Consider the following 142,671-nt stretch of genomic DNA (forward strand, 5'->3'; position numbering starts at 1 on the left):
AGCAAAGAGCTGAGACCAATGCTATTTTTTTTAGGATTCCAGTTTTTAATTAATTTGAATTTAAATGAATGGAGGGATTTACTTGTAAGTTCTTCAAAATTCGTTCTGGTCCCAAAGAGTAAGTGGTACACATTGGGGGAATCAGATACTCTATTTTTCATACACCACAAGCAGGCTGAATCCCTTCTTTAAATGCAAAACAGCATTTTAGCATAAGTACACAGTTGTGACTTAATCTTCTCTAATTTCTGCATTATAATTTATATATTTTGTGGCTGAAAAGCTTGTGGATCTAGGAGGAGACAGGGTTCAGATACTGAGTTTTGTCTTTTCCATGAGCCTTTGTGAGTAAGACCCACTTCTTCAGACTTACTTCCACTTCTTCTTTACCCACAAAAACTCATGACCTAACACCTTTGTTAGTCTCTAAGGTGCTCCAGGACTGCTTGTTATTTTTTGAAGCTAGAGACTAACAAGGCTACCCCTCTGAATGAGAAAGCTTGTTTAGTTTAGTTTAGAGGACTGGGATGAAAAACTTGGCAAGATCTGGGAAAGATCTGCATGTTAGATGTTGCTGTGCCAGGTTCTGGAATTTTTGGCATCATAGGAACAGCTGGATACATTTTCTGTTTAGGCAGTGAAATTTGGGGACTTTGGAACCAAAAATCTGTGGAATCTCAGGGGATCCATGTCTTGTGTGTTTCTGCAGTGCAGCAGTCAGGAACTGTTTGGTACTCCACGAATGATTGGACTAGTTTATCTATGTAGCCTGTTCAATTTGTCAGATATCATAATCCAGGTGTTAGGGGAATTTTGATTTTGATGTGTTTTGTATTTTAGTGGTGAAATTTACGGGATTAGATGAACAACCAGTAGAATCCATGCCATGGGCCAAGACTGGCCTGATTCTGGAACTGTTTGTGGGGCTGGATATCTTCTTTATGTAAGCAACGTAATTTAGGAGTTTTCAGACAAAGATGAACAGATTCTGACAGTTGATCCATGTGCTGAGACTATGGGATGCTGCAATCTCCTGGGTTCTGGAACTCTTTTGTGCAGTAGTAACATTAACACCTGGACTTCTTTTGTATTAAAGAATGATGCATTTTGGGGTCTTGGATGCAAAAAAAATCAACCACATCTGTGTAGAGTTAGGTTTTACCTACTTCCCAACAATGGGCTAGAGACTCAATCTCATACATACAGAGACTATACAGGTGACATTATTGGATTTTAACATGAACATGAGAACCATTATTGTAACCACTGTCCTAGGTTTGCACCAAATCTTGTGCCAAGTGGGCTGAATGAGGTGTCTAATGAAAGGTGGTGATTCACTGCATCCGTTTATGCTACTTATATGTCTGTACCATTTCTTTTAAACTTATCTTTATCTAGTACCAGCTTTTTCATATCCTCACATCCCCTCTCTAACTCATGACCTCCCTTTGGCTGTCCAAAGGAGAGAGCTGGTCTTTCCTCCAGCAGATTTCCCCACTGGGGAAGGATAAGTGACCTCTATGATCATTAGGGTTTAAAAATAGGACATTATTCTTAACAATTAAACCATCTATAATCTAGCTTTCTAGCTGTACCCTTGAAGCACATGCATGATTGCTATCACTGTAAGGTTTATATCCCCATATACAGTATAACTCATACATTCACTGATGTGTACTTTGAGTCCACGTATAAGCCAATTTGCTGCTTAGAAAATAAAAGGAAATATTATTAAAATTATTGGTGTGGTTAATGGGAATTACAAGGGCTATCTTGTATCTAGGGGTCCTTGCAGCTCTGGGCATTGAAAATAAGTTGGGGATGAGTTTAAGTACAAACCTGTAAGCCTTGGGTTGGATTGCCTGGGCCAAAACCAGTTGTCCATCGTATCCTGACCATTGCTCCCTTCGCCCTCTCCCCTCCTTCCCTCAACAGGGGCCACACATAACAAAGAAAGAGCCAAACACATACTGGCTGCGCACACAATACAGCAGAGAATAAGAGCGACAAGCACAGCGATTAACACATATAATGGTCACACATACAAGTGAAACACACAAAGGATTCACGCACACGAGACTGAGACACATACACAGGAGAGGCACTGACCACACGAGAGAGACACACACACAATGCATAAACAACAGAGAGACACAGTCATACTGGTTATATACAACATACACACAGTAGAGATGCATGCAGGGATTCACATGAGATACACATGCCACATACAGACACACAAGTGTATTCACACACAACAGAAGGAATCAAATACTAGTCATGCAACAGAAACACACACACACAGGGATTCACACATATTGGCTAACATAACACAGAGAACGACACACAACAGACAGAGAGACCTACAACAAGAGACAGACCCATGTTGGGCTTCACACACACTGGTCACACAGGAGAGAGATCCACACACACCCTGGCTACAGCCAGCAGAGCCACGCACATAGCCCCCTCCCCCAGGCTGTACACAAAGATATCCATAGATGGATATACACATACACTGGCTACAGCCAGCAGAGCCACACACAGCTACATACACACAGGCTGTATACAGAGATATTCATAGATAGATACACATACACTGGCCACAGCCAGCAGACACACACAAAACAAACACATGGATATGTGCACACAACAGGCTGTCCACAACAGACACACATACATGGATACAGACACAACAGGCTGTCCACAACAGACACAAATGCATAGGTACACACCAAGGGAGATACCCGGAAGCTGTACACAACAGAGACATGCCCCCATGTATACACACATACACTGGGCGCACACAACCGCATGTATCAGAGGGGCAGTCGTGTTAGTCCGCATCCGCGAAAACAACGAGAAGCCCCGTGGCACCTTACGGACTAGCAAATATTTTGGCGCATCAGCTTTCGTGGGCAAAGACCCGCTTCGGCAGATGCACTGAAATGGAGATTCCAGAGGTCTAATTATCATTATGGTAATTAATATGCTAATCACAATCCTAATGATCGGATCGATTATCATAATGGCAATTATCTTAGTCTGTAACAGAAGAATTCTGGCTGTTTTTACAACACACACGGATGCAGACGCCGCAGACCGCGGGAACTCGAGGTCCAACCCCACGCTCAGGGCTGGCGGGCGGGGCCTCATGACACGTCGAGGGTCACAGGATTACACGGTATAAACTCGGCCCCACCGCCCCCGTGGATTTAAAGGGCCAGCAGCCCGGCAAACGGGGGAACATCCCATGAGGCTGGGTATTGGCTACACTCTGTTTATTAGTAACAGCAGATTCACGCCCTGTTCCCGATTCATGGGAGGTTGACGCCCGCCTCGTAGGCTTATGTTTCAAGGGGCGCATCCTTAGCTTCTCCTCGCTCAGAATGTGGCCCCATTCCGGGAGCATTTGCGTCGAAAGTGCTGTGTAGAAACTTCCCCTTCGCCGCCTGGCCATGGCGGCGGCTGTCGCCGAGTGTGTGTGAGGAATCCCAGCCGCTGATTCGCTACCAGCAAATCTGTTTCCGGAGGTTTCCTTGGAGGTGGGCTGGCTCCTTGAGCGAGCCAGGGCGGCAGAATCTCCATCCGCCGTAGTGCGGACGGCGGAAAAGCGCCGGCCAAGGGGGTCGCGCTCACAGGTCCTTGGAGAAAGTGCTGCTGTGGATGGGCAGGTCGCTGGCGCACTCCACTGGCTGCGGCTTCTCTCGGGTCCGGCGCTCCAGTCAAGGTCTGCGCTCGGCGGCTACGACGGCTTCCGGGGGCTCGGCCTGCGTGGCACCCTCTACCGGCCGAGCCCAGTCGGGGCCCCTCAGCCCGCCCGGCTGCTCCTCCGTCGGCGGAGCGGGGAGCGACGCCAGCCGGGAGTCGAGCCTGGAGGGCTGGTGCGGGGGAAGGGGCGCCTCCGGAGTGATGGCTCCCGGACCCCCATAAGGAGGGGAGCCACTGTGCCTCGCGCCCGCCGCGCGAGTGGCGCCATGGAGTGTGTGCAGGTCCCCCCCATGCAGCCAGGCAGCGCTGCTGAGGGGGACCGTCGGCTGCTGCTGCCGCCGTCTCCGGGACCTCAGGAAGAAGAGGAGAGGCTGGGTGGCTTTGAGCCCTGGGCCGCCCCACAGACGGGCGAGGAGGCTGCTGGAGGCCAAGTGGGGGTGAAACTCCAGGAAAGTTTGGGCCTGGCTCTCCTCTCCCGCCTGGAGGAGGCCGAGAGCCTTCCCTCCCCACCCAGCTTGCAGGCTTCGGGAAACGCTCCCAGTGGGGAAAGGGCAGACCCTGCAACTCGGTCTTCCGCAAAAAGAGACCTGAAGGAGCCGGAGGGCTTAGATCTGGGAGAGGAGCTGTTGCAGGGGAAAGAAACTTTGGTCGTGAACCATCCTCTTCAGGAAGTATTTTCAGTGAATGAGGATGCCTCTTGTAACCGCCACTTGCCTAGAGAGAGGAGAAACTTGCCGGAGATGGCTCCTGCCACCAGAGGATGCCCCGGGGGGAATGAAAAATATCTGCTGCAGGTCCCGCTTTCACCCTCACAGGAAAAGTTGGAATCTCTGCATTCCCATAATTTTTCTTTGGACTCAGAAACCCCAAATCCAGAGAGTTCGGGAGGTGACCAACAAGTGGAGGCATCTCCACCTTGTGAAGATGGAAAACTCAAGAATGGGGCAAAGCGGGTAACATTTCCTTCTGATGAGGACATAGTGTCTGGGTCCGTGGAGCCTAAAGATCCCTGGAGACATGGTAACATTTTCAATTAACTTGCTCTTTGCCTTGGGCTTCATCATGCAAATTGTATATCAAGTGAATATTCCTGTTAATCTTCCCAGGGGCCTAGTCCGATGTTAAAAGGTTTGCAAAATTGTTTTCAAACAAAGTATAACAGGAAATTCAGAGTTGACTTTTCTATGAAATGTTTTAAAAACATGCTTAATATTTAAACAAAACTAAGAAGTTTGTTTCAGATTTCTAAAAAAAATCTGGTGCTTATATAATTACTTAAACATTACAATAATTAGTTAGGATCCGGTGGTAAGAACTGATATTTATTAGTTGTTACATGCAAACCTTCTAATGTAACTGTGTTGTTTCAAGCACTTTCCTGATCTAGATGACTATAGGATTAAAGCTTTGAAATGGTGTAACTTGGTATCAGTATTACAGCTTTGTCACTCTATGCAGTTGTGGAAGTGATACCCCCTTGCTTAGCAGACCCCATTTTTTTTTTCGGCATAACTGGTTTATGAAACTAGCAAATATATCCTCCTAGAAATGCAAACAAACTAGTGATCTCTCCATTTTATAACAATTTGTCTTATCGCTACAAAGACAGATTGCAAATGTTATTGAATAAACATGTATTTTCAATAACTGCTAATATATTACTTTTGTAGGTCAGACTGTTACTAATGCAAAACAAAAGTTCATCTTATAGTGTATATTAAATTTGTATTTTTAGTGCATTTGTCATATTTATCAACCAGATTTTTATTTTAAAATTTGTGTGTCTGAGAGACAGAGAGAGAGAGACTGCTAACATAATTAGTTTGCTTTCAGCATCCAATTTAATGGCATTTCAAAGTGGCTAAAATAGAATTGCTTCACATGTTGTTTTCTGGAAATGAATTTTGGGTGTAGTTTTGTGAAGCGGGGTTCAGCTTTTGACAGGATTCTGGCATCTAGTCACTGAAGTAAAGAACAGTGTCAGTGTCTTAAAAGTGACATTTCAAATCAGTGCAAAGGATATTATATTCTGTTAATATGTTCTTTAAACCTGGCCACTGCTGCGTGCTCATAATTTGGAAGAATTTTTTCCCAACGGAAATAAAATAAGGATCATTTGTTTTTAATGTGGTATGTGAGAGGTGTCTCATTGTTTAGTGACTCCAGTGATGTGTGCACCAAAGACTGTCTCTCAGCATTTCTAATTAATGATAGTTAGTCTTATACTAATCTTTAGACTATTTAGAATTTAAACTACTGTTCATCTTAATAAATACATTGGACGTTTTAGAGAAGTTAAAAGATGCCTGGGTGTGAGGGCATGAGAGAGAGAAGTGAGTGTCATCTAGTATAATAAAGGTGCTGAAAGTAGCAAGTCAGACTCATCTCTGAATTTTGGCTGTTGCTTTTAATGGATTAGGTCCTTGTACTTATTTCTTTAGTAAATTTACTGAATATAAGAAGACTTGTGTATGTATGGGAGGAAGACCATGTTTACCACTTCAGATTATGTTTTCTTTATATGCCAAAATCTTTAGTATAACTCCTTTGTTGTGAATTGAGTCTAACCTTTGTCAAGAATGGTGATAGATCACACTTCAAAGAATAAAAAAACTGAAACACTTGTGTAAATCTGATAGGATTTTTGGAATGTAAATCGGTCAGTTTGCTTTGTAATAACAGACTTACATATACATTTAAAATATTTCAATTTATACTGCAGTTATTGTAGCAGTTTGTGAAATATTGAGGCTGTCCAGCAGAGGTGTAAAGTAATGCACTTCTTTTGTTAATATAATGTTTGTAGAAAGCTAACTTTTTTTTTCCAGTTACTACTTGTAATGGCTTTATCATGTAGAATTGTGTTTAGATAAAAGTACATTCTAATCTCCTAAAGCTTTGGTCCTACAAACCTTTATAGCTGACTTGTCATGCTTGGTAAAACTGAACCTAGCATTCTTAATTGAGCCTTCTCGAAGACAGAGCACACAATGAATATTTGTGGACAGGACCTTTGTAAAACTTGAGTTGCTTCACTCCAGAGAAATGACTTGAGTGTGAATGAGCCTCACTACTTCTAATTACATGGCTCATATACAATAGGTGTGCATGATTTATAGGTCATGTGGGGTGGCTTTTTCTGAGCAGCTTGATTTAATGAAGTTGAAGTTTAGTTCAGTCTTGTTTATGATCACTGCTTCAAATGGTTCTAAATCTGCATATCTGTTCAAATTATCTTAAACTGCTCTGCCTACTAAGGACCTGAGGATAGGGTTAGAGGGCTCACTTGAATGTGAGATTCCTTACAGAGACACTCCCCTGCCAAAAAACTGGAGCTTGAACTATGAGATTCCTGTGCACAAAACTAGTTTATTAGACATTTTGTCTAGCTCTGTGAATTGGCATGGACCAGGGTCTACAGGCTATATGTATCTACATAGGGAAGAGATTTTTTTGATACACAGTTCTTCCTTTGTCAGGTTTTCAAGAATTCAGGAGCACAGCAATCATACTTGTTGGTTACATTCTATTAGGCATGACAAGCTTTAAAGGAAGTATGTACAGAAGTTGTGCTTCAATAATTGAGCATGTATTTTGAAAAGCTAATATTTTTAAGAGCTGTAAAATTGACATGCTTGCTCAGATTGTTTTGAAAATGGCTCTGCCTCCTCAGGGTGGATCAGTCTTAACTCTGCATTAATGAAGGTTTTGGCAGCAAGTTGCACCAACACTACCCATAAAGCTAGATCATAAACCTAACAAAATGACACACCTCAGGAGTTTGGGGAAGATAAAGGTAAACAATGAATATCTGTGATGGTTTATGGAAAGCTTTTTTTTTTTTTTTTTTGTTAAATTTTTTTGGTACATTGTTGGTTTCCCTTTCAGTTACATTTTGGATAGATAAGCCTTCCTTTGTCAAGTCTGTGTAAATTGTAGGCAAGTTGCTGGATAAATGTGTGGTGTATTTATTTTTATTCTGTTTTACTTTATTTTATCTTTTGAGAATTTACTCAAATCATTGTGCTGTTTATGGAGTAATTTCTAAGTAGACCTGCTCATCTAATTCCTCATTTTTCCTTAACATTTAGGCCATCCCTACCTGTTTCTTTATCACTCAGTTTTTATTACCCCAAAAATGGATGCTTTAAGCTTTTTAGACTTCTTAGACGACCAATCTTTCCCTCCTCCCACAAAAATTTGGTACCAAATGTAATTACTTTTAAATGTTTAATTCCTGCAGAATCAGATGAATCTGTCCACTATGTGTGAAGCATGTGAGCTAGGTATTTCTACTGAAATGATTAATGGTGAAATAGTAACATCAGTGCTGCAGGTTGTGAACAGGAGACTTCATGCCCTACTGAACTGGGACAATTTGTCTTATTCCTGGGGGAATTCTGCACCAAAAAATTAAAAATTCAGCATATTTTATTTAATAATGCAATATAATGATGTAAAATGCTGTTTAATTGGTTCACCCGTTAACTGGTAGACTTAACCAGTGAATCAGTTAAGAGGAGGCAGCTGGTGAAGCGACTCCAGCTGCCCACCCATACAGCTGCTCCACCCCTGCCCATGGTGTTCTGGGGACCTGGCTGATCTGGCATGCCTGGAGTTTCCCCATTCATGGCACTGCCATGCTTGTAGAGCATTCCAACTATGGGTATGGACACTCAAGCCAGGTCATGCAGCCCCTGTCCCTGGCATGCCACAGGCTTGGGGGGTGGGGTGGGATTCAAGATTAGCTGGAGCAGCACCTGTTCAGAAGAGGGCTCGAGCAGTCTCTCCAGATCCCTCTACCCCCTCACCTTCAGGCTGCTGTGAATGGTGGTTGCTCTGGGAGGGTTGGAGCACCTTTGCCCTGGTGACCACAACCAGTTAACTGTAACTGGTAAGCCTGGTCCACTTAGCACAAGGTTAACTGGTGAAACATTAATACCCTTACAATATAATCACACTAGTTTTAATTAGTTCGGTAACTTATTTGAAAACACCTGTCGTCAAGTATATCTGTAACAATCCAGACAACAGGGAAGGTTCAGGAAATATTTTTTGAGAAATAGATTCCTTCCTAGGCATATTAATACACAACTCTAAATAATTCATTTAAACTGTTTTACCAATACCCCAAGAAGCACTGTAGAGGCTTGGAGAAGTCAGGGTTAACAGAGGATCTGCAGGATAGTGAAGGAATTCAGGGGAGGGAATGGGGGTGTGAACTTGGAGGGTTGTTGAGTATGGGTGGGAAAAGTATAGAATAGATTTTTTGCGGGGTTTGGGAAGAGATCTTCCCCCAGGAAAACCCTGGTTGATCCCAGCCTCTCCCATTTAGTTAGACATATGTCCTTGCACCCCCCAGTTCCCATCACTCCTCCCGCACTCAGGCATCCACTCCCTGTGTCTTGGTGCCCCCACTCAGGCATCATTCTCGCCCCATGTGGCCCTGCACTTTCATGCCCTCTAGCCTTGTGCCACTACTCCTGTTTAGTCCCTGCCACAGTTTGTCTTCCTCCACTGGCACTTATGAATCTCTCTGATCACCCATCAGCCCCATGCTGTCATCTGACCTGGTCCAACAGGTGTTATGAAGAAGGCACAGCAGTCTCTTTCTCTTTCTTAGCTGTCTTGGAGAGGCTGCTCTGAGTGCCAAAGCACCCTCTGGCAGCAGCCATATTTTCTCTGTGTTTGAGAAACCTAAATAAATGCACAGTATGTTAATTATGCATGTGTGCTGTGGTGCAGAATTCCGCCTGGAGTAAAGTCTGCAGAGAAATAATATATCCCAAGGTCCTTTTCAGATGAGTCTTTGCAACTATAGGGATAACAATTTAATTCTCTTGATGAATTTCTGAATTCTATGGTAAAACCATAATCCTGAGGTATGGAGCACATTTCCCATGAAGGAAGCAGGGAAGGGCTTAATCTCTTCCTGAGGTGACTTGAACCCACGTGAGCCAATGGGAGTGGAGTGACTTTTGAACTGAAAACAATTGCAGTTTAAGGGGTCTTTTGTCTGATGGGGAGGCGAAGGGAGAAGGATGTCTCCTAGGCAACTGAAATGAATCCCATAAATATCCTTGCTGTCTCAAAATCAGCCATAGAGATGTACATAAAAAGGAAGTGTCTAGGTAGGCATGATCAGGTTATGGTTATTTTGAAATTGGTTGGACTGGCTATCTGTTTTCTTGTTGCCTTGTTTGGTTGTTTTGCTGCTCTGTGTTTATTGTTTTTGTTTCTTTGACTTGGTGATTTCCCTCTGTTAAGCCAAATCCTAGAGAAATATTTTTCTCTTTGTGCAACCCCATGACTTATTTTCTCTTGTTTTTGTGAGTAAATTACTGTTTTTAAGCAATTGATCTGATACCTGTGTCCTGACAAAGTATGCTAATGTGTGTGCCTTGGGCTAGAAGGCCAGCTACCAAATTGCAGTTCTTTGCTCTGTGCTCTCTCCAGAGGGAGGGTTAAGAGCTTGGGGGTTTGCTTACGGGAAGATATTCCCAGGTGTGTCTTCCTAAATAAGGGATTTTTATTTTACCTGGGTGGTGGCAGCATACCCTCTAGAGTCCAGGGGATATGTGACCTTGGGAAATTTTAAAGTAAAACTTGTGTATAGGCAAGGTGCTTTAAGTTTTTGCATGTCCCCGCTTTCTGAACTCCAGAGTATCAGAGTGGGGACACAACCCTGAAAACATTAATGAGACTTTTCCTTTAGGCAGGTCACTAGGCTAAAGTTCTTTTAGCATCTTCCATACTGAAGTATCAGAAGTCCAATTTCTTTTAGTAATGTATTGTGTATGATGATGTAGTGGCTTTACAGGTAAATCTAGAATCCATAATTAGAGACTTTCTTTTTCTGGTTCTCAAAGTTGCGTAGCATATCTTGTTTAGCAGAAATCAACCAACTCAACAGAACTTAATTTTTTTAATACATGAAAACTATGTAACTAAAATGTATTCATGCAGTACTCTGAGCTTATGTATAAAATTGATTTAAAAATTGCATGAAGATTCCAAAATTTCAGACTGTCTAAAATCACTTTGGTTATAGTAAAATTAGACTTTTGGGGAACAAAGATAATCTGATTCAAGGCAAACTACAATGTGTGTGTCTTCCAGAGTTTTTCTAGGTATCATTCCTGCCCATCGTAGGGAAATGAAAAATGTCAGACTCCTTAAGCAGATGATACAGTCTCGGCATCAGCATGTCTCATTCTTCTCTGATCATATTGATAGGCAGCAGGTTAAGAACAGAGCCTCCAGTCTCAAGTGTCTTGTGTCACTCTCTCACTTAACAGCCTTTGTGTACTTTTTGTGTTTCTTTGTTTGTTTTACTCACTAATACCCCACCCTGGAAAGTGCTGTGCCCTCATGTTTTTGTAGAGAGGGATGTCCGGCTTGTTTCATGCCATATCTACTATTGGCTTTCAAAAGTCCTTCATCATGATCATTAGCTTGGGTAAATGATTCAGGCTCCAGTTTTTCTGTGTACATTGCATGTTTTTTCCAGATGAGCACTCCTCCGTTCCATCTGCTTCCTGTTCTAACCTAAGAATTAAGCTTTTGCATGTTAATTGTCCTGCTTGGAAGTGTTAAGCTAAAAGCCAGCTCTCTGCCTTCCTCATATATGAGTTTAAAAGAGAGGTCTCATCACTTAACACTAATTCTGGTGCACATTGACTATCTTCTTTGAGCTTTTCCTTTTAAAATTTTTTTTTAGTTGTTTATCTCAGTGGTTCCCTACCCTTCTGATTACTGTCCCCTTTCACAAGTCTGATGTCTTGTGTACCCCAGGTTTCACCTCATATAAAAACTACTTGCTTACAAATATCAGACATTAAAAATTATCACAGCCCACTATTACTGGAAAATTGCTTATTTGGTTGTTTTACCATATATATGTATATGTATATGTATAGGTATATATTTACCAAATCAATTACAATATAAATATTGTATTTACAATTCAGTGCATAGTATATAAAGCATTATAAATGAGTCATTGGCTGTATACAATTTTTAGTTTGTACTGACTTTGTAGCCTGTTTGTAAAGCTAGGCAAATATCTAAATGAGCTGATATATCTCTGAAAGACCTCTGTGTACCTCCAGGAGTGTGTGTATTTCTGAGTGAGAACAGCTGGCTTAGCTGATCACAGCTGCATTACATATGGTAGAGCAGGGGATTATTCACATAACTAAGAGGCAACCTATTTGCTAGTTAGTTTTTAATTCAGTTCCACATTCTGCAGACTGCACAACTGCAGCTGAATTTGATGGGCACTGTTGATACTTAGCGTGTTTGGCACTAAGGCAGTGTGATCTGGAGGAATAAGCATATGGGCTTAGAATTAGAAAATAGACATTACTTAATCCTCACAACACACTGTGAGGTAGATTGTTGTGTGTAATCACATCATTTTATGGATGTTAACCAGTCTGGTTTTTCAGAGGCCACAAGGTGAGTTAATGGCAAAACTAGACTTGATGCAAAACAGCAAGATTCCTGATTCACACCCCATAGACTTAGTCCTCTGGACCACACTACCTTTCTGTCAACAGTGCTGAGCATCAGCAGTTCCTATCAAACTCAGATACAATTGTGTACTTACAGTCCTTCAAAACAAATAAATAAAAACCAGACCCCAGGGTCTCAAGGTGAACACCCAGAAGATGAGGAGTACACATTTAATTGACCACCTGAGAAAAATATGATGTAACTGACTTATCCAGCACCAGTTTTTGGGCGTAAAGTGTAATTAAATATTCTTAGCACTTGCATCTGATTCTTCTAAGAACTCAGAATTCATCAGCTCCCATTGCGGCCATATGCAGAGTTTGTCTGAAAATCTGGCGCACAGCTCTCAAGATAGATGCATGGTAATAGACACACCTAAAGTTAATGGCTTTGAATAAAGACTTTAGCAGATTTTGATCTTAGTGTGTCTCTGCTTCAGTTCCACCTCTGTGAAAACCTCCTTACCTCTAAGTGTTGCCTAGATAAATATATTAGTGTTTAGGCTGAGATACTATAGTGCCAAGCAACACAGAAGTCAAGTAAGAAATTAATTCTGTATTTAGTGCAAGTTTTAGGTGGCATACAATACATAAGGCAAGGGCCACAGATAGTGATGAGGATCAAATTAAATTTTTGACAGCTGTTTCATTCCCAGTCCTGTTAATGAGGAAGACATAATGTGGGGAAGAAAATATGATGATATAATTTAAGACTTAATTGTAATGTGTATGCCCAAGGAATAGAATTAAGACTGCATGGACAATTTTAATTCTGGCATTTCCTAAATTTCTCACGTGCTGGACTTTAACAAACTAATGTTAAGTTTTCAGATATTTTGTATTGGGTGCACTTTTAGCTATCTACAACTTATCTGTTTTGGTAGATTTTCTTTTTTTTCCTATAACTAAATATTTTCTCAAATTCATATACCTGACATTCTCAGGGGTATGGGTAATTGAAGTCTGAAGGCACTATCTTGTGTGTGGTAATGATTCCACAAAAAGATGCATCTACAACTTAAATTTCAGTTACCTCAGTTTCAGTTGCTAAACTTCAGTTATAATTATTAAATCCCATCTTGTCAATTAACATCCCTTTTCATGCATTTTGATTATTTATTCTCATCACACTTATCCATAGACTAGTTTGGATAAAAAATTATGCTTAGCTGAATTTTTGATTTAAATTGACTGAGTTACTTATTTACATCTTACTAGTTCTTTACTGTCTTTGTAGTCTTAAATTGCCTTGTGATTGTTTGTTTGTAGAATTTTAGCTCTTTGCAGAGTATAAGGCCCATAGGGATCACATATGATCTTCTACTTTGAGCTCCTGCATAGTACAGGCCAGAGAACTTCAAGTGACTTCCTGCATCTGGCCCACTATGTTGGCTGTGTCTACACTTGCATTCCTCTCTCAAAATTTTGAGGACTAAAGTGACTTTGAAGTAGTGGGGGCACTTGGAAGTGCCCGCGGCTACACGCATGCTGACACTTTGAAGTTTGAAGCTTTAAAGTTGCCCATGGGGGAGAACTAGCCTGATGAAGTTCTGTGTATTCAATGCAGCACTTCATCAGTAATCTCCTGTTGCCCTGATTAACAGGCCCCCTTCGAAGTTGGGAGCAAGTGTTGACAAGCCCAAAACATTTGTTTATGCTTGAAAGACAAATACTGACCCCCTCCCCTCCTTGTCATCACTTCTGTGAGAGCAATACCTAATTGACCACATAGCAGAACCTATCTGGTTAATCAACTCTAACTTGGCCCTGTATTAGATATTTTCTCCCTGTAAAGATACTTAAACCATGAGGGGTACTCCTTAAGTTTCTCCCTAAGACACTTTTCCAGATCTCTGATAAACTTTTGTGGGTCTTTTCTGAAATTCCACCAACTTTCACCATCTTTTTTGTGTGGATACCAGAACCCCAGGAGGGTTCTCAGCTTTGCTGTGTTCAGAGGTAATGTTACCTCCCTCTTTCTAGTCAGTATTCTGTTTATACATCCATGTTTGGTGTTTAGCCTTTTTGCCTGGGCATTGCAGTGAGAATTCATGTTCTGTTGGTGATCTGTAGGGATCCTTAAGTCCTTCACAGAGTCATTGCTTTCCAAGGCTACCTCTATGCCTGATTGCTAAAAATTGTCATTCCCTCTCACTCCCATTCCCAGCTGCAATGTGATTTTTATAATCTTCAGCTACATATTAATGCAGTATTTTAAAAGAAATTTTAAACCTAAGGTCTTATAGATTAAGACAGTAAATACAGAAACTGATGGGTTGGGAAATGGCCTCATTACCACTTGCATGACTCTTTCACAGGTGGCTCTGCTAATAGGTCTGGCAGACTTTTTCCCACTGTTAACTAGATCCTCTCCGGAGAAAGCTGAGCTGCAGAATAAGGATAGGAAGTTGCAAGTGGGTGAACACCTATCCAGCGATGCCCCAAATCGTCTGGTGCCCTATGTAGCTGTGTATTCTGTGTATAGGTAATGATGGCTCTGAGTGTGACTACAACAGGAGCTGTGAGAGAGCCTTCTCCGAGTACTCTATATAAACCATCTCCATGAGGGAGTGGTTCCAAGTGCTGATAAATGTGGGTCTCCTTGCTATAGCCTGGTTTATACTGGCACTTTACAACACTGCAAGATGCACTCCTTCATGCTGCCCGGGCCAGCAATCCAACCAGTGGGCCAGATTTGGTGAGAAATCCTGGTCACCTGCCGCCTGTGGCTCATTGGGCATTTGTGAAGAAAAGTATCTTAATGCTTTGGCGGAGGGACTTTACACTTATCAATGAGTTTTCCTTAGGTCAGGAATGCACCTTTCACATTCCCTGTGGTGGAAGATTGGCCAGTTTTTGGGGTTAGCTTATGCTAGAATCAGTGCAGTAGCATAGCTGTGCCCATGTGGCTGCGCTGCTGTAGTGCTACAAATGAAGATGCTCTGTGTCCATAAAAGAGCTGTCATGTTGATGTATTTATTACACCTTCCAGAATGGTAGTGGCTGTCTCAGAGGCAGAGTTCCTGCCAATGTAGCACTTTCCACTCAGACATTTAGGTTGGTGTAAATTACATTGCTCAGGGGTGGGAAAAGTCATCCTTCTGAGCAGGAGTCCCTCTAATCTTTTCCATCCACATGCAGATTTTTTTCCATTCCTGTGTAGAATAACTTTTATGTGCACTGAAGCTAATGCAAATATACACCACTGGCAAAACTAAAAATCTTAGCTGTTGGCACTTGGCTGATCAGGTGGGTGGCATTTGACTCTCCTGAATGGCTGCACAAGTGCAGAGCTTACAGGGAACAGGGCTGGGGTGAGGGCGGAGGCGCAGGTCTGAATCAGAGGGTGGAGGTGTGGAGTGAGGGCTCTGGCTGTGGACTGTGGGGTAATGATGAGGGGCTTGGGGTACAGGTTGCTCCAGGGAGAGAGATTCCCCCTCTCACCGCCTCAGCTTTCGGGCTAGGTGAGAGGTTCCTCTCCATGGCCGTTGCAGTTCCAGTGGGAGCTGAGGGAATAGGAGGAGATCCCCAGCTGGGGCAGGTCCAGGTGCAGCTGGCAGGTGCTAAGGAAGGGGCGCCTCTCCCAGTCCAGAGCAGCTCTGCATTGGGGTCAGTGGGCGGAGGTGCTTCTTCCCTGGCCTTGGCAGCTTTGGGGCTTGAGGAGGGGCTGCTCTGAATCCCTGCACACAAGGCTCAGTAGGATTATTATGGTGGTATAATGGCATTGCCAAAAAAAGGATCATTGTTCTCAGTGCACAAACTGGAGAGGTATCTTACTGTTGTTAATCCCCAGGCCAAGACTGGCTACCATTATGTTGAAAAAAATTAAGGCAGGAGATGGAATGTTATGGGAAATGCATGCAAGGTTCCATTCAGGTAAATCATGTTGTGAATGGTTATTCAATCTTGAACAGATCATTGGGGAAAAAAAGCTATTGCTTGGCAAAAACCCAGCTTAATCAACTTTAACAACCTTTAGAAAATGTTTGACAGTGTCCCCAGTGAAACTGTGTAATCTTATTAGAAGATGTGGGATACTGGACAGGATATCTGGAGAGGGATCGCACAGCTTAGGGAATTTAACTTCTCAGTGACTTAAGTTATAGTAAAGTAAGTGCCAGTGCTTGCAAGCTGCTCCTGTGGGAATCCTGCACCACTGTACAATGCAGAATTTTGCAGAAATGAATGTTGTGCTCACCATTTCAAAGCATCAGGCTGTTTGTCCCACTAGTGGGTATGTGTATGGGTGGGGTGTGTGTGTGTGTGTGTGTGTGTGTGTGACACGGCTCTGTGGGGAAGGAGATGCAGGTACCTGGGCAAGGATCAGTCCTGGGGCTGGGCTCAGGAGCAAGGAAGGAGAGAGAGAGAGGTTCAGGTGTATGGAGTCGGGGCTCAGGAGGAAAGGGGGAAAAAGAGCAGAGAAAGAAGAAATTAGGTGTCTTAGGGATTTCTTTAATTCTCTACTGAGGGAAATTTTTTGAGTCTGTATTGTTAGACATACTTGGTGACAGGTATTTTGAAATAAATTACCAAAATATTTGAAACTGGTATGGTTATTTAGGGTTGTCTTGACAAAATGTGTAGGATTTTGTAGAATTTTTAAAAATTCTATGCACAGAATTTTTATTTTATTTATTTGTGCAGAATGAACCCAGAGTAACAAGACCTAAAACTCCTTTATTAGGCAACCCTGAAACTCATTTCCAAACTACAGTTGGTCTTGTTTATTAAATTAGGAAGGGGTCCCATGGAAAAAATAGTTTGTGGTCTTGTTATTGAAAATTGTGTTATAATTTTAATTCAGTTCAACTGCATTACATGGCACATCTTAATTCTGGTGTCTCCTAACTCCTTTGAACTCTTGATTCTGTGTTCTTAATGTCTCTTTTTAATGAGTGTTTCAAGTGGGGAAAATTTCCTAACAGTCTGCCAATGGTGCCCATCATCTAGAACAGATGTAGAATTGCATCTGTCAGTTCAGAGGCTGTCTGTCTGGAAACACTTGCTCATATTTGGGAAGGAGGCGGCTGGGAGGAATCTCAGCTGGAAGTGTGTTTATGTTCTGGGGCACAATCCAGAGCAATGGAGGTGTTTCCACTTGCCCTGCAACCCTGGGTGTCTTAAATGATCTGCTGCTGTGGTTCACAGCCCAAACATCAGTAGCTGATAGTGAAGCATGCACTGAGTGTCTTTGTGTTAAACAGTTATGGCTAAGCACTTTGATTCAGACAGCCTGTTTGTTACACCCCAGTCATGCTGTAGTATCTGTTGGCCTTCATGGCAACTAGCCAAGTGACTTCAGCATATTCCTTTCTGAAGTGTTCTCAAAGCATGTGTTCTACATGTGTCTTTCCTAAAACTACATGCCCTGCAATGCTGTGTTATTGAGTCCTACACTCAACAAGTACTTTTGTTGTTTTTGTATATACTAGCCTCTGTAATTTTCACTCCAGCTCATCTGATGAAGTGGGCTTTACCCATGAAAGGTTATGCCCTAATAAATCTGTTAATCGGTAAGTTTCCAGAGGACTCCTAATTGCTTTTGCATATACAGACTAACATGGCCACCCCTCTTATATTAGGCTATGTCTAGATTAGGGCACTCTGTCCTCAAAAGTTTTTGTTGGTAGGTATTTTGTGATAAAACTTGTGTCAACAAATCGCGTCCAGACTGCCAAAGTGGATCAAAAGACGGCCCAGCCACTCTATCACCAAAACAGCCAATGGGAAGTACTACAGATAGGGTTGCCCAGTGTCCTGGAAACCCTTTCTGTCAACAGAAGGGCCCCCAGAACATCCAGACTGGCTTTTTAGCCACCCTGCTTTTAGGGAAAAACCTGAAGATCAGTAGCGATCCCAAATAGTCAGGTAACCTTTTACATATTTTCCTCTGAGTCTTCACCCTGCTTTGTTGCCGTTGACTCTATACTGATTATAAAGGAATAGTGCCACAAGCTTCTTTATCACTTTTGCACCTCATTCCGGAGAGAATAGGGTTATTTTCTTCTTCCCGTGGCAGTTGCTGTTCCTCTGGCTTGGGGAAATCTGTACTGAGAAGTTGATTGGAGTAAGGTATTGCAGACTATCTCCCCATGTGGACGATTGATTTCAGTACTTTGAGTTTGGCAACCAGTACTTGAGTAAATTTCATTTATGTATTTAATTTAATTTAGTGCTTGAGGAAGTTTTTTGGCATTATTTGAATGGCAACAAAGGGAGATGCTTCTGTAAATCAAAATGGCCAACCTTCCAAAATGTAGATTGTCAGTTTCATGTTTGTGTCTGCTTCCTTGACAGATTTTGTTTGGCTGTGGAATTGTATCCAGGAATGTGATTTTTAAAATGAAAACTAAGTAGAAAAAACCATCTGGCACAGTTGAATTAATTTGCAAATACTATGCCAAAAATAGCTTGCTTCTTGTGGTAGATTGGTACCATGTATTCTTGAGTATCTGCTATGACCTCACAGCTTAATCTAGGTATTTATTGACTGTACGTGTACTATTTGCATGCTGCTTCTAGTTTAGCTGGTGATATCTGTTTTCTGACTTTATAACTTGGGCTTTATGAAAACCATAATTGCAAACTGAGAGTCATGTTTATTTCCTGTACTCAAGCTCTAAAAATGTTGCATTTGTGAATGAAAGCAATGATTCTTAACAGAATTAAAAGACATGTTGAGTAAGAAAATTTCTCTTTTTTTGTTGCTGTCAGATAGCTGTAGGTTTAATTTTTTTCCATTTCTGATTCCTAGTTTTTAATTCAGCAGCAGTTTGACATTCACATTAGCATCATTGTTTTTAAATTCGTAGCTTCTAGGAATCTAGTTCAAAAGTAAAATAACTTCTAGGGTAGACGATCTGTTTTCTGTGTTTCCTTGAAGATTAGAAGGAGCAAGAGGTTTGCTGAAAACAAGAGCAGTGTGCTAATTTTAGAAATTCTTATGATCTTGCTTTGAGAGAGCTAGGATATTGCTGGTAAGATGACACTAAAGTAATTGCAGAAGTACTCTTAGGTAGCAACTAGGCTTTTTCTCACATGTAATAACAGAGATGTTAGCTGTTTTAATTTTGTGTTTTATCAACATTTGTCATCCTAATGTGACTGCAGTGCTTACTCTAAGATTGTTGTGTGTTACTATACAGCATCTGCCCCTTAGGTTCTGTTTCCTGGGAATTGTATTCAAAACAGGTGTGCAGAATGAATGTGAGAGAGACTGGTTGAAGTTAAAGCAACAGCATTACATGGTTTTGTGTTAGAGCCATGTCTTTTATCTTTTGTGATGCAGTGGTAGGAAACTAATCTAGTAGATATGCTCTGATTTCAAACATGAGCTAACATGGCAAGTTAATAAATAACTTTTCTGGTTATTTTGGCAGCTGCTGTATTCTGGTTTTTTTTTTTCTGCAATCTGCTGTTGCACACTGACTGGTACAGTGATGCAGATGGTTGGCAATGATACATATGCAATCTGGTTAAATATTGTACAGTAGCGACTTGAGGTAGTAGGGTAAAATGAGACATTAGCTTGCTGCAATCACTTCCTCCCAGTATTAGAATTCTTGATGGATTGTCTGTTGGCAGCGACATGAACTGTCTTCAGTAGATACTGCTTGTGACAAGGAGCTTATTAACATGTATAGTATGTATGTTGTCATTAACACTTTTGTTTCTGAAATCACCGTGTGTAGCTAAAGTGAAAAACAGCTCATCTGTGGTTTATGATTGTGTTTTCCATGATCAAATTCTGTGGTCAGTTCCTTGTTGAACCTCTGGCATGGCAGCTAGAATGCCACAGCAGGTGAGTGAATGAACTTTATTTTTTTAGCTTGTCTTCCTGAAGGATCTGTGCTGGGTTCCACTGAGTCCACCTGTCCCACCAGCCTGGGTCTCCCTTATTCTGTGTTGCTGTGAGAGGCTCTCAAGCCCCTCTCCAGCCTTCACACACACATGGGAGCACACCGACCTGGAGAAACACACAATCTGTGATCAGGTCAGGGAATTATCTAGCCCTCTCCTGTGTGTACACACTCTAGAGCAGCGGTTCCCAAACTTTTTGGCATCACGCCTCCCTTTTGATTCTTGAGAAACCCTCACGCCCTCCCACCTCCTTTTTTTTTTTTTTAAAAACCCTAGGCCAGCAACCCTCAGCTGCCTGTGAGCCACCTGCCTGAGTCCCTACACTCCCACAAAGCCAGGCACCACCAGCCCCTTATCTAACCCCATCCTCCTTCTCCTCCCCCTCCAACCCACACTCACTCGCCTTTGCAGGAAGCAGCCAGCTCCACATGGGCCTTCACCGTCTGCCTGCATTTTATACAGCCTGCGCCGGGTCACCCATGTGAAATGGCAGGGGCTGAGAGCTGGAAGCAAGGGTCAGCTTTTTTTTGGGGTGTGGGGAATGACTCGGGGACGGGAGGTTGCCCGGCGTTCCCCCAGAATTTCTGCACACACCCCAGGGGGGCATGCCCCCCAGTTTGGGAAACCATGGTCTAGAGTGTAAACTTGGAAGTGTATTGTTTTGTATTGTGTAGGGATCACGTAGTACAAGCACATGAAATTCTCCCCCTCCCTCCGTATGGAGGGAGAGATGCACCACTCCTCCCACATAGTGGGTTATGGTATAAACAAGAGATAACTTTATTAGCTACAAAACTAATATTTTAGGTGATTATAAGTGACAGCAAGCAAATCAAAGCAGATCACCGTAGTAGATAAAACCTGCAGACTGAGCTCCAACCCACTAGATACATAGGGTATCCAGTTGCAAATTCTCGCCATGATTGATTAAAAAGGCTGGAAGAGTTTTAAGGAACAAGGTGCCTTAGCTTTGCTAGGTTTTCATACACAGGCTAAAAATCCTTCCAGCCTGATCTCCCTGTAGATCGGTCCTTGCCCTTCAGGGGTTTCCAGGTGTGTTGTTGCAGGGAGAGTGAGGTTCCCTCCCTCCATGTCATTGCCTTCCTTTTATACCTACTTCCTGGAAAGCTCTTCTGCTGTGACCTGAGTCAAGCAGTTTCCATAGTGCACTGATATCTGAGAGATTTCTACTGCACACAGTTCCTGGGGTAATCTGTATGGTTTGTGTGCTTTTCCTCTGTAAGCCATTAGCATTGTTTGGCCTCTTTACTGCTGTACCTAAAAGGTTACTTGTGGGTGTTTTGAACCTCACAACATTTCATTAACAAATATGTAGTCAAACTTCACATACAATCTGACGAGATGTTCATGTCTGGCAGATCACGGCTTTTGGAATGATGCCTCACAGGATGTACTTTGTACAAAACATATCCTAATTACTTGTTAGTGGTGAATAATGGGTTGTCAGCGTGTTACAAAGGTCATGATTTTTTGGACTTGTGGATAGAGAGGATAGGCTGGACCTTTAATTTTATACAGGAAGAAGGGAAGGATCCCGTCCTCCAAGTGTGGGCCTAGAAAAGGAAAGGGACCACTTCCTGCAGATTCATAGTGACTGGTTTAATTGATGTTAGTGGGCAGCAGCATTGTTTGCTGCAATGGAATTTCTGTTTTGAAATCTTATTTTGCAGTCAACAAGTGCATGGTCTGTCACAGACTGTATTGTGAAAACTGAATATGGAGAATGTCCTTGTAAGTGTTTTCTGTGGCTAACAATTACATACAGTTGGTGTGAGTGTGTGGCTCTGTGTGTCTATGCAAGATCTTCTTAGGGTGATATCTGGCGGCATATGTTGTTAATTCATAGCCCTTAGTGGGTGCAGACCTCCACTATGCTTTAGCCATTGCTGTTCACTTTTCCCACTCCTGGTGGCTAGCACATAGTAGGTACAACTTATGTTCTGAGCTGATTCTCTAGCATTGACGTGTCCCAGAAGAGAGTTGCTTGGCTGCTGATAGCTTACTGGTGACTCTGTCCAGTTGGTTATACAACAGCTTCTTTTGTGTGCAGATGGAGAAAAGTGTTGAAGCATATCTACTGCTGATGTTGGCAAAGCCACCTCAGACAGAGATCCTTGTGGTTCCTGTTCTGTTGGAGGAGGACATTTGACAATGCATATTGATGAGCCTAGGCACTGGTAGTAAAGGTTAGAGCATTGGCCTTGTAAACCCAGGGTTGTGAGTTCAGCCCTTGAGGGGTTCTTTCAAGGGGCAGGTTTGGGGTGGTGCTTGGCCCTTCTGAAAAGTTAGGGGCCTGCACTTGATGACCCAGTTCTATGGTATAGTAGTCCCAAAGGAGACAACTGACCCTCTCTCACTGCTCCACAGTCCAGTTCATTGAGCTGGGTGCAGGAGAGAGTTCTTCCACTTGGTGGGGAGAGGGAGCTAATAGCTCAGTGGTTAGAGCATTGGTCTTGTAGACCCAGGCTTGTGAGCTCAATCTTTGAGGGGACCTTTCAAGGTTCTGGGGCAAGTTAGGTTTAGGAAAAAAAAATCTGTGGGGGGTAGGGATAGGTCCTGATGTGAGTGCAGGCAGCTGGACTCAGTGCCCTCTCAAGGGCTTCTCCATATTTTCTCCAATTTTTAGCATCCTTTCAAAATGTGGTTGGAACTAGGAAAGGGCTTAATGGAGGGGTAATCCAAACAGAAAATGTTTTGAGATTTTTTAGCTAGCAGTGTTTTACCTTTCTTTTCCTGCTCCCTATCTTCATGCTGCTGCTTTGTTCTCCAATTTATGGAGGTATAGAAGGATGTAGAGGAGTATCTCAGTAGAAAGGCCTTCCTGGAAGGAGGAAATGGGACATGTAGTAGAGTAGAGCCAAAGTGAGCCATAGAGTATCAGAGTAGGAGGAACTCAGAGCAGAGATGCTCAGTGGAGCAGGATAGCATTAAAGACCTGAAAATCTGCATCCTAAAACAAAGACTAACACCAGATTACAAAGGGAAACATCAGCGCTGGAGTTTATTCTCTATTTTGACACTTTGTGCTTTGCTCTCAATAGAGAGCAATTACCAGGCAGTTTCCCCATCTTTGATATTCATAAGTGACTTGCCTGAGATCACTAACTTAATAGATGCTTTCAGTAAGTAATTTTCTTCACCCTCTTCTGTCCTGTATAGCTGATTTGTCAGTTTTCATTTAATTTTTTTCTATCTTTCTGTTAGATTCTCATTGTGCCAGTTTACATTCATAAGAATTTACAGATCTGAAGAAGTGGGTCTGTCCCATGAAAGCTCATCATGCACTAAAATATTTTGTTAGTTCATTAAAGTGCTACGTGACTGCTTCTTTATTTTGTGAAGATACAGACCAACACAGCTACCTCTCTGTGGGTTTGTGTACACTAGGAGTTAACTTCGAAGTTAGGCACTACTTTGAAGCAGCTGGCAGAGAGGCTACGCACATTTTCCCTTGCTTCGAAGTTAATTTCGAAGCCCATCTTTGAAGTCCTTACTCCATTCCCAGGAATGGAGTAGTGCCCCACTTCAAAGTTTAACTTGGAAGTAGGCTGTGTGTAGTTGCTGAATTTCAAAGTTGTAACTTCGAAGTTATTTTTATAGTGTAAACGCTGCCTGTGGCTATTTACCTAAAGCAGATGCATGCCATGCTTGGGGTAAAAAGAGGAAGAAGTGGAGGACAAGAAGATGCTGAAGGAGTCATCAGTTGGATAAGAGAATCCAAAAAGCAGAGTCACAAAAGCCAAGATGGGAAGAATGATCAAGATTATCAAAAGACGCAGAGATAATTAATGATGGTAAAGGGCTCCTTAGCCACTCTGATTTTGGAGAAGGACAGAATGAATTATTCCACCAAACAGTTTTGAGCATGATAAATAAATGCCTCATTCATTGAATGAAAGGTCTTTTTCCCCCCTGCATATTTTAAAATCTTGCCAAACAAGCTCTTCTGATTCATTTATATACGAATTTGCTATTAAAGCCTGCCAAAGAGAACCATTTGAGACTTACAAGGAAATACTGCATAGATTTAAGCCCTCAAAAAACCATTTTTGCATTAATAGAGTTAGCTTTGTGGCTGAGCTGCACTGGGCAGATGGCCAAGTGCAATTACTGTAAGTTGATCTCCCTCCATTAGTCTGCCAACCACTGAGAATGCCCTGACACAAATTAGAATACTCTAAGGTTTACTATTTGATGAAGAATAAGGAGTATAATAGTGAGACTCTTCTGAATGTTACAAACAGCGAGGGGGAGCTGATAGCATTCTTTACATTTGCTTCCTAATGTTTTCTGCAATTTCTTAATCTTTTGAGATCTGCTAGTGCCTCCGTTGTTTGCACAGGCCTCTGAAATTTGGATGGTAAAAAAACATCTCTTATTTTGGTCTCATGAAATGTGTTTCTGGTTTTGCTGAGCTATAAAGTGTCAAATTCCATTCCTAGGAAAGCTTTGGTAACCTTCCAAAATGACTAAACATGAATATTCTAAAAACCCAGGTCCATGGCACCACATCAGTGCTAGAGAAGATTTTGTACCTGCAGAGGGGATATACAGAGGGTGGTCTACAGAACTGGGTTAGGCCCCACTCGTCCAGTTACTATCTGGGCATGGCGTAAGCACCAGTGGCCAAACTTCATTAAAGGATGACTCACGTGGTCCCCCCATGGCCTTTCCACCTACTAAGAACTCTGAGAAACACTGCTTTAGTTCATATCCTCACTTTTACTTACTTATGGGAGTTCTGTGTATTGCTTTTGGTGTTAGTGATGCCAATTTACTTTAGTTCAGGAATTAATGAATGTTGGTCTTCATAATAAAACACCTTTCACTTTAAATTTTTATACAACTATATATTTGCAGTTTAATTATGTTCAAAAGTTTATTTGTATTACATCCTGCCAATGGTTTCAAACTTCCTTTTTAATTTTAGTTTAGGGATCATTATGATCATATAGTTTGTCAATCGTTGCAGGAATGGTTACTTGTTGTTGCTAAACATCTGCACTGTTTCCAGAGTAAATTTTACTAAATTTAGTTTCTAGCCATTGCACCATAGGCCTTTATCTGCAAGATTAAAGAATTCTCTGAGATCACAAATCTTCTCACATAGTTACTGATTTTTTTTTTCCCAAGTTCTCTCTCAGTTGTCTCAAGTTGTTTCATGTGGTTTCTTTTTTTAAATCTATTTACCTTTAAAACAGAAATATAACACAATCACTCCATGAATATTTTACAGCAAACAAAAAGATTTGTAGCTCCGTCTTTTTAAGGCTTGTTAGCCCACTGTAAAAAGGGGGCCTTGAGAGGACATAGCCAGTCTAACAAGGGCCATGTGTTTAATAATAATTCTTCTTTGGAACATTTACGTTCTTGGGTACTGATGACATAGACATAGCCAGTGTTTGCCATTAAGTCACAAGATGTAATTTAACCAGGAAATGTTTCTGTTGGCATTGGCACCCTAAGCTAAATTGTTGCAGACAGAAACGTCATTCATTCACAGCTAGCTTTACATGAAAGCAGTAAAACAAGCAGTCCTATAGTACCTTAAAGACTAACAGTTTTATTTATTGGGTAATGAGCTTTTGTGGGTAAGACCCCCTTCATCTTACCCATGAAAACTCATTATCTAATAAAATTGTTAGTCTTTAAGGTGTTACAGGTCTCCTTGTGTTATTGGTGTTTGTGAAGCTACAGACTAACACAGCTGCTATGTGAACAGTAGACCTTAAAAGTAGTGAGGAACAAAAACCTCTGAAGAAGTGGGTCTGTCCCAGGAAAGCTCACCTAATAAACTATGTTACTAGTCTTTAAAGTGCTACTTGACTGCTTTTTGTTTTGATAGTGTATAGACTAGCACGGCTCCCTCTCTGTTACTCTGGACAAGAAAGATGAGTCCAGGAGTCATCTGTAACTAATTTTTTTGTTCATGCAACTCAGCCTTAAATGGAAGAAAAATAATACAAATGTGCTTTATATAAACTCCTTGAAGTATTTTGAAGTTCAACCCTATTAGGCTTACTTACTGTTCAAGCAAATGTGTGTTGTTTACTTCAGTAGCCTCATGAGAGGAATGGCTTGGCCTTGGAGTGAGCTCTTAACTTGGCAGGAAAAAGAAATGGTCTCCCTGTATTGTATTCTGGTCTCTCTCAAAAAAAAATTTGTTCAATTAGGGGTGAAAGTGTGAGTTTGTAGTAGGTGATTGAACCTCTGCAGAATTGCCTGTATGGGATTGCTGCCTTTGTTTTTGTGGGAGAATGGTTTATTTTTCAGCTGCTGAGATGTCATTGGCATATACATGGAAGATTTATCAAACACTAGCAAAAGCCTGAAAGTTCTGCAGGGCAGTGGTTAAAGGGACATCAAAACATGTTGCCGCAATTATTAGTAGCTGAAAAGAATGGGAAAAAGTGTGGCTAAAATTCACGTTTGTGAACTTACAGAGGTGTTTCTGCATCTGGACTACAGCTCAAAAGCACAGGCATTCATGGGTCACAGGTCTGCCCTAAAAAGCGACTCTGTAAAAGGCTCTGTTGAATATGTCAAAGTTACAGGACAAGCTGGATACCCCTTTCTTCTGTCTGGACTCGACTTGTGTACCAAGCCTTGTACTTTTCCCTGTCTGGAGTGGAATCATGGCATTTAGAATAGAAATTGATTATTGTGTGGAATTACAAGGGAAATGTTATGTATTGGACAAATACATGTTATATAGTAAGAGGGATGACAGAAACACTATATATTCTGTGAGTTTATTAAAAGGCTTTGTTATAGGCAGTAATGCCAAGCCAAGAATATCAGAGCCCTGTTACTACCTGAATTCTTCTTTGGTTTTCAGGGACTGTGTTAGACTTTCTGCGTGACAGATGTAACTTAACATTTCTAGTGCTTCCTGACCATTACAGTAGTGATTATAATTATCCTTCATAATTAAGTGAGGATCATTCTGCTGCAGCAGTCTGCAGTGGATTATTACTTCCTTATAACTGGATCCATGCAAAATAAACTGCATTGTTTAATGTGATGCTGTTGTTCAGCAGCTTCTAGTGCATCAGAAACCTGCCTTGCATTCACTTTATTAAGAAATCAATGTCTGTTGTTATGACCAGGGCAATGGTTTATAGCCAGCTACAAGGCTGTCTTGGCAAATGCAGCAGGCAAACAAGGCTCAAAAAAGAGCTAGATAAGCTCATGGAGGATAGGTCCATCAATTTTTTTTGGACAAGATGAGTAAGGATGCAAAAATCACACTCTGAAGTATCCCTAGCTTCTCTTTGCAAGAAGCTGGGAATGGCAGCAGGGGACGGATTGCTTGATGATTACTTGTTCTGTTCATTTCCTCTGAAGCACTTGACATTAGCCATTGTTGGAAGACAAGCTACTGGGCTAGATGAAGCACTGGCCTGATGTGGTATGGCTATTCTTATGTTCTAATAAAATCCAGTAATTTGGTAGGGGAAGCTAGACAGATAAACTGGAAATAAGGTGCAGATATTAGCAACTTGCTACAATGATTGATTATTCCCCTAAAGGGATAGCGTGAGTTCTCTATCAACTTGGAGCAGAGGTGGTGGACTCTTCTGTGATGGTCGGGTAAGAGGCATCTGGGATGTTCTGCTGCAGGTGGAGGCACACAGTGCTGCTGGCAATACATTCTTCCAGCTAGGCTCCTGGTGGCACCCCTGGAACTCTGCTTCAGGCTGTCACTAGTGCCTGTCATGCTGCCTGTCCCTCTCTAGCTGGGTGGTGGGCTGCACATGTGCAGCCCCTGTGGTGCTTCTGGTGGCCTCTGGGAAGAAGCCAGGGGAAGGAAGCAGTAGACCAGGGCTTCTCATGCACTGCTGCCACCTGTTTGCTTCCAGCAGTGCTTGCACACAGCTGGCCCGCAGCTCCCTTGGCAATGGCAGCAAATAAGAGCAGCGAGGCAGAGACTCATCCACCAGCCAGGTAAGGTAACGTGGCAGTGACTGGAACTGCCCCTGCTTTCCGCTATGCTCTCCCTACTTACAGCCTTCTGCCCTCTCCTGCCACCGCCCCTAATACCCTGTCATGAGCTCCCCATACCCACAGTTGTTCATGGGATATAGAATAATGAAATCCTACTGAATATGTTTATAAAGAAGCTCCTGAAGATTATTTTAGTCCCTTAATACTAGTCAAGATTGCATTTTGCACTCAGCATGTCCAATTCCTCATTTAGGGCGTCTTCACAACGGGGAAGATTGACCCTGCTGCTGTTTATCTTCTAGAGTTCAATTTAGTGCACCTAGTAGGGACGTACTAAATTGAACTTAGAGTATGCCTGTGTCAGTGCCTGTACTTCTGTCCCCTGTCAGAAGTAAGGGTGTGCTTCTGTTGATCTCCCTTAGTGGAGACGGCTTAGAAACTTGAATTAAGGTACCTCAGCTCTAAGTAATTATCATAGCTAGAATTGCATGCTTTAATTCAACAGTCCACTATGGTGTAGACCTGCCCTTAGTTTGCCTTATTTGATGGTGTCCTCAACAGACCTGCCAAAGGTGTCAAGGGATACAGAGGTGTAACGTGGTGTTTAATTTGCTTGTATACAGTTTGTTCGGTAGCAATTTGACTAATAAATGAAAGGAATTTACAATGCTGTTGAGTGAGGGAAATTGTGATCTAGTTGATATTACTAAAACCTGGGAGGAGGATTCACAGAACTGAAACGTTCAGTAGATTGCACTACTGATTTTTAGGAAAGGCAAGTGGATAGAAAAAGGTGTGTGTGGTAGCACTTTTACACAAATAAATGTATATGAGTTATTGACAGTTGAAAAACAGAGTCCTGAATGCTAATGAATAAAAGTGCTCACTTGCTCTCGCTCTCACTCGCGCGCGCTCTCTCTCTCTCTAATGTAACATAATAAAATAAAGGATAAATCCTTTAGGGGGAGAATTAAACATAAAAAATAGATAATAGAAGCTATTTAAGAACACTTGACTAGATCCCCAAATGCCACAATCAATCAAGAGAGGCTACACTGGTTAAAATAGCCTGCCTTATAGGAGAAGTAGTGCAGCTACAAAATATAAGTAGTATCATTCATTTAATATACAGTAGTTCATCAAGTTATGCGATGGTTGTGTTCCCACACACCCTCACCTAACTCGAATTTTGTGTAAGTTGAGGGGCGGCTTTTTTTCCCAGGCGAAACACAAGCCCTGCAGGAGGGGAAGCAGCAGGAGCACCTGGAGCTCCTTTTGAAAGGTAAGTCCTGAAGTTGAAGAGTGGGGTGGGGGAGTTAAGCCTAGCAGTGGGAGGGGAGACGGGGGCGGGGCGGTTAAGCCTGGAGTAGGTTAGGGCTGCGGCAGGGGGGATGGAGGATGGGAGGAAGGAGTTGAGCCAGGGCTGCGCAGCCTGGCGGGGGGGTGAGCCGCAGCTGCAGTGGTGGGGGGTTGGAGTTGAGCTGGCGCCCCATTGGTGGGGTGGGGGTGTGAAACGGGGCAAGGGTATTGAACCGGGGCTATGTGTGGCTGGGGAGATTGAGCCAGGGCTGGGGAGAGCGGGATTTAAAGTTGTGTTTAACTTGCATGAAGCGCATCTTGAAATCATGCATTTCAAGGGTTTATTGTACTTAGACTTCCTTATGACATTTCCTTAGATACTGCGTGATAGTTTAATTAAAAATAAGAACAACCAAAATGAACATGGCGCACATTAAATTAATTCCATTGAGACCTATCAGACAGCTTTTAATTGTAGCTGGGATCATTAAGTGGCTGTATTTCTAGAGGTTTGCGAGGTGGAAGGTAGGCAATCATTTCTTGTCCTTAGTCTATTTAACACTTTGTAAATGACCTGGGAGAAAACATAAATCATTAGTCAAAGTTTGTAGCAATGCTAATTAGCCTGACAGCTTTTGTGGGCAGAACAATGGAATGGGTGCTAAGTGTAAGTTTGAATGTGTGTGTGTGTGTGTGTGTGTATCAATCCTTAGATGCCATTTTGTTCTGAAAAGCTGTTTGTTTGTGAAACTGTTCTGTGCCTTCCTTTTGGCTCATTCTCCATTTTGAGCTAAAACCCAGGAAGTGCCAGTGCTTTTCACCTAACAGAGGATTAACAGTGATAGGCCATAAACCTTGGTGACCTTCTATTCAAATGGAAACACCACTGGATGAAGAGCTGGCTGCCAACAAGGGAAGCCCTGCTGCCCTAAATATTTTGGGAGGCAACAAATAGATCATTTGATTGGCGGTTGAGACAGAACAGGTAAGTCACCTCCCAGAGAGAGCACTGGCAGCTATATGGGGTCAAGGTCACTGACCACTTCAGAACAGAAAGAGAAGCCTTTGCTGTGGAAGGGATGTCAAGGAAAGGGGACCTGGAGCTGTGAAAGGACATTGACCAAATTCCAAAGAATGCTTGACTGCTGAGAGAACCAAGGCAGGCTATGTTCTTTTTCCAGGATAAATACATCACTTGTTTTATCCTCTAAAAGTAAACACTGAGTGGTTTAGAAATTCCTCTAGCAAGTCTGACTTACTGGCATCAACTACTGTGTGGCTGGACAGCTAAACAGCAAACAAGAGTACTCAGTGAGATCGAGGTCTGGCAGGTCTATGCTTAACTATTGGAGGGGTTTGGCGATAATCCTAAGATAGCTAGGCTGTGTGGTTTCTGAGAATGGGCACAGATTCTGCTTGGCACGCAAGGACTAAGCCAAAGATGGCACTTAGGTCCTACCCAGTGCCTAAGGAACTTAAAAGTGCACAGACTTGACATGTGGTTTCTAACAGAGCAGCCTGTTGAGTGTCCAGCAAGGGGACCTTAGCTCAGATCAGTGACAGGTGACCTAGGGCTTCAATGGCTGCAAATAAGATGGAACAAGACAAAATCTGTCTTGTCAAGGAACAACAGGAAGTTCATTAGACAAGAAACAAGTGTCCATGATAGGGGTATCTATTAGGGTATGCTTGGACTTCAGTGAGGTATTTGTTGTTTGGCATTTTCATGTAAAAATAAAACAGAGTAGCACCATGCAAAGTCAACATTGCATGCAGCTAAATAGAGTATAAGGTGTCTGATAAACTTCAGTGTAATTAATTCTGAATTACCAACTAGCAGGATGTTTCCGGAGGTATTTCACAGGGGGAGATTCTTGCTTCATTGCTATTCAATATTTTATCAACAGTCTGAAAGAAGTTATAATGTCATGGCTGATGTTTTGCAAATTATACAAAGGATGTTACTAGGGCAAATAATAAAACAGCTCCATATCAAGTTCTGTCAAATCACTTGGGTTATGGTTGTACTAGAAAGTTTTGCTGGCAAAAACCCTGGTTTTGTCAACCAAACTCTTGGAGCGTGGGCGCACACAATGCATTTTGTCGACAGTATCCAGGCAAAACACCACTTTTGCTGGCAGCATCCTGCCTCAAAGCTTTGAGGCATAACACTGCTGTCAACAGATTCCGTCAACGACAAAAATGTGTGGATGCTCTGAGGGGGCCTTCTCTCGGCAGACAGGGTATGGGCAGCTCTTCTGATTGGCTTTTGTGTGTGGCTGCACTCTGTCAACAGAAGTTTTGTCAGGAAATCTCCTCTGAGAGTGGCTTCTGTTGACGGAGCGCTGTTGTGTAACTGTAGCCTTGGTAATCTAGGTGCAATCTAACTTATATTTTAATATGGTTAAATGCAAAGTCATACATTAAAGGACAAAATGTAGTCTGTACTTACAGGATTGCAAACTGGAAAGTGGTATCTCCAAAAAAGGACTTTGGGTATGTGGATGAGTGACTGAACTGGCATTTCAAAGGCTGACTAATTACTTGGATATATTTAACACAGGCATACTAAGCAAGAGTCAACTACTGCTATTACCTCTGCATGTGACATTGGTGAAATCACGACTAGAATACTGTAGCTGATGTTCACACTGCAGAGAGAATGTTGAATTTTGGAGAGGGTTCAGTGAAGAATAACAGGTATTTTTTTTTCTTTCTGGTGTGGGTCTAGAAAATGTTCTTCATAATGAGATTTAAGGAGCTGTCTATTTAGCTTACCTGAGGAAATATTAAGAGATGACTTGATGGTGATCTCAAAGTACCTTCACGAGGACAAGATGGGGTCTTTAATCTAGCTGACAAAGGCATAATTGGGTCTGATCAATAGGAGTTGAATCCTTAAATCTCATTATGAAGAACATTTTCTAGACCCACACCAGAAAGAAAAGAATACCTGTTGTTCTTCACTGAACCCTCTCCAAAATTCAACATTCTCTCTGCAGTGTGAACATCAGCTACAGTATTCTAGTCGTGATTTCACCAATGTCACATGCAGAAGTAATAGCAGTAGTAAAATTCAAAATAAAAACAAGAAGTAAATTTTAATAGTATGGTTAGCTAATCATTAGAAACAGTACCAAAGGATTTTTCAATTCTCCATCACTTGAAAGCCTTACAGATCTGTTTCAAAAATAAGCTCAATTTTAAAAGCAAGATTTCATGCTTTTCTGTGCAGCATGGGACATGGGTCACTTGCAGGTTTAACCTTAAATCGTGGTTGACATCTTTAAATTGTGGTTTGAGGACTTCTTACCTCAGTCAGAGTTACTGGTATCCTGTACAGAAGTGGATGAGTGAGATTTTCTGGCCTGCAATATGCAGGCGATCAAGCTAGATGGTCCAGTCTAACTTTAACTTCTGACATAAAACTCTGTTTGAAAGAAGAAATTTGTAGGTGAAATTCGCTGGCCCTCTGTAATGCAGAAGGTCATACTGGATGATTGTGAGACATGAAATTCATGAAGTAAGTGCAAATAATTTTATTTTATAAAATAGTTGTGTTGTTGGAAGGAGTTTCCAAAATATTTGTGGTATTTTGGTTCAGTGCATTATTTGATATGTCTTAGCCTAGCAGCCTTCAAGAATTTATTTTATTTTAATTTTTGTTACAAGTTTTTTTCTAAATATATATCAGTTGGTGGCATTGTGATTGAGAACTGAATATCATGCTCTGGATTTTATGTTCACATTTTCAAAGGAATAAAATGGTTGAACAGTCGTATAGAAAACAGGGTTTGTGAACGCAATATAGTGCACAGACAAAATCTGTTGGATCAATATATACATTATGGAAATGAACCTGTTCAACTTGTATAGAAGAATATCAAATTAGATTCTCATCCTCCTTTGAAGATAAATTGCCTATTTCGTAATCTGGGCATTTAAAATTATTCTGGATGGGAACAGCCTTAGTTCAGACACATAACTGTCTTGCACTTGTGTCAATTTAATTGCCTGACTAACAGTTTTTTTTGTAGATGAATTTTAATTGATTTTTGTGACTATAAATGCAATCTTTATCTCTGCCTCTTTCGTTTTCAGCCCAGAATGTGACTGTCGAGGAAATTATCACTTCCTATAAACAAGCCTGTCAGAAATTGAACTGCAAACAGATACCCAAGCTACTGAAGCAGATACAGGTATTGTGGATGTTCTTACATGTACAGCACAAAATTTTAATTTTGCTTCTGGAGTATGACTGAGATGTTAACACTAGAAAAGTCAGTGGCAGCCATATCAGAACTGAACATCTGAATCTGCTGAAAACATGACCCTATATTGAGATTTAGAATAATTTTTGAAGCCAGTCAAATAAGGAAAAACACTAACATTACTGTCAAGCAGTGTGAGCTGATTTTTAAAGCAGATGATAAAATGTTACAGGATGTTAGGCTCTGAAGAAGGGGTGGGGAACCTATGGCCTGCAGGTTGGATGTGGCCCTTGGCTTACTTGGATTTCTTATGCTTCAGTCTCTGAACGTCTGTACCCTCTCCCTCCTGTGGGCTGAAGCACAATCACTGGCTCACCCCATTGCCAACGGAAGCCCCAGATCCCCGCCCCAACCTCCCCGGGCGGGTGTGTGAACTCTGGCTACTTCCTCTGCCAGGGGAAGCCTTGAGCTTGTTAGGAGCCAGGTCAGTGAGTAGTACGTAGGCTTTTTATTTTTCTGCTTTTCACTTTTGTATGGCCTCCAAACTGCCTTGTTTTTCATGTGGGTTAGTGGTCCCCAACTGAAGAGAGGTTCTCCATCCTGATGTAAAGTTTTTGTTACCAAAATACCATGTATGAATTATTACAGAAGTCTGGGTTCTTGCCTTTAGTTCCTAAATGTTTTTCTTCCTGGGCAGTGTATGCAGATGTGTTCTATATTGTACTCAGCTTTAATAAGATGGATATGAGATTTTCAACACAGCTCATGTGCCGTTCTCTTTTATGTCATGTTCATTGTTTTTTGTTTTCTCCAGTTGGGGAATAATTAAAAATTTTGAGTATTAACGATATATTGGTTAAGTTAAGGTTCAGCTTTTTTTCCGTGATTGTATACTGTGACATGTAAGGATAAAGAAGACAAAGGAGCAGGCAGGATAAATGTTTACCGTTTAAAAAAAAAAAAAAAGGCGGGGGGAGGAAGATGGTGGCAGGAGGAGGAGGTAGTAGAGGAGATAAGGAAAATGAGAGCTGCTCTTGAGGGAGTAAAATTCACAGGGGGATGCTACAGTTCTTTTCTAGACAGCTTACAGGGAACACCACTTACCACCCAACCTGCCTCCTGGAAAGATGTTTAGACTGAAGCGGGGAAGGTTTGAGCTCAAGCTGGGAGGCTGCCTAGCTTGTGAAAGAGGTAATTAGAACAACTGTTCAGGTAAAAGTTGGCAGGTAAAAAGTTCCTTAGTCAATTATTATTAGCTGATGTGTTCTGTTTATTTTGGCTTAGTAACTTACTTTTATCTGCCTGTTTTCAATTGCAACTATTTAGATCCTACCCTTTATGCTTAATAAAAACACTTTTGTTTCTTATCGAGCTCAGTGTAAATATTGTTACCTGGGAGGGGAGCCCCAGCTGTGCATATCTCTCTCGTTGGTAAAGAGGGCGAATTTATAAGCTTTCTCTGTGTAAAACAGTTATACAGAGTAAGACAGATTTATTTGGGGGCTGTGTTTCTGGGGGCTGTCAACAGCCCTATTTATAACTGAGCCCTCCTGGAGCTGAGCTGGTTCAGTGTCTGTGGTGTTCTGTGTGGGGTGGAGGCTGCTGCTGCTGCTGTCGTTTGTTGGGTGGTGCAGCAGTCCTCAAGTTCCAAGCTGAAATCGCCTGACTTTTAATGATGAAATACCATCCAGATAGCCTTTGTCTATTTGAGGCTGCCAGCATAGCGGTGCAGAGCTCCATTGGGTCCATGCTGGTTCGGAGGAGTTGGAAAGTGGAGTTAGTTTGCCCCTAAAGGAAATATCAAAACAAACAGTGAAGTAGCACTTTAAAGACTAACAAAATAATTTATTAGGTGAACTTTCGTGGGACAGACCCATCTGTCCCACAAAAGCTCATCTAATAAATTATTTTGTTAAAGTGCTACTTGACTCCTTTTTTGTTTTGATAGTGTATAGACTAGCTTGGCTTTCTCTGTGTTACTAAAGGGAATATGGGATGGGTACAGATGAATCATCAGATTTTTAAAAAACTTGAACTAGCCATTGTGCTATGCCTCCCACAATGCACAGTGAGAAAAATCCCAGAATGTGCATCACTCAAAAACAAAAGAAAGGAGCAATTGGATAGGCTTTGAATGTGCTCTGCCCTCAGTTTGCATAAGCTGCTGCTGTGGACACATGTGATGTGACTTGAGCGAGGGCACGCTGTCCTGTGTGCATAATGTGCATTACCCGAGGCACAGCAAAACGCTGCAGATTAAATCTCTTCATGAAGACCAAGCCCAGAGAGAAACAGTGGGTATGTCCAGATTTCTGGTGAGCTCACAGAAGGGTACTGGGTGTCATGTTCTTCCCTTGTATGCGTAGGGAAATGTTATGATACCCTCCACTCCTCTATTATCCTAGAGGAGAGGAGAGTTTTCTCCTGACTGTAATAATGTGCTGCTGTTTTCTCTTACAGGAATTTAAAGATTTATCTCCCCGAATAGATTGTTTGGATCTAAAAGGTAAGCCTCTCTCTCAAAACTTAGCTTTTTAAAGGAAATTCTTTGAGCAAAAGCTATTGGACTCCGTGTACAGTTCTTAGCTCAATGTTGTCCTCATGCTGAATGGGGCATTTGTCGTGCTCATGCTGAGGAAATGGGAAAAGTAAGTTCTGTAGGTGGTCCTGCATGAGAAATATTTGTACCCGTTTTCCAGCAATGCCAGCAAAATGAGTGCTGCGCTAGTTGTCACACCATGGCTATGTCTACACTAGCCCCAAACTTCGAAATGGCCACGCAAATGGTCATTTCGAAGTTTACTAATGAAGCGCTGAAATGCATATTCAGCTCTTCATTAGCATGCGGGCGGCCACAGCACTTTGAAATTGACGCGCCTCGCCGCCGCGCGTCTTGTCCCGATGGGGCTCCTTTTCGAAAGAACCCCACCTACTTCGCAGTCCCCTTATTCCCATCAGCTGAAGTAGGTGGGGTCCTTTCGAAAAGGAGCCCCGTCGGGACAAGACGCGAGGCGCATCAATTTTGGAGTGCTGCGGCTGCCCGCATGCTAATGAAGCGCTGAATATGCATTTCAGCACTTCATTAGGAAACTTCGAAATTGCCATTTGCATGGCCATTTCGAAGTTTGGGGCTAGTGTAGACACAGCCCATGAGTATAAACAGGGCTTAGCTGATTTTCCCACCCTCCCATGGATTATTGTCTTCTAATGTGGAATTGAACCCTTTCAATTCCATAGGCTGGCCACCTGCATAATGCAGGGCCAGGGCACTGAGGTTAATGCATTGTGACTGACCTAGCCTATGCTACATGCCAGACTGATGCTCTGAGATGGATCCACAAGCAGTTGATTCAGTGGGTCTAGTGAAGTTGTGCCAAAGCAGCTGCAGATCATGCTCTGATTAATCCCATTACTCTACCCTGGACAAGAGTAAGAGAAGTCAATGGAAGAGGTTTTCCTGTCTACTCCTTGTGGTGTAGCCCATGTGGTAACTCGACTTAAGGTATGTCTTCTCCAGCTACATGATTCACGGAGTTGGATTTGCATATCTTAAGTCTACTTTTTGTTGCAGAGGTAGCCTGAGCTACAGCATTACAGTGCTGCAGTGCCATAGTGTAAATGCTTCCTGTGGCTCAAAGGATTTTTCCACTGATGCAATTAATTCACCTGTCTTAAAGGTGGTAACCACAGTGACGGAAAAATGCTTCCAACTGTCTTGCTGCATCTGCACTGGGGTTAGTTTGATCTAGCTGTGGCACTCAGAGCATGATATCTTTCATGACCGTGAGTGAAGTAGCTAGTTTGATCTAATGTTTAAGTGTATACCATGCCTCCAGATGCTCTCTGATCTTGAGTCAAAACCTCCAAAGCTATGGAGATACATGAAAAACAGGGGAGGCAGACCTTAACATTAATTAGCTCAGGCAGCTGGGTGTTTTGAAAATCAGGCTATTTAATGTTGATCTTAACTATGGGTTTTGGAGGCTGGCGTTAGTTTATTCTCCTCATTTTGAAAATCTTGGCTGTATTTTTTTTTTTTTTTTTTTTTTTTTTGGTTTAACCTCCTTTTTTGGCCCAGTGCCTAGGCTTCTAGAACTCATTGAAATGTATTTCTTGTAATACTATGCATGTTTATGTACCAACAAAATACTTAACATTGTGTCTTCTGAATTCACTCTCTTTCTTCCCCACCCAGGGGAGAAACTAGACTACAAGGCCTGTGAGGCACTTGAAGAGATTTTCAAAAGGGTCCAGTTCAAATTAGTAGATTTGGAACAAACAAACCTGGATGAAGACGTAAGTTTAATTTTCATGTTACATCATTTACTATGATTTTTGTTTCAAGATACTCTGCCTGGTATGGTTTGTGTTCTCTTCTGAGCTTTCTCTACGAGCATTCAAGTTAGTAAGCAGTTAAAAGGATGCGCTCCAGATATAACATTTCCTTGCCATTGCTGTTACCCTCTCCATTCACAAGTGCACTTTATTTTAAGTCTTTGTTTGCAGTTTTGCTTTTTCAGGAATTAATAAAGCAGAATGAATCCTTGATATCCCAGTGCCCAATTGCCATAATTCAAATAGACCCAGAAGTCTCTTAAATGTGTGTTAAAAATCTGTTGGATGTGTAGATAGCAACTCATAATATTAACTGGAAGTCTTTTTTTTTTTTTATGCTGGGACTTGAGTTCAGGCTTTATATGCTGAACTTCTTGTGCTGCATTAACCTGTACAGGGCATTCTTTATGGTGTGTAGTGTGTCTTAGAGCTTGTCTATACTTACAAGAGGGTTGATCTTCTGGGGATTGATTTAGCAAGTCTAGTAAGTTTCTCCCATCGACCTGTTATGAGATGGCTCAGAAAATCAGTGTAAAGCAATTCACATAGCTGGAGCTGCATATCTTTTTTTTTTTTTTTTTTTTATCAGTTTTCTTCCCTAGTGTAGGGCTCACCTTAGCGATGCCATTGGCTGTGCAATAACCCCAAAAGCTTGAAAATAGGTGTCAGTAAGTGATAGCTCAGAGGTTTGAGCATTGTCCTGCTAAACCCAGGGTTGTGATTTCAGCCCTTGAGGGGGCCATTTAGGGATCTGTGGCAAATAGTTTTTTTTAAAAAAAAAAAAAAAAAAAAAAAAAAAAAAAAGATGGTGCTTGGTCCTGCCAAGAGGGTAGGGTACTGGACTGATGACCTCCCGAGGACCCGTCCAGTTCTAAGAGATGTGTAAGCAAAGACGGAATTGGTTTTAAACAGTTTTGGTGCAGTAAATCCAGGTGCTACAGTAACAGTTCACTGTCAACAACTGTGTTTATTTTAAGTAACTTAGAGTAACTGCCAGTTAGACTAAGGGGGGATATGACAGAGGTATGTAAAATCATGACTGGTGTGGAAAAAATGAATAAGGAAAAGTTATTTACTTGCTCTCATAATAAAAATAGTAGGGGTCACCAAATGAAATTAATGGGTAGCAGGTTTAAAAGTAACAAAAGGGAGTTTTTCGTCACACAGCACATAGTAAACCTGTAGAACTCCTTGCCGGAGGAGGCTGTGAAGACCAAGACTTCAATAGGGTTCAAAAAAGAGCTAGATAAATTCATGGAGGTTAGGTCCATCAATGGATATTAGCCAAAGATAGGAAGGAATGGTGTCCATAGCCTCTGTTTGTCAGAGGTTGGAAATGGATGTCAGGATTGGGATCGTTTTTATGATTACCTGTTCTGTGGACTCCCTCTGGGGCATCTGGCTCTGGCCACTGTTAGAAGACAGGATACTGGGATAGATGGACCTTTGGTCTGATCCAGTGGTGGCCATTCTTATGTTCTTACCTTATTTCTGAAAGCCTGTTTCTAAATTAAGTCTTAACTGTGTGGTGTTCTGTTTCATTACTTCATAGTTGCTAACTGCACATAATATGGTTGCAGTTAACTTGATCGCATTCAGGGCAACATGTGGGCATGGCCAGGATGAGGCTATCAAGATCAGGCTAGTGCTTGGCTTTGACCTTCAGCAGGGCCATGTGTAGGAGCAGAATGGGAGGGAATGCATAAAGAGATCCTCCTTTCAAGGGAGAAAAAACATGTCAGTGACCAAGCCCAGGCTGTGATTCAGGAAGGAGCAGAACTGCAGACATTTTCTATTGTGTCTCATTGCATCTGGGGTGCTTTCTACCTCTGGAAAATTTCCTTCATGATTTCTGGGTGGCCACGTGTAATTGGAGAAAGATCTGCTCTGGCGATCTGCTAACTCATTCTGTGCCTCCAGAAGATAGTGGGTTATACAGAAACCCCACAGGCAAAGGGAGTGTTCTCCATCCTGTTGTTTCATCACCGTTCTGTTGTCTGTAAGTATCTATGTATTTACTTTCCAGGTGGAGCTGGAATGGTTGGCAAGCAAGGTGCTCTGCTCTGGTGCCCTTACATTGATGTGTAGTGAGAGCTCTGCCTGCGACCAGAGGTCCTGGGTTCTGAGTACCCCCATATAAGCCTCCCCAATGCAGTCCAAATGTGGTCTCGAGAAGGGACACCTGCAGATACTGCTGTTTGGGGCCAACTGTCAAAAGGAGGGTCGTGTCTACTGAAGCAGGGGGGGAGTGTGACAAACGTGTCCATCCCATCCTGGCCTGGATGGTGTGCTGATGCTCGCCAAATCTGGAGAAGTCTCGGTCATAAATCTTGCATGCTGCCCCATGTACGTGCATGAAGCCAGGTGCCCCAGGAGTTTCAGGTAGTTTCTTGCTATGATGGTAAGGTGGTAGCTGAGAGTCTCTCTGATCATGCCTGGGGCCCAGAACTGGCTCGCTCTCAAATAAATGCTCTTGGCCAAGGACCTCCGCTATAAACTCTTTCAATTTTCTGCATGTTTATCAACAGGCCTAACTCCTTTTAACAGTGACCTTGTCAGCCTTACATTTTGACTCCACTTGGGCCTTGGACTGACCCTTGACCAGCCAATCATTGAGTAAGGGAAGACCCGAACCTTTTGCTTCCTCTCAAAGGCTGCAACAACTGCCACACACTTTATGAAAACCCCACTGGCTGCTGACAAGCTCAGGGAGTTGGTGGTGCACTATGTTGACCACAAATCATAGGAATCTTCTGTGGCCTTGGACAATGGAAATATGGAAGCGGGCAGTGTGGTGGTCCCCAGGGTCCAGAGATGGGATAGTAGCGGCCACAAAGACCGTGCATAACTTCAGTTTCTTCATTAATATAGTGTGGTCCAGGATAGGTCTGAGGGTGGGTCCGTCTCTTTCAGTCCAAAGAACCTATTTGCAGGAGCAGTCACACATTCTGGAGTAAAAGTTGCTTATGAGAGAGGTCCTTGAACAGAGACAGAGATGTGAAGGCTGGGGAAGAACTGACCTTCAGGATCTGAGTTTTATCATGAGTAGCACTTGGTGGTCTGAGCTGATGCAGGTCTTTGCTTGTTAGTAGTGAGATACCTGGTCCCTAACATTGGGAAAAGTGAATCCGGACACTGTCCCAGTGTGCTGTGCTTGGGTGTACCCTCAAAAGGCTTGCTTAGAGCCCGCTTCCTATTGTAATCCTGCCTCAGAGGCTGGTAGAAATCGGGCAGTGACTGGGGCTTAAAGTGCTTTCCCCAACAGGGCCGGTGTGTTTAATTTAAGGAAGTTCGGAGTGACTTTTGCATCCTTCCCACTGTGTAGTTCAGAGTCCCTCTGCTCTGAAAAGAGATGTGCCCTCAAAAGGAAGGTCCTGAATATTTCATTGTACCTCATAAGGGAGGCCTGAGGCCTGCAGCCATGAGCACTATCTCAGGACTACAGCCGAGGCTATGGTTCTGCAGCAGAGCTTGCCATGTCTGATGCTCCTTGCAGGAGTGCTTTTACCACTACTCTGCCTTTCTTGATTGGAGCTGAAAACTCAGCCCTTGACTCCTGTGGCAGTAACTCCCTGAAACGTAATCCTTGCACCTTTAGAAGTGCACATGGGATGGACGTGAGCAACATGTGTCAAAGAACAATAGTTACAGAAGGTTATCGACTGTCTTTGTTTTTGTTTTCTTTCCCGCTCCAGGTCTTCCTCTGTGTATTAGCAAGGTGCTAGCTTCATGGCATGTTTCTGCACTGGTCACTTTCTGGACACGAGAAGCTGATGTCTGTGACTGTTTTCCCAGAGCTGCTTCTGCAATTTTATGTCAGCTTCACAGTTTCTTTTCCTCTGTCTGTTTTCCAGGGTGCCTCAGCATTATTTGACATGATTGAGTATTATGAGTCAGCAACGCACCTCAACATCTCATCTAACAAACACATTGGCACCCGAGGCTGGCAGGCAGCTGCACATATGATGAGAAAGGTTTGTGTTCGTTCCTTAATATTTTTATCCTCGGTTTAATTTATTGCTTTTGAACATCCAGTATTACTAACATGATTTCAAGTTACCACAGAGTTAGGTTTTAAGGAGATTGGAACTCTGTAAGACCTAGTCTGTGCTCCGTGGGCCATCAGTCTAAGTAAAGAAACTTCAGCAGCGTAAATAATGTAGCTGAAGTTGACATATTTAGATCTACTTACCTCAGTATTGTCGCTGCAGTAGGTCGATGGTTGATGCTCTCCTGTCAATTCTCTTTACTTTTCTTTTTCTTGTGGAGTACTGGAATTGACAGGAGAGCGCCCCAAGGTTGATTTATCATGACTGGACTAGATGTGATGAATCAACCCCTGCTGGATCAATCACTGCCCATTGATCCAGTGCTAATTGAGGACATGCCCTTAATCTAACCCCTAAGTAGAGTTCTTAGCTCTTGTCTGCATGCTCATTGTCACCTCCCCTGGGGCATGGTGTGAGAGAGAGAGAATCATGGGAAACTCGCATATGAGGGTGTACTTAGTGCCCTGTTTTAAATTAATCTGGCCCTGATGGTATTGGAGTTCATATAAAAAGAAAAGGTGGTGGTCATTTTCCTCAGCACTCTATAACTAGTGTAGACCCAGTGAAAGGGTTTCTTCATATTATTCAAGACTGTTGCAAGAAACTTCTCCAATTTTCATACTGCAATCTTTTTTCAAACCAAGCATTACTTTTGGGCTTACTTGCCTCATAGAGTATTTTAAACTTCTGTTAGGCTTGGCGGCTGCTTGGAGACAGGAACGGTGTCACATCTGCCCTCATTTTCGAGTGCCTCATTTAGGCTCATTCGGATGAGTAGAGTAACTGCTTTACAGCAGGTAACATCTCATTCCTGTAGTTTTCAGTCAGGATCCCCAGTCCCCTTTTCCCAGTTAAAAGTGCTCCCTGTAATTTCAGACCATGAGGCGTTGCCAAGTATTTATTTCAGATGAATGTGTGGAAAGAGTGTTGCACTGTCCTTTGTGGCCATATCCATACAGTCATCGACCAATTTGGATGAAGCTCCTCTGGATTCTGGGCTCACACACAGTTTCTAATCTCAGAACCATGGACTGAAAATGTTCTGTGCAGCACTGGCTACAGCACCTCATCAGGATGCTCTGAAGAGTCCTGCCTATGGTGTTCCAGACAAATCTGCCCAATCCAAATAGTGTCCTTAGCTCCATGCCAATCTGAAAAGGTTTGCTCTTTGCCCGCAGAATGGCAGGATATGGTCTGATGGCTGGAGAGCGATTGGTGGTATTTTGTTTTTTTGCCTGAAAACTTCTTTTACTTATTTGTAAAGACCTTTCTGTGTAATCTGTTTCCATGATAATCAGGTTGCTCAGTATTTAAAAAGGCTGTTGAAATCAGGACTGAAGATGGATCATTACTGGTATGGTAGCCCAGTATCAGCACTCTCTTCTGCTGTGCCTCTTCTCACCTCAAACTTTGCCTAACTAGCAGCTTACAAAGGGCCCTGAAAACTACCAGCAGAAATAAATTTCATGAAGCAAGAGCCATTGACTGAAAATGCCCTGCTACCAGCACTAGATTTTTATCCTAGGAGCCCAAGCAAAGGTGCCCAGCTGCTGTGATGGAACATGGGGAAGAAATTTCTTGAGTCAACTGGATCCCAACCCATTGAGGCCTCACAGGTGCTTTTCCTGGCTAGCTAACAGCTGGGAAGAAGAACAGGTGGCAGCCAAAATGCAAACTAGGATAAAAGGAAAATCATCTAACTCTTAATGATGCATATTCATTGTTCTCCAGGGAATTAACAAAAAGAAGTAGGGCTGTCTGACATCAGTTATCCTATTGACTTTGAAAATCTGGAAAACCATTGTGACCTCTTCACTCCATCATTTCCCTTCAGAGTTGCAAGGTATCGCCTCTGAAGCAGTGAAAAGGCACTGTCCACAGCTGACTGAATTACATATTGCAGCACTTGCTGGCAGTCCACTGTTGTCCGAGGCATTAGATGTTACTGACTAGAGGGGAAACATCTCATTCCTAAATTTTGCATCTGTTACTGGCAGGCAGGTTGATTCTGGAATGCAGTATGTCTTTGCACCATGTTTGTTCTCTATAGCTGTTTGGACAGTCTCTCTACTATTTGGACTAGCATGTTTGTAGCTGATATGTACATATCTATCAAATTCTGCTTCGGGGTGAAAGAAGGAAAGATGGCCTCATGTCATGGCACAATGCATAAGGCAGGGAGATAGACGTACTAGTCTCTTCCGTGCTCCAGATTCATGGTGTGACCTTCAGTAAGGTATTTGTCCCCTGTGCCTTAAAACCACGATGTGTTACCTGTTTTTCCTAGGGATTTGAATAATGTTTGTAAAGAGCTTGAGAGGCAGATCAAACAGTCTGCTCTAAGCTGGCTTGAGGAGAATTCGAATGGTGCTTTGACAGTGTGCACTGGCTACCTCTGTTTGTTTACTTGTTTTGTCACCTCGACTTCTCTGCCTTCCTTTTCCAGACCAACTGCCTGCAGTACCTGGATGCTCGGAACACTCCTCTGCTGGACCACTCAGCACCATTTGTTGCTCGTGCTCTGAGGATCAGCAATACGCTGGTAGTGTTACACCTGGAGAATGCTGGCCTCTCTGGACGCCCACTCATGCTACTAGGTAAATAATCTGGAGAGACTTATTCACATGGCAGGGTCTCTTTCCTGGAATAATCACATGGGGGTTGTCTCTTCTTTGCATGTAAATACCTTTATTTACTTGGATAACTTCTTTGTCATAGAATCGTAGAACATTAGAACTGGAAGGGACCCCGAGAGGTCATCAAGTCCAGTCCCCTGCCCTCACGGCAGAACCAAGCACCGTCTAGACCATCCCCGATAGATGTCTGTCTAACCTGCTCTTAAATATCTCCTGTGATAGAGATTCCACCATGGAAACTGAGATTGTCCTTCCTCTCCTTTCAAGGCATTAAAAACTATTATATTTCATGATTGTCCAGACTTGTTCCACTGTTGGTGCGCATGTGCCCTATGCATGCGAGAATGAATTCTTTTGGTCAAGTTTCCCTTGGCTCTCAGTCACACATCCCACTCGGTGATATAAAGGGCAGAGTGGCCCCAACTTTCCCTCAGTTGTTTTTAACCACCCATAGTAGTGAGATGAAATCCCTTCTGTCTGTTTATTTGGCACACACAGTGATTTTACTTAGTCTTGTGTGAAATATTTAGATAGTGTAGTTAGTAAATACAGGATCTCCATGGTAGCATTCTATGAAATGACTTCAGTTCCATGCACAGGGCCAGTTCAACAAGCAAAACAGCAAAATCTCAAAGCATGGATGAGACACTGCTATAGGCAGGAGGCTTTTCGATTTATAAGGACGTGGGGAATCTCTTGGGGGAAGAAGGAGCTCATACAGGAAGGATGGGGTCCACCTGAACTAAGAAAACCAAATTGATGGCATGTCAAATTTTAAAAAAAGTTTTTAAATTAAGGGCTGGGGGAAAGCTGACAGGTGTGGAGAAGTACAGTAGTCTCAATATTCGTGAACCTATGGTTTGCAAATTCAGTTATTCACGAGTGGCTGGAGCGGCCGCTTCTCTGGGGCACGGAGCAGCGGCAGCCGCCGCCGCTTCCCCCAGGGCCTCGGACACAGAGCGCTGGCACACGCTGCTTCCCCCGGGGCCTCTGGCATGACGCACTGGCAATCAGGGGCTGCCATATTTGTGAAACTCAACATTCGCAAGGGTTCCCAACACAGAACCCTTGCGAATGTTGAGACCCTCCTGTATACAGTAAAGACACAGCCATCCAAACTGTTAACAGGAATTCTCTGTAGCCTGTTAAAGAGAGTAGAAGTTGATAAAGTACAGATGGGAACTGAAAAGAAACAGTCAAATGAGTTTCATTCAATTACATCATGCGAAGGCAGACAAAAGCTGACATTTTGTAAGTGCTTCTGTACAAATACTACAAGTCTAAATACTAGGAAGGGTGAACTTGAGTGCATGTAATTAAATGAAGCTATTCTCATAATAGGCATCCAGAGAAACGTGCTGGAAAGGTGATGCTCCATGGGACATGGTAATAGGGTACAACATATATAGGAATGACAAAGCTGGTCATGCTGGTGGGACCACTGCACTACAGATAGAGGCATAGAGTCAAATATAGTAAATTAGAGCTGTTGATTAACTGCAGTTAGCTTGAGATTAATTTAAAAATTGGTCGTGATTTCTTGAAGTTTTAATAACACCATACAAGTACTAGAATATCAATTGAAATGTATTAAATATTTTGAATGTTTTTCTAAACTTTCAAATATTGATTTAAATTGCAACACAGAATACAACCTATGTAGAGATCACTTTATTTTTATTACAAGTACTTGGAGTGTAAAAATGATGAACAAAAGAAGTATTATTCAGTTCACCTTGTACAAGTATTATAGTGCAATCTCTTTATCAGGCAAGTGCAACTTACAAATGTAGGGATTGGAGTCTGGGTTACACAACTGCACACCAAAACTAAACACTGTAAAACTACAGCAGGGCTCAGCAACCTTTCCCAGGTGGAGTGCTGAAATTTGACCTTTTGACCTCCATATATGGCCCAAATAGCGATGATACTTTTAGAAGCCACTAATAGTCCTAGCTTCATTAATAAATAAATTTAAGATGCCGAGGTTTAGTGTTGGTGGCATTAGCTGGTCATTTGTTAATCCACAGGCGGCATGGCTTTGAGCAAGCTCCCAGCTGCATGGGGAAGGAGAGGCAGGGCTGTGCGCCTGCCTTGCCTGCTGGTGAAAATCAGCTTACGTGCCACTTTCAGCACGTGTGTCGGGGGCGGGTGTTGCTGACGCTTGCATTACAGCCTACAAGTCCACTCAGTCCTACCTCTTGTTCAGGCAGACATTTATTGAGCTAAGTTTGTTTACATTTATGGGTGAGAATGTTGGTTCTTATTTACAGTGTCACCTGAAAGTGGGAACAGATGTTTGCATGGTACTCATGTGGCCGGCATTGCTAGGCATTTATGTGCCTATGATACCTAGATTTCGGGGGCAAAGCCGATTGGCATGATTTGCCATGTGTTTTTACAGCTGTGAATTTGGTCGGGCCCTAATCATAGGAGGCTCCTGCAACCCATGGCCGCAGAGCCAGCATCTGAGGCAGTGGCAGCCCTCCCTTCCCAATGCTCTGGCTCCACTACTTCCCCAGGTGTCTGTTCCTTGTGTCCCTTCCAGTTACCCCATGTTCTCTGACTGCTGCTCCCTGATCTTCCTGGTTACCTCCATAGGACTTAGTCTTGAAGTTCTGATTGGGTGGGCCTTTAGGCTCATCCTCGCCCAGTCTTTGGCTGGCGTATTGTAAGAAAATTGCCTAACATAAGAGGTTATGAGCACTATGAGTGGCCTATAGGGGTGTGTGTTTATCTGCAGCATGCAACTGAGCTAAGCCTGCAATACATGGCCTTGCATGCCATGCAGGAGGCATTCATGAGTTGTTAGTAGTGGGATAAACATGCAGACCCAAAGCATGAAACCTGAAATTACATGTACTTTGGTGTCTTGTGGGTCTACAGACAAGTGCTCTGCTCTGTGGCCTTTTGTTCTGTAGCTGTTACAATGGCTGAAGTGTAATTTTCTGCTCTTTGCTTTTTAGCAACGGCTCTGAAAATGAACATGAACCTACGGGAACTGTATCTAGCTGACAACAAACTGAATGGACTGCAGGATTCTGCTCAGCTTGGCAATCTGCTAAAATTTAATTGTTACATACACATATTGGACCTGAGGAACAACCACATCCTAGATTCAGGTGGGGGATCCTCCTGCGTTATCCTGTTTCATATCGCTGACAAATTTTGCCAGAGAGAGAACCACATTTCATAGGTTCTCAGCTGAAAACAGAAAATTGTAATGGCTCTTATGGCACACTCCAACCCAGGTTAGAACACTTACTCTTTAAAAGCTAGCTAAGCCTTCATTCATTTCTCATTCTGAATATTTTCCTTTGTCTTTCATTTAAAGAGTGACTGTCCACCCCACCCCCAGTACTGTCTTTAAAAAAGATAGTGACTGTCTAGGAAATCCTCAGACTTTAGACAATGAAGATGTTAATTTGAACTCTTTAACTTGAGGTGGAACATGGCACATTAGTCTCCAGCCTCTACTTCCTTTGGGAACGCAGGGAGAGCTGATGCTGCTCTTATCTCTGAAACACAACACAAGTCCCATTCAGGAACTGAGCAGCACCAGCAGGCTGGAAGGAAAAGTCCGTTCGACTGAAATTATGTCTCTGTAAGTACCATCTTCTCTTTCCACCAGGTCAGGAGAGAGTGTGATTTTGAGCAAGAGGGCAAAGGCCTGGGGCTGCTTGAATACCTTGACAGAGAAATAGTAAAAAGCTGGCTTGCTGGAACTCTTCTTGTGCTTTTCTGACGAGTTCTGCTGTATATGGTAGCAAGGAGCTCTTGCTGTCAGATGAAGGTGGAGGTGGGGGCTGAGCAATTTCAAAATCTGATCTCAAATTGGGAGTTGAAATAAAAGGTGGGGTTTTTGTTTTTGTTTTTTGTTTTTTAAGCAGTTAAGCATTTTTAAAGGATTATGGTAGTGTAAGGCCATGTCTAAACTACTCCCATGCCAGCAAAACATAAGTCGCTCAGGTGTGAAAATAGATACCCCAAGCGACATAAGCTTTGCTGAACTAAGTACTGCACACATGATCACTTATACTGGTGAGAGAGGTTCTCCTGCTAACATAGAAATTTCATGCCCTGACTCTTGGCATCCTTAATGATGTCTGCTGCCAACTGTTTTTCCCAATTGGTGGTATTAATATGCTGCAGTTTAGCAAACAGCATTTGGTAAGTTACGTGCTGCAAGCAGATAATCTCCATATTACACATGCATTAAACCCCTGTGCCAAATGTCACATTGGATACCTGTGTGAGCACTGGGTTTAGCTGGATGTAGGTTTTATCCAGTGCACCCAGGGCCTGCTAGGAAAACAAACCTGTTTGTAAAGCCCTGTGTGGAATGGGGCTGCTAATACCCACAGACGAGTAGGAGGGCACTGGTGGCCTCAGTCGAGAGCTGTTGCAGTTGAAAGGTGTGAAAGCAAAATATTTTCTATTATGGGATATACAAGTTTTACTTCCAGTTCTTTGTGCATCATAGAAGATACAGGGTGAAAGAGACCTCAGGAAGTCACCTAGTCCAACCACCTGCTCACAGCAGGACCAACCCCAATTAAGTCGCTGGAGTTTAGAGTCCTGAACTCTGGAGTGCCTTCAGAGCTTTGATTTAGTTAGTTTTGGTTGCATGTCATTAGGGAGATGCTGGGTATGTCTTCACTATGGGAAAGATGGACACTGCCATGGTCGATATTCTGGAGTGTGAGTTGGTGTGTTGCCTATTAGGCACACTAAAGCGAATGCAGAGGCCACTCCCATCAGTGCTAGTACTCTTGCTCCTCAGTTGTGGTAAGGGAAGTGCTCCCGTCGACTTCCCGCATTGGAGACAGTGTGGAAATTTGAACTAAGGTTTGACTCCAGCTACATAGTTAACATAGTTGGAGTTGCGTATCTTAATTTCAACCTTCCCCTTTAATGTAGACCTCGCCTGAGGCTGCAGCTGATGTTCCATTACTAGCCCTATTGTGACAGCACACCTTGGGATTGCCCTTCAACTGTTAAGATGAAGGGAACTGTAGGCTTGCATTCTGTGGCCAATGTAAGCATGAAGTCTATTTTCATTAAGTGTGTTTTTTCCAAAGTGTGAGAGTAGAATAAGACCGCCTGAGGTTTTCACAGAAGAGAAATAATGCCCATGTGATTCTTTTTCCTCAACTGTCTGTGTCTGAATGAACAACAGGAAGTCCTGTGGCACCTTATGAACTAGCAGATATTTTGGAGCATAAGTTTTCGTGGGCAAAGACCCGCTTCATCAGATGCTACCTCTCTGATACTGTGTCTGAATGCTGACTTAGAAGTCAGAAGGTTCTTACACTACACACACACATTTGAACACACAGTTCTGAATGTTGTCAGTATTTCTGGAGAAAGAAACTAATGTTTCAGAGTTAGGCAGGGAAGCTAGGCTACCACGTAAGTGTTTATCGGCAACAAATCCATTTATCGTCTGAAGTTCTTCTGCCAGCATTTGTCCATGTGTGTAGTGCTCTCAATGCACCTGTGCCCTCTGTGTGAGATCAGACTGTTTCACCTAGTAGTGTTCACTGGGGCTGTTCCAGGGCCTGTATGTCCTCCTGTCATTTGAGCCTATAAAGAACAGAGTGGGCCCAACCATCTGTCAGTTTCTTCTTACCATGTGTGGCAGTGAGACAGAACCCTGACGGGGTCTGCCCGCTTTTCTCTGCACTGCACTAGTTTATAGTGGAGTGTTTGTATGTCGTCTTGGCTGTTGAAAACACACACACAAACCTTTTGTTTTAGTCACATTCTAGTTCTTGACTAAATGTGCATCCCAGTCTCTCTGCATACAAGGGCCTCAGCAAAGTTGCAGAAACAAAACATGGGGTTTAAAACCTGTCCCTTGTGTGAAGCTTCCATGCTACTTGACAATGGGTACTCAAGTGCCTCTGGTACTTCAGAGAAGGACATATTCCTGAGCAGTGTGCCGTATGTCAGTTCTTCTATAAGCAAACTCAGAAAGATAGAGAAGTTCGCTTAAAATTGCTCCTCCTGGAGCACTATATAAATTTCTTGGATTTTGAAAGGAAGGACACAGGATGTTCTCGGTCCTCTGGTCATCCTCTCTGAGTACCCTGGTGAGCTGATATTTTTACCCTGAGTACTGGGGCTATGTCAATGAAAAGGACCCAGTTGCCTGCCTTCATGTCAGCTCCTCTGACTTCTGTTAGGGAAGACCACAACCAGAGTGTACAGTAGGGGTATAAGCCATGCTGCACGAGACTCCCAAGTGACCCTCTTAAGCTCAACAGCAAGCAGCAGTCAGTGGCCTAAGAAAGGTTCTTCTGGAGCCCCACTGCCAATGCTCCCTCTAATTTTCTCCATCCCTGGGCAGAATACATTCTGTTACTCACTGAGGCAGGTGCTGATGTGCACCTCTGGTAGAAACTCATGCCGCCAGCTGCGGGTACTGTGCTGATCAGCTGAGTGGCACCTGAATCTCTGCTGGATGGCCACCCTAGCGCTCAGCTTACAAGGAACACTGCCCTGGATTGACATTAGAGAATGGTGGCAGCATACACTATGCATGTTTGTGTAGCAACAACTTCAAAACAGTATTCTTGGTAGCTTGTGTGTTGTTACCCAGTGTATATGGGGTACAGAGTGGTTTTGGGGCCTGGTACAAGAGCTGCCTCTCCGTAAGAGGCCGAGGGTAGTGATAACTAAGCTGTCAGCTGCTCTGTAATTGGTATGACAGGTCAAGATTTCCAGAGCAGGCTTCACCCTCTACCCAGTCAGCACATCCCCCGTCACAGAACGGCCCTAATGAATGGGGCCAGGCTGTGGCTGGAGATTGTGCCTACTGCCATGTATGGGGCATGGGCAGGGAGTAGAGTTCCCTCTTTTTTTTTTTTTTTTTTTTTTTTTTGCTCTTTCATAGGAGGATAAAGGTTTGAATTTTTAATTTAAAAAAAAAAACCAAAAACTGTGTTGAGAGAAACTTCCATTGTAGCAACCTCGCTGCTTACAATGAATGAGATGTTTCTGCATGCTGTTGCCTGTCATGTTCTCCTGATCCAGCAGAGTGTGTGAGGCTCTAGTTGGGTGGCTTAGTGATGGCAACTTTGAAGCCTGTGCAAAAGAAGGAATTAGATAAGACAAGAAAAGTGTTATGTATATTCACTGCGTTGGCATCGTGACTCTTTGAAGTGCTAACCTGTAAAATGTGGAAAGCCCCTGAATAAATCCACTCTGATTCTGTTTTACAGGCTTGGCTTACATCTGTGAGGGCCTAAAGGAGCAACGGAAAGGGCTGGTCACTCTGGTTTTGTGGAATAACCAGCTGACGCACACTGGCATGGCTTACATGGGGGTGACTTTGGTGAGTAAATTTCAGGGGGAGAAGTGGCTTTTGAAGGTTCCTTGTTTAATAAATAGTTTGAGGCCCAACCTGGGAGCCTATGGAGAGGAGAGGAAGATAAACTGTCCAATTTGCTTTTCTTACAGGTCAGGCGTGGGCAAGATAGGGCCTGTGGGCCACATCTGGTCCATGTGCTTCATCTGGCCCAGATACTATTGATATTCTGCTGGCAGGTACTGGGAGCCATAGCCTTTTTAAATAAAAACAAAAAAGCGGTCAAGTAGCACTTTAAAGACTAACAAAATAATTTATTAGGGGATGAGCTTTCGTGGGACAGACCCACTTCTTCAGACCATAGCCAGACCAGAACAGACTCAATATTTAAGGCACAGAGAACCAAAAATAGTAACCACTAGTCTCAGGAACCCCAGGTGGCAGCTAGGCAGTTCAGTAGCAGCAGGGCTGGGAGCCCCCAGCCCTATAAATTACTGCTATTTAAAAAGCCCATGGGCCTGGCCCCCACTGCTACATTGGAATATAAACAGTATGTCAGCCAGATGCAGCCCCACACAGGATCCAGCCTGCGGGCGATATCTTGGCTAGTCCCTTCAATAGTGAGATTTTTCACTAATAAGAAAGATGTGGCTCCTGACACCTTTGCAAAATAGGTGGAGAGGCCCCCCTGCAAGAAAAAAATATTGCCCACCCCTGTTACAGATGAATGTTCTAGAGCTGGGCAACATCGTTCTGCAGTAGCTCAGAAAACGACTGACTGTTCAATGTTTGCAGAGTGGGTGGATGCAAATGTTCTTGTGCCTCTGTATGAAGTGTGCTTCTGTTGCATAAAATGAGAGCATTAATGCAGCGCATTGGAGGGCTCTGGGCAAGCAGCCTTTCAGAGCAGGAGGATACCTGTCACACTGGGGAGGCAGCATTTGCAAGGATGGGAGACCACCATTTACCTGCTGATCTTTGTTCACCTCTGCCCAGTTGGTTGGTTCTCTTGAGTACCTCCAGGCCTAGCTTTTCCTGCTTTCAGCCCCACCTTTTTGCTTTCTCTTTTCCTTCTCTCCTGATTTTTCTTAGGCCACGTCTACACTAGACCTTAGTCAATTGTAGATACACAATTCCAGCTACGGCAATTCCGTGCCAATTGGTAAGGGCCAAAGATGGTCACTGAGCTGTGGTTGCTAGGTGTTAATGTTTCAGTGATGACACTTTATGGTATTATATATCCCTTTCACTTCATTTTTCTGCTTTCATCCACAGCCTCATACGCAGAGTTTGGAGACCCTGAACCTTGGTCACAATCCAATAGGGAACGAAGGTGTTCGTAATTTGAAGAATGGACTCATTGGAAACCGCTCTGTGCTCCGATTAGGATTGGCTTCTACAAAACTAACATGCGAGGGTAAAAGACTTTCCATAGTTTTGAGGGTTCATTACTCTCCAGGTTATCAGTCCTTGAAGGCCCTGACCCTTTTGTCATTATTTAGAGTGCAAAGTTGCAGGAATAGTTTCACCATTGGCTTTTGTGATATCAGAATATATTGTGATGCATAGGAAGATTGTGGAATCTCCATCACTGGAGAAATTTAAGAGCAGGTTAGATAAACATCTGTGAGGGATGATCTAGATGGTGCTTGGCTCTACTGTGATAGCAGGGGACTGGACTTGATGACTTCTTGAGGCCCCTTCCTATTCTAGGATTCTATGATAGACATATAGGGCTGGAGGAGACCAAGAGAAAGCGATCAGGCCCTGCTCTGAGAGCTGAGGCAGGGCCAAGTAAACCTAGACCATCCCTGTGGTATCTTCTTGAATTGTCCAGTTGCATGCGTTGGCGTTTTTGGAGATGACTGAAGCAAAATAGGCACTGAGCAGCTCTGCCCTCCGATCATCGTCTTCTACCTTCTCACTTCTCCATTGAGCAGTGGAGACCATAACATTCCTGATTGTTTTTGTTTGTCCAACGTATTCTCAGAGCGCCCTTCTTGATGTCTTTAACTTCCTGGACAGCAGTAACTCATTCCTTGCCTTGGTTTTCCTGATGTTGTCCATACACACTCATGCTATTCCTGGGTATGCTCTTGGTGATATACCTCTTCTTCCATTTCCGGTATGTGTCTGTTACGGTTTTAGATAGCTAAAAATCTCTTTGTGCAGCCAGACTGGCCTCCTGTGCCCTTTACCTTTCCTCTGTATCAGAATAGCTTGATGTTGAGCCTCTAGTCTTTACATCTTTTAGACACTTCCAGCCTCCTTTGGCAGCTTTTCTTTCTAATTGCTCTTTTAATGGGCCCTTGCCTGTTATTTCTCTGAGTTGGTTGAAATCCGCCTTCCTGAAGTCGAGTATTCTTGTTATGTTTTGAAGAGGAAACATGCAGAGTATTTTTAATCTTTTTGATAGGTCAGGGTTTTTCAAAATCTTTGTCCTTTTTGTTGCTCTCTCTCTTTGACACTCTAATTGCTTTCATGTGGCACAGTACTCCAGATGAGGCCCTACCAGTGCCAAGTGCTTCGGGAGGGATGACCAGAACAGGGCAATTGCAAGTGATCTCCAGACCCTTTTATATTCCTGGTCCTGTCACCCCCTTGTTCTCTGGGAGTTCTCCCATTAGAAAAAGAAATGGATGATGACCTCTTGGTTTCTTTCATTTCAGTGTAGGGCTCTCTGCTACACCCTTACACTAAACCTGCCTTTTAAAGGGGCAGGGATGATACTCCATGATTTCACCAGTCCTTCTGGGAATGACCCCGTATGCTGTTTGCTATCCTGTATAGGCCTTAATGGCCATGTTAGGATCCCTGGGCAGCGTATCATTGGCACTTGTCTCTAGGTCTCCTACCCTAGCCTACTGAAATGATAGGGTGATCCAAGCTTCTCTTCCCCAACAGCCGAAGAAGCATTTGAGATGAAGGAATTCATTGCAGACAAGCCCTCTTAGCCTGCCATCTCATCCTCTTTCCTGGATGAACTCTGATGGCTCATCCAACTCTGGATCTGATTTTTTTTTGCTATTCACAGAATCTTGTTAAGTGGGTGGCAGACTCTTTCTCCAGGTGCTTCTTGAGGATTCTGGGAAATCCAAACACATACCAGCGACAGCTACCCCCACTTGTAGGAAGGTTGACACAAGGTATTATGGCCTCTCTAAGGACTCAATTTCTTGTCTTGCACCCACCTTCCAAGTTTCTGGCATTGAGGTGATGAACAAGGAGGCAAAAAACCCACTATTATAAATCTACTCCATACTATTGAGACCAAAAGCTCCTGGACCTCCTGGGAAAGCAGGCTTACTTATTGGCTGGGCTGCAGTTTCATATTGCAAATTACCAAGCATTGATTGCCAGTTAGGACTTTACCAGCTTCATGAAATGGGTGTCATTTTATTGAGCACCTTTCCCCAGATCAAAGAAAACAATTCCAGACCACTGTCGCTGAGGGACAGTGGCTGGCAAAAACATCTCTTCAGATAGTGCTTGATGCTACTGACACTGCAGTTCGTTCCATATATCCGGGGGTGCTGATGCATAGGGGTTCCTGACTGCAACTGTATGGCTTCCCGCGGAAGTTCAGAATGTGCTTGAGAGTCTCGTGTTTGATAATGAAAATTGTTTGGCGAGAGCACTGGCAAGTTTAAAAATTCCAGGGCCGCTTTATGCTCATTAAGTATCTTTACTCCTGCAAACAAACAGAAGTTCAGCACTACTGAGGACTGATCTGTACTCACCAGAAGATCGACCGTGGAAAGATCGATCTTCTGAAGTTTGATTTTTCTGCGTCTGTTAAGTTGCGGCAAAATTGACTTCTCTGGCCTCGGCTTTCGACCCCTGTGCTCCATCCTATTGCATAGCATAAGGGACGTTCATGTGAGACTGTCGAGCCCTGGACTACACTAGGGAAGAAAATCGATTTCTGATATTTTGATTCTAGCTATGCTAATGGCATAGCTAGAACTGCATATCTGAAATTGACTTTCTTCCTTAGTGTAGATTTGCTCTGATGCTACTTGAAGAAAAAATGATTGCTCCCCTTATGCAGTTACTGGGGTTGTTAGAGATGTATGTCTCTGAGTGCTCCGCTATCTGCTCTTTTTCTCTGCTTTGGAGTTTCTTCTGAGACTTGCAGAAGGAACTGGGGGTGTGATTTACCCGCACAGCTTAACATAGCCTTGGTACAAGACACGAAGATATTAATGGCATATGTGCAGGCCAAAGGAACACTGCTAAAGAAAATCTCTGCTCAGGAGTCAGTTCAGTCAGGAGTCTAAGTTCATGTCTGCATTAGCCCAAATCTTTGAAATGGCCATTTCAAAGATTACTAATGAGGCACTGAAATACATATTCTGCGTGTCATTAGCATGCCGCCGGCAGCTCTCCTTGGATTTAGAAGTTGGTGGGGTCCTTTCGAAAAGGAGCCCCATCTGGATGAGCCATGCGGCAGCGAGACGCAGCAATTTTGAAGTGCCAAGGCCGCCGGCATGCTAACGAGGTATTTCAGCGCCTCATTAGTAATCTTTGAAATGGCCACTTTCAAAATTTGGGCTAGTGTAGACATAGCCTAAGAGTGGAGCTCCCCTGATTGGAGCAGTGGGTGGTGCTGGTGGACATCTCAAAGAACTGCAGCTGGAGAGGATGAGTAACTTCTTAAAGTCTTAGATACAGGCCCTTCCACGAAGATCCTATGATCTAGTTGCTCGTGAAGCACTTATATGTTTTGGAATCTGTGCAATAACTACTTGCATGTATGAATGAGTTTTTTCTAAACTGTAATTCGATGGGAATATGGAAATTGTCAGTTGCCATGTTAGAGTGATACAGCTCCTTTCATCTGAAAGGATTCAAGTCTATTTAAACTGTACATACAGGAAACACTTGAGTCCTCTCTGAAATGCAGGTATTTCTGGTTTAGAAACCATCTGGTTTAACAATGCCTAAAAGAACACTTGGATTTAGGATAGGAAGTAAACATTACCATCTCCATACTGCAGCAATTGGTGGAATGCAAGAAGGTAAAATGGCATTATTAAATAGAAGTACAGCAGAACATCACAGCTAGTAGCCTGACTTGGCAGAAAGTGCCTTGGGGTGCTTTATTTCTCAGTGCCCAGGATGTTGTATTTTCAGTTAATTGAAAACAAGTAGTTAATGCTTAGGCTTTTGTAGAGCAGATTGTTACAATAGCAAGAATCTGGACAAATCTCTGTAATGGGAAGTGGGCCCCTTCTCCCGAAGCCTTGTCAGAAGTACACAAGTCAGATCCTTTCCTTGTTTATGGGTAGCATGCTGTGAGCCAGTTTGTTTTCCGTTGTCATGGTTTGTCATCAGAGGTCTGTCTTCCCTTACAGGTGCTGTGGCAGTAGCAGAATTCATTGCAGAGTCTCCAAGGCTCCTTCGATTAGACCTGCGAGAGAATGAGATTAAAACGGGGGGGCTGATGGCGCTGTCCTTAGCACTGAAGGTCAATCATTCTTTGCTCAGGCTGGACTTAGACAGGGAACCAAAAAAGGAGTCTGTAAGTTGCACTGCATTTTTTGTGCATGTGAACTTTCCATGTGATTCTGGACCGATGTTACATATCCGAGAATATTGATTCCCTCTCAAAAGCTACACACCATAACCAAGCCCATTCCTATAAACAGCCAAATCAGAAACCTCCCAAACTCACTGCCCTAATGCTGACCCACCAGAGAAAGTTCTGAGCATGTGTTTTAGTTGGCACAGTTGCTCCCCAGAGTCATTGTGCCTGGCTAGCTCATCTGCCATAGCAACATGTTGAAGATAGACCAGTCCTTTGGCACATTCACCTGGGGCTTGTTACTTTGAAACCATCCAAAAACTCTGTGTCACATCACATAATATGTCATGGTATGGTAGTGGGGTCTTAACTAAGCCGATGACAGTGCCTTTTGAGTCACTTGATGCCTTTCAGCTCAGGCTTCCAATGTGCAAAATCATTTTCTTGGTGGCGTTTGACTCTGCTCACACAATAAATGAGCTTGCTGCAGAGTCTGGTGACTGCAAATCCTCCAGTGGGTCATTTCATGGTAATTGAGGTAGTTAATCATTCTGCCAAATTTTCCCATATCCGTGTACCTGTCCAGATTTTCCTCTTCACAAATTGTTTAAAAAAAGTCCTTTTGGATTCTTATCTTCTCCCGATAATGTCACTCAGGCAGTCCACTGAATTTTCCTCAGGTAACACTCCCACTGTAGTTACTGCTATCTGAGAAAGCCATGGATCTAAATGGTTGAGAGACCCTCCCTTACTGTAAGGGTGTAGTGGGGCTCATTGTGTATGGCAAAAGTCTGCTGCAGCAGACTTGACTTCTTACATCTGGGAAATTTTCAAGGCAGACTCAGCAGGAATTCTTTGTAGCAGTCAGCAAACACCACTGCTGAGATTCATAGGCTCCAAGGGACCATTGCAATCGTCTCATCTGACCTCCTGCATAATACAGGTCACAGAAGTTGATTAGGCCTCTAGATAGGAATCCAATTGGCTCGCTTAGAATTTTTATGACTGAGACATATCCAGGCTAAGGTGATCTTTCACTATTTTCAGCTAAGGCTTGACCTGTGCTAGGCAGGTTAGTCGATTGCAGATATGCAATTTCTAGCTGTGGCAGTTGTGTAGCTAGAATTGACTTATCACCAGTGGACTTATCTGGCCATCCTTGCTGAGGAAGGTCGACAGTTTCTTCCATCAATAGCAAGGAGTACAGGGGTTGATTACCAGCCTCCAATAGGCTGATTTCATGCATCTCTTCCATGCGTGTGAAATCTAACCCTGGAAAATTGACCCTGAGCAGGTCAGTCTTCCAGGAAATACAGGTGGGGCCTCATTTTTGGAATACTTTTATGATCTTCTTTCCTGTTTCTCTGGGAAGTCTCTCTCAGTATAACTATAGCCTTCATATAACTTTGATATACGCCATGTATCTTTTAATGCTGGATGACCACTTACCATGGGTGTGACTAAGTTTCTCATGGTCCCATAAACTGTTTACAGCCAACAGTCCTGGCTCTCAGTGTTGTGTGTTGCTTGGCTGTAATTTACCCCTAAATGTTGCAGAAGAGCCTAATAACAAGTGGAAGTGTTGGTAATGCGTTAGACAGTATCAGCCTCCCGTGGTTCAGCAAATTCTCTCGTTTGGCACCAGTCAGGTCCTGAGGGTGCCAGATGAGCGAGGTTCAGTCTATGCATTCAAATGCAGTAAATATGTTGTTAAGTTTCTTAATTAGTTACCCACCCAAACAGAGTTAAAGGTTTAAGGCTGTTCCCCTGTTCTCCGTGGAAGCAATTGGAAAGCCTGTAAAGTTGGTGCAGAAATCAATGCTGTTGTAAGATTGAGTCCTGCTGAGAGCACTGTAAATAGTTTAGGATTTAGTGTAACCACAGTTTCCACAGTGTTTCTCTCCCTCTTGCAGGTGAAGAGTTTTATTGAAACACAGAAGGCTCTTTTAGCTGAAATCCAAAATGGTTGCAAGCGCAATTTTATTCTGGCCAAAGAGAAAGAGGAGAAAGAACAGAAGCTGCAGCAATCTGCCTCCATGCCAGAAATCACCATCACCGAGGCGATTGAGGAGGGACCTGTGGGAGACAACCAGGCTGATGACTCAGCAGCTGCACCTGAAGGAGAAGTGGAGGAGACTTTGGTGTCTGACGAGATCAGGCCTCCAGAGCAGGCGATAAACAGTGACAAAGATGGGGTGACCTTTTCAGACTCTGATACAGATGATGAGGTGGACGCTGGGTTAGAGACTAAAGATCTCAGCAAATCACAACATGATTCTCTTCATGTAGCTAATGCACCCATGACATTTCTTTATCCTGAAAAGGCGCAGGATGCACTTAGCTCAGAGGACACAACTGCACCTTCCAATGTTGCTGAAGAAACAAAGGGCGAGTCCACAGCCATGGGAAATATGGGGACTGTTGGAGACTCTCAGGCACATGCTAACTCTCCAGGAAATGAGAGGAGAATTTCTGTTTCCAGTCCTGGGAGAGGTCATAAAATCTTCGTTGTGACACGAGTGGAAAATCTACCAGAGAAGACAGCAGAAAACACTACACAGCTGGCGGAGAATGTCAGTGACCTGCAAGGCAATGCAGTGAAACAGTCTAAACTGATCGCTCAGACCTTTCCTGCGAAAACTGAATTCTTGGACTTGCAAACGAATGGGACTGTCTCCCAGTTGGCAGCCATTTTGGAAAATGCATCCTCAGCTGGAAGCCCTGGGTGGGTTTCAGAAAAGATGAACTCTGGGCCGTGCGAGAATGCAGTCCATGAAACTTCACTCCCTAATGGGCTAAAGGCAGAATTTGTTTGTGCACTACCAGAGACCTCCTCAGGGAGTGATGTGAAAATGGGGAGCTATGCTGTCGAGCGTGGTAAGAACACATTACATTATTCTAGAATTTTATTCTCTCTTGTGTTGAACCCAAATCTGCAAAATGAAGTGTGTTATGATCTGTTTCCTCACCTCATATTCCTGATTGCCAGTAAAAGAACATTTCAAAAGTCTTGTCTCTTGACATAGTGCAGGATTCTTCCCCACACTATTTTTCTGTGGTATTTAAGCTAGTCTCATTGTGAATATTCCACTACTGTTTCTTGACTTTATTCTGCAATCTGGTAGGTCTCATGCTCAAAAGCTTGAATGGCAGACTGTTACTCCCAGCGATATTCATTAAACGTTTATATGGATGACTCTCACGGTCCCTTCCAATTGCAGTATGGTATGATATTTTTATGTTTAAGGCCAGAAGGAATAACTATGGTCCCCTGATCAGAGGTTGGAGTCACAGGTCAGAAATTCCTGCAGGAAATTATTTTTCCCTTCCATATGAGTGAACACTATCAGTTCCAGTAACTTAGGGATGTTCCATTTTGTGAACTAGGTTGGTGGTTCTCCACGTTAACACAGCCAGATTCCATTTCTGCAGGAGAAAAATGTTTTGGGGACCCCCCCCGACATCTACCCTCCAGGGGGAAGATAGTGTTTCCTTCCCATCCCTTCTTAACTGGTTCACAGTCACCCCAAGAGCTGAGGGATCATTTTGTTGAAGAAGCCATCTGGTGCTAGTTTAATTTAAAGACTCCAAATCACCACTTGTCTTAATCAGCTGTTTCCATGGTTACTGATTTATGTCCTCTTAAACAGTTTTCCTTCTGCTTTGGGCTTATGCCCTTCAAATAAAGGTGCCATAGATTTACCAGTCTAGACATGAAGATGCAGTTTGTTACATTGGCCTATTAAGGGTTCCTGAGGATCAAAGTTTGGAAGACACAGTACCAACATTGAACCTCTTGCCTGGCACCCTCAGGGGCTGACCAGCACCAAACTAGAGAATCTGCCAACCCACAGGAGGTCAATATTATTGTTAGCAGGTCTCTCTCATTTCTGTTTTGCCCAAGTAAATGAATGGAATAATGTAACCATGTGCCCTTTCCCAGTTTCGGCGGCAATTCCACCTTTTGCTGTATCAATAGTATGTCGACCCGTTCTTACGCTTAAAAGCATTACATGCTCCCACTGCTTGCTGGGCCCTTAGAACATATATCTGAGGGTAAATTAGAGCTAAATAACAGCACAGAACAGCAAGAGCCAGGACTGGTGCCTGTAAAATTTTGCCTGTCCATGGAAACGCCGCCTCCTGCCATAAGGAGACCTCCAACTATTTAAAATCATGTCTGACCATGGATGTTGCTGGACCAGAGAGTGGCAGATGAAAGCAGTTTAACCTGTAGAAGAGACCTTGTGAACTTTGTTTTGGAGAGACCGCAAAGGAGAATAGTTCTGCAGACTTCTCGGCACACGAACAATACAGACTCCTGCTTTTAGATTCAGAGTGCCTCGATTCAGTCCCTGCAAACCTCCTCCAGGGCATTACTTCAAATGTTGGTCTATATCAGGATTGAACTCAGTGCATTTCAGATGCTTCTCTTCCACAGGGAATATACAGCCCTGTCTGACTATAGTGGTGAGGCCACGTATAGAGACTTGAATCAGCTGTTATTTCTGAGTTTATGGACCAGATCCATTAGGTCAAGCAGTAGTGATGCTGGCTATTACATCCAGGTGTCTAAAGCTCTCTCCCCACAGACAGCTCTCCAGGACGTTGTTACAGTTATTCATTAAACAGTGTTCTCTGCACAGTGCAGAGGACTGGGGCGCACATGTAACGCTGCACTGTAAGACTGCTGCCTCGTTTCTGTAGCAGAGATGCAGGAAACTGAAATCCAGGAGGGAAGTGTTGCGTAGGAGCAGGTAGGTGGTATTACCAATAGACGACGTGTCAGTTCTGCTACCAACACTTTCAAAAGGGCATGTGCAAAATTGGAAACAGTTCTGAAAAGAGCTATGAGAATGTTCCGAGATCTGATAACTTGCCTTTGGAGTGACTCAGGAAGCTGAATCTATTTAGCTTATGTAAAAGCAGGCTAAGAGATTACTTGTTCATGGTCTGGAAGTACCTATGCAGGGAGATTTCTAATAGCAGGATGTCTGCTACCCTCAATTTCCACTTCAAGCCCTTTTTATATAATAGTCTAATCCCTAATTTCCCCTTTTATTTCAAGTTACATCCTCCAACATATTAGCTCTTGTGCATAATAATCTGTTTGAAATTGTATTTAGCGCCATGCACAAAGAAGAGCTTTGCATACCTTGAAAGCTTGTACCACCCAGCAACAGAATTTAGTTGCCTACCTTTTCTATCACGGATTGGGGGGACCGTTATGGTTACAACACTGTAAGAAGCCTTTGAGCTAACAAAGGAGTGACAAGATCCAAGAAAAAATCATCTTTAGAATACATGGGTCTTTTCCAAGGCCTTGAGAAAATTAAAGCTGCCCCCATTAGTTTGATGGTATAGAGATGGAGGGAAAGGAGATGTGTTGGTCACGCCCCATTAATTTAATTTCTGGGCTGGCATTAAAAACAGAATACCCCCATGACTGTGGAGCCTTCACATGTCTTGGATCAGATGCATAGTATTTGGAGGTTCTCAACAAAGCGAATGGGATAAGTACGCAGCTTTCCTGTCCAATTTTGCTACCCTGGAAAAGTACGCTCCCATGCCCCTCCCTAGGCACAAAGTCTGCTGGCACGGACTGGCAGACCTGGCTGCGAAGAAAAGGATTACATAGATGGAAAAACCCTGGGAAAATCTGAATCTTACTTGGGTCAAGTAAAGACTCCAGCAGGAGGCCTGGACGTGAAAGCAGGAGTACAGATCCACACGCTCATTTCTTCTCTCCATAGTACCTTTTGCCTGGCTTGATTTTGGTTTCTTCTTTTGGTTTGGTTTGGTTTGCTTTTTTTTAATGTGCTATGCACAAATGTGCACGGAGTCCTGCAGTTAATAGGTGGGATTCCAAACATTGTAAATATGTCGTCTTTTTCCCTGATGTGTAGTACTCCTGTACTCATGTGACAGGTTGGCATATTACCTAGGACTGGTTTGGTTTATTACAAGAAACAAGTTTTTTTTTTTTTTTAAATGTATTAAACAAAGACAAGATCCTTCAGGACAGCATTCCTAGTGTCACTTGGCTTAAAATGGGAGGCATCGGTATTTTTATTGAATAGAGTTACAATGGCATTACTTTGCAGGAAGTGGGCTCCACATAAGGGTGTTTGGGTGAAGTTGTAGGGCTTGTGGTGTTTAGGAGATGTGGTAAGGAGTTTGGGTTTATTTAGTTTGCAGAAGAGAATTGTGAGGGGTGATTTGATAGCAGTCTTCAACTTCCTGAAGCAGGGCTGTAAAGGGGATGGAGAGAGGCTGTTCTTAACAGCGATGGATGACAGAAGCAGGAACACTAGTTTCAAGTTACAGTAGGCAGGGGAATTCTAGGTTGGATATTAGGAAAAACTATTGCAGTAGGAGGGTGGTGAAGCACTGGAATGAGTTACTTAGAAAGGTGGTGAAATCTACATACCCAAAAGTTTTTAAGTCCCAGCTTGACAAAGTCTTGGCTGAGATGATTTAGTTGGGGTTGATCCTGCTTTGGGCAGGGGACTGGACTTGATGACCTCCTGAGGTCCCTTCCAGCCTTCAGATTCTATGATTGTTTGAGATGATGTAATGGCTGCTTCTGTCATTGAACTCTAGGAGACTCCTAACTAATGATCGCTTAGTCTCTATGCACCAGTCTCTTTTATAAGTTAATACAATGGGAGGGAAACAGCATTCTGTATGAGCATACTCCCAGTCCATCCCAGGCTTCCTAATTTACCTGCACTGCTCATCCCAAGATTGGAGAGTGACGCATTGCTCCTTCCTTAATGAATCTTAATTGGTCTTTAAGGCTGCTGATTAATGAGGTTCTTCCTTGTTTGTTTTCAGAATTAAACTGCTCCAAGAATGAGAAGGAGCTGGAGGAATTGCTCCTAGAAGCAAGTCAAGAGACAGGGCAGGAGCCACTGTGACACTTTAGGTAAGGATGGTTTGCTAGGTTTGAACGGTATTCAGGTCAGTGGTGTAACAGAATCAAGGAGTTCTGAAAGCTGCTGCTGTTGCTGTGATGAAGTGAACAAAGATTTTGTTTTGTTTTCCTCCACCATTGTGTCTATAAAGTCTATAAAGTATTCTGGTGCCAGAATAGCTCTAGGTGGAAGACAGACTGGTGACTGTGGTGTCATCCAGACACAGTCACGCACGTCTCTTGTTAGTGCCTTTTTTGCTTTAAAAAAAGAAAAAGAGGTGTCAGTACTCAGCCAGCTTCCCCTCTCCTCCCTGCAGCTAAGGCACAAAAAAACCCACTGCCTGTAATACTAATAAATCACTACTCAACTTTGGGCCTAGGTCACTCTGACTTCACAACCAAAATATTTTTCCTGTACAAAAAATAATATATGCCTATGTAATTGTCTCAGAATGCGTACACAGAAGGAAGGGGCAGCATTAGAGTTGCACGGGTGCTCATTGTGTTGTTTTCTGACTTCTGAGGGCCTGACTTTACTACTCAAATGTGATGTTTTCCATGCAGTTCTTTGTATACAATTTACATCAGTGATTTTTCCAACCTTCTTTCATTTATGGATCCCGGGAAAAAAAACAAATGGTGTGTAGGCACCTTTGGAAATTTTAGGCATAGTCTGCAGACTCGAGATTGAAAACCACTGTTCAGTGTCATTGACAAACTTTTATGGACCTCTTAGACGTAATCTTGAGGACTCCCAGGAGTCCATAGGGTTGAAAACCACTGATTTATATACATATTATACCTGCGTTTCAAATAACGTGTTAGGACTGTCATCCACTTGTAAAACCTTTGCTGGCGGAGAAGCTATGCAGGCCCTCCTGCTGCCTCCTTTTGAGTTCTGCCCAGCAAGTCCCACTGCAGCAGTCTCCTGTTCTGAGTCTTGTCTCCTTTTCTGGGACCCGTGCACCTCAACAAGTGTTTGCAGAGACACCAGGCAGCCTTTATAAAACAGAGTGGGGTTTATTAGTCAACTGGCATACAGCTTTGGAAAGCCCTTCAGATAGCTGAGAGACATACGGGCTCAGAGTGCAGACTGGCCACAGGAACAGCTTTTTCCACCCAAGTTGTTCTAGAATCCATTTTGACTCATTCTGTGAGTCCGTGCCAGGTGAGAGCTGTGAGTCCTACCAGCTCTTAACACCACCGCCTCTGGGTCCATTACAGGCCTCCTGCAGGCTTCCTGCTGAGTTCAAAAGCTTCTGCTTGCTGGGTTTTCCCCATTATTAGGTATCAGTTTATTTAGTCTTTGGGGTTCCGTTGGCTTTCCAAAGCCTCCGCCAAGATGGGTTGGTCTCAGCAGTTGCTAGCAACCCATTCACATCACCCCCAGTTATGTGACCTAAGCCCCTCATGTCTCCTCTTCTATCTCAGGAACTTTTTAATCCTTCTGGACTCGGTAGGAAGCAAGCAAGTCACTTCAAGCTTGAGCACAAGGCAGGTGAAATCTGTCTTTCACTGGAGCAATTTCTGTGGGTGAGAGAGACCACAGAAACTGGTCCAATATATATTACCTTCCCCACCTTGTTTCTCTGATATCCTGGGAAGTATTTCACATACATCCAATCATATCAATCCCTCCTAATATTACAGAAGATTTCCACTTTGTCATAGATGGCATGGGAAGAACCCAGCTGATCTAGATCCTTTTTTGCTGGGCTCTCCCAGTTGTTCCATCCAGCTTGTGATGTTCTGAATGACTCACTTTGTTACACGTCTACCTCAATGTTTTTATTAAAAAGAAAGTATCATTTAAGCTTTAGTTGTTAGGCGCACATGAGAGTCCTGTGTCATTTGTTATGTATTGCAGATTGAGACATCACCACAGACATTGCTTTAGAATATTATGCATGTGCTGTAAACAGAGGTCATGGAAATAAGGCATTTTAATGGAAATTACCCATAAAATTTTTCAAAAGGTTTAGTTGCTAAATAACATTACCAGGGTAACGGCTGTACTCTGTGAGGCTTCCTATATGAAGTGGAGGAAACACACTGCAAACACTGAGATTTGGTTTCTCTAGGTAAGTACAGTAGGGTCTCAAGATTTACAAACTTAATGTTTGTGAATTCAGTTATTCGCGACTGGCCACTTCCCCGGGGCCCCGGGCATGGAGTGCTGGCAGCCGCCACTTCCCCCGGGGCAGGCTGCCATATTCGCCAGGGTTCTTAACACAGAACCCTTGCAAATGTTGAGACCTTACTGTATTGTATTTTAAGTGTGTGTGTAAAGATGTGTTTTTTTTTTAGGAGGACCTGTGCTGTAGGTGAGTATGTATCTGATTTAAAGGAAAACATCCGGAACCTCATTGCACATCAATTAGTGAAATGGCTCTTGAGAGCAAGTTTTATTCAGCTCCAGTGGGAGATGTAGTAGCCTTCGGCAAAGTGGCTGGAAGCTGTTTCATTCAACTCCATTCTCTGGTTTGTCTTAGGATAAAATAACATATGAAATGTATTTAAAAGAAATCCTCCCGTCTCTGGGCACGAGCTAGCCACTGCAGCATGCTACCGCTGTGGCTCATTACAGTTTTTTGTAGCTTCCTCAGAAGCATCGGTAGTCACCAGTGTCTAAGACGCCGCAAGACTGCTGATACTGTGGCCATTCTGGAGCTGTCTGACTTGGTGTTTTGTTCTCTCTCGCAGTTCCCACGGGTCAATCTACATTGAGCAGAGACTGTCATGGGAAATACCTGCGTAGCTTTATTTCCTTCCCACTCCACACGATTCAGAAGAACCTTGGTCTCCAGTGCAGAGGTGTTTGTTTTTTTTTCCGAAATTATGTGACATTTCCTGTCCTAGATCCTTTTTTTTTTTTCCCCCACCTTATTGACTCACCTGCCCTGTAAGGAAGGACTCTGATACTTTTAAGATGATCCAGGAAGGGAAGAAGAGAGAGAAAAATCTTATTAAAAGCGTGATTCCCTGCCCCCACCCCCCACCTGATTCCAAGGTGAGCTCTGGCACCTGATGGGAACAGCACTATTTTCTGACCTTCTCTAGACATTAGCTGATGCATTTGAATTTGTTTCACATTTCTCTGGAATTACCACTCTTGCTGAGTAATTTGTAAGGAGAAGATATCAGTCCCGGAGAAGGGGCATTGGACAGGAACATTCTCCAATTCAAACAAGAGATTAAAAACCCACAGTCTCATGGGTTAGACTTGGTTTTGCTTTCTACACTACAAGTGTCCCAGGTCTCTGAAGGCTTGTTTAAGAAAACTGTTTGATAAAATGGAAACCTGCTACCAAAATGGTTGCACATGATTGTGGCTGCGGAGAGTGGCACTGACATGAGAAACTTATATTGCCAGACAAGCTGTCTAGGACTGGCTGTATCCACAGCCACAATGGTTATTTATTTTGAATCCCCCCTTTTTTGGGTATATATTTATCATGAGCTTCAAAATACTGAACAGGATTTAACTTAGAAAACAATGTAGGATATCTTTTAGTCTAACCTGCAACCTTTTTTGGAACTTGACTCCTGGTTTGCAGAACTCTGCCAAAAAACACCATCAGAAATACCTTCTCATGCAGACCCTATACAGAACACCCTAAGGACGTAACTAGCTGGGGTAACTGTGTGCACACAGACATGCCTCTGTGAGATCCATGTTTTGGGGACCCCCTGCCTGTTGTGCATCCAGGAGGCATGGCTTAAGTCCTTGAGGATGGGGTGGAATTCTTTACATTGTCGTGTGTCTCTTGGAAGAGAAGGAATCGTCTTGGCTGAGTCTAATCTAGTTTCCTAACTTTATAGGATTTCAAGGACGGATTTCAAGGACAAATTACCCTCTTTCGCAAGGTTTTCTCAAAGCCATATAGGATGGAACTGACAAGCGTGTGAGAGAGAGGGTGGGAGAAGGCTGGCTCAGTTTTCTTCATCTGGGGAGTCATCCAGGAATCAATATGGCAAATGTGCCATAGAACTAGCTGGATCCTCTACATTTTATTATATTAAAGGAAATCTAGGATCACCCAGTTTGCTTAAGTTACTGCCCTCCTATTTGGGGTTTTCCAACTCCTTTTGTATGTGGCTGAGGAAGGATTCAGGGGGCATGTTACACCATTAAAAGGTGAACAGGAATTTGACTTTCCTGATTTGCGTAAGTAGTTTTTCCTTTAGCTGCTCAGTAGGTCTTTTTAATTCAATGTAAGATCTTGCATTAGAGAATATTTGCCCCTTTTACCAAAGGTTTTTCAGGATGAATTTTCAATTCTGCATTGGCACATGCTCCATTCTATAAATCAGGCTTAAAACAGAGAATCCCAGGGGTTGTCAGACCTTTGCTGAATATACCATTGGAGGTGCCTTTCCTTTACTCTTCATGCCAGGGGAGAGAATCCAATTGCTCTGGAAAAGGTGTTCAGTTTTCTCAGGGAGGGTCCTCTCTCGAGGTCCCAGGGCTTGTGGGGTTCTACTGGCAGAGCACTCTGGTATCAAGAGCACGGAACGGATCACTGTTTTAGTCTGCACAGTCCCACTGTAACGTAATGCAGCCTGCACAAAGCATGACACCCAAAGAGACCATCATTCCAGAGTCTCTCTTACAGTAAAAGCCAGCATTGATTAAGTGCAAACCACCTCACTGGTGATCAGAATGGATGGAGTGCCTGCCCTTATATCCGCAGCCAGAGAGAGCAGCTGACCCATTGGGGAAGAGCCGGCAGTTCTAAAACAACAATTAAGTGTTGGCCAGAGAGCTTCAATATAGCACATGCAAGAAGAACAATCAAGGAAGGGAAACAAAGTTATGCAGTAAACTTTTTTAAATTATGTAGCGAGGCCTGTTAGGGTAAAGTCTGAATGATATGGATAAAGAGACTGAACCATCATTATCCTTGAGAGGAAGGAAGACTAGGTTGGTTAAATTAGGTCCTGAACTATCATTCTGGTTCAAATCCACGAAGTATGGCAGACCCCTCCCCTGAACCTGCACCCCCAAAATTGCTATTGGAAGAGAAATATTTCTGTATATGAGGATTACTTCTCTGCTGTGAAGAGAAATCTTGGAAGGAAACTATGGTACTAATCTGTAATTTAACAGTTGTATAAACTGACCGGAGAAACAGCCTGGAGAGGGGGCTGTTGGGTAGAACGTAAGCTTTTTATTTTATTATTTTTTTCTTAAGTGCAATAAATCTATCAGGGAGCTGTGAGGGCACTTCGCTGCATGGGAATCAAGGCTGGAGCTGCAGAAATTTTAGCTCTTCATGCACTGAAACTGAATCACGTTAGGAATTTGCTGCATTAACACTACATACAAAGGATGGTGATTTATTTGCTAACGTTTGTCGTTTCTTTCTGTTGCATATTTTTGTTTAACACTGTTTCCTATTAAATGAAATCTGCATTCATCACTGACTCCTCCTGTCTATTTGGTACCTACAAATGATGCTTGTTTTGTCCATGGCAGAGACGAGAATGTGAGATTTCGGTAGAGCTGAAGCAATACCCTTCTCAAAGCATCTCTGCAGAGCTAGTCCTACCATCCGCTACCGTGGCAAGGAAAAGTGGCTAGGAAAACCAGACAGCAGTGTAAAATTCTGCACAGCACCTATGGGTGTGAGCTTGAATAGAGTAGGCTCTGTCCAGTAGCTCAGACTCTTTTTAATGCTTATCTCTCTCTCTGATAGCTCTGCACAGAATCTTGTGGCCCTTCTTGCTTTTCACTTTGTGTAAAACACCTGTTGGGCAAACCCTGTAGAGTGACATGAGGATTTTCAGAAGCACCAACATCAGCTCAGAGCACAAGTCTCCCTGGGGCTAAGGCCCTTAGATCCTTCCCGTGCAAGTGAGTTGGCTTTTTGGAAGAGAGGGGTGAGACCCAAACTCAGTAAGGAACGCTGCCTGAAGGCTCGGGATAATTTGCCCATATCTGGGAATCCCCTTGCAATCGATGGGATTGTTGGCAATGATCTTTTTGAGCTCTCTTGCTACTGAGAGTTAATGAATGATTCCTGCAAGAGAAATGCTAAAATAGGACCGGTCGCAAAAATGAGATTTTTACTAAATATTAGTGGCTTACGAGACGAGCCAGCTGTTGGACAGTGAAGCCTAGCCTCATGCTAATGGTGACTGTGCAATACCAGGCAATTCCCTGCAGTACATGTGACAGGAAGTTGAGCTGCATCTAAATGTTTTTTGTTCTTTTAGGGATGTAAAATATTAAATGGCTCACTGATAAGCATTAGCCTTACTGTTAACCCTCCCTAGTTGTTAGCCCCCAGTTCTGGGTTGGCTGGAAAAGCCCCAGCCATGCTGGGCTGCCAGCTTATGTCTGTCTGGAATGATCCCCCACCATGCCGGGCCTGCCAGCAGCTGGCGGGTTGGAGTGATCCCAGTCCTGGCTTGTCTAAAGCAAGCCCAGTCACACTGGCCGGCACAGCCCCACTTTCTCTCCCTTTAATTCGTTAAACCATTACCTTCTTAAACAATATTTACATCTCTAAATTCTTCCTCTCTATGTTGCCCTGGCCTGGCTTTGTCCTTGTGTGTAAGATTAATGTTGACAGTAACATACTCTCCAGTCTTCTTTGGAAAGATCTCCTTTACAGACCATTACAGGAATAGGTTAGTTGCATGTTCACAGCTATGAATGTAGAGTGGGACTTTCCAATGTGGGGGACTGATTTGAGCTGTTCAGTGCAACTACTTGGTGTGCTGATTGGGGCAGCCCAGTGGTTCTTTGTAGCAGTATGTGGTGGTCTCCACAAGAAGCAGTAGACAAGTCAGGATGCAAAGGAAAATCCTGGTGCAGCTTTTGTATCTCATTTGTTGTTTTAGATTACCCACAGGTGGATCTGAAGCCACTTCCGAGTTCCTGGGCTCATGCAGCCAGCAGTTACTGTGCATCTTTTCCCTGTGGCTGGAAAACCAGCAAGAACTAGATTGTTTTGCCTCTGGCATTTGACTCAGGTACACTCAGTGGTTTGCCTACAGGGAGACAGCCCCTAAAAGAGGCAGCACCCATCAAGACTGAGACGAATTTGTGCTGTTCTTCTCATTACCTTCCCTGAAGGAAGTTTTTATTAGGCATTTCTTCCTGAAAGGAATAAAAGTCATCATTTGTATTGCATAAAACTAGAACCCCGCCCCCCCCAAAGATTCGTAGTAAACCTATCCTGAAATTACTGCCATGTCCCTCTTCCTCCTTTCTCACGTATGCTCTTCTCCAAGAAGCTTATCAGAGAGATTCCTCTTGACTTTGTCATCTATGAGCCTTGACTGACTGGCCGTGACTAAACAGGAATAACCACTAAGTATTTCAGCGGCACATACTCAAGCATAGCAGTCTCAGCTCAATTAATAAGCGGCTGAGGTGAACCCTCTGCTCAACCTTTGGGCAGGTGTTTTCTGCACCGGAGCAGAAGACACTTTGGCACATAAGGCTGCTTTGGAGAAGACATAACTGCCCTTGGAAGCAGTGTGCGCATCCCCCATTCATGTTGTTTGATGTGCACTGAAATGAGGCCATGACGTGTCAGACTGTAGACGCCAGATGAGAAACCAGGTGATGCACAGCAGCTGGTTTTCAAAACTTCAGCGTTCTCCCCGCCTCCCTCCTTGTGGGAAAAAAAGCAAAAGCCTCTTGCCTGGTGTTCTGTTTTTGAAGCTACCCTGATGTGCATTACAAAGCAGTCTGTTGCTATGGGGAAACTGCCTTATGTCTTCCTGGATCTTAGACACCACCTTGTGCAACGTGATGTTTTGAATGGTAAATGGTGGGGTGCTGCCCAGATTGGAAGCTGTTGCACTCCTGCTTCTGAATGTTGCTGGAACTTTGGAGAGAGCAGGGATCTCGCTATCTGAGTGAGGCTGCCTTTAGCTCAATTTTCAAATGCAGGGGCCTGAAATTAAGTAGATGCTGGGCACCTAATGTGGTCAGATTAGCTTGCATTGATGTGAGTGGAGGTTGAGTCCCCCTGAAAAGCAGGGCGCTCTTGGCTCCTTCACTTCAGACACGTAGGTCTGAAAGTCCCAGACAATAAACCCAGTTCTGGAAGGCACTGAGTGCTTCCCTCAAGGGTCACAGAATCCCTGAGCTCCCCTTGAAGTCTGGCATTAAGTGAGTTCAGCACCATCCAGGATTCTTTCCACACCTTATCAAACTCTTCTTCTCATGCTGCTGGTCAGTGTGGAAAGTAGAGATCAAAGACTCCTTGATTTGTACTGATTTTGGTCCTTGAAGAAACAAATCCAAGGGGTCACCAAGAATGGCCACGTTCCAGTGGGGCCTGCATCTCAGGCTTCTATCAGATGGACACGTCTCTTTCAATAGGAGCCTTTGGAAAAGAGATGAGAAAAATAAAGGGACTTACTTGAGCTTGCCACCATGCACTGGGCTGAGGCCAAATAGATGGTTACAGACAACCTTTTTCCCAGGGTAAAAAAGAACATGCCTCTAAAAGGTAGTGAGGACACAGCATGTAGCAGCAGCTTGTTGGTTCGGCAGAGAAACTGTCCTGGCTGGATCCTTGCATCTTTTATAACCAAGCAAATAGAGAGGTTCCATGACACACCCTTTCCGCTAACCATGTTCTGGGGTTAGACTGGTGACTGACTGAATGGTAGTCTTATCTCTGCCCTACCTATGCCTGAGAGCAGAGAGATTTGCTCCTGATCATCTCCATTCTCACTGACCAACTGCCTCACATGGATGTTTTTTTTAGGTACCAAAAGACTCGGAAGGACCATGTAACCTGCCTTTATCTGAATGTTGACATTTTCTGTAACCCAGCACCTGGGTATTAAAGTGTTAATATATTTCAGTTTTGTTTTATTAGGCTGGTACCAGGCCAGTACTTGCTTTGTTACCAAACCCTAGAGAACTCTGATGTGTGTTTTACTGCATTTATGGATTTCTTGTAATACTCTTGGTTGAAATAAAGGGTTTCCTAATTTAGTCCAGGATTGTCCCTGGTAAGTTGCTTTCCCACTTCCAAAAAGGATTGCAGTGAGAGCTTTGTTATCCGGCACTCTTGGGGAACGAGGGTTGCCTGTTAATGAAATGAGCAGGATAACAAAGCTTGCTGCTCTGTCCCTGAGCCATACCAGCAGATCTGTCCCTCAGCAGCTTGAGGCAGGAGGAGGGGAAGAAAGCACCTGCTGAGTGGGGTTCCCTCTTTTTTTTTTTCCATCCCTGAGCAGAGTAAATTTTGTTATGCACCAATACATGCAGATGTGCACCACCAACAGAAACATGCTGGTGGCTGTGGACGCTCTGCTGATCAGCTGGGTGGCATGTGAATCTCTGCTGGGCGGCTGCCTGAGTGCTCAGCTTACAGGGAACCCTGCTGCCGAGGCAGTTCTGGCCATAATGGCCAGCTAGCCAGGTGGCAGTCAGGGGCCTGCCTGAAGACACAGCGGTATTGTGGCTGTGGGCAATGCTGGTTAACAGAGTGCCAGGTGAAAAAGCTTCCACTGTTCTTTGCAGGTCGACTGGCCCAGACTTTCGCCTTTTTGTCCTCTCCTCTCTGCACATCTCAGCATGAGAGCCATGGGGCCTGCAGCTGGGAGCCCCACAGCCCAGGGAGGGTAAGAGAGAAAAAAAATGGGTGAGAATCCCACTGCCGAATGGGGTATTTATAGAAAGAGCAGTTCCTTCAAAGCCAGGGAGATGTGCTGACTGGTGCTCCTTCATGGGGAAGACAGAAAGACAGACCTGTTGCTGTGGGGAGATATTGATACAACTGCTGCTCCCTTCCCCTGGAGAGCGCCAAACACTTCCCAAAGGTGAGACAACATCCCCAGACAAAAACTGGCTTTTCTGAGGTCACACCAAAAGTTGCTTGCAGAGCAAGATGTTGCCCTTTTTCCCCCATCATGCTGGCACATCTACCTGAGGAGCCCTGTCCTTTTGCGCTCCATGGATGGCAGAGCGGGCTGTCAATATGGGTGCCACAGAATAAAATTATCCATGTGTTGCGTGCACACGCAGGCTGGTCCTGTGTTGGTTCAGCAGCCTCATCTCTCTCCAGTTGTTCGTCTAGCTGGAGAGCAGTTGGGTGGATCCCTGAAGAGGAATGGATGGTCCTGCACTGAATAGCTACACCCTCTAGCATCTCGCCCTTGAGCAGCAGGCACGGAGGTAAGTGGAGGTTTCATTGATCTCAATGCTCAGGGTTCCATTTCTCTGCTAATTTGCGTGTACTGTTCTGTAAACAGGTCATGACAGATCTATGCAGGAAGATGTTAGATCTGCCCAATGGTCCCTGTAAGTTGGGCACTTCGGGAGTGCTTAGTAGACCATCAAATGCCCACAGCTAGTGTTTTTTTTTTTTTTTCCCCCTGTTTCTGTGGGTGGTGCACACTCATGCCCTTCAGCGTACATAACATTTATTCCACACGTGGAAAAAGAGGACACATTGCATCTACCGTGCTGCCCCCTCGCCCCTGCCCCCCAGTTAGTATCCTTCCCTGTCCTCTTGGGCACCATAAGTCAAGGGGATTTTAGAGTGAAGGAGACATGCAGGATTTGAGCCCAGGGCAAAGTCTCCCTGACTGGGGTCAGGGGCTTGGGGCAAGAATGGGAAAACTACTCATGGTGTTCCCTGTATTCTGATGCCATGCGTGCATGCTCTATGGTATTAATTAAAAGCTGCATCAGGGCTGCTCACCTGCCTTCTACTGTTCTGTCACCTCTGGTCCCACTTTGTCCCCCATGCTGGTAGAAGGGGTGTAAGTCGCTGGCCAGTGAAAGCCTTGAGCCAGTGGGCTTTAGCAGGGGGGTCTCTCTGCCCTCTGTTGCCAGACCAAGGTAAAGCCCTTGAAATATAGCTAGGTCTTAACTTTTTTCCCATGTGCAACTGAAATGCAGATGGACCCTGCTAAGAAATAGTCCCAGGAATCTATTACGTTGAGTTACATGCTACGGAGGGAGCTGGCTGTGACTACTGTGGGGTTAGAAATGGGGGTCAAACAGTTATCAGTGGTGGGGACACTCGGTGCTGTGTTTGTTACAGCTGCACCTTTGCCGTTAGCTAAAGTCTTCAGTGGCTGCATTTGTACTGCCCGGCAGCCTGGCCCTCTGCCTCTGCTTCAGTGTGGGGCTGCGGGGAGCAACTCTAGGAACTGTGAGCAGCAATGGCTGTTCAAATAACACACCTGTCACAAATCCACCTGAGCAAGGCCCTGGAAAGCGCCCATCTGCCAGCACTTCTCTGTGGCTCCACCCTCGTGTACCCAACTTACTGTCACCGAAGAGCACACCGGGTAGCTTTGCCTCTGCTCCCTGGGAATGCCAGCCATCCACTCCCCCACCTTTACCAAACTTTGCTCTGACTGCAACTTACTGCTGCAGCCAGCAGGCATACAGCTAACAACTCCCCTCACCCACCCCCAAAATTTAAATTGGTATAACCCATCCTGTAGATCCTCCCCCCCCAAGAGCACAATACAGTTTAGTGCTGCTGACTGGAGGAACTAAATCGGTGGCTTTCGATTTATTGAGATTGCTTTTCTCTTTCCAAATAACGTCTATGGGATATCTTTACTTGAGAGAAGGGGGAAGCAGGGCAGGGACGGGCTATGTGCCCCCTATGTGCCCGTCCCTATTTGTCTTCTGTTTTAGCAATTTTTTTTTAAACAGAATTTCAGATGGGTCAGGGCATTGGGATGGAGGGGAGCCCTACACAGCAGGGTTCACCAAGAAACCATCACCTCCACTTGCTGATTCACCTCAGTGGGCCCCCCCAGCCTGCCTGTGTTGGCAGCCAGGGCTGCAACAAAACACGGACACTCAAAAGTTTGAAAACAGATGCCTGGTATTCATGCTCCTTCCCCCCCCAGAGCCGTGTCTCAGAATTTTAACCCCTGCTCTAAGCCGTGCCAGTAGGAATACCCTTAGATGTGCCAAGCTGTCTCTGCGGCAGGTGTTGCTCAGCTACAACAGTACAAGTTGCAACAGCCTAGAAACTGGGGATCCCAGCCCTGCAGTGTTAGAAAGCAGCAATTTGGTAAGGGTGGGAGAGGCGAGAGCTCAGAATGTCATGTAGAGGCTGTGGTGAGGATACAGTGTGCGGCGGTGGTGGAAGAGGAGGCTGTATGGGGTAATGATGGATCAATTTTTCATTTTCTGGCTTTGGTGGCGGTGTCCCCGTTGAGCTGTGTTTTACGCTGCCTTCCAGGGCAGGGTTTCTTTGGTAGTTCCGCTCCTTCCCCCGTCCAGTGCTTGACAGGGCCCCACAAGAGTGAGAGAAGCCCAGGCACACAGCTGGCAGAGCGCCCACAGTTAGCCGCTTGTTTCTATGGGTGGTGCATATCCTCATGCCTCAGTGCACATATCAAAATTTATTCCACACATGGGTGGGGAAAAAAACTAGAGGGAACCCTGCTCCCAGGGTTGAGAGCTTTGCAGGGAGTCCCCTCTGCTCCCTGCAGCATGCTGCTGCTGCTGAGCCACAATAAGTAAAGGAGCATCTTACCTCCTGCAGGGGGGCTGCTGGCTCCTTATTTCCTGTCTCTATTTAGCGCTGCCACAGTACTTTCCTCACGAGGCACAGGCACACTACACAGTGCTTAATATGAGAGCCCTGAATGGTTCACAGTAGAATGTTATACGGCTCCAAGTTTCCTTTAGACCCCTCCTTATTTATGCCACCAGATGCACCTTCTTGCAGACCTGGAGAGAAATCAATCTTAGGAAAGGGGAGGCGTCATGCACAGCTGGGGAGGTATACCTGGGAGTAATAGGCCTGGGTCACTGTGCTGCATCCCAGATGAAATCCACATCTTTACTGCTCTCCAACCCAGCCTAGTGTATTGAGATTGGTATGTATTGTGTGAGGGATTGGAGCAAATGGTTGTAATTTAGGGCTTAGCTCTAGACAGTGGATAGCATGGTGTGTTCTGGATGAAAGCTGGAGGTGTGTAGGTAAGTAGAGAGGTCAGTGCACCAACGTTTTTATGGCTGACTTAGAACTTAGCTCTTGGGCCCCTCCTCTACCTCTGCTACACTGATGAAAACTTCATCAGCTGGATCCATGGGATGGAGGCCCTTGAAGAATTCCACAGGAATTCCAACAATTTCTACCCTACCATCAACCTCAGCCTGGACCAGTCCACATGAGCGATCCACTTCCTGGACACTGCAGTGCAAATAAGTCGGGGTCACATAAACACCACCCTAGATCAGAAACCTGCCAACAGCTATACGTATTGCCTGCCTCCAGCTTTTATACAGAACACGTGAGTCGTTGTCTCCAGCAGTGGTTGGGCCACATGTGGCCCGTTAAGGTTGTGTGTGTAGCCTATGTAGCACCCAGAGGCACTGAGACCTCCTCTGGGGTGAGTGAAGTCTCTGCTCTACAGCCTCGGCTGGGAGCCAGCTGGCTCCCAGCCGAAGCTGTAGAGCAGAGACTTCACTCACCCCAGAGGAGGTCTCAGTGCCTCTGGGTACTACATCTACAAGACATTTTTGTTTACCTTTGTCCACGTGCAGGGTTGCCAGATTCTGCTGATAAGGATTAGAAAACATGCATTCTAGTGAGACGCTCAAGCTAACTGGCTTAAAGTGAAGATTGTGATTTGAGCTGATTGCAGTCCATAAGCATGCACGCAAGGAACAACTATTTAATAATGGGTTCCTCAAACTAGCAGAGGAAGGAGTAACACGATCCAATGCCCAGAAGTTGAAGCGTAAAAAAAAATTCAAACTGGAAATCGGGCATAAATTTTTAAATGGTGAAAGTGGTAAATTTGTTCCAGTAGTTAAAGGTCAAAGAGGATGCTCCAGCATTGACAATTTTTCAATCAGGAGTGTTTTTCTAAAAGATCGGCTGTGGGGCATTATTTTAGGGGAAATCCTATGGTCTGTGCAATAGAGGAGGTCACACTACATGATCACAATGACCCCACCTGGCCTCGGAATCTATTAAAATACCAGTAGCTGACTGCGTGTATGTGGCCAGGCCTGCGTGTTTGTCTACAGTGAAGAGAGAGTGATTTGAAACCGTAAGGTGCCCATGTGGTTTGTTCATAGTTATTTCCATGGAACCAAGCCACAGCTACAGCCTCAAAGACATTTGCAGACAAGATTTGCAGAGAGGCTAGATGGCTGTTCTGCTTGGCAGGTTTGCAAGTGGACACTGTTGCAAGGGTTGGGGTGAGAGTCTGAGGAAGGGCTGAGAGGAGGTGTACACACTGGATGAGTTATATCAGGGTGACCCCCACAAGGTTATGGAGGGGGGAATGTTAGCAGAGTGGTATGTTGGCTTCAACCTGCAACTCTGTCCAGGACTGGCTCCTGGAATGAAAGGGGATCATGGAGTATTTGTGGAGGAGTGTGTGACGGTCTTTGCATTCCCTAAATACTTGACAGCAGTAGTAAGATGAGTAAGTAGTTTATTGTTCAGCTGGAATTCGTAGCTGCACCATCAGGTCAAGCATTTTCTTCAAACAGGCGCGTCCTGTCCTAGGAACCCTCACTGCCTTCAGAGGGATGGGACGGGACTGTAGAGTTCAGGGTAGAATTATGCCCTTGTTCCCGAAAAATTATCGATGGTCTCCAAATTCTTACATGCTTGTTAACATTCTAAGATTCATCTGTTCACTCTAGTGTTTATACCACTGTCTCATCCTTTTTAAAAAATGCCTTGCTGTGTCTCAGGATATATACAATATGCATTTCAATATATCATATGCAGAAAACTGCTATTTTTAGTGTTCAGCTTCTCTGAAAAGAAAAGGCAACTTGCACTTCATTCTGAAGTGTTTACCTCCTTAAACACAATTATTTCTATAAAGGCTTACGACATTTTCGTTTCTGTAGAGATTTAAGAGCTTCTTTATGTTTTATCTTCAAATTCATTAACCTCTCCGTTTTTCTCTGTTCCATCCCACAGTGACAACTTCTAACAGTTCATTTGCACAAGACTTTTTGGTGCCTTTTGCTTTAATAAACATGCCCTGGGATCATACACACAAACACATGATGCACTTGCTAAGATTTTTGGTCTCCCTAATCACGTGTTGTGGTGTAGATACAAGGATGCACTGTGTTGCCAAAGCTGCAATGACAGTTTGCACTATTGTTACAAAAATCAAAGTAATGGTTTGTTTTCAGGTTCTCACTCTCTCTCAATTCTGAGTCTTAGCTTTTTTTCTTGCTCAGAAGATTATAAGCTCACGGGAGTTGCTTGAAATCTCCACCTTCCTGGTATTTTATCTGTAAACCCTGTGCTCTCCAGCACTAGGCATGGTTCCCAGCTAGAATCATCCTGGTCTGGGAAGGGGGGCAGATTATAGCATTTGCTGCACAAAAGGAGTTAGCTCTGGGCAACCTGTGCCTTGCTCCTCAGTGCCCTGCCCGCCTCACAATGGAATTCAGCCTAAGTACCATTTGCAAGTCTACCCCTTGTGACTTAGAGGGATAATTCATGCTCTCAAAAGTGACAAATGCCAAAGACCCAGATTCTAACGCCCACTGAAATCAATGATGTCAATAATTTCAGCTGCTAAGGCCACTAGACCTTAAAGTTGATTGTAGCTAGGCAATTCCAGCTATGGAATTTATGTAGCTGGAATCAACTTATCTATGATTGACTTATCTGTCCATCCTCAATGAGGGAGGTTGACAGGAGAAACTCCTCACAAGACTGAGGAGTACAAGGTCATCTGCTGACCCCTGATAGTTTGATTTCGTGTGTCTCTACTAGGTGCGCAAAATCGAATCCCAGAAGATTGACCCTGACCGGTTCAATCTACCGGGTAGCGTTGATGTATCCAAAGTCACTGTTGAAAATAAGACTTTGCGTTCTACATAACTGTCTATGCACAAAACACATTTCAAAATAACACTTAGTGTCTACACAAAATACAGCCTATTTCTAAAAGACCCATTGGACACACTATGACTTATTTCAAAATGGGTTCTATTCCTTGTATATATTTTGAAATAGTCTGAAATAGGGGGTATTCCTGATGGAATGAGGTTTACCTATTTCGAAATAGGGGTTGCACTGTGTAGATGCAAGCAAAGTTATTTGGAAAGAAGGGCCGTTATTTCAAAATAATTTTGCTGTGTAGACCTAGCCTTAGTGTGTGAGAAGCACCGAGATCCTTAAATGACAAGCACCACTGAAATGTGTAGTATTCTGAAATCAGATGGGAGACGTAAGGGAAGCATTATGTTCCTCCAGCACACGAGAGAGAGAGAGAGAGAGAGAGAGAGTCTCTGAACTAGAACCCAAGGTAAACCAAATGTGAGTGTCCCCCTTCTGAGGAGCAGAGCTCGTCATGATTTCTACAGGAAAGGCAACTCGAATTGCCTTGGCAGTCCTTGCTCTGCATGATCCCCCAAAGACAGGAAAAGAGGAACCCTACGGCAAGCTGGATTGGTCCTGTGCCCGAGCTCAGGACCAGCTGGAACGGGCCCAGCACCCCAGCTCAGAAGAACAGGCTGGAGCAGGCTACCTTGTTGCAGCAGGGGCACGTATAGATCTTGTCCCCTAGGTGTGTTCTCTGGTGCTGGACAAGTGTGGAGCTGCGGGTGAAGCTCTTTCCGCACTTGGTGCATTTGTAGGGTTTCTCGCCTGTGTGGGTCCTCTGGTGGCTGAGGAGGGTAGAGTTGAGGCTGAAGCGTTTGCCACAGTCAGGGCACTGATAGGGCCGCTCCCCTGTGTGGCTCCGCTGGTGCCGGGTCAGGGTGTAGCTGCGGCTGAAGCGCTCCCAGCACTGGGTGCACTGGTAGGGCTTCTCGCCCGTGTGGGTCCTCTGGTGGGTCAGGAGATGGGAGTTCTGGTGGAAGCGCTTCCCGCAGACGGTGCACTGGTACGGCTTCTCGCCCGTGTGGATCCGCTGGTGGGTGATGAGGTGGGAGCTCTGGCTGAAGCTCTTCCCGCACGCGGTGCACTGGTAGGGCTTCTCACCCGTGTGGGTGCGCTGGTGCTCCACCAGGGTCGAGCTGCGGCTGAAGCTCTTCCCGCACTCGTTACAGATGGTCGGCTTCTCGCGCCGGTGAGTTCTCTGGTGTCTCAGGAGGTGGGATTTCCGACCAAAGACCTTCCCACACTCCAGACACATGTTGGGCACCTCCCCTTTGTGGAGTCGCTGCTGCTTCCTTGCCGCTCTCGCTCGGGAAGCAGACTTCCTCCGTCTCTTCCCTACAGGCTCGGGTGGCTGCTCTTCTGAGCTTTGCTGAATCTGGGAAACATCCAGTTTGGATTTTCTTGATGGCTCATGAGGCTCTGCTTTCTCAGACTCTTCTGGCTCAGGACTTCGGTTATCCTCCTCGCTCTCGCTGGCAACCTCATCATCTGCTAGGATTAAAAGCTGAGAGTAATTGCCTGAACCCAGGGAAAGGGGAAATGCAAATAAATAAAACAACAACCATAAACGTAGCAGCTGGGAGCCAGGACTCTATGCCAGGGTTCCCTCTTTAACAAAATTCACTTCACCCATGGATGGAAAAAATGATACGCAACCAGGCATACGGGGATGTACTTCACCAGTAGAAACACACGCTGACAGCTGTGGGTGCTCTCAGCTGGGTGACACCTGACTCTCTCCTGGGCAGCCACCCAAGTTGCTCAGCTTACAGGGAACACTGCTCCGGGTCCCCTCCAATAGAGATGAGGAAGAGCTGTTCTTCGGCTGCCTGTCTGAAAACCCAGAAAAGGGAGGTGACGGGACAAGAGTGACTCTCTCACAGAAATCCGGTTAAAGGAATGCAGCAGTGCGCTCTGAGGGCGGGACGGCTGTTGGTTACAGTAAGGTACTAGTTGAACTTCTCTCCTCTGACGGTCAGAAACCTTCATCTAATTTCAAGTCTAAGCTTGCTGATGGACGTTTATAGCCATCTGCTCTTGTGTCCATACTGGCATTTGATGTCAATAATTTCCCTCCCTCCCTGGGACATACCCCTTTGATGTGTTTTTAGTGGGGAATCAAACCTCTCCTCATTCTTTGTCTGATTAAGCTAAAAAAGCCAAATTCATTGAGTCTCCTCTCATAACAGGGGTTTCCATTTCTCAGATTGTCCTAGTTGCCTTTCCCTGCACCTGTTTGAATTAATCTTTCTTAAATATGAGCGCTCAGAACTGCTCTCCAGATGAGGTCTCACTAATACCTTGTATAATGGTATTAATACTTTGCCTGATGCATCCTAAGATTGCATTAGCCTTTTTCATGGCCATCTCATATGGGCGGCTTATACTGATCCTGTGTTCAACCTACACCACCCGTCGTTCTTCTCTGTTGCTACCACCAGGTAAGTATCCAATTTATAGCAAAAATTCTTGTTAGTCCCTAAGTGTATGACACTGATATTAAATTTAATTACACTTCTATTATTCAAATTTTCAAGGTCACCCATATTTTCTTGTATGACATTCTGGAGCTCCTCTGTATTGGCAATACCTCCCAGCTTTTCGAAATGTCACAATTTTGTTAGCACACTCCCACTTTGTGCCAAGCTCATTAATGAAAATGTTAAGTAAGACTGGCCCCATGAGTGACGCCTGAGGCTCTCTGCTAATGAATAAGAACAAAGCCCTGTGGGACCCCACTAGAAACATCTGACTTGATGATGATTGCTCAGGTTCATTTTGATAGTAAATGATTTTCAATCCTTTAAAATTGTTCCAGTGATTTAATTATCCTTAAATGGTTAAAAATGTGTGCATATTTCCAGTCTGAAAATTCACCACTCTTTGCTTCAACCAGTTCATTGTCCGCCTTGCAATTATCATATTAATCCCCATCTTCTTGAGTGTAATTAATAATATCCTGTGTGGAACTGTATCGAATGTCTTAACTGAAATCCATATAGAGTAGATCTAGTGAATTTCTTTTGTCTTCAAATTCCATTATCTTCTCAAAGAAGGAGATCCATTTGGTTAGGATTTACTTTCCTTTTCTAAAACCATGTTTTATTTTAGTCCAGTTACTGCTTACCTCTGTACTTAACTGTGTTTTCTTTCAAAATTTGTTCCAAGACATACATTATAGACGCTATGTATATTATCACAATACAATGACCTGTATAAACCAAACATTATGAAAAAAAAAAAAAGGTAATTCCTATATGACCAGGCCTATTGTCCATAAAATCACATTGTGCTACAATTCTTTAATTATTGACAGACTGAGTCCCATGTCAGCCCCTCCCTGATTTGTGTTTGGAACAAGATCACACTAAACTAGCTCAAAGGATGCAAGACTATAAGAGATGTGATCATCCAGTCAGGTCTCCTGCATAACATAGGTCATAGAACCAGGCCAAAATACTTCCTAGATCATATCATTTAGAAACACAGGCACGCTTGAGTAAATGATTGACATTGATGAAGATTCCATCTGAATCCTCAGATTTTTTCCAATGGTTAATTATCCTCATGGTTAAAAATGTATGCCTATTTCCAGTCTGAACTAACCCCCAGCCTTTAGACTGTGCTATTCCTTTCTCTGGTATGTTGATGAGCTCATGATTAAATATATGTTCCCCAGGTAGGCAGCAATCAAGTCACCCCTCAACCTGCTCTTTGTTAAGCTAAATAGGTGGAGCTCCTTGAGTCTGTTGCTATAAGGCAGGTTTTCTCGTCCTTTCGTCATTCTCATAGTTCTTTTCTGAACTTCCTCCAATTTAACAACATTCTTCTTGAAGTGTGGACACCAGAACAAAACACAGTATTCTAGCAGGGATCTGCCTGTGCCAAATACACAGCTACACTAGCTTCCCTACAGCTGATCAAATTCTGGCATGGGCATCCTAAGGTCACTCCCTTTCAGTCCCTGCGTTGCTGTGGGAGCTTGTGTTCACTCATGTTCAGCTGATTATCTATCACCGCTGCCAAATCTTTTTCAGTGTGTCAACCCCCGGGATAGTGCGCCCTATCCTGTATATACTGCTTGCAGCAGGGGTGGGAAATAATTTTTGATGAGGGCAGGGCACTCCAAGAATTTGTAAGTGGTCGTTGGATGTACTTCTCTATGATATTCATTTGAGTGAGTGGGCCTGGGATGCAGACTGGGTGCAGAAGGGAGCTCAGCATAGGGAATCGGGGTGCAGGATCTGGAAGGGGGTTTGGGTGCAGGAGAAGATTCTGACCTGGGGGAGTGCTGTAGAAGGGGGTGCAGGGTCTGAGAGGAAGGTGGGAGGCAGAAGCAGGTTGTGATCTGGTGCAGGAGGGGCTTGTGACCTGGTGCAGGAGGGGCTTGTGACCTGGGTCAAGGGTTGAGGTGCCGGAGGTGGTGGGGTGCCAGATGCAGGCTCTGTCTGGAAGGCACGTACCATAGATGGCTTTCAGCTGTCAGCCCAGTGGGACCCTCAGGCAGGCTTCCTGTCTGCTGTGGACCCTTGGTGAGGGCAGCAGGTCTCTGCATGATGTACACACCCACAAGCACTGTTTCTGCAGCTCCCATTGGCTGGTTTGTGGCCAATGGGAACTGTGAAGATTGTGCTGGGGACAGAGGCCATGGAACGTGCCATGCAAACATACAAGCTGATTCCAGCTACCAGCCACTCTGAGCAGTGTGTGGAGCTGTGGCAGGGAGGAAAACTGCCCTAAAGTCCCTGATGGCTGTATTTTTTCCACCCTGGTTTACATTCTCCATTCCTAGGTGTATGCACTTGCATTTAGTTATATTAAAAGCCTTATTATTTTACCCAAGTGAGTCTAGTTATTAAAATATTGTTCCATCAGCTTTTTCCAAGTCCTCTGAAACTTTCCTGGCATTCCAAGACTGGATAAATATCAACATGAATGGTTCAGCGAGCTCATTTACTTGTTTTTGTTTTAATTACAAATTGTTGGTCCTGCTGGTGTAAATATGTTTAATAGTTGCTGATAGAACGATATCACTGTAAGGTGTGAACACCTCGTTCTACTCATTTCCACACAGGAGACTTACTTATTCAATATTTCTGCCTTTTTTGCAGCACGTCCAACCGTATTGCTTTCTTAATTTATTAGCTGATCTGTATAATTTGTAGACTTTTTTGTTGCTGAGACAGAAATAAATTTAGTTTTTTCTGTCACCTGATATTTTTCATTGATCCCTGTTGTCATTTGTATTTCCTAGCTGCAGATTAGACCTCATTGTCATCAATTTAGCAACTTTTTTCTTTATTTTTTTTAATGCTGCTGTCATTTCCCTTGTCTGGATTTATTTAATTTTTAACCCCTTCTAGCCATAAGCTCTATGAACCAGTTGAAATCAACAGAACGGTGAGAGAGTTGCAAGGCTTTGCTGGAATGCCAGCCTTGTACTTGATAGGGAGATGGTTCCTCAGTTGGCTTAACTTACTTCTCACCTGTATTGGTGTCTTTTGAGAGTTTCCTTTCCTTGAAGTCCTTGAAACTTGGGACCCACAGATCTTCCCATTTTGCCATTTGGATGACCACAACAGAGTCAGCAATTCCACTCCCTGCAAAGCAAAGAGGCCCATTCAGTATTCCCCAAATACATTTTAGCTGCAGTGGTCCGTGATTTAGACTCATCCTTTTCATGGGTGGATGTTGGTATGTATTTACAGGAGCGGGAAAATGGATGCAGAAACTAGGAATTGTTAACTGGCTCAGACCCAGGGTCCATTTAGTCTAGTTCCCTTTCTATAATGGTAGTCGGCTAAAGATGTTTCAGAAGATGATGTAAGAACCACACAATAGGAGATACGGGATAATCTATCCACATGCTTCCAACAGACCTCTCAGTATCATAGAAATGTAAGGCTGGAAGGGATCTCAACAGCTCATGTAGGTCAGCCCAGCCCAGCCCTTCCTCAATGCCCCCTGCAGGACCTGATCTATTTAGATCATATCAAGTGTTTGTCCAGCCTAGTCTTAAAAACCAGCCTTGGAGAACAACTGACTACTATTCTCTTTGTAACAGCCCTTAATATATTTGAGGACTTCTTGTGTCTGCACTGTTGTTTATTTTCAAGAGTAAACATGCCCAGCTCTTTTATTTATTAACATTTTCTCAGTGATCAGGCTGTCAAAACCTTTTATGATTTTCCTGCTTTCCTCTGGATGATCTCCAGTCCAAGTGTGATGCACAAAATTGGACACAATATTTCAGCAAAGTCAGAGCAAAACAACTATCTCCAGTGACTTACAACACTCCTGTTAATACACTCCAGAATGAGTCATGTTTTTGCCACTGCTTCACATTGGTGGCTCATGTTGAGTTTATGATTTGCCACAATATCCAGTTCCTCTTCTGCAGTACAAATATCTAGGCAGATAGTCCTCTTTTGGTATTTGTGCATTTGATTTTTCTTTTGTAAGTGGAGTAGTTTGGACTTCTTTCTGATTCAATTTTAAATTCTAATCCCATCTTCCAAAGTGCTTACAACTCCTACTGGATTAGTGTCACCTGTGAATTTCATAAGCCTACTATCCACTCCATTATCCAAATCATGAATGAAAATGTTGAATAGTGCCAGGCCCATGCTAACCCAGTGAACCTCCGATAACTAGTCTTTGGGTTTTTTCCTTCAGTAAGTTGTGCACCTATCTTTCAGTAAACAAATCTAGGCCACATTTCTGTAGTTTGCTTATGGGACTGTCATGTGGGACTTTGTTAAAAGTCAAGCAATCAGATCTATTGCTTCCCTCTGTTGCTATGTTTGTGCTTCTTAAGCAAAAAGAGCAACTGTGGAATGAGAGGGAAGGTCCTTTCATGGATTGCTAATTGGTTAAAAGACAGGAAACAGAGGAATAAATGGCCAGTTTATCAAGCAGAGAGAGCTGAATAGCATCATTCTCTAAGCATCATTACTGGGTAAGTAATGCTCAACATACTTTTAAATGATTTAGAAACAGAGGTGAGCACCATACACAATACAAAACTCAATCTCGTTGAGTCCAAAGCTGTCAAAGGGATCTCACAAAACTAGGTGAGTGGGCAACAAAAGGGCAGATGAAATTCAATATTTACCAATGCGAGGTGCTCACTGGAAAACATAATCCCAGCTACCTATACAAAATGTGGCAATCTAAACTAATGGTTTAGCACTCCAGGAAAAGATCATAGAATTCTTGAAAACATTCATTGCATCTGTCACCGCAGTCAGAAAAGCTAGCTGACTGTTAGGAACCATTAGGAGAGGGACAGACAATGCCACTAGGTGAATCCCTGGTGCACCTACGCCTTAAATACTGCATGTAGTATTGGTCATCCCATCTCACAAAAGGGAGAATAGAAGTGGAAAACGTAAAGAGAGGCAACAGAAATTATTAGAGGGATACAGAATGGCTTCCATGTGAAAATTGAAAAGACTGGGGCTGTTCAGCTTGAAAAAGAGATGGCTAAGGGGAGATATGATAAAGCTCTATAAAATCATGACTAATGTGGAGAAAATGAATAAGGAAATGTTAGTTATTTATTTGCACAAAAAACAAAAATGAAAAACCTGGAAGTCACCAAAAGAGATTAATAAGTAGAAGATTTAAAACAAACAAGTATTTTTTCACATAATATTCAGTTAGCTGTGGAACTCTTTGAAAGTGGATATTGTAAATGCCAAAAGCATTACTGAGCTCAAAAGTGAATGAGGTAAGTTCATGGAGTACTGGTACATTAATGGCTATCAGCTAACGTGTAAAGGATGCAACACCATGCTCTGGGTGTCCCTCAACCAGTGCCTGCCATCAACTAGGACTGGATAAGGGATGGATTACTTGCTAATTACCCTGTTCTTTTCCTCTGAGACATCTGGCACCTGCTACTGTCAGAAGACAGAATATTGTACTAAGCTAGATAGACCATTGGTTTGACACAGTGTGCCCTTCTTCTGTTCTCTACACCATGAACCTGTTAAAGGGGGAAATCAGTTTATTGTGGCATTTATTCTTGACAAATATGTGTTGGCTATTTATGTATTACCCTATTTTCCTACAACTGTTTAATAATTTATTCCTGTATCTTTTCAGGTACTGCAGCCTGACTCCTCTCCCATTCCTAAGGTCCTATCTGCTCCCCTCTTTTGAACAGAGGCACTACGTTTGTGCTGCTCCAGCCCTGTGGGATACCACCCCTTCTCTGCCAGTCCTTGAAGGTAACATTCAGGGCTCTAAGACTGATTCTTCTGCTTCCTGATCTACCCCAGCTCTCAGGGACAGGGCAGGTGGCCCTGCCAACCTGAATGCACCTAAGGAGCCCCTGACTTCTCTGGAACAGGGAGCCCTATACGAGGAAAGGCACCGTCAGAGACCACCCCCTCCAGTCCCTCCCCCTCCCAGCAGGGCCCACCGCTACCCCTGGTGGATTTATTTTTTTTAATCTAACCTGCCCCAGGCCTTGGAACGGCCCCTCCACGCTCGAGCTCACGGCCCGGGATTTTCCGGGCCAAGGCTCTAACCACTGGGCTACCCTCCCCCCCCCCCCCCCCCCGGGCCACGGCTGCTCCGTCCTCAGCACTTCCCTCCACCGGGGGCAGCGCCAGCTTCGCTCCCCTCCCCCCTCCGCCCCGCCCCTGGCGAGGGCCGGAGTCTGCCGCCACCGTCTCTTCTTCGCCTCAGGGGCTTCCGTTGGGCGGCGCGGGAGAGGCCGAGGGCGCTGAGGCGGCGGGGCACCAAGGGGAGGGCCGGGCCCGAGGCCCTCAGCCCGCGCCCCGCCCCCCACTCACCGCTCCGGCCGCGGGGCTGCGCCCAGGGCAGGCAGCCTGAGGGATAGGTCCCGGGAGCGGCTTCCGGTGCAGGGCGGAAGTGGCCCTGACGTACCCTCCCTCCCCCTTCGGGCCGCTCTAGCACACAGGGCCGCCGGAGTTCGACGGGTTTAACCCTTCCCGCGCCAGACCCCTGCGAGGCGCTGTCAGAGCCCGGGGCTCGTGCGGCCCTAGGGGCGCCCAGGGGTCGCGCTGCGTTCCCAGGGGTAGCTGGGACTGGTGGGGATCTGCGGCGCTTTCAGTGACCAGACATCCCGGTTCCCTCGGGACAGGCCCAATATTTGCAGGTCTCTCTTATGCCTGAACCAATTTGCTCCCCATCTCAAATGCACCCCAAGGCAAATGCACTGTGCTCCTGTCTCCCACTCCCTTGCAGGAGTCATTGCCTCTCCCTCCAGTGCCCTGCGGTAGCGTCTAGAGTTAGCCAGAAAATGGAAACCCCATATTTGTGTATTTGAGAATTTTTCTGCCCCAAACCCGGTAAGTCACTTACATCCCATTTGCAGTGAAATTATGGGTAAAATTTTAAAATAGCCAGGTCATTTAGGAACCTCCCACATATTGAAAATGGCACTGAGACTCCTAAGACACACAGGGTTTTTAACAAAGTTTTACGTAGTGTCTGCTAGATTCAGTAGCGTCTCTGTAGAAGCCATGATCAAGCCATGACATGGCCTTCTTTTCAGTAGGTGAAGTAGACTGAGTTCTTTTAGTTTCTCTTTATATCTCTTTGGTGAACCCTCTCCAGTTTTACATCGGCCTTTTCAAAATGTGGGCATGAGAATTAGACAGAATATTCTAGGACTGCTCTCTTTATTGTTTTATATGGCCCTCCCTCTTACTGGGACCCCACTCTTGAAATACGCCTCTGAAACCAACCCCCCCACTCATGCATCTGATGAAGCTGGTCTTTGCCCACAAAAGCTTATGCTCCAAAATATCTGTTAGTCTATAAGGTGCCACAAGACTTCTTGTTGTTCCCTCTTTCTGCTTCAAATTCCCCCGCTAATGCTGCTGTGTGATGTCTTTTAACCACAAGATGGCACTAGGAACTCAGGAGTGTCCATTTTACATGGCTATAATGTTATATTTTAATACCAGATCACTTCTGTGAAATGAAATAAACAGCGACTTTATTTAAATGCACACATTCACCAAGGCAAAGTTGAGGATGATTGTTTAAACCGAACTTTGTATTTCCTCAGAGGGGCTGGATGTGATTTCCAAAGCATGTAAAAAGTCTGAGAGGAGAAGCTGTAACTTCAAAAGCAAGAAGCAGTCTTGTGGCACCTTAGGGTAGGTCTACACAGCAAAGATATTTCAGAATAATGACCACTATTTCAAAATTAATTTGCAAGCATCTACACAACACAAGCACTATTTGGAAATAATTTTGAACTAACGGACAGCTTATTTTGAACTCGATAAATGTCATTGTATGCAGAACAGCTCTTATTTCGAAATAGGGGCTATGTAGACAGGGAATAGAGCCTATTTCAAAATAAGCCACCGTGCGTCCAATGTCTTGGTTTCGAAATAGGCTGCATTGTGTCTGGACACTCTTTTGAAATACCACTCAGCTATTCTGAGATGCATTTGGTGTGGAGCAGCATAATTTCAAAATAAGCTATTTCCTCTCTTTAGGGAGTGATGGTCTCCCAGCTCCTTGGGTGAACAATAGGAACCCTGCAAAACAATGATCTTTACCAGAGCTACCTTCTTGCCTTTCCCAGGGCCCAGGACCCTTCACTGTGTGGGCAAACGGTAGCAGCATAGAAAGAGTTCTGTTAGCCGATACATTGGAGGAATGGGGGGTGGGGCGTTCTGACAGTTAATTAAATATTCCGGTTATATTTTACCAGTGGAATAGCAATTTTTAAAGAATTAGAATACCGTAAAATGGAAAAGAAGTATAAAATAATATCCAAGTACTCCAGCATCTAGTAGTAGTACTGCACTGCTGAGTGATTGGTTTCTACAGGCAAAGGTTTCCATACAGTAGGATGTCTTATGATATTGACATATCACTATGGGCAGCATATGGCATATGCCCAGAGCAGTACAAACACACTTAACACTAAAACAGTACAGAACAGAATTTAATCTTTGATGAGTCAAAAGGCGTGTCAGGGCCATGCAGTGCCTCAGGGCTGTTGTTATCAATGTCAGTTATCAGTGTAATTGTAGCAGGTGCAGGAGATTGGGCTGCGACTGTAATGACTCTGTGACCCACCCTGGAATCTGCTTTTCTTTAAATAAATTCCTGATTTTAGCTTGCTTCCTTGTCACTGGCCTCTTTTGCATGAAAGTGGAGTGCGAGACATACAATTGCATAGTACGCGGGCAGGATCAGAGGGCTGGTTATTAGACTGAAGATGGGAGAGATCAGAAATGCTGATTAATTGAAGGCTTGGTAACAGAGCTTTTACTGGACTATAACTCCAATTGCTGGGCAGGAAGCAAATGCAGGAGTAGATCCATCCCTCCTTGTCTCCTGCAGGCAGAGTTGCCCTGTCCATAAGATTCAGAGCGGCTGCCCAGGCCCTGCACTTTGGGATGCCCCCCAGCAGCATCCTCAGCTGTACCACGGATGTTTCCCAGGGTGGCCCAGGGGATTACTAGGGGCCTGGCGTGGGCAGCATCAGAGCTCGCCCTCCTCCCCACTCACTGTGGCAGTGGGAACCAGGGCGACCCATCAGTCTGGCCCACTCCTGCCCGGTCTTGACTTCTTGTAATAGTGAAGCCAAGTGGGGGAAGATCCACAGACCCAGGGGAATCTGGGCAGGCTAGAACTGGCTCAGTTTGCTGCCTAAAAATCAAGAGGAAGGCCTGTATAACTTAGCTTACAGAGAGGGATAAGCAGGACGGCTGACAGAATTGCTGGATTCCTGGGTAAGGTGGCAGGCCTGGCTCTGTGCTCCCAGAAGTGACAGGGTCTCAGGCAGAAAGGATAGCGCCAGGGAGAGCCGCCAGGAGGGCACTGCCTGGGGCTCTGAAGGGGATTTAAAGAGCCTGGGACTTCAGCAGCTACCGCTGCTGCAGTAGTTTTGGCAGCAGCTAGAGCCCTTTTAAATTGGTGGGCCCCAATGTCATTGCCCTTTTGCCCTCCCCTTGCCAGCAGGTGTGGGTGTCAGACTAGATGAGATTAAACATGCAGGAGGGCTGTTGCTTTATAATCACATTTTCTGTAAGGGTTTGCTTCAGCTGCTCACTAGATGAATACGCTGGCTATGTCGACTCTACAGCAAGGTGTTGACAGAAGTGACTGTCGGAAGAGATCTTCCGCCCAAACGTCTGTCGACAGATGGGGGCCACAGGGGAAAGCGCATCGTTATGTTGATGCGCTCTGTCGACAGAGAGCGGCCAGCTGCTCCCTTGACAGAACGGCCAACCGGAAGTACAGCAGACAGGGCTGCCCGGTGACCCGGAAGCTCTGGCTATTGGCAGAGGGCCCCTGAAGTGTCCACATGGCTTTTTTGTCGACAGATTCTGTCGAGAAAGGTGTTGTGCCTCGTGGGGAGAGGCAAAAGGCATCAACCACAGTGCCGAGTTCAGAGTGTCACCGGAACACCTTCTCAGTGTGGTCGCTCCATGAGTTTTGTCAACAAAAATGGGGTTTTGTCTCTAGTGTAGACGTAGCTACTTTGTTTTAAAGAGCCTGTCAGTTGTTCTCGCCTGTCTCAGGTTCCCCAAGGCGAAAAATGCAGGTGCTCAAAGCCAGTCGTGCCCGCAGCGCTAAGAATGGGAAGTTGTAATGTTCTACCCTGAATAAGGGAATGAAGATCAGTTATTGCTCACTTACACACCTCATGTCAGGTCAAGGGCAACTTCTGCTTAATACTAGGTCAAAGTCGTGTGGGATCGGCTCAGGGAAGGCTTTGGCTCAGTGTTTACAATACTTGAGGAAACTAGTGGTGTTTGTCTAAAGCCTGACTTTGAAAAGTTGCCAACAGGTTTACATGTGCAAATTCACTACAGGTTGAACCTCTCTAGTCCGGCACCCTCAGGATCTGACTGGTGCCGAACCAGGGAATTTCCCAAACCACAGGAGGTCAATATGATCTAGTAGCATTGCCAACATTTCCACTGCTTGCTGGGCTCTTAGACGTTTATGTTTAAAATACAGCTAAATAACAGCACAGAACACTGAGAGCCAGGATTGGGGGCTGTAAACAAACTTCATGGGACTGCGGGAAACTTGGCCACACCCATGATAAATGGACCTCCAGCTAATTAAAAATCACTCTGGACCACAGATGTTGCTGGGCCTAAGAGGGCCAGACAAGAGATTCAACCTGTACAAGAATTGTGAGCAAAATTCTATCACACTTAAATATTTAGGGAAAACTTCTGTCAAAAGTGGGCTCTGGCTTTTGAATGTCTAGCTTAAAACAACTGAAACTGGCCACCCATGTTCCCGCTAACCTTTTCCATGCATGAGCATATTTTTTTGCCAGCAATGTGCAAAACAAATATTTTTATGTGCAACGAGGCCCGTGCGACTGAGCACCACTTATAGAAACAAAACTAGCCTTGCTCTGAGGGCTCTGCTAATCAGCTGGGCGGCATTGGAATCTGAGTGGCCGCATGAGGGCACAGTTTGCAGAGAACGCTGCACAAGCACCCGAATAAACCTTGGCTTTAGCAATGTTGCTGAAGCCAGCAAGCAAAGTGGGTAGAATGCCCGTGCTCAGATGAGCTCCCAATTCTCTGGCCCAACTTTCTTAACAAGGACCTCTTAGTCTGTTACTCAGGTGAGCACTGTGTACTCTCAGACATGAGAACCAGCATCGTTTAAGTAGTTTTTGACATCACTACCTAGGTGAGGCCAGCTGAAAATTTCGTCTAAAGCAGCAGCAGACAGATTTTCACTGAGACACTCAATAGTTTAGAGACTGTAACTTCTTTTTTTCTTCCTTTTGCAGGTAAATAACGAACGTCTTTGCTGTTGTTTAATAGGCTGCATCTGTGTCAGAACACTGCACACCCACAGAGGTGATGACAGACCTATCTGAAGACATAGCTCCGCCTGTCTCACACACCTTTTTCAGTGAATTAAGTCCTCGTAGTAGTCCCAATTTATGTCTTATTGAATGGTCCAGGTTGATCGTGGCTTTCAGGAAGGTGCTGGCCTCCTGTACAGTGAAAGGAAAATCCTTTGACAAAAATATCTGAAACAGCTCTGAGTCCCCATCCAAGGCGAGGATGTTGTGGAGGACTGTGTGCATGGAGTACAGCTCCTTGCAGTTTTCCACAAAGACACTCCATAAAAGCTGGTTCCTGAACTCCTCCTCCCAGGGTCGCATCTGCTGCGTGTCGTCCAGGCACTGCAGCACCCAACTCAAGCGGCACGGCCACTGGTTAGCCATGACCACCCACGCTGCAGCAGCCCTTGCAGACACTGTATGTCTCATGCTGTTCTGCAGCAGCAGGAGTCGGATGGTGATGGGAATGGTGTTGACTATCCTCCTCATTTGGATGATGCTGTCAGGAATGTACTGGTAGAGGCAGTCAGTGACATCGTGCAGGGCATGAAATGCGTCGTGGGTGTACCTCATCGCTAGAGCATCGATTTGACTGTGGTCCATTTCGACGGGTGACTCCATCGTAACCAGCTGATTTGTTTTCCCCTTCACGCTCCTGACTCCCCTTTCCATGTTTCTGGTGATGATCGTATACATCAGGTCCTCCCGGCTCTGCACGGCATCCTGCAGCTGCTGCAGCTTGGACTTGGTGCCCAGCTTGGGGATTGAGAAAGGCAAGGTCACCGTGCGGTTGAGGAAGAGGTACCCGTTGTCGGCCATGCCTTTCATGCAGGTTGTTTGCTCCAAGCAGGAGGTGATGATGCTGGGATCGATCGCTAGGATGAAAATGAAGGGGGCGTGCTTATCAGAGAGCAGAGTGTTTATGGCATTCAAAACCCCCACCACCCGCTCGGGGTAGCACATGTCCAAGCTGGTGATTTCCAGGACGATGCGCAGCCGCCGTCTCTGGTAGATCTCCATGAAATACACAAAGCTGGTCAGCATCTCAATTTCCTTCTTCACTTCACTCATGAAGCCGAGGTGGCTGCTGAACTTCTCGCTGTTGGTCAGCTTCTCAATTCTGTGCTTCTGGCTGATCACCATGTTCTTCACCACCGAGAAAACGGTCACCAAGATCCCTGACCCAGACAAGGTGGTGGTAGTGCCGCCAATGGCTGTTAATGAGCTGCTGTCTTTTACTCCCGGAACAAAGGCCGCCACCAACAGCAGGATGACGCCCACTATTAAGACAAAAAAAAGACCTGCTAATATGAGGCAGGTCTGCTTGTTGAGAAGCCATTCGTCTTCGCTAAAGCCACAGGCAAATCGGGGCTTTTTCCCCATCACATGGTAGAAGCTCAGAGGCAAGGCGCCAAAGTGCTTGCGAATGCTGTGACAGAGCGTGGTCACCAGCCCGGCCCACAGTTTGTCGCTGCCGGCGTATTGCCAAGCACTGAACCGGATGAAGATGAATTCAATGTTCTCCCTCCTGAGATGGACCTCAGTGATCACTGGCTGGTAGAAGAGCAGGTACCAGAGGAGATTAATGTAGCCCCAACCTTCAGGTCTCCTCGGCTTTTGGTTCAATGTTCGCTGGGCCTCTTCTTCTCTCCGAATGGATTCCTCAAGCAAGAAGGCTGAAGAAGCAGAAAACAAAACAGCTTGTTACCTGGGTTCCCTCTCATTTTTCCCATCCATGTGCAGAATAAATGTTGTTACGTACACTGAGGCCTGTGCACCACCCATAGAAACACAGGTTGCCGGCTGGGGGTGCTCAGCTAATCAGCTGGGCAGCACCTGCATATCTCTCACGTGGCTGCCCAACCACTCAGCTTACAGGGAACACTCCTGGTTCTCCTGCTGCATGGCCCTGTCCTTGACAAAAGAGTGGGAGATACCTGTGTGTATGTGGGGGGCTCACAGAGGGTGGGGGGCTCCTGCTGAAGGTAACCAGGGGACCAGGTGACACCTCTGGACTTGCAGAGAGGAGGTGGAGCCTGAGGGGTTTGAACTCGAACTGGGTGTTGGAAAGCAGTGAGTCTGGGCTGGGAGAGAGAGAGACAAAGGAAGGGGCCAGGCCCCGGCTCCGGGCTCCTCTCCCCAGCATGGATGGGACTGGCTGTCCCTGCCAGCTGCACTGACTCCTCTGTAAAATGCTGTGTCCTGTCGGCTAATAAACCCACTGTCCTGCTGAGTGAGTGTCACTCCTGCGTGCGGCCAGGGGGCAGAGGGCAGGTGCCAAGGCCGTGTCAAGCGGGTCACGTGGTTTGTTGTCTTGCTGGGTATCTGGGCAAGGGCACCATTTCTGGCGGGCGGGGGCGTTGAGGGGCGGCAGCTGTGCATACCGGGAGGCCACTCGCTCTTCTTCTTGTGTCCCCCCCCCCACCATGGAAGGGAGTGAAGGGGAAAGACAGGGCTTGTGTTCATGCCCCTCCCTGCTGGCTGGGGAGGGGAGGGGAGGGGCCGGAGGAGTAATTTGCAGTCGGGGTCCTTTCCCCTCACTCCCTGATAGTCAGGGAAAGAAAAGCAAGTGGCAGACAGCTGCTGCCCTCCTGAAATGGAGCCCTTGTATCTGACATGAACTCTGCCGAGGGACAGGTGCTAGCTTTGCTCCTACTTCGTTTAACATGTTCCTTAATGAGCTGTGGCGCAGGGCAGCAACCCCTGGCACAGGGGCTGAGAGCGGCGTGTGAGCTGATTTTCATCGGCAGGTGAGGCAGGACCTCCACCCTGACCCTCCTCCCCCCTGCAGCCAGGAGCTTGTTCAAGCCAGGCCGCCTGTGGATTAACAAATGCCCAGCTAATGCGACCGACCCCCACCTAAACGGCAAAGCTCTGCCGCTTTACGAATGAAGCTGTTGTAAGTAGGCCTATTAGTGACTTTAAAAAGTATCACCGGCACTCGGCCCGTATGCAGAGGTCAAAAGGTGGAATTTCAGCCTCGGAAAGGTTGCTGACCCCTGATCTGGAGAAAGGGGATACAGAGCCTGTTAGAAAAAAGGGCAGGTGATTCTAAACTGAGAGGCACTGAAAACGTGGAAGCTGGAGAACTAACAGGAAGGGACCTACATGGATTTGGAGACGAGTCGGGAAAAATAAAATGGATTCCGCCTGAAAGATGCAGCCAGAGCCCCCACAGGAGGGGGAAAAGGGTCCACTTCACCCCGTCCCAGAGGCTGTAGCCGGGGTGTCCAGCCCAGGCTGCAAATTGTGTGGGTGTGGCCAGAGGCCTGTGTTACAAGTTTGTACATGGCCTGAAAAAGATATGCTTGTGCCCTGGATTGTCACAGCCCATGCATCTCTGGGAGTCATCCCAAACAGGCAGACACCCAGGGCAGTACGGAGGGCTGGTGTGTGACGGGGGCAGGAAATTCGACGGGCGCTTGAAATGTTCTACAGCAGCGGCAAAGCCCATTGCATGTGTGGTGGGCAGCGTGCGCAGAGAATCACACTGCAGAGCTGGGGACACGGCTTTGACGCGGTTGTTCCTGGGCTGCTGTGTTCAGTCTACGGGCGTGCAGGGTGAAAGTACCTGTCAGTTTCTTACAGGTACTGTCCTTGCACAGCTGCGGTCCCTGCCAGCTCTTGAAATAGCTCCCTGCTGACTTTTGCTGCAGCTCGGCCAGCTCTCGTGGGAGCTGTGCATTGGGATACACTAGGGATGTAAAAGCCTGGTTAATTGTTTAACCAATTAAGGGCAGAGGTCAGCTGGGGGGCTGCTCCCATCTCTCCCTCACCTGCCTGCAGCTCACCAGGGACTGGGCCTGCTCCAGCCCAACTGGAGTGCCCTGATCCCTGGCACACAGTGGACCAGGCTCCATCCCAACTGGAGTTTCCCTACGCATAGTGCTGCCATGAGTAGGGGTGGAGTGACTCCAGCATGGCTGAAGTCACCCCGGTCCCTGGTGTGCCAGGGCTGGGGTTCTCCATCCTGGCCAGAGCAGCCCCCGTCTGCAGCAGAGGGGCTGCTCCAGCCTGCCTCTCCCCAGGCTGCTGCAGACAGGGGCTGCCCCCAACCTGCGGTGGCCTGGCAGGGTTGGAACAATCCCCTGCCCATGCTGGGGGCGCTGCTTCAGCACCTAACAGTTAACTGGAACCTGTAAGACTCATCCGTTACTGGTTAACCATTCCCATCCCTAGGGCCCACCCTCGGACTTTCCCCTCTGCAGGTGAGCAAGGAGTTAATTTTCCTGCTGAAATCCTAACTGTGGTCTTTCCCGATCGTAGCAGGGTGGTCACCCCGCTCCAGGAGGATAAGGGTTAAAGCTGGCGCTGGGAGAGGCTGAGCTTGTGGTGCCAGCGGCTGAGGCAATTAGCTGCCAGTTAGGGCCCAGCTGGGGCTCCAGGAGAGGAGGAGAAAACAGCAGACTCTTGCTCCCGGCTCCCTGGGAAGCTACAGGGGGTCCCTGAGACAGAGCAGGGCTGTTGGGGGAAGGGCCAGCAGAGCTGGGCAGCTCTGGCCTGACCTCACTTCCAGGCGGGTATGGGGGTTTGGGCTTCCCCAGGAGGGGAGGACCCAGGGAGAGGGGGCACTGCCATGGGGCAGTACCCTGAAGGGAGGGCACCGTGGCGTGAGAGGGATGTGGACCCTGGTATAAGTTGGTGGAGAGCAAACCGCAAGCGAGACTCAGTCAGGAGCGGGTGCGCTGAGCGCCGTCTCCTCCATAGGACAAGGTGGGGTGGCCGTCCCCGACCCTGCTCTTGTGGGAGCCCCACGGCAGCCGCACCAGCTGGCCTACGGAGGATGGTGGGAGGGTGACGTGGGGCAGGGCGCAGCAGTGGTGGTTGGTGGCAGCAGGGGCTTGTCTTCCCTCGCACACCCCCCGCCACCACATTCAACACATGGGTCGCGTGAGCAGCACTCTGCTCTGTTTCTTGCTGCCTCTGGGGAAGTGAGACTCAGCAGGTGGGGAGAGCGTGGCAGAGCAGCAGTAATCTGCAGCCCTGTTGGTAAGGGGGTGTGAGTGGCACAGAGTGGGGGGGCGGGGGGAGGGCCTCCAGTGCTTTGCCACCTCACTGTTTACCCCCTTCTCCAGATCATTTATGTATAGGTTGAATAGGATTGGTCCCAGTACGGACCCTTGGGGGACACCAGTAGTTACTACTCTCCATTCTGAAAACTTCCTGTTGAGTCCTGCTCTTTGGTTCCTGGCTTTGAACCAGTTATTGATCCATGAGGGGACCTTCCCTCTTAGCCTGCGACAGCTTACTTTACTTAAGAGCCTTGGGTGAGGGACTTTGTCAAAGGCTTTCTGGAAATCTACGTCCAGTGGATCCCCCTGGTCCACATGCTTAGTGATCCCCCCAACTAAAGAACTCTAGTAGATTAGTAACGCGTGATTTCCCTTTGCAGAAACCATGTTGCCTTTTCTCCTACAAGTTATGGTCAGCTATGTGTCTGGCAACTCTTTACTATAGTTTCAACTCATTTGGCTGGTACTGGCGTTAGACTCTTGAGAGCTGTATTAAGTCACCAGTCAGTGGCAAACTTCTGAGTGAGCCGCCGTAATGTTTTGCTCAGCATTATGAACCACCTCCTTCCCTAAGGTGTTTGTAACTTGGTGGTTCTACTAAAGTTCAACCAGCGCAAAGACTGTATATTGGCCAGAGTGTTACCCTAGAGAAGAATTTGTTGTAGCTGGGTCACCTTCAACACTGTACTAAGTCAGCTGGCTCATTCCTGGGTACTGCTGTGTTAACCCCTTGATGATTGTTTGCCCTGGTGACGGCTCCACGCTCTCCAAAGAATGGTAGGGGAGGGAGCTGTGCCAAAGGGGGGCTGGTGTCTGCGTGCAGGAGCAGCTGGTCACGGAGGGAAGGCTGGGTAACCTACAGCATGGGAGGTGGGACTGGAGGACGGGTTGGGGAGGGCAGGATTCCAGGCTATCGTGCTTTGTTGGTACAGTAAAGCCGTCGTGCCCAGGGCAATGGCACCTTTTGTGCCCTGCACTCCAACGTGCCGATCTCGCTGCTGCTTGCCCCATACGCTCATTCTTGGGAACGCATGGAGGACTGTAGAGTCCCAGGCTTGCTGCGTCTCCTACCAGACCCCAAGGAGCTGGCAGCTTGTTACCCTCTGCAGCAGATCAGAGGCAGCTGCACACGATGCCCAGCTGACTGCTGGGTGGGTGAGTGCATGGGGGCGGGGCTGGTATTGTAGGCAGGGGAAGGTGATGCCTTTGCAAACTGCCTCACCTGGCAGTGCCTGTATGTCACTGGGGGCTGCGTTGCAGTGCATGCCGGCTCCCTGGAGCGCTAGGGCTGCACTCTCCCGGGTTGGGAGCCAGTGGCCCCATTGTGTGTGTATCCGGGGAGGCCAGGGTAGAGGCCAGTAGCCACAGGGCTGGGAGTGCTTGCTGCCTCAAGCCCAGGGGTCACCCACGACTCCTGGGTGGAGGTATATTGACGTTCCTTCCTCTCTCCCTGCAGCTCGTGGCGTGTCAGCCTGCCCTGCTCCACCCAGCGCCGCCTGGCTATTCCTTCCTCTCTGAAAGCACCAGTTCTCCTGGCAGGGAAACCCCACGGGGCCCACCTGTAATTTTATCAAGCAGCGAATGAAAGCGGCTCCCAACGGGGCAGTAGAAGCCGATGGTGACAGGCGTGGAGGTGTGCAGCAGCGTCTTGGAGAGGCAGCTGCAGTAGATATCATCTTCGGTCAGGAAATCTGTGGAAGGAGAGACGGCTGTAAACGCAGAGAAATAAACACACCTGCTGCCTCTACAGCCCTCCCCACCCCCGCCATTGTAACCAGGGTGTGGCTGGGCTGGACAGGACCTGTGAGAGCTCCTGGGAATGCACAGGGCCAGTGGCTGGCACCAGTGTTCCTTGTAAGCTGAATACCTGGGTGGCTGCCCAGGAGAGAGCCAGGTGCCACCCAGCAGATGAGCAGAGCGCCCACAGCCGGCAGCGTGTGTTTCTACCGGTGGTGCCCCTCTGCTCATGCCTCGGTGCATGTAACAAAATTTATTCTGCCCAGGGATGGAAAAAATCAGAGGCAACCCTGGCTGGGAGCCTGTTCTCAGGCTCTCGAAGAGCCTCAGCAGCTCAGCACAGCAACTCTTTTTGCAGGGAACGTGTTTTACTCTTTCCGCAGCATAACGAATGTCGGCCGCTCATCCTTCGGGCTCCTCAGCTCAGCACCTGCTAATGAACCACGGAGCCCCTGCTGAGAGGATGCTCGTTCCAGGCCCAAGCCTCACCCGGGGCCCCCTCATTCAGTGCGCAGGCAGCACAACGGGAGCAGAAAATTCCAGTAACTCCCCAGCTAGAGGAGCTAGAAGCAGGCAGAGCAGGTACAACGTCTCCTATGCCTCCCACCCAGCTCGGAGGCCCAGGGCAGGAGCACAAAATGCATTGCAATTCCAATGGCTTATGGTCCCCGGGGAGCCGCAACCTCCCCGCACTCAAATGGGGCTAGCCAGGATGGGGGACCAGGGAGGTGGCCCCTTGACAGCTCCCACTGCTGCTGTACCCAACATAAACTGGATGCAGAAGAGAACCAGGCTCTGAGAGATGACTCCTTTCCACCAGGCTATGGGTAGGCAATGGCTGTGCAGCAGCTCTGCTTAAATCCAGACCCTGGGCTGCTTCCTTGGAGCAATGAATTTAGCCAGTGAGTCGTTCTTTGCCTTGTCCGCTTTTCTGGGACGGAGTGAAATATGGAGCTGACTGCTGCAGCTTTGCTAGGCAGACGGCCTACGTGCCGGGATCTTTGTTTGCACAGCATGTATGGAAGTTATCGAAGCCTACACATGACCACTGGTTGCAGTGAACGCCCGAAGAACCCCAGAAGTGGCAGCAGACGGAGCTCCAGGCCCTTTAAATCCCCACTGGAGCTGCAAGCTCCAGGCTGCTAGGAGGAGGGGTTCAGCTCTGGGCAAAACTTGAGGGCTGGCTGCCACCGCCCCGTCCCTTCTGCTTGAGGCCGCACCGCTTCCAGGAGCGTGGAGTCAGCCCTTCACCTGCCCAGGAGCCTGTCAAATCTGTCCTTTGTCCCTCCCGGCCCCCTTTGACAATGCGTGGCCCCCAATGCCACTAGAATGACTGTCTCCATTCCGAGCACAGTCCTGCTTTAACCCTTTGCTGTTTCAAAACCAAAGCTGTGCAAATTGACGTCCACTGAAAACAGTTCGTTCCAACCCCACTCCCACGCAGGCTTCCTCTGGCAGCTTCTACCCTGCCAACGCTTGTTTTGACTTCAAACACCATCCCTCCCATTTACTTCCCCCAACTCAGTTCCTTTTCAGACAGGTCTGTTCCGGGCCCACAGTTCAGGTTTATACAAACCAGGTGGTGAATGATTTAAGGTCACTAGAATGGGTTCTGTTCGGTCTTTCTTTAATTCCACTGCAAACTAGGTTTTATTGTGGAATTAAACTTTCCCTACCAGGTCTGTAACCCGAAACCAAGAGCCGTTTGCAAATACAGGCAAATGAGCATGTGAAACTGACTACAAGCCAGCAGATCAGTCAACATAAACGATCAATGAAGGCAAATAGGGAATACTATGTTAGCTTTAAAGGGCCAGATCTTCTGATGTAAACCAAAGGCATTCCAACATCAATACCAACATAAATCCAGGAGCCCAGACGCTTTAAGGTCAGAAGGGACCATTGTGCTTGTGAAGGATTTTATTTGCTCTGCGATATTGCTTGTGAGCTCTACTGTCCTCTAGTAACCCTGTGCGTGTGCCTCAGTTTCCCCAATGTTTACATGGTGATGGGAATTTTGGTGTGATAATTTCCCATAGGTACACAATGTAACTTGAGCCCAGGCAGGGGTGGGACAAAGTGATACCTCTTGCTGGTGAGTGGGACAAAGTCTGGCGGGGGGAGACTGGCTGTGGGCCTGGGACCAGGAGTTACCAATCAGCTCCATGCAACCTTGTTATCCCTCTCCTCCAGAATCTTATCAAGCTCAACCTTCAGACCAGCTGGGTTTTTCTGCCCCCGCTGGGCAGGCTGCCCCAGAACTTCCCTCCTTTGGTGCTTAGAAACTGTGCTTTAATTCCAACCCTAACAGTGTGGATGACATCTCTCCCCACTTCGAACTGAGCGGGGTCGCTTAGGCAGTGACCTGGAGAAGCTCTGGACCCTCCCTGTGTGACAGGGCATCAGCTCTAACATTGCTGTTCCCCTTAACCTGGCGCACACCTCCATGTCCTACTCCTGCAGGAGCAGACTCCCACCTCAGGAGCTTGGCGTTGGCCCCCTTCGTTTGATGCTGCCTGGTCAGGGATAAGCAGTCAGTGTACACCTGAAGCAGGTGCCTCAATCGTGGCCTTTGTTCTTGTGTCAACACTGGTGCTTATACAAACTCCCCTCCTTCCCTGATGTTTATCCCTCCCACGTATTGATAGCAGCAATCTTATCTCCCCTCAGCTTTGTGTGGTTAGGCTGAACCAGCCCAGCTCTTCTCCTAAGGTTGGTTTTCCACTCCTCTGATCATCCTAGTAACCCTTGTGTTCCTGTCTAAATTCATCATCATCATCATCATCAATAACCCTAGGCTCAGCACCTGTTGGTGTCTGATGCCTTGCTCACTATTTCCTTCCATCTGTCCCTGTCCAGCCTGGAGTGGCTTCGTTTCTGTAGACTAGCTCCACACCAATCTACTATCTCATCTACCCATTCTCTGTGGGGTCGGCCTCTCCTAGTCAAACTGGCCATTATGCCGAATACCAGGGCCTTGATTTTTCGTTCGCCGTTCAGTCTGCAAATATGCCCAAATATTTGTAGCTTCTGTTTTATAACCTTCCGCAGCAGGTTCTCTTTTGGCTGTATCTTTCTATATAGTTCCTCATTGGTGACCTTCTGCATCCATCCTATTTTCAGAATCTTTCTAGAACAATTCCTTTCGAATGCCAATATTCTTCTTTTTGAATCTTTTGTTATCACCCGTGTCTCACATCTGTACAACATGCTGCTGAATACACGTTTTCAAGACACTCAGCTTCGTTCCTAAGCTAATCGCTTTGCTTTTCCACATCTTATCCATCACCTTCAAACTCGCTCTTGCTTTTGCTATATTAGTAGCTATTTCCTTCTTACAGTCTAGAGCATACAAAAAAGCAGTCAAGTAGCACTTTAAAGATGAACAAAATAATTTATTAGGTGAGCTTTCGTGGGCAGCCCCACTTCTTCAGACCATAGCCATATCAGAACAGACTCAATGTTTAAGGCACAGAGAGCCAAAAACAGTAATCAAGGTAGACAAGTCAGAAAAAAAATGATCAGGGTGAGCAAATCAGAGAGTAGAGTGGCAGAAGGGGGAGGAGTCAAGAATTACATTAAGCCAAGTATGCAAACGAGCCCCTATAGTGACCCAGAAAATTCCAATCTCGATTCGAACCATGTGTTAATGTGTCGAATTTAAATATGAAAGAGAGTTCAGCAGCCTCTCTTTGAAAGGTGTTGTGAAAATTTCTCTGCAGTAACACACAAACTCTTAAGTCATTAACAGAATGGCCCACTCCATTAAAATGCCAGCTAACAGGTTTGTGGATCAGGCGTGTTTCTATGTCTGTTTTGTGCCCATTAACTCTTTGGCTAAGAGAGTTTGAAGTCTGTCCAATATACAAAGCATCTGGGCATTGTTGGCACATGATGGCATATATGATGTTAGTTGAGGAACATGAGAATGTGTCCATGATTCTGTGAATAACCTGGTTAGGTCCAGTGATGGTATCTCCAGAATAGATATGTGGACAAAGCTGGCAGCGGGCTTTGTTGCAAGGAAAAGTCCCAGGACTGGTGTTCCTGCGGTATAAACTGTGGCTGTTGGTGAGAATCCTCATAAGGTTGGGAGGTTGTAGGAGAGAACAGGCCTGTCACCTAGAGCCTTCTGGAGTGTGGCATCCTGATTAAGGATAGGTGATAGCTCTTTAATAATTCGTTGCAGTGGTTTGAGTTTGGGGGCTGTAGGTGATGACCAGTGGTGTTCTATTCTTGGCTTTTTTGGGCCGATCTTGGAGTAGCTGGTCTCTGGGTATTCGTCAGGCCCTGTCGATTTGTTTTTTTACTTCTCCTGGTGGGTAATTCAGGTTTACGAATATTTGATAAAGGTCCTGTAGTTTTTGGTCTCTGTCAGTAGGATCAGAGCAAATGCGACTGTACCTAAGGGCTTGACTGAAAACAATGGATCTAGTTATGTGTGCAGGATGGAAGCTAGAAGGGTGTAGGTAAGTATAGCTACCAGTGGGTTTTCAGTACAGTGTGGTACTGATCAGGCCATCCTTGATTTGAACTCTCTTTCATATTCAGATTCAACACATTACTGGACTGCTTTTTTGTTTTGGTAGTATATAGACTGAAACGGCTTTCTCTCTGTTACTATTTCTCTCTGTTACTATTCTAGATCGTACGTTATGCTGCTCCCCAGATATGTGAACTTCTCTACATTTTCTAGTTCAATACCATTAATGCTGCTCTTCCTTCCTGTTTCCTTATCTCCAAATACCATTGTTTTTGTTTTATCGATATTTGTAATCAGTCCGTACCACTTTCCTTCTTTATTTAACACCCGCACCGTTTTCGCTAGCTTCTCCTCATCTTCCTCAATGATAACTATATCATTCATGAACCTCAAGTTGTTTATTCTTTTCCTGTGCACAGATGTCCCTTCTGCCTCTTCCTTGATCTTGTCCATTGCTCTCTCCTGTTTGAATTGCCCTTTCTTAAACACAAGAGCCCGGAATTGCTCATGGGACTCAGGATGAGGTCTCAGCCATGCCTTGTATAAGGGCTGTAACACTTCTATCATTAGCTTTTTTTGGTGGTTTATTATCACCCTGGGATGAACTAATACAACCCGTGGGGGCTGACAGCTTCCCTAGTTCCCTAGGCAGTGGTGGTGGTGGCCTCAAGCAGAAGGGGGAGGGCCAGAGCAGGCAGTCTTCAGTGTCCCTGGACTGCGGTGCTGGGCCCCCCCTCCGCCAGAGCTTCATGGAGCATGCAGAGCAGGGCTCCTGTGGCAATTTAAAGCCACTGCCACTGCTGAACTAGCAAAAAATTCTGCTTACAGCAAAAGTTCTTGTTGTTAGTTTCCAGGCAAATGACCTTGCACTGTGCTCTGTTAAATTTCATCCCATTTCTACGACTCCAGGTTGTTTTTTTTTCTCCAGCCCACAAGATAATGGAGCAAATAATTATAGTATCTATCTGCAAACAGCTGGAAGATAAGGTAAGCAACAGTCAGTGTGGATTTGTCAAGGACAAATGATGTTAAACCAGCCTGACAGCTCTCTTTGAGAGGAAAACAAGCCTTGTGGCTAAGAGGGAAGCAGAAGCTGTAGTATACCCAGATTTTAGTAAAGCATTTTGTACAGTCTTGCATGACTTTCTTAGCAATAACCTAGGGAAACACATTGTAGATGGGAATGCTATAAGGTGCATAACAGGTGGGATAACCGGTCTCAGAGAGTAGTTGTCAATGGGTCACAGTCCTGCTGGAAAGGCACAACAAGTGGGGTTCTGAAGGGATCAATTTGGGGACTGGTTCTGTTCAATATCCTCATAAAATAATTAGATATGGCATAGAGAGCAAGCTTATAAAGTTTGTGGGTGGTACTCAACTAGGAGGGGTTGCAAGTGCTTTGGAGGATAGGGTCCTACTTCAAAGAGATGCAAACAAACTGGAGAAATGGCCTGAGATAAATAGGCTGAAGTTCAATATGGACAAAGTGCTCCACTTAGGAAGGAACAATCCGTTTCAAACATACAAAATGGGAAATGACTGTCCCGGGAGGAGTACTGCAGAAAAGAATCTAGGGGTCATAGTGGACCACGAGCAAAATATGAGTTCCCAGTGTGACACTGCTGCAAATATCATTCTGAGTTGTGTTAACCAGAGTGGTATAAACACAACACAAGAAGCAATTCTTCTGCTCTGCTCTGCACTGATTGGGCCTCATCTGGAGTTTTGTGTCCCATGCTGGGCCCCACATTTCCAGAAAGATGTGGAGAAATTCTAGAGAAGAGCAACAAAAATGATGAAAGGTCTAGAGAATGTGATTTATGAGGGAAGACTAGAAGACTTAGGGGTGTATCTACACAGCATAGTTATTTTGCAATAACAGCTGTGATTTCAAAATAACTGTCCTAGCTTCTTCACGATGCAACTGCGATTTCAGAATAAATTCAAAATAACAGTTACGTTATTTTGCAATTGGTAAACCTCAGTCTACAAGGAATAGTGCCTATCTCAAAACAGCGGCTGTTAAGACAGGGAATAGAGCCTATTCCAATGTCTATTTCAAAATAGGCTTCCTGTGTATAGATGTTGTATTTCGAAATAGCTAACTGCTATTTCAAAATACGTGTGTGTGTGTGTGTGTGTGTGTGTGTGTGTGTGTGTGTGTGTGTGTGTGTGTGTGTGTGTGTGTGTGTGTGTGTGTGTGTGTGTGTGTGTGTGTGTGTGTGTAGAAGCATTATTCTGGAATAGCTTCTTTCAGAATAAGGCTGCTGCATAGACATACCCTGGTTTAGTTCGGGACAGAGAAGAGAGAGAGGACATAACAGCTTTCAAAGACCTAAAAGATTGTTACAAGGAGGAGGGAGAAAAATTATTCTCTTTAACCTCTGAGGATATGATGAGCTTAAGAAAAAGCTTCCTAACTGTCAGAGTGGTTAAACACTGGAATAAATTGCCTAGGGAGATTCTGGAATCTCCACCTTTGGAGATATTTAAGAGCAGGTTAGATAAACACCTCTCAGGCATGATCTAGATGGTGCCTGGTCCTGCCGAGACCGCAGGGAACTGGACTGGATATCTCGAGGTCCCTCCCAGTTCTAGAGCTCTATGATTATTTACACTAGAAGAAGAACGAATCTGAAGTTTTTTTTCAATTTTAATTGAGGTTTTGAGAGCGATGCAGAAGAGGAAATTGAGTTAGTAAAAGTGTCTGGGTCTGTAAAGTGTTCATGCGCAAAAGAGGCAGCTTTTTAATTTACACAGTTATTGCAGTTATGCACACGGGACTTGCAGGTGCCAGTGACCAATTAGAAAGCAGGACTAGGTGGATGCAGTCCCACACCATTCCTGTGAATTCTGCATTCGCTTCGCATGCAGATTCTGCACAGCAGCAAAACAGACTAGACTGTGATTTCAGCCACACTGTGAAACCTGTCCTTTTAAACCACCTTCTTCCTCTATTTCCACGTTCCCTCAGTCTTTCTTCTTCCCCCAATGCCACCTATCTCTCGCTCTCTTCTCTCTTCTTTTCCATAGTGGCATGACAGAGCCATGGATGGTCGGAGTGTTACATGCCTAACCTGAGGGATTTACTTTTGCCCAAAGGGGCCTGGCCTTTCCAGGTCCCGGCAGAGAGCAGTCTGAGCTGTGCTCCCTGCTAGCTCTGTTCCAGACTCACTTGGCTGTGTGCTCAGCAGGGCCTGTAGTCTCATCACATGGGGGACCTTGAGGGTAGGTGTACCGTGCAGTTAGAAACCTGCCGCTGGCCCCTCTAAGGTGACTCAGGCTAAGAGGCTGTTTAATCGCAGGGTGAGGAAGTTTTTGGCCCCTCACGATATCCTAGAACCTGGGCTTCTGCTCGGGCCTCAGTATCCACACAGCAATCCAACAGGCCCTTGGCTCAAGCCCTGTGAACTTTCATCAGCCAACATGAGCCGGCCACAGGTCCTTAATGGCAGGGCAGCCCTACCAGAAGAGGTTAATGACTCGGCCTGCAAGTGTCTCTCTCCTTCAGCTGGGGGGGTGGACTGAATGGCTGAGCCCCAGGGCAAGGTGCACAGGGCGGCTCTGCACCCGCAGAAGGGGCGTGTCTGGGGGCAGCCAGCCCTCAGTGCCCCCTGTATGGTAGCACCCTCTCTAACTCCAGCCCTCAGCGCTGCCTGGTGCGCTCCAGTTGGGATTTAAAAGGCCCAGTGTAGTATCAGTGGCTGGGAGCCCTGGGCCCTTTTGAATCACGCAGCTTAGGGGCGCTTTACTCCTTCCCCCCATTGGCAAGCCAGGCTCCAGCCTTTAGAAAGGGAGAAGCCATGTTGCTACTTGAGCATGGATTGTGGGAGCTCAGGAAATGGTGGGCAGAGAGCCAATGGCGGAAGTACCAGCTGTGTTAGGAGTTGTTCTAGGGATGATCTGGGGGCAGCTCTCTGGCCTGCACTGGCCAGGAGGTCAGATGAGATGACCATTCGTGGGCTGAGGATCTAGGGAGGGGATGGACAGTTGCTCTGTGTTGGCAGCTGTCCTGGATTTTTCATGAGTTTTGCAATATTGGATATTTTGTAAAGCTCCAGCTGCTGGATTAGTGCCATTTGGCTTCTGACTTTGTTTGAAAAGTCACTGCATAGCTTTGAATTCTGCTCCCTCCTCTCCAGGGCATCCACAAGGCAGCTGCTGGTCTCCCCCATGCAGAGCACCAGCTACAGGCTTCCCTTCGAAATGCACATGTGTGATGGGGTTCAGGGGTCCCCCTGCACTGCACCCCGTCTGCTGGCAGGAGAGACTCTCACTCAGCAGGTACAACCGCAGGTTTATTAGGCAACAGATGTCCAGTTTCTCACAGAAGCAACAGCATAGCAGCCAGAGACAGTCCTTCCAACCTGTCCTGGGGAGAAGACCCCGAGGGGTGCCCCTCTGGGGTGTAGCTTTCCCCCTCCTCCGGCTGGCTGCCTTCCAGCTCTCCCTTTTCCTAGCCTCTCACTCCCGCCCCCGATTCAAAACCCAGCTCAGCTCCTCCCTGCTCTTTGTTCAGGCAGAGGCGTCACCTGCCAGTTGTAGCCCCAGGGTCATCCTTAGCCACTGGGAGCTGCTGCTTGCCTCAGACATCCAGCCTGACCCACACATGCACTCCCCCCACTCCATCACATCTCTCCCCCCTTCCAGACCGCACTGAGCGGGGTCACTTAGCCAGTGACCTGGGGAAGTTCGGGGCCCTCCCTGCGTGACAGGGCATCGGCTATGGTGTTGTTGTTCCCCTTGACGTGGACCATCTCCATGTCGTAGTCCTGCAGGAGCAGACTCCACCGCAGGAGCTTGGCGTTGGCCCCTTTCATATGATGCAGCCAGGTCAGGGGTGAGTGATCGGTGTACACGGTGAAACGCCGTCCAAACAGGTACGGCTGCAGCTTCCCCAGTGCCCACACCATGGCCAGACATTCCTTCTCTATGGCCGCGTAGTTCTGCTCCCGGGGCAGCAGCTTCTTACTCAGGTACACGATGGGGTGTTTCTCCCCTTTGTCATTCACCTGCATTAGCACTGCCCCCAGCCCCACGTCTGAGGCATCGGTGAACACCAGGAAGGGCTTGTTGAAGTCTGGATTTGCCAGCACTGGGGCCCTGACCAGAGCCTCCTTCAGCGCGCAGAGGGCCTCTTGGCACTGCTCGGTCCAGACCACCTTGTCAGGCTTTCCCTTTTTACACAGCTCCGTGAGGGGGGCTGCGATGGAGCTAAAGTGGGGCACACACCTCCGGTAGTACCCCGCCATCCCAATGAAGGCCTGGACCTGTTTCTTAGTCTGGGGTGTTGGCCAATCTCTGACAGCCTCCACTTTAGCTGGCTCTGGCTTTAAGCAGCCGCTGCCCACCTTGTGGCCCAGGTGGGTCACCTCAGCCATTCCCACCTTGCACTTCCCTGCCTTGATAGTCAGCCCGGCCTTCTGGAGTCGGTCCAGCACCTGCTTGGCCTGGGACACATGGTCCTCCCACGTCTGGCTGAAGATGCAAATGTCGTCCATGTAAGCCAGGGCAAAGCTCTCCATCCCTTTCAGTAGCTGGTCCACCAGACGCTGGAAGGTAGCGGGTGCCCCCTTGAGGCCAAAGGGCAGGACCAGGAACTCGTAGAGCCCCACAGGAGTGATGAAAGCCGACTTCAGCCGGGCATCTTGGTCTAATGGCACTTGCCAGTACCCCTTGGTGAGGTCTATGGTGGTGAGGTAATGGGCTCCTCCCAGCTTGTCTAAAAGGTCATCAGGCCTGGGCATGGGGTAGGCGTCCGAGACAGTGATGGCGTTAAGCTTGCGATAGTCCACACAAAACCGAACAGACCCATCTTTTTTAGGGACTAACACCACGGGAGAGGCCCAGGGGCTGGACAAGGGTTGGATCACCCCCAGAGCCAGCATGTCTTCAACCTCCCGCTCTATGTCCTGAGCCGTCCTCCCTGTGGCTCTGAATGGCACACACTTGATAGGGGCGTGGGTGCCTGTCTCTATTCGGTGGACAGCCAGGTCAGTGCGTCCGGGTCTGTCCGAGAACAGCTGTTGATGCGAATGCAGCACCTCCTTGATCTCCGTCTGCTGGGCAGGGGTCAGCTGGTCTGAGAGGGGAATAGACTCCAGCAAGGAGCCGGCTCCAGTCCTTGTGAGTAAATCCACCAAGGGATCATCCCCCTGCCCCTCCCAGTGTCTGCACACGGCCAGCACCAAGTTCTGTCTGTCCCAGTAAGGTTTCATCATGTTCACATGATAGACCCGGTGGCTGTGGGCCCGGTTCGACAGTTCCACCACATAATTCACGTCATTTAGCTGTTTGACAACCTTGAAGGGCCCATCCCAGGCCGCTTGCAGCTTGTTCCGCCACACAGGTACAAGGACCATCACTTGATCCCCGGTGGCATAGGCTCGGGCCCTGGCGTTACGGTCATACCAGACCTTTTGCTTCCTTTGGGCCATGGAGAGGTTCTCCCTGGCCAGGCCCATGAGCTCGGTGAGTTTTTCCCGGAAGGTCAGTACATACTGTACTACTGACTCCCCTTCAGGAGAGGCCGTCCCCTCCCACTCTTCTTTGAGCAAGTCCAAGGGTCCCCGTACCCTCCTTCCGTACAGCAGCTCAAACGGGGAGAACCCCATGGATTCCTGGGGCACCTCCCTGTATGCAAACAGCAGGTGGGGTAAGTACTTGTCCCAGTCATGGGGGTATTGATTCATGAAGGTTCTCAGCATCTGCTTCAGAGTCCCATTGAACCTCTCCACCAGCCCATTGGTCTGCGGGTGGTAGGCTGTGGCCCAGGTGTGCCGGACCCCACACTTGTCCCACAAGCTTTGCAGTAGGGCCGACATGAAGTTGGACCCCTGATCTGTGAGGACCTCCTTGGGGAACCCCACTCTGCTGAAAATGGACAGCAGTGCATCTGCCACGGTGTCAGCGTCGATAGAGGTCAAGGCCACTGCTTCTGGGTATCGCGTGGCAAAATCTATCACTACCAAAATATATTTCTTCCCCGAACGCGTTGCCTTGCTGAAGGGGCCCACTATGTCTATAGCCACTTTCTGGAAAGGCTCCTCTATGATGGGCAGTGGCCTCAAGGCAGCTTTCCCCTTGTCCCGGCTCTTCCCCACCCTCTGGCAGGGATCGCAGGACAGACAATACAGATGGACAGCTGCAAAGATCCCTGGCCAGAAAAAGTTCTGTAACAACCTTCTCCTGGTGCGGTGGATCCCCTGGTGTCCTGCGAGCGGGACATCATGGGCTAGGTACAGCAGCCTGCGCCGGTACTTTTGGGGAACCACCAGTTGCCTCTGGACCTTCCATGGCTCCGCTTTGCGTCTGGGAGCCCATTCCCAGTACAGGAATCCCTTTTCCCACAGGAATCTCTCCCTGCAGCCCTCCCCCAGCTGTGGAGCTGGGCTGAGACTGGCCAGTTCCCTCAGCTTCTGCAAGGAGGGGTCTCTCTGCTGCTCTGCCTGGAATTCTTCCGCTCGGGCAGGAGCGGAGGCTACTTCCCCATCCCTGCCTGGCTCCAGCACCCCGGCCTGTGAGATCTGGTTTTTGGGGGCCCCCTTTCTCTCAGGGTTGGCCCCTGTGGCTCCTGTGACTTTGGCTGGGCCTGTACCCCTGAATCTGGGGAGCGCACCCCTCATTTTCTTTGGCTACGGGTCAGGACAAGGGCACGAGGGCGTTCACCTTGCCAGTTCTCCAGGTCAGCCCCCATCAGTACATCCGCCGGCAAATGGCTGTGCACGCCCACTTCCTTGGGGCCTTCCTTCTTCCCCCATTTCAGGTGCACCCTCGCCATGGGCACCTTGAAAGGGGTCCCATCAATTCCTATTATCGTCAGGTGGGAATCGGGTATCATGCAACCCGGTGCCACCACCCCGGGTCGGGCCAGCGTCACGTCAGCGCCTGTGTCCCAGAACCCCGTGACCTTTTTCCCGTCTACCTCGAGGGGTTTGAGACACTTGCTCCACAGAGGTAGCGCTGCCCCCACTCTGTAAACTGGCCTCTGAGCATTTGGTCCCCCTGAGGAGCTGGTCTGTGGGGCGGATTCGGCCCAATCCGAGTGCCCATTGTCAGCACCACTCGCCTTGGCCGCCAGCCCCTCTGGCTTCTGGGACCCCACCCAGTTGACTCCATGACCCCCCGGCCTGCTCAACCTGTCTGGGAGCCTGGGGCACTGGGCTGCTCTATGCCCCTTTCGCCCACAGTGATAACAGCCTGGGTCTTGTTGTGTCCCTCGGGCCGGCTGCTCTGTCCGGGCTCTGTTTGGCTCTCTGGGGGGTGGGTGGCTGGCCCCTCTTTCCTGGGCTTGCCCAAGAGGTGGTCCCCTCTGTCGTACAGTTAGGGACCGGTCTCTCTGAGATTCTCGGTTTCTCCAGGACTCCCTCTCCCTCCGGGACTCCCTCTCTCTCCGAGACTCCCTCTCTTTGTGGGGCTCACTTTCAAACCTGGCTCGGCTGTTTGTGAAGTCATCTGCCAGTTTCCCTGCATCATGTGAGTCCCCTGGCTTCCGGTCCACGAGCCACACCCTCAGGTCAGGTGCACACATCTCGTAGAATCGCTCCACGACCGCCAGCTCGATCAGGTCCTCTACGGACTGGACTCCCATTCCGAACGCCCACTTCTGGTAGTATTGCTTCAGGCGGGCGGTTGTATCTACGTGGGTTTCCTCTGGCCTCTTCTGCGCCTCCTGGAACTTCTTCTTGTACATCTCCGGAGTCAGCCCGAACTTATGCAGCAGGGCCTGTTTGAACCGTTCATAGTCCCCAGGCTGCAGCCCCACCAGCTGGCTGAGCACCGCTGCGCCCTTCTGGCCCAGCAAGGGGGTGAGGTGCCGGAGCCACTCATCTGGGGGAACCTCATGCAACTCACAGGCTCGCTCGAAGGCGGTAAGGAACTCGTCCATGTCCCCTGGGTCCTGACACTGGGCCAGCACACGCGTCTCCAAGTGACTGGCCACCCCGAGCCGTCTGGCCCTCTTCCCGCTTACCGCAGCTGGGGCCTCTTGGCGTCTCGCCTCTGCCATGGTTCGCTCATGCTCCCGCTCTCGCTCTCTCTCCTCACGCTCTCACTCTCTCTCCTTCCGTTCTCGTTCTTTCTCTTCCCGCTGTGTCTCTTGTAGCTGGCGCTCGTGCTCACGCTCTCTTTCTCGTTCCTGGCGCTCGTGCTCACGCTCTCTTTCCCGTTCCTGGTGCTCCAGTTCCTTTAATTTCACCTCGAGTTCCAGCCGTCGCAGCTCTGCGGCGGGGGACTCTGCCCGCTATGGACCACCGCTAGCTGAGCGCGACCTGGCGGGCACCGCGTCTGTCTGACGGCGTCGAGCCCCTGCTCCTGTCGGAGAATCCGAAACGCTTCCCGAGGCTGACCGGCCACTTTCTGCCGGGACAGGCTCTGCCCCCCCCGGATCGGTCATTCTCTTCCAGCTGTGCAATCAGCTGGGCCTTGGTCGCCTTCCCCACGGTCAGGCCCCTCTCTCTGCACAGCCCCGCTAGCTCTGCCTTCAGGAGTCGGGTATAATCCATCTCCCCGCTATCTCCCGGGGTATCCACTCACCAGCAGCAGCTGCAGGAATGGCTCTGTTCCCCCTCTGGCTCTTGTGAGACTCCTTCCTTCTCTGGTGCTCAGTCAGCCACTGCTGGGAGCTCATCCGTGGGTGCAGTGCATCCCACTTCTGACACCAGTGTGATGGGGTTCAGGGGTCCCCCTGCACTGCACCCCGTCCGCTGGCAGGAGAGACTCTCACTCAGCAGGTACAACCGCAGGTTTATTAGGCAACAGATGTCCAGTTTCTCACAGAATCAACAGCATAGCAGCCAGAGACAGTCCTTCCAACCTGTCCTGGGGAGAAGACCCCGAGGGGTGCCCCTCTGGGGTGTAGCTTTCCCCCTCCTCCGGCTGGCTGCCTTCCAGCTCTCCCTTTTCCTAGCCTCTCACTCCCGCCCCCGATTCAAAACCCAGCTCAGCTCCTCCCTGCTCTTTGTTCAGGCAGAGGCGTCACCTGCCAGTTGTAGCCCCAGGGTCATCCTTAGCCACTGGGAGCTGCTGCTTGCCTCAGACATCCAGCCTGACCCACACATGCACTCCCCCCACTCCATCACAACATGTCCTCTACAAGAACCCAGCACTGACTTTGTCCAGTCCTACGCTACCTTCAGCACAGCACGTAGACAGCAGGGCGGATTGTACGCTCAGCCAGAGCCCTGGCTTCTAGTTCGTGCTCTGCGGCAGCCCTCCCATGAGATCGTGAGCAAGTCTCAATCGCTCTGTGCCTCAGTTTCCCCACGTGGAAGCTGGAAGAGGAGAGTCCTGTCCTGCCTCTAAAAAGAGCTGCTGCAATGAACTTTGTAACGGGGGCTGGATTGGAGCTAGACAAAGCTCAGCCCAAGCCAAAAGGACATCCGGGAAAAATCTGTGAGTGGTAGGGCTAAAGTTTGGTAACCTCTATGTTAACTGGTCTTGAAACAACTGGCCACGTCAATTATCCAGCATTCCATCCCGGGGGTAGGTGGCTGGTGCCTCCTCTGCTCATCTGCCGCCCAGCGTGGCTGCCCATGCAACACAGCCAGACGCAAGCCGCCCAGAGCAGCTTCTCATGCGGGACGGTGCCCTGGCCCACCCACAGCGGTTTGCAGCACAGAAATGGACAAGCTGCCCAGAGTGGCTCCCCATGTGGCACAGCCAGGTGTAAGGCACCCCAATGGCATGCAGAGCCCTGGCCAGAGCATTACTGGAACAGCTGACAACCTCCCGGGGTCGCCAGGGACGAGCATTTTACTGCAATAAGGAGTTCTTTAAGTGTATGAGGAACAAAAGAAAAATCCTTGCATCAGGAGAGGCCCTTCGCTACCTTCTTCATCTCTGGCGAGTTTTAAAATCAAGGTGGATAGGACCCATTTCCAACAGGCATTGCTGTGTGGCCCCTGTCCTACAGGAGGGCAGAGGATGTGAACACAGTGATTTCATCTGGTCTTTGATAGAACAGTATCCGCAACGCCATGGTTACTGCTATCAATATTTTTAAGACATTAAAAGAAAACCCAACACCCTCCCCGCCCCGCAGCGTAAGCCTGCAATCGCTGGGGCCAGGGGCTTTGTGCCTTGTACTGTACCAGATGCGTAAGTTGTTCTTAACAAATTCTTTGAGGTTATTATGGAATACAGGAACCCCCCAAACCTGTGCATAGGTTGCATTCTGGGCACCCACGTCAGTTGAATTTTGCCCAAGTTGAGGAAGCTGGGAAACAGACCAGTGCTGCTGTGCCGGTTAGTTTCCCAGCTCCTGGGACTGGTGGTGAGCTGCGAACCAGGCGGCAGCCTGGCTCCCGTGCTTGTGGGAGACGGGAATGTGAGCAGTGCAACACTGCTACCTGGTTCCCAGCTCTCCACCGCTCCTGGGCCAGGAAACTCTACTAAACTGTATGTTGTGTAATACTGATTATTAGCGATAGCTAATAAAAGGGAACATTTTTGCACAGCTTATAATTAGCCAGTGGAATTTCCCTGGCTTGATACAGCAAAGTCAAGAGAGTCTCAGGATTCAGAAAGGATGAGTCATTTCCGTGAGACTGTCATCCCCAATTAGACTAGCCAGTATGAATTCATCCACTGGCCATCCTGCATTGTGCTTTAGAACTAAAGCCCATCACTGACCGTCTGGGACTAGGAAGAAGAGCATAATGTTATTAAATGGTCCATTATGTGGATTTCTTGCCTCTTTCTCTGAAGCGTTTGGTTCTGGCCTCTATCCAGACAACAGGTGGGACCAAATGGGCCCAGGGTCTGATCTTTTATTGCTTCTCCGATCATCCTACGCCTGAAATAACTGTGTAAGGATGTATGAGTTAGATCAGCTCTGAGGTTCGCTCTACTCATGGTGTCACCTTGGAAGTCCTTTCTATGCTTTGTTCCTCTGTTTCCCCATATGCATAAAAAGGGTTAATAGGTTTTTCCTCCCTTTTCCCCACTGGCAGGTTGAGGCTGCAGCATGTAAAACGCTTGCATACAAGGTGTAATCAGGAAATAGTATCAGACAAGTACACAACCAAGGACAAATATCCGATTGCCTCACACTCAGCCCAACCAGTTCAGTCTCTTGACATAAACACCATGGAGTTTTCTAATTGCTGTGGAAGAGTCTTCTAGCACTGGAAATGAGACAAAAGATCAGCAAACTTGTCTAATAAGGGCAAGAGGAGGGATTGAACTCAGGAACCTAAATAATTAACTGATATTTCCAAAGTGCTGACAATCCACAGTTTACACTGGAATTAATGAGAGTGCCCAGGTGCTCAGCTCCTTGGCAAACCAGGCGGCTGTCTGAGGTAGGCTTAGCTTTAAGCATCCGGTCTGAACCGTCAGGCCTCTGCTACGGCTTGACCCTCTCTTGTCCAGCATCCTCAGGACCTGACTGGGGCTGGGCAAGAGAATTTGCCAGACCACGGGAGGTCAATATTGTCTGGCGGCATTACCGACACTTCCACTGCTCACTGGGCTCTTAGAAGACATTTCGGGGCAAATTACAGCTAAATAACAGCACCGAACACTGAGAGCCAGGACTGGTGGCTGGTAAAAAAACTTTATGGGACCATGGGAAGCTTGGCCACGGCCATGATAAGTGGTTGTCAGGCTAAGTAAAGTCACGCCAGATTATGGATGTGGCCAGGTGAGAGCGTTCTGGTTAGAGAGAGTTAACTGGTATTACCTAAACATGAGTTTTTCCCTTTCCCCTTCGATATAATAACCAGGCTGCTGTGGCAGCCGCTTTACGGATTTGCTTTCAGGAGTTTATAAAAAATGTTCAATTTTACGGCAAGTCCATTTTATTAGCTGTTCCTGTTTGGTGAGAGCTGGCTGGGAGGCTTTTCCTGTTTGGGCCGCCAACAGCCCTCTCTTGCCAGTTCCCAGCTTCCTATGCTCTAAACTCCACTGAAGTAATCGTGAGAACTTGCCTGCCAGGGACTCCCACAGCGTCGTCCCATTTTAGAACTACAACACGTTTAAGGTCTCTGGAAGCTCATGAGCTAATAAATGAGTTAGTCTGTAAGGTGCCACAGGACGGCTTGTGATTTGTGAAGTTACATATGAAGGGCGTGTCTGCACAGCGAGTTATTTTAAATAAGGCCCCATTATTTTGAAATAACTTTGCAAATGTCTGCACGGCAGAACTGCTGTTTTGAAATATAAAATAATTTAGTCCCCTGCTGAGGTTGCACGTGTTTCCTACCATCCTGTAGTATCCCCAGGTGTGTGCCTCAGTTTCCCTAGGCACAGCACCAAGGGCTAGTTGGCAATGGGAGTTTCAGGTGTGAGAGTTTCTGCACATACACAATGGCCAATGCCCTTCTAACCTGAGGCCATGGCGGGGGAGTGACCAGATAACCTTTTGCCCAAGAAACAGGACAAAGGATGGAGGAGTGGCCCGGGGCTGGGCAGGTGGAATTTGAACCGGACAGCTGGGAGTGGGGCAAGCTCAGCTTGCTGGGGAGGAAACGGAGAAGACCAGGGGGCCCCTGCTCAGGGACCCCGCTCTGGGGCTCTCTCCCCAAAATGTATTGTACTGCTGCCTACTGGTTTCTGTGCTGATGATTCTGTGTCCCTGTCGACTAATAACCCGTCTGTTCTCCCTGCTGAGCAAGAGTCGCATCTGACTGGGGATGGGGGGCAGGGCCTGCTGGCTCCCCCCACCTCCGGGACATCGAATTAGCTAGTTTCTAAGGTGCTTGTTGTTTTTAAAGCTTTCTCCCGGGCTCCCATTTCCCCCGCACAATGGAGAGCAGGCCTGTGGCACAGGATGTACCTTTCTCGTTGTCTGCTGAGTCCCTGAAGTCGTCCTCCCCCTTTGAGCCTTTCCACTCACACTTGGGAGGTTCTGCAGCCTCTTCCAAGCAGGAGATTTCTTCATCACTGGACCTCATCGGTGTTGGAGCAGGAGGCCTAGCCACCAGGCTTTCCAAGTAGGTGGAGAACTGGGGAAAAGAACAAACCTGGCTGTGAGTTTCGTAGCTGCTTCAAGTCCCGCACAGAACATGTGGATGAAAGACGAGCCTGTGAGCGGGGAGGGGCTGCAATCTGTAGCCGTACAGGGTTCTGCTATCACTAGGTTGCTGCCAAAGGGATGGGCCATTGTGGTCAATTTCAAGGCTAAAGAGTGTTTCAAAGTGGTCAGTTTCACCATTTCAGATCCTTCCATTTAAAATTTCAGGGGGTGGCAGCCCCTAGGGGTTACCAAAATGGTATCTAAGAGCAGGGGCGAGAGTTGCATTGGTCATAGTATCATAGTTTACTAGAACTGGACAGGACCAAGCACCATCTGTATAACCCCTATTTGCTATTTATCCAGCCTGCTTGTAAATATCTCCAATGACTGAAATTCTACACCACCTCAGACCATTTATCCCAGTGCTTAACCACATGGACAGGACATTTTTCCTAATATCCAGCCTAAACCTCCCTTGCTGCAATCTAAGCCCATTGCTGCTTGTCTTATCCTCAGAGGCCAAGGAGAACAATTTTTCTCCCTCCTCCTTGTACCATCCTTTTAGGTACTGCAAAGCTGCTGTCATGTCCCCTGTCAGCTTTCTCTTTTCCAAACTAAACAAACCCAATTTGGTTACTCTGCTCTCATAGCTCATATTTTCTAGACCTCTAGGCTACATCCACACTAGAAGCATCTGTCTACAGAAGTGACTCTCAGAAGAGAGGTTCCAACAAAACGTCTGTTGATAGATTGCATCCCCACATAAAAGTGGATCGCTCTTTTGCTCCACTCTGCCAACAGCAGGGCTCAGGGGAGCGGCTACAGGGCTTTTTGTCCACGGTTTCTGTTGACAAAACACATTTTGTGTGTAGGTGGTTCACGAGCTTTGGTGACAGAACCCCAGTTTTGGTGACAAATCTCGCTAGTGTTGACGTAGCCTTAAACATTTTTGTTCGCTGAAAAGAGGGGTCATTCAGCTGCTCTAAGGAAACCCCAGATTGCCTCCCTCACTTAGAATTATAGAATCCTAGGGCTGGAAGCGACCTCAGGAGGTCATCTAGTCCAGCCCCCTGCTTTAAGCAGGATCAACCCCCCACTAAGTCATCCCAGCCAGGACCTTGTCAAGCCGAGACTTAAAGACCTCAAGGAATGGAGAGTCCATCACCTCTCTAGGCAACACAGTCCAATGCTTCACACCTCCCCCAGCCCCGGTGAAGTAGTTTTTCCTAATGTACAGCTCTCCCTCTTCAATTTCAGAGCATTACTCCATCTGACACCACTGAGAACAGGTTCTCACCCAGAGCTCCCCTTCAGGAAGGTGAAGGCTGCTATTAAATCATCCCTCAGTCTTCTCTGCTGTAAACTAAACAAGCCCAAATCCCTCAGCCTCTCCTCACAGGTCATGGGCTCCAGCCCCTTAATCATTTTTGTTGCCCTCCGCGGAACCTGCTCCACTACTTCAACATCCTTTTTATACTGGGGGCCCAAAACTGGAAACAATATTCCAGATGTGGCCTCACCAGTGCCAAACAGAGGGGAATAACTACTTCTCTAGTTCTGCTCAAAATGCTCCTCCAAATGCACCCTATCATGCTGTTAGCCTTCTTGGCTATAAAGGCACAGTGTTTACTCTTAGCCAGCCTTTCATCCACCATAGCCCAGGTCCCTTTCTGTCGTACTGCTGCTAAGCCAGTCGGTCCCCAGCCTGTAACAATGCCTGGGATTCTTCCGCTCCATGTGCAGGGCTGTACACTTTTCTTTGTTGAACTGCATGAGATTTCTTTTGGCCCAGTCCACCACTTTATTAAGGTCACTCTGGATTTTCTCTCTACCTCTCCCCCTAGTTTTGTGTTATCTGCAAACCTGCAGAGGGTGCAATCCAGTCCCTCATCCAGGTCATTAATAAAGATGTTGAACAACACTAGCCCCAGAACCGCGCCTTGCGGCACTCCGCTTGAAACCGCCCGCCATCCAGTTATTGAGCCATTGACCACTATCTTTTGGGCCCTACCCTTAAGCCAGCTTTCTACACATCTTATAGCCCAAGGATCCAATCCATATTTCCTTAACTTATGGACAAGAATGTTGTGGGCGACGGTATCAAAAGCTTTGCTGGAGTCAATGTATATCACATCCACTGACGTCCCCATGTCCACAGAGCCTGTTTCCTTGTCATAGAAGCTAATCAGCTGCCTGGACTTCCTGCAGTGAGAGGTGGTTCTGGACCATGGAAATGGGTAGGTGCTTCCATGAGATAGATTAGCAGTGGGGCTGACAGTCACTATGGGGCCTGAGGCAAAGCTGGGGGGGGGGGCTGGCTTTGCACCCCCTGAAGGGACAGGGCCAGTCAACCCTTGGCACCACTCAGACTGTGGTGCTACCCTCCCCCCCACGCCAAACCATCTCAGAGCAAGGTTACCACAGCATTTCCAAGGAGCCCAGACATGCCAGACCCCTGTGCAGCCGCCCCGTCCACCGCTGTTGTTGGCAGGTCTAGGAACACCCCTGCTGGGAGCGCCTCACTGCCAGCCCAGGCCAGTGATGGAACAAGGCAGGGGCCCCCAGCCAATCTGGGGGGACCCTGCAAAAATGTCCGCCCCAGTCCCAGAAGCCTGCGGGCAGAGGGCACGACTGGGTCACCCTGAGCTCCAGCAGGAGTCCTGGGAGTTGAAGCAGCCCGAGCTCAGGCTGCCCAAAGACCTGGCGGGCGTGGCAGAGCCCTGCAGCCTGGGTGGCCTCAGCTGGGGTTGGGGTGGAAGGCCCAATCCAGGTCTATCCTGGCAGGACTAAAAGCCTCCAGCCCCCAGCAGTGCTTGGTGCCCAGCGCCATGGCAGGAGAGGTGTGATGGGGGGGTGGGTGGGGGGTGGGATGAGGCCTGGCTATGGTACAGAAGTGTGGTGTGCCACCTTCACTTCTTCCCTGCCTCGGGAGGTGGGGGGCTGATCTCCCCAGCCAGAGCAGCCAGGAAACAGAAAGGCAACGCCTGGCCTGAGTGCCAGCGAGGAGCCCAGGGCTCCCAGCAGCCGGGGCGAGCCAAGGCCACCGCTTGAGATGAGTGATTTTTTTCTTTTCGTGGCTGTGATGTTGGTAGGGCCCCCACATCCACACCGGATCATGGCTGAGCGCCGGTAGTGCGGCATGAAGGGAAAACAGTCGCTAGAAAGGTTTTGCCAACGTTTGGGACCGTTCCTCTCCGGACCAGCACTGTTCCCAGCATAGGATGGGTCAGAGCAGCCGTCTGGAGCCCCTTGCTTTGGGGGGGGAGGCCTGCAGGATGGCCTGGGGAGTCATGGGGGGGCCTGGTGCTGGCAGCAGAGGTGGTAGGAGCCATGAGGAGTGGAGCCACTCAGGCCCAGGCTGCTCTGCTGTGCTGTTTCCTGGCTGGGTTGCTCTGGTTCACCGCAGTGGTGAGAAGGGGTGTGACGCAGCCGGGCACTGTGGGACTGCAGCAGGCTGGGGCTGGGTTCCTCCATTTATTGCCACCGTGATCAATGAAGCGGGGGTGCGGCTGATCCCTGCTGCCCAAGCCAGAGTCCCCAGCAATCCCTGGGTTGCGTTGCTTGGGGCTGGGGCGGGGAGGGCACGGAACAAGGACAGGAAGAGGCAAGGAGGGGGTAGGTAAGGGGGCAGGGCTTGGAGAAGGGATGAAGTGAGGTGGTGGGGGTGTGATGGGGTACAGCTGGGGCAGGACTAGGAGGGAGAGGGGCTGGTCCTGGTGCCAGCGCTGGGGCTGGTGGCGTAGTCCAGGTACATCCTCGCTGCTCCCTCCAGCTCACGCAGACCCACCTGCACCAGCCATGCGCAAATGAGTGTGTAGCTGTGAGCCGAACAAGGAGCTCATGACCGGTGTACGCGACTAGCCTCCCAGATGGGTGCAGACTTAGGTTGCCGAGGCCCTCCTGCCGCCTGCGCTCCTGGGCTTTGTGACAGTTTTTCAGTGCCATTCATTCCATCACAGCGCGGGTGTCTTGCCTCCAGCCAGGCGTCTCACACACCCCCCGGTTGCAGGGGAAATCCCAGTGGTTCCCTTCCCAAACGATGCCTGCCGGGTGCACTGCAAACAGCCAGGTGAGCCAGGGAGGCAGCCACCTGGCAGCGGGGGAGCCTCTTTCTGCCGCCCGTCCTTGCGGCTGCGACCTCCTTTTCCCTGGTGCTCCTCCAGCTGCCTCCAGCTTTTGCCTCTCAGGCTTAGATAATCATAGGGCCAGACAGAACTCATGGCTGGGTTTGGTGTGTGCCCCATGCCTGGGGCTGGGGGATGCCTGGGGCTCCCATGTGCTACTCTAATCATGAATACGGTGACCTGCCATGCATGGGCAGCAAGGCCTAGTGCGACATGGCTGAATGGTTTCAGCGGGAGGGCATGCTGCGCCCTTGGGGAGGTGACCACAGCGCCTGCGGGAATAACAAGCAGTGGGGCGGGCGGGGGTGTGTGTCATAGAATCATAGGACAACAGAGCTGGGAGAGACCTAAGAAGCCATCAAGTCCAGCCCCCTGCCCAAGGCAGGACCAAACCCCATCCAATCAGCCCAGCCAGGGCTTTGTCGAGCTGAGACTTAAACACCTCCAGGGATGGAGACGCCACTAGGTAGACCGTTCCAATGCTTCACCACCCTCCTAGTGAAAAAGCTTTTCCTGATGTTTAACCTGGACCTTCTCAACTGCACCTTGAGACCATTGTTCCGTGTTCTGCCATCTGTGACCACTGCGAACAGCCGCTCTCCAGCCTCTTTGCAACCGCCCTTCAGGAAGTTGACTGAGGAGGCAGGCCTTGATAACAGCCTTCTTCTCTTCTGCGTTAGGTCATTAGGCCTGGATTAGTAAACTCTGAAGCAAGATCCTCAGTAGCTCCCTCTGGGGATGGCTTCACAGGTGCAGGAAGTAGGAATGGTGGGGGCAGGTGCTGCAACACCGCCAGATTTTTGCGCTTGTGGTCCCATACTGCTGCAGCCCAGGGCCTCAGCCATCAGGCCTGCTGCTGCCCAGGGACTGTGGTGCCAGCCCAGGTCCCGGTTAGTCCCACTTGGAGTCTGGCCCTGTGCCTGAGAGCTCTCCTGCCACCCGTTGTTCTGCCTGCATGGCTCTGACACCTCTGTTCATTTGTGTAAGGCCATGCTGGTGAGAGCGGCTGCTGCCCTCCGCTGCTGGCCAGGGTCCCGGCTCAGTCATGACTCCAGAGGCTCCACTGCTGGCCCAGGGTCCCTGCGAGCTGCCAGACCCTGCACCCAGGGGGCTCTGAAGCCAGTCCCAAGGTCCTGACCAGCCGCCAGCCCTGCATGAAGGGGACCAGTGCTAGGGAGCAGTGAGGGGCGCAGACATGGGTGAAGGAGGAGTGCAGCTCAGTGCCCTCACTCCAAGTACTGGCCCAGCCTTGCCTGCCCTGATTCGTGCTTGGAGCGAATGGACCCACCCCACGACGTGGGCGCAGCACGGCCAGTGCAGAAGGGCTGTGCCAGTGGAATGTGGTCTCCTAGGGGCGTCCATAGTCCAGCTCCGCAGGAAGCAGACGCTAGGAGTGTTGGGAGGGGGCTGCAGCTGACAGTGCAGCAGGGAATTACTTCCCTGGGATTCTGTTTCAAATGTTCAGTGTATGGGGGGGGGGGGGGGGGGTACATCTGCCAGCCCAAGAAGTTCTGCACCAAAATAAAAAATAACCTGATCACATCTGACTGAGCCTCTCTTTTCTACTTACAAATCCGTGTGCCCAGATTTCCTTGTGGCCTGGCTGTTTACTGAATACCTTAAGCCTGCCCAGATTTAAACATCTCTGTCTTGCTCTCCTCTGGCCCGACAAAGAAAGACCCCGCAGCAGGTAACTGCTTCAATTAAAAACCAAACAACCCAACCCTCTCTCTTCCCAAAACAACAAGAAGTCCCGTGGCACCTTATAGACTAACAGATATTTTGGAGCATAAGCTTTGGTGGGCAGAGACCTGCCTCGTCAGATGCATGAGTGGGGGGTTCCAGAGGAGGATTTAAAGGGTGGGGGGGCTAAGTAAAGGGGAGGGCCAGAGCTGACAAGGTCGATTCAGTCAGGGTGGAAGTGTTCACACCTCCACATTAACTGCTGATAATGGCCACATCCACCCTGACTGAATCGACCTTGTCAGCTCTGGCCCTGCCCTTGACTGAGCTCCCACTCTTTAAAGCCTTCTCTGAACCCTCCCCACCATGCAGCTCATGAAGCAGGTCTTTGCCCACGAAAGTTTGTGCACCAAATTAAGTGGCGCCTAGTTCGAGCGGGGCTGGCTGCTGTCCCCCATCTAACCCTTCCAGCTGGGGAACGGTCATACCCTGAGGAGGCTTCAGAACTCTGCTTCACCGCTGAGGCTCATCTTTCACTGGGTTTCACTCAGAACACTTGGTCCAAACAGCCTTGGAAAGCTGTCCATGTCCCAAATCAAATCTGCTGCTAGGTGTGAAAGCCACAGCTGGGACCCGAGGTGTGGCTAGTCTGGTGTTTCTCAACCTTTTTTTTTAAGGGGGTACCCCCTGTTTTACAAAAACTAAAGAGCCCAGTATCCTCGGTCTTCAGACACATTTAGGGGTCTGGGGCAACTAGATTTAAAAAACAAATTGCCAGGGATGGTGCTTGGTCGTGCCAAAGGGACAGGGGACTGAGGTCCCGTCCAGGTCTCTGAGATGTGTATTGCCATTTAATTTATTCCAAATCTGCAGTTTTATTCTTTGTTTTCGCAAGGAATTGGGCCATTTTTAAACCCTGTCACTTGTAATTATAAACATCTAAACTAAAATTGTACTAATTGCAATTTCATCATTTACTTCAGATAATAAGCGTAATATTACAGACCCAGCTCCCCACGCCTCTCCTCCAGAGCCAGGCACCCCCAGCCCCCCTTGCTTTCACTCAGCCCCCCCTCTCCTCTGGAACCAGGCTGCCCCAGCCCCCCTCACTTTAACCCAGTCCTCCTCCCGTCCTTCAGAGCCAGGCACCCCTAGCGCCTGCCCCCCCCTCCCCCCGAATCAGACACCCCCAGTCTCCTGCTTCACTTTAACCCATTTCCCCACTCCCCCTCTGTCCCAAGCTCGGTTCTCTGGGAGGAAAGTCACTGAACATATTGAGCTGATGTCTGCAGGGGGTGAAACACGGACAGGGTGAGAGTGCTCCGGGAAGATGAGCAGTGGGGCGCACAGCCAGGGCTGGGGATAGCTGAATTGTAGGACACACTGACGGGGGGAGGCGGGGCGGTAGTGCTGGTGGGGGGTTGAAGGCGGGGGGCTGAGATATGGGATGCTGACAGCCTCCGGTGCATGTGCTAACCACAGCTGGGTTGGTAAGAAGAGGTCAGGGGCCAACCCATTCTAAGAGAGGCCCGCCCATCGTCCAAACAGACAAATGACGTACGGCACGTGGCCAGTCCTACTGCCATGACACATTCCTCCTTGTAGCCTCCACCCGTGTGCTGCATATACATTTCAGCCACACCCTGCATCCTTCTCTGACACGCTTCCTGTTTCCTACCTCTGAAGGGGGCTCACAACCAGCGCTTGAAACAGGGAGAGACAGAGATGCTCAGAGAATTCTGCTGAGTGTGCTGGTACCAAGAACCTCTCCCTGTTTTTAAGCTCCTGTCTGTTTCAGGAATCCTCCACCCAGAGACGCGTACATTTCAGCAAAACATGCCCTGCTTGTTATGAAGGTCCGACAGAAAGCAAGAGCCTCACAAAATAAAAAAAAAAAAAAGCCTAAAAAACCCACCATGGAAACCCATTCATAAACTGACAGAAACCACAAAAAACTCCAAATTTCCAAGTGCAAACAAACTGAATCGATAATTTCCACAAACGCTGCCGTGCCAACCAAGGAAGCTGTATAGAACCTGCTTCCACCGTGACTTTTCAAAGTGCCCCTACCTGCCAGTGGTTGAATGGGGTTTGGCTTCTGGTACTTTAAAATATTTGCCATTGTCTGTCTGTGGTATTTATAGTCTACAATGACTCACAATGGTAGATGGGCATCCCTATCTTTAACTTCTCCCATCCCAAGCTCTAAAAACAGATCACAAACACGAATGAACAGTCTAACTCCAGCAGGGAGCTGGCACAGGTTAAGACCATGCCAACAAGCTAAAGTCATTGGGGGGGGGGCGTAATTTATAAACAACCTATGCTTGGTTCCTCATGTAGATCCTTGTGGGTGGCCACCAACACCTTCCAAGGACATGCTCTGGATGGTAAAACATCATGGAATTTTTCTTGGCCCGTTGAATGTACTTTTGTCTCTCTCGCTCAGCTCGCTCTTGTTTGCCAAATAGCTGGGGTGTAGCTGTTGGGTGTTCTTACCTTAGACGGTGTCACGTGTCTCTGAGCTTCTGAATAAAGGGGTCTTGGCTGTTCTTCAAGCTTCCTTCTCTGGTCACACTTATGGTTCCTGTCATGTTCCTGCTGCTCTTCTGAATTTATACGTAGTCTCAAGCTGGCTTCTTTCTTTTAATTACTAGCCTGCCTGTCTTGTTTTCCCACTGGGCAATTCTATGATGAACAACTGGCAACACCAAGGAAAGAGCCTCACAAAGGAAGTGATTAGGTTGAAATTCCGGCTGTGCAGGTGGCAACACAGAGCCCAACACACACCAAGAACGCTCCGCCTCTGAAACTGAGTCAGAAGATAGAAATGTCTCCTGGTTTGGCTCTCTCCTCTCTGTCTACCATTTGTCACGTGTAATGTCTGCCCAGCAGGGGCTGTCGGGAAGTAACAGGAGTTGCGAGACTTGGCAACAGTGGTGGTTTGGTCCTCAGTGAATTGAGGCAACAAGAGGAATAGGAATGGCTCATTTATGAGCCTAAAATTGGCTCTGGCTGGGATTACTGAAACCTGCTGGGTTGTGTCTCAGGCTGGGAATGTTAAAAGCAAAGGGTTATTATAATAACCGACGTAGAAAGGGTAAAAGGGGAGGGGCAGTGCGGGGTGACATGTGGGGGGGGACACAGAGCATCATGTGCCCCCACCAAACTCTGTGAGAGGGAGGGACTATGTCACAACCATTGGGTGTTGTGGGGCTTATCCTGGGCTGTGCCCCCTCCTGGGGACAGCCCTCTCCTGCGGACAGCCCTCCCCCAGGTTAGGTTAGGAGGAGTAACTTGAGAGGTAGTTGCATGGCCTCGTGTCCCTCCTCAGCAGTCGCCGCTGGGGCTCTGTATATTAAAAATGTTTTTGAGTTACTGATGACGCCCAAGAATAGTACACTAGAACTGGGAGGGACCTGAAGAGGTCATCAAGTCCAGTCCCCTGCTCTCACAGCAGGACCAGGCACTAGCTAGATATCCCTGATAGGCGTCTATCGAACTTGCTTTTAAATATCTCCAGTGATGGAGATTCCACAGCCTCCCCAGGCAATTTATTCCAGTGTTCAACCACCTTGATAGTTAGGAAGTTTTTCCTAATGTCCAACCTAAACCTCCATTTCTGCAACTTAAGCCCATTGCTTCTTGTCCTATTTTCAGCGGCCCAGGAGAATAATTTTTCTCCCTCCTCCTTGTAACACGCTTTTAGGTACTTGAAAGCTGTGGTCATGTCCCCCTCCACATTCTCTTTTCCAAACTAAACAAACCCAGTTCTTTCAATCTTCCCACGTAAGTTATGTTTTCTAGACCTTGAATCATTTTAGGTGCTCTTCTCTGGACCCGTTCCCATTTCCATTTTCCAAGACAATGATTTTGCATGTATATGGATCCAAGTCCTGATAAAGCACAAGATGGGACTTTAGTTTTTATCTGCTGCAGAGCACCAAGTGACACTAGGCAACAGTATGACCCACTCCTTATGTACCTACCAGTTATGGGAAGGAGAAAAAAGATGAATGATTACGGGGGACTTCAATTGGAGTGACACATGCTGGCTATCTCCTGCTGCCAGTACTAAAACGTCCTTGGAATTTCTAGATGTCAATTTCCTAACACAAGAAGTGTTGCTCTCAGCAAGGGGGAATTTTGGTAGCTCTTCTCGTGACTGATAAAGAGGAATTGATCCTGGAATTCAAAATGAATGGTAATTTAGGGACCAGGACTTGATGATGTTTATAATTGGCTGTTCAGGTTGATTCCTGCTCTGAGTGCAGAAGGCAGGGGGCACTGCAGCATTTCATTAATAAACTCCCGACCCTCTACTTACCACCCTCCCTTTGAAGTAGGGAGCTAGTGTAGACAGAGCCACAGAGTATGTGGGGGGGTACATCAGCCAGCTTAAGAAGTTCTGCACCAAACCCAAAATAAAAAGTAACCTGATCACATCTCACTGAGCCTCTCTTTTCTACTTACAAATCTGTGTGCCCAGATCTCCTTGTGGCCTGGCTATTTGCTGAATGCCTTAAACCTGCTCAGATTTAAACATCTCTGTCTCGCTCTCCTCTTGCCCGACAAAGAAAGACCCTGCAGCAGGTAACTGCTTCAATTAAAAACCAAACAAACCAACCCTCTCCCCAAACCAACGAGAAGTCCTGTGGCACCTTATAGACTAACAGATATTTTGGAGCATAAGCTTTTGTAGGCAAAGACCCGCTTCATCAGATGCATGAGGTGGGGGGTTCCAGAGGCGGGTTTAAATATGTGGGCTTATGAAAAGGAGGGAGTCCCAGTCAAGAGGAGGGCTGGAGTTGACACGGTCAGTTCAGTCACGGAGGATGTGGCCCATCATCATCAGCTAATGTGGAGCTGTGAACCTCAAAAGAAGAGAAACTAGATCAATTCAATCTCTTCCCAGTGGTTCGCCTGGCTGCTGGCCAGCCGAAAACCCAGGCTGTCTGGGTTTAACACTTCACAGCAACTCATTCATGATACATGGTAACAGACTAGTGATAGAGACACTTGGGCTACGCCTACATGACATTCCTCTCTCTCCAGAGGAATGCAAATGAGGGAACTCGAAAATGCAAATGAAGCCCTGATTTGCAAACCTCGCGCTTCACTTGCATAATCTCACAGGATTACATTGTCGGCAGAGTGTTTCCCAAGGAAAAAAAAAGCCGTGCAGACGGGGTTCTGTCGAAAAAAACACCTGTCGTCAACAGAACGCTTACTCCTCCTTAGAGAGGCTCCTTCCTGCATGTCACCCCTTGGTCCATGCTGGCTCTGCCCAGGCTATTTCAGAGTGCACATTTCCCTACCCAGTCCCTCGCCTGCAAACAGGTGCAAGAAAATGATTTGGACTGAAAGAGACAGGGTCTGATTTTTTTTTTTAACACAGCTTTTGCTACACCGCACTGGCCAGCTGGCAGAGTGCTCCTGTCTGAATGGCGAGTACAGGTCCATCGAGCTGGATGAGCTATGCATTGCGGCAAAGTGCAGAGATGGCAATAGCATTAACAGGAGCGACAGAATTCCCGGCAGCAGCTCCACCCAGGACACTGGGAGCACAAGGGGGTAGGATAGGCGTAGCTGTCTTGTGAATACTAACACGCTGCTTGTCAAGACAAAAAAGCAGTCCAGGAGCACTTTAAAGACTAACAAAATAATGTATTAGTAAAACACAGACTTCCAGGTCATTAATAGAAGGGCTCTCTCCATGAAAGTGCTGGCTGACAGGCTTGTGAGTTAAGAGCTTACGAGGCATGCGGGATCTTTTTCAGGGGAAAAGGCAACGTGCCATGTTTATTGAGAACACGGTAGGAAAGCAGTTAGCATATGTCCCCACAAGGAGACTCTTGTCATCTGACGTTATAGTTATCAGTCGGTTGCTTGCTGTCAATTAGCTGATCACACTAATGAAATAGGACGGCTTGGGAACGGATTCCTTCCGCCTGGGTTGAGATCCCAGTGGAAATGGCAGACAGACCCAAAGCCTGTCGCAAGACAGTCTCCATCTCATAGCAGTTTCCTTGCATTGGGATCAGTGGATTTTGCATCCTGTTGGACAGCGCTTGGGATCTTGTTCCAGTTTCTTAACGTTCCCTTCAGCTGTTCTGATCATCTTTTATCTATTGTCCCATCACGCTGAGTCGTATTGACGACTGCCTGCTTCCTCCTCCCAAATCCACACAAATGCCCTCTTCTCACATTTTAATCAGGATATACAGCCGTACGGGTGCCCGTCCTACACATTCGTCACTCACATAACAGGGTGCTTTCATTAGCAGAGAGACAATACCAGCCTTCCGGCAGAACATCCGGTTAGTTTTAACACTCATCACTCTTTTACAATCTGAGTTCAACATCACACCCAGCTCAACTATTACGACATTGTCCTAAATTACAACATTACCCTTAGATACAACTAAAATAGAATTTTATACTACAACAATAGCTTTAACATGGGGTCATGGGCAGCCCCCTAGGGCACGCTGGTCTATCTTGCCATCCAGGCCAGGCTGCCTTGGTGACAGATGCTCCCTTGTACCACAAATGACAACATCATTCAGGTTACTCCCAGTCCCAAAGGACTAATCATTTACCTGCAGATCTCACATCCGCGCTTGCCACCAAACCAATGCTCAATGAAGTAAAGATGGATGGACTAGGCAAAGGAAATGAGAGTTATTTACAAGGTTAAAGCAGGTAAACTTACATGCACGAATGAGTTATCATCAAGTTCCAAACGGTGACAGCAGCTGTTATAGATGCAAGCCCTACAGCGGCGAACATGGGGTAGGGGCAGTGCCCTCTCACACTTGACCTTTCCCTGCACGCCCCCACCCAAGCCTGTCACTTTAAATGTAACCCCCTCCCATCCACAGTCCACGCCCCTGCTACCCCCCAGCCCACTTCTTCCTGACCTGAAGAGCCCAACTGATGGGATGGTTTGGGTGGCCAGCTACTGAGCCCTTGCCCTGCCTTGCCACAATATTTGGGGGTGAGTTGCCAGTATCTCATGCCCCTCGTGCATCATCCTTGAAGCTTTATATGTCTTTTAGAGCTAACCCAAACTAAGCAGTGTTGGATCCTTTGCTTATGCTAAGCAATATTGCCCTGTCTGAATCATACACAGGAGGGTGATGCATTTCCTTCTGGTCGAGCATTAATAGTCCCTTGAAACTGACGGCCCACGTATTGGCATCTGCCTCCTCCTCATGGCAAGGTGCATGCATGGGCAGGCAATCAACAAAGTCTTCATCCTCTGAAGTTTCATAACAGCTCATTTGGTTTCAGATGGATTTCTGGTCTGCAGGTTCAGCGCCTTCCACCGATTAATGCTTCGCTCCCGATTGGTGAGCTCCAGCTACAGAGGAGGACGAGGCAAACACTGCTGTGAGTGAGGTCAACAAATGCCACATTCTACAAGCATTTCGTGAAGGGTATGCACTAAATACACCCACAGAACGCTAAGACCTACACACGAGAGTGCCAGACTGGTCGCCAGCTACTCAGTAGCCAGGGTTCAACACAGCCTTGGCACAGGCTGACCTCTTGTCTGCCAACTTCACGGTGGTTATAATTACGATCCCTGTAAGCTAGATATTATCATTCCCTTCATCTTTCTTTCCCTCTCCCATTTTCTAGCTTGTGTTTGCAGGCCAGGGTCAGTTCCAGAGCTGCATCTTCTCACTTTCTTCCTGCAGAAGACAAGGCTAGGCAGACCTGCAATGCAATGACCACAGATCTGAATTCATCTTGATTTCAGTTAGAGGTTGAACCTTTGTAGTTCGGCACCTGGGGACCTGGCTGGTGCTGAACTAGAGAATTTACCGGACCATGGGAGGCCAGTATCGTCTAGCAGCATTACCAGCACTTCCACTGCTGACTGGGCTCTTAGAAGACATTTAGGGGTAAATCAGAGCTAAATAACAGCGCAGAACACTGACAGCCAGGACCGGTGACTGGAAACAAACTTTCTGGGAGCGTGGGTAACTTGGCCACACTCATGATAAGCGGTTGTCCGACTAACTAAACTCAGGCTGGATTATGAATGTTGCTGGATGAGAGTGTGTTGGACTAGAGAGGTCAACCTGTACTACCGGGCTGTAGAAGGAGGCCAGGGCAGCAGGGCCCTCACTATCGCCAGACGAAGAAACAGATCACAAGAATGGGAAAGAAAACCTAGTCTGACAGCTCTTTAGCAAGGAACACCTTAAGAGTAGTCGGAATTGCGGAATCCTCATTCTAGGACTAGGGGCCTCACTTCCTGTTGTTCGTATGATCCCGGTCTGGTTTTTAACTTTTAGTGCCTGCTGTATAATTAATGTTGCTAGGTGTAAATCAATTAAGGTAATGGGGTGTGATTGGTTAGGTAATTCTGTTAACGTGCGTTAGTAAAATTGTAATAATATAATTGGTTGTGGTACAGCTAAGCAGGACTCAAGTTTCACTCTGTAAACTGTGGTTTAAGGCCAGCAGAAAGGAAGGGAAAAAGGAGCAGAAAGAAGAAGGAAGGACCTGAAAGAAAACCTTACCGCCAAGCTACAGCCTCAGAGCAGTTGCCCAAACCCCTCTGCATGAATGTGCTGTGCGGCATCCAGAGGAGACCGATGTTACCTGGCCAAGGGGAGACGTTTGCCTGCCTTGATCAGGATTGGTGAGCATGAGACGGTGTGCTCAGCATGGGTATTCTGCTTGCTTGGTAACTGTGAATAAAGAGTACGTACCCATGGCACACGCTCCCAAAGGGAGGACGCCACTGGCTCTGACCCACCAAGACCTTCTGGGAAGTACATTTGAGACACCAAGCACCGTAGCCTGAGGCCTGGTCTGAGCGTGGGGAAACCACATGATTTCCCCCCGGGGGTAATCCAGGGGAGGACAGGTGCACCAAAAGAGAAAAATAGACTCCGAGGGGTAGCCATGCTCGTCTGCAGCTTCACCAAAAACAAACAAACGAACCAAGCAGTCCTGTAACACCTTAAAGACTAACAATTTTATTTGTTAGGTGAGGAGCTCTGGTGGGTAAGATGCACTTCCTCAGATTTTTGAGCAAAAATGAACATACAGGCTGTACAGACACACATCTATATATAGCTATAGATAGAGAGTGTGGGGGGAATCGATAGATAGATACATGGGGGCGTGGGGATAGATCGATAGATACAAAAAATCAGGCTGGGGGGAGGAAAACAAAGAGGGGAATTAACATACCATTAATAGGACCCATGGAAGTAGTAAATTAAGTGGGATGGGGGCCGTTGCTGTGAATATCAAGGTGGGGTAATTGCCCTTGTAATGCGTAAGATAACTGAGATCTCTGTTAAGCTCCAGGTTAAATGTATCAACCTTGCAAATTAATTCCAATTCAGCTGTCTCCTTTTGTAGTTGAAGGGTAAAATCCTTCTGTAGCAAGATGGCTAATTTAAGGTCCATTATTGTATGTCCTGGGAGATTAAAGTGTTCCCCTACAGGTTTATGTGTAACTGGGTGTTCATTTGTAAGTGTACACATAAAGCTGTAGGGGAATACTAGGTCCCAAAGTGTTTCAGTTGAGTTGAGCTCATACAGATGAGTTAACACCACTGAAAAGGCCAGCCTTGATGTCCAGGTAGATAGGGCCCCGAGCATCCTTGTCTACTCAAAAGGAAGGGCAAACTTGCCTCCTGGGCATTGTGCTCTTTAATTGGATTGTTCTTGACAACTTTATCTTCTGGATCTGCTCTCAGGAAGTCAGCTTTTCTAGGGCTGCACTTAGATACTTAATGGGCCTGCTCTTGTGAGTGCTGAGGAAAGGAGCTTCTTAAAGATAATTGTCTTGCTTGTGGTTGGCTGGAGAGATAATTAGTTAGGGGAAGCTCCTGTGCACAGATGAAACAATGACAGATTTAAAGCCGGAGCGTGCAGAATCCAAGTGCCTAGGATTCTACTGAAAAGTCCACTCAAAAAGGGGACCTGACACTGTTCCACCAGACTACGCACAGGACTTGGTGGGGATGGGGGTCTTCAATGACCCAGATATCTGCTGGGAAAACACAGCCAGGCACAGGTTATCCAATGAGTTCTTGGCATGTACTGGAAAAAACTACTGCAGGGAGGCTGTTCTAGAGTGGATTCTGACAAATAGGGAGGAATTGGTTGAGACTTCGAAAGTGGCAGGCAGCTTGGCTGAAAGGGATCAAGACGTGAGCGAGTTCATGACTCTAAGAAAGAGTAGAAGGGAGAAGAGCAAAACAAAGACAATGGATTTCGAAAAGGCAGACTTTAGCAAACTCGGCAAGCGAGTCTTAGGGGAAAAACAACTGAGGCCGAAGACAGATGAGAGGTTTTCAAAGAGACATTATTAAGGGCCTAAGAGCAAACCTTCCACTGTGCAGGAGAAAAAGAAAGTATGGCAATAGACCACTGTAGTGAGCCGGTGTGGCCTCCTGCTGACTCAGAGGCAGAGGAGGCTGCGCAGAGGCCCTGGGGGCGGGCCTGGAGCCAGAAGGGCCCAGGGCAGAGCTCGGGACCCATTAAAGTCTGGGCCTCCAGGCAGGGGGGGGAGCACCTCGGCGAGCTCCCCGGCGCCAGGGGCACGGAGCCCGCTACCGCCCGACCGGTCTGGAGGAGCAAGCCCCCAGCGGCCCAGACCAGCCAGGCCAGCCACGGATCTGGGTGCCCCAGGGGACCTACCCGGACTTCCCAGACCTGCCAGGACCCTCACGCTGGTGGAGACCCCCCGCCTTGGAGGAAACCCCGGGCCCTGCCAGACCGACGAGGGCTAGTGACCATGAGGCCCCAGGAGCGGCCTGCCCTGGAGCTCTGGCGGACCCCTGTAGCCCCCAGGCCCAGGACCACCTGGGGCCCTCCGTGCTACCGCCGCCAGACTACCCCAATGACGTGGACATGACCGACTGGCCGGAGCCCCCAAAGGTAGATGATCTGGAGGGGGTCGAGTCTGTGGGACCCCCTGACCAGATGGACTGGGACCTTCCCCCAGTGGAGGCAGAGGTAGGAAGTGGCCCGGGGAACGCTGCTCCTGAACCCATAGCGGTGTGTTGCGGCCTGGATCCCCGCTGCCGTGGTCGGGTGTGAGTGACCCCCAGGGCCTCAGGCCGGGTCGCAGTGGTGTGGGACGGCCTGCGCCCCCCTACCCCCATCCCTCACGGGGCAAGCCCTTGCTGGGCTTGTGCTCCAACCTCTTGTGCTGCTGCCCCGCCCTGGACTGAGGGCTGGGCTGGGCTTGTACTATAAACTGTAAACTGCTGTCCGCCCTGAACTAAGGGCTGGGCCTGTGTTGTAACCCTTTTGGTGTTGTGCCGCCCTGAGCCAAGGGCTGTGGTCCCCTCTGGAGCTACAGGCATGGCCCTAGCTCCGGACACCTACAACCACCCTGGCTTAACCAGGAACAGAGAGGGAGCCGTGCTAGTCTATACACTATCAAAACAAAAAGCAGTCAAGTAGCACTTTAAAGACTAGCAAAATAGTTTATTAGGTGATGAGCTTTCGTGGGACAGACCCACTTCTTCAGACCAGAGCCAGGCCAGAACAGACTCAATATTTAAGGCACAGAGAACCAAAAACAGTAAGCAAGGAGGACAAATCAGAAAAAGATAATTAAGGTGAGCAAATCAGAGAGTGGAGGGCTGGGGGGGAAGGTCAAGAATTAGATTGAGCCAAGTATGCAGACGAGCCCCTATAGTGACTCAGAAAGTTCCCATCACGATTTAAACCATGTGTTCATGTGCCGAATTTGAATATAAAAGTCAGCTCGTCCACTTCTCTTTCCAAAACGGCGCGATAATTCCTTTTAAGTAACACACATACCTTTCGGTCATTGATAGAATGCCCCATTCCATTAAAATGCTGGCTAACTGGTTTGTGGATCTGGAGTGTTTTGATGTCTGTTTTGTGCCCGTTGACCCTTTGTCTAAGGGAGTTAGAAGTCTGTCCAATATACAAAGCATCTGGGCATTGTTGGCACATGATGGCATATATGATGTTAGTAGAGGAGCATGAGAAAGTGCCTGTGATTCTGTGAGTAACCTGGTTAGGTCCAGTGATGGTATTTCCAGAGAAGATATGTGGACTTAACCAGGAGATCTTGAATGACCTTAAAAAAAAAAGTCCTACAAAAAGCAGAAATGACATCCATTTACACAGGATGAATATGAACCAATAACACAAGTGTGTAGGGGCAAAATTAGAAAGACCAAGGCACAAAACAAGCTCAAATTAGGTAGAGACATAAGGGGTCACAAGAGAACGTTCTAATAAGATATTAGAAACAAGAGGAAGCCCAAGGGTGGGGTAGGTCTGCTATTCAGTGAAGGGGGGAACAACAGAAAATGTGGGGATGGCAGAAGTGTTAAATGACTTCCTGGGTTTTGTTTTCACCTAGAAAGTTAGTGGCTATTGGAGACCTAACACAGCAAATGGCAGTGAAAATGGGGTAAGTTTGGAAGTTATAATAGGGAAGGAGAAAGTTAAAATACTTCTTAGCACGAGGGCCCTTGTTCTTCCTGGTGCCTACTGGGGTGCGTCAGCCCCTGGCAGTTCTTGGTACTTAGCTGGAATTCCTGCATCCTCTGCTCACGTCTCACTAAAGTTGTGTCTCTACAACCTCTTCATTCCACTCCCTGCCCCAGACTCTGCTAGGGGTCAGGTTCCACTGTGGTGGTGAAGCACTTGACTTTCAGAGGGTGACTCCACAGCCCCCTGCCTGAGCCACGAGATAAGCTGAGAGGTCGGCCCCCCACAAGCCTGTGTTTGTGCCGAGCAAGGGAGCCCTGGGATCAGTACTCAGATGCAGAGGAGGTCTCAGAAAACCCAGAAACCCAGACTGGGGATCACAGCCATAAGAGAGAATCTGAGCATGCAGAGTCCCAGCTCCCGGCTAAAGGAAGAGGCAGGCCAGGCCAAAGCATTACCCCTTTCCCAGCTTCTCAGGTCGTTCCCCAAACAAGCCCTGACCAGAGGAGCGATCCCCGAGGACTCCCAGGGATGTGCTGTGCACAGTGTTCCCCGTAAGCTGAGCGCTTGGGCAGCTGCCAAGGAGAGATTCAGGGGCTGCCCAGCTGATTAGCTGAGCTCCCCCAGCCAGCAAGATGTGTCTCTACTGGTGGTGTGCACCTGCACAGGTAAAGTTTAGTCAGCCCCTGGGTGGAAAAAATTAGAACACTGGCCATGTGCCTCAGCACTGGAGTCTGCAGACGGGGGTATCTTTGAAAGGGGAATAACCCTTGCCTCACTCCTAAATAGCCAAGTAAGTGGCTGAGAGCCAGGTGAGAACAAACCTGCTGCTTTTGAAAGGGACTGGGTGGCACACCCAGAAAGCACTGGGCAGGGGAGGGCAGCGGTGTCTGGCAGGCTCATGCCACGGCAGGGGCACATTCCTGACTCTGCCACATATCAGCAGCGCAGACGGCATTGCTGGGACAGACCTGCCAGCACGGCTGGTGTTAAGGGGTTAAATCAAAGCTCTGGGGGTTGGCAGCAGAGAGCCACACCGCCCCCTCTGAGCTTGCTGATCAGGAGACAAAACTTAGTGAACAGCGAGGAGCTGCCTGGGGTTACTACTTTCAGCAGCCAAGCAGCTCAGCATGGCTTTGCAGCAGCCTGTTCTGAACCCGGTGAGTGAGGCAGGGTGGGAGCAGGGGATGCCCAGTGTCTGCAGGAGACATGGGGCAGGGCTGGGGTGACCAGCCAGCAACTGTGAAAAACTGCATGTCTGGCAGGGAATAGTGCCATGGAGATGGTGGTAACAGAGGTCAATATCAGTGTTCCCCAAACTGCATTCCCTGAAAAGAAGTTTGATGCTAGTCATATTTTTTCTTCTAAAATATTAAATAAGAAATTGTGTAACAAAAATACTAAGATATCAGAATAGCATTTAGATTGCAGGTATATTAATATTGATAACACGGGCGTAATAATATAGTTATAAGATTTGTGCCGAAACAGAGACGCAAAAACACTCTTCCCATTTAAAAAGTCTGTCAAATGCGACTCATTTCTGTTTGCCAGTCATTTTCTGTAAAAATAACAAATTTGTCAAAAAAACCTCTCACAATTTAAAAGTATTTTTTCGTATCTCATTACTTGTGGTCTTCTTGTGCATAAAAATATGTCCGCTTTAAGGAAGGACAGGCCTTCTTTGCGCAACCTTGTCCTTCCTGTTTTTTAACAGAAGAACAACACTAACCCTCTCTCTTCCAGCTGTTATATTAAATGTTTTCCTTTGGGTTTGTGCGTAATTTTTTGTTTTTATATTTACTTATGGGGTTGCCAACCCCCCTCTGGAATGAACTCATGTCCTTCTGAGAGCTGATGTTCTCTTAACTCTTTTACATCAACTTTTGAAAGTTACCTGTCCCCAGAGGCTCTGAGACTAGGCACTAGGGAGAGTGACATCCCTGCTGCACAGCAGTGGCCACAAAGCACCTGGCTTTAGCTCACGTTGTAGAGCAGAGGACTTTGGCCCCTATGGTCACAGGGTCACTTCCTTCTGCTAACAATCTGGGTCTGTTGGGGTTACAATTATATGTGGCAATTTGTCAGTATGAAAGCCCCGCCCCGTCTCGCCTGGATGTGTTCCATCAATATATTCAAAGCCACAAAGTGTTCGGTGGCCAAAATTGGTCTATATAAATCCTAACCCCTAATATCAGGACAGCCCAAAGAATACTGGGGAATCTGGTCACCCAGTCAGGGCCCCAGCAGAGAGGCTGTCCAGCCACAAGAGTTCAAGAGGGGTAGACTCAGCGGAGAGCTGGCAGTAGGGGTGGTGGGAGTTACTGCTCCCCACCAGCCAGGGCAGGCCTTGTGCTGCTGGGGGCTTGGCCTCAGCATAGGGTTCCTCAGCCAATCTGACAACTGTGGGGTGGCTGGTTTCTTCCAGAGCATCCCCTACTCTGGACCCATCTACGGAGGCCTGAGTGATGGGAAGACCATAATAATCCAAGGAAAAGTTGAACCCTCCATACGAAGGTGGGTGCTACTTACCCCTCCCACGAGCCACCTCACCCAGGCCCCCCTCCAGCTGGGTTCAGCTACATCCCTCCCCTCCCCAGCACCCAAGAGCTCTCCACTACCGCTCCCTCCTTCACCACACCACTCAGGGAACTGTCCTCACTGCCACCTTCCCAGAGCTCGGCTCCTCCCAGCCTTGGCTTCCCTTCACCCCCCATCTCTCTTCCCCACCGGCTCAGCTGCACAGGGCTAAGCATGTTGAGTGTGGGGTGGCGTGTGGGGGGTCTGGGAGCAGGGGGTGGGGATGTGGTGGGTGCAGGGGTCAGGGCAGGAGCTGGAAGCGTTAGGGGGGACTCAGGCAGGGGGCTGGAAGTGTGGGGGGTGCAGGAGTCAGGGTTGGGGTGTGTGAGGAGGGGCACGGGGCAGGTGATGTGGATATGGGGGGTTCAGGGCAGGGGGCTGGGTGTGTGTGGGGGGGGTGCGGGATTCAGGGCTGGGGTGTGTGTATGAGGAGGGGCTTAGAGCCCGGGAGTGGGGCACATGTGGATGCAGAGAGTGCATGGAGCAAGGACGCAATTTGGAGATGGTGAAGGGGTCCAAGCCTCCACCCCAAGATTTGCACCAGGAGGCCGTTTGCTGTTCCCTTTCCTCTCTCTCAGGGAGCACGAGGGCAGTTACCAGCCCGGCTCACTTCGTCTGCTGCCCGCTCCCTCCTGCAGCCAGTGGAGACCGGCGCGCACCTGCTGTGGGCTTTGCTCTCGGTCCTGAAGGGGAAAGGGGAACAAGCAATGACCGCCCCAAACTAACCTCAGGGATGTGGTGCTTCACCCCCCTACACTCTCTCAAGGGCAGCCTGGAGGGAGGGGCTCAGGCAGTGCTGGGGAATGCACCCCCCCGTCCCTTTAACAGAGCCCTGGGCCGATACGACATTTGTATCTGCCTCCACCTCTGTACTCAGAGAACATGAGCCGCAGATACCTGCATCCCACCTGCGGGTGCTGCAGCTACAGAGGAACTCCCGCCGATTTGCGGGCTCTGCCCTTTAACCCGCCTGCCTGCAGCTCAGCAGAAAGCCCCAGGAGCCCAGCTGGGCATGCGCCACCCCCCCTTCTGCAGCCAACGGCTCCCGCCAGCCAGAGCCTTCCTGCTGGAGCCACCAGCTTACTTCCACCTCCGCATACCAGCCACTCCATCTCTCTGGACCCTGACACCCCCCCCCAAGCCCCCACCTTGCCAGCCCCCACAGGAGCTCCCTCTCCACCCAGCACAGGGCCCAGCCTGTATACTACCTATGTGTATGACAATGGGTTTCTGTCCAGAGCAGTGGTCAGCAGCCAGTGTGCCGCAAAGGGGCATTTAGTGTGCCCCAGAGCCGCGTGCTGGGCATGCCGGTGGGAGAAGGGCCTGCTGGCAGTGGCGCCTCTGGGGGGTTGCTGGCATTGAGTTAAAGTGGGGGGGCTGAGGGGGCTGCCTGGCTCTGGTGGGGTACATGAGGGGGTTGGGTTTGAGTGAGGGGTTGGGAGTGCCTGGTTCTGGGAGGGTGTAAGGGGGTTGCATTCAAGGGGGCGGGGCTGGGGGTGCCTGGCTCTGGTGGGGTATGTGAGAGGGTTGGGTTTGAGTGGGGGTGCCTGGCTCTGGGGTGGAGGGGTTGGGATTGGGTTAGAGTTGGGGGCTGGGAGTGCCTGGCTCTGGAGGGATTGCATGAGGGGGTTGGGTTCGAGTGGGCGTGCCTAGCTCTGGAGGACAAGGGAATTGAGTTACGTATTTAGGGGGTGCCGTGGAATTGTACCACCTGCTGGGGGTGCCCTGCAAGGCGATAACAGTTGCTGAGTGCCCGTCTAGCACTTTCTTCCAGCCCAACATCTGCTTGCAAGCAGAGCTGCAACAGGGTCTGGGGTGTTTGCTACTATAGCTGTTCACGGCTCCCAGCCAGCTAGTCAGGAGTCCTGTGACGGGAGGGGCATGAACTGTGGGGGTGCACATAGTTATGGGGCCCCCCCTTTTTTACAGGGCCCCTGGCTAGTGCCTCTCCATCCCCCACCGAAGGCCAGCTGGAGCAGGAAAAGAGGCCTTGGGGTGGAGGGTTGGGGTGGGGTGGCCCCTTCGTTGCTACTCCCCATGTCAGGGCCCCACCCCTTGTGCCACCCTGGCTATGCCGCTGAGAGGCCGCCTCCGGCCCTGGTGAGACGGGTACCGATGGGGATCAAATCAGGAAGGCCCAGGAAAGTGACAAGAATGAGCCTAGGACGAGCTGCAGGGCAGAGGAGCTCAGCCAATTACGTGTCTCGCAGTGAAAGCAAAGGGAGGACTCGTTTGTGAGGTGTGGCAGGCAAAGAGCCCTTTCGTCTCCCAGGTAAAACCACAGCAAGGTCCAGGGGCTCCAAGGTGAAGGGAAACCAACCCAGGTGAGGAACGAGGGACTAGGATTTAACAGCAATGGGAACTAACTACTGGGGGAGTTTACACAGCTGCTAGCCCTCCGTTGCCTCTCTGGGGTCCTCTCCCACCTCTGGTACCCAATCTAGCTGTACCTGTCTGCACTCTTTAGCATCCAGTGACCCTCTTTTGGTGGGTCTCGGGGGGTGTCTCTAGATTCACCTGGAGCTCCAGCTTCAAGTGATCCCAGCCCTGCTACAGGGCTGTGTTCCCAGCATGTACCCCTTGGAGACACTGTTCTCCTGGACTCTTACCCAGCCTCAGTCCTCACCCAGCCAGGAGCTCC

The 142,671-nt window shown here is 47.0% G+C and overlaps 4 protein-coding genes across 9 annotated transcripts in view; 2 read left to right on the forward strand and 2 right to left on the reverse strand.

Moving 5' to 3' along the window:
• The first annotated feature begins 3,844 nt into the window (after positions 1–3,844).
• On the forward strand, positions 3,845–73,308 carry PPP1R37 (protein phosphatase 1 regulatory subunit 37). The gene is made up of 13 exons (XM_075017769.1): positions 3,845–4,731; positions 33,456–33,553; positions 36,026–36,071; positions 37,761–37,861; positions 41,755–41,874; positions 44,396–44,546; positions 47,552–47,707; positions 51,812–51,924; positions 53,173–53,314; positions 57,255–57,421; positions 59,338–60,301; positions 64,262–64,352; positions 67,044–73,308. Exons 1-12 carry the CDS (start codon positions 3,978–3,980, stop codon positions 64,342–64,344), a joined length of 2,895 nt encoding a protein of 964 aa, XP_074873870.1. The 5' UTR covers positions 3,845–3,977; the 3' UTR covers positions 64,345–64,352; positions 67,044–73,308.
• Positions 73,309–78,611: 5,303 nt separating this feature from the next.
• Positions 78,612–89,035, reverse strand: LOC142025223 (uncharacterized). 6 transcript variants are annotated; one of them, XM_075017819.1, is made up of 3 exons: positions 88,975–89,035; positions 85,657–85,770; positions 78,612–81,661 (listed from the first exon to the last, which is right to left on the reverse strand). In XM_075017819.1, the coding sequence occupies exons 2-3, from the start codon at positions 85,733–85,735 to the stop codon at positions 80,790–80,792; spliced, it is 951 nt and encodes a 316-aa protein (XP_074873920.1). In that variant the 5' UTR covers positions 85,736–85,770; positions 88,975–89,035; the 3' UTR covers positions 78,612–80,789. The 6 variants fall into 6 exon arrangements, with proteins under 6 accessions (XP_074873920.1, XP_074873921.1, XP_074873925.1 ...); XM_075017820.1 differs by lacking the exon at positions 88,975–89,035 and adding an exon at positions 88,849–88,919; XM_075017824.1 differs by having other exon boundaries at positions 78,613–81,658.
• A 4,930-nt stretch (positions 89,036–93,965) lies between these two features.
• NKPD1 (NTPase KAP family P-loop domain containing 1) lies at positions 93,966–127,588 on the reverse strand. The gene is given in 5 exon segments (XM_075017910.1): positions 93,966–95,674; positions 100,570–100,701; positions 119,008–119,176; positions 127,494–127,534; positions 127,537–127,588. Coding segments are annotated over 5 exon segments (2,103 nt in total).
• A 10,897-nt stretch (positions 127,589–138,485) lies between these two features.
• Positions 138,486–142,671, forward strand: part of LOC142024379 (galectin-4-like) — an 8,100-nt gene continuing 3,914 nt past the window's right edge. The window contains exons 1-2 of the mRNA XM_075016337.1: positions 138,486–138,610; positions 139,879–139,967. Coding sequence (XP_074872438.1) covers positions 138,581–138,610; positions 139,879–139,967 — 119 coding nt within the window. The 5' untranslated portion in view covers positions 138,486–138,580. The remainder of the gene's footprint in view (positions 138,611–139,878; positions 139,968–142,671) is intronic.

The sequence above is a fragment of the Carettochelys insculpta genome, chromosome 22 (genome assembly GCF_033958435.1).
Source record: "Carettochelys insculpta isolate YL-2023 chromosome 22, ASM3395843v1, whole genome shotgun sequence".
Taxonomy (NCBI): Eukaryota; Metazoa; Chordata; order Testudines; family Carettochelyidae; genus Carettochelys; species Carettochelys insculpta.

Coding starts and splice junctions, on each gene's coding strand:
- PPP1R37 (XM_075017769.1), top strand. CDS start 3,978: ATGGAGTGTGTGCAGGTCCCCCCCATGCAGCCAGGCAGCGCTGCTGAG. Junction 44,547..47,551: donor ACGCCCACTCATGCTACTAG/GTAAATAATCTG, acceptor TTTGCTTTTTAG/CAACGGCTCTGAAAATGAAC. Junction 53,315..57,254: donor TACAAAACTAACATGCGAGG/GTAAAAGACTTT, acceptor CTTCCCTTACAG/GTGCTGTGGCAGTAGCAGAA.
- LOC142025223 (XM_075017819.1), bottom strand. CDS start 85,735: ATGGCAAAATGGGAAGATCTGTGGGTCCCAAGTTTCAAGGACTTCAAG. Junction 81,662..85,656: donor CTCAAAAGACACCAATACAG/GTGAGAAGTAAG, acceptor TTTTAATCCTAG/CAGATGATGAGGTTGCCAGC.